At 41.9% G+C, this 104,937-nt stretch overlaps 3 protein-coding genes and 1 pseudogene across 3 annotated transcripts; 3 read left to right on the top strand and 1 right to left on the bottom strand.

The window, feature by feature from the left end:
- Positions 1–4,770: 4,770 nt before the first annotated feature.
- LOC120042499 (zinc finger protein 239-like) lies at positions 4,771–28,510 on the top strand. The gene is made up of 2 exons (XM_038987331.1): positions 4,771–5,100; positions 27,686–28,510. The coding sequence occupies exons 1-2, from the start codon at positions 4,771–4,773 to the stop codon at positions 28,508–28,510; spliced, it is 1,155 nt and encodes a 384-aa protein (XP_038843259.1).
- Positions 28,511–38,465: 9,955 nt separating this feature from the next.
- On the top strand, positions 38,466–53,490 carry LOC120042498 (zinc finger protein 239-like). The gene is made up of 2 exons (XM_038987329.1): positions 38,466–38,506; positions 52,784–53,490. Exons 1-2 carry the CDS (start codon positions 38,466–38,468, stop codon positions 53,460–53,462), a joined length of 720 nt encoding a protein of 239 aa, XP_038843257.1. The 3' UTR covers positions 53,463–53,490.
- Positions 53,491–53,956: 466 nt separating this feature from the next.
- On the top strand, positions 53,957–66,916 carry LOC120042497 (annotated as a pseudogene).
- Positions 66,917–70,573: 3,657 nt separating this feature from the next.
- LOC120042491 (zinc finger protein 135-like) lies at positions 70,574–72,213 on the bottom strand. The gene has a single exon (XM_038987324.1). The coding sequence runs from the start codon at positions 72,154–72,156 to the stop codon at positions 70,846–70,848; it is 1,311 nt and encodes a 436-aa protein (XP_038843252.1). The 5' UTR covers positions 72,157–72,213; the 3' UTR covers positions 70,574–70,845.
- Between the last annotated feature and the right edge of the window lie 32,724 nt (positions 72,214–104,937).

Genomic DNA, 104,937 nt, shown 5'->3' with positions numbered 1-104,937 from the left:
GCCTAAGCCTTGTTGTGGATACATGTCTATAAAGATAGACTGGTATTAGATATCTGATCCATTTTTATTGAACATGTTGACAAGATGTTGGGGAATCACTGGAGGGGAATATTGACCAACTGAGCATCTCAGTGTACAGCTCAATAAACACAATAGGCATTTTGTTACATTTCAGTCTTCTGTGATGAAGTGTCATATTGGGATGTAAACTCAAATATGTGTACATTTAAAATGTATCTGACATGGTACTGGTGTCTTCTTTTTTAAGCCCATAACCATGTGTGTGATGTGTAAACAACAAAGGGCACCCCCCCATAAAAAGATCCTGCAACAGAAAGCTGCACAATAGGTTGAGTAAAGTATTTTGTTAACCATGACTATATCAAACCCTACTCCATGTGTTGCCACTATCATGTATCCTACCATGACTATATCCAACCCAACTCCATGTGTTGCCACTATCATGTATCCTACCATGACTATATCCAACCCTACTCCATGTGTTTCCACTATCATGTATTCTACCATGACTATATCCAACCCTACTTCATGTGTTGCCGCTATCATGTATCCTACCATGACAATATCCAACCATACTCCATGTGTTGCCACTATCATGTATCCTACCATGACTATATCCAACCCTACTCCATGTGTTGCCACTATCATGTATCCTACCATGACTATATCCAACCCAACTCCATGTGTTGCCACTATCATACATCCTACCATGATTATATCCAACCCTACTCCATGTGTTGCCACTATCATGTATCCTACCATTACTATATCCAACCCAACTCCATGTGTTGCCACTATCATGTATCCTACCATGACTATATCCAACCCAACTCCATGTGTTGCCACTATCATGTATCCTACCATGACTATATCCAACCCTACTCCATGTGTTACCACTATCATGTATCCTACCATGACTATATCCAACCCAGCTCCATGTGTTGTCACTATCATTTACATTTAAGTCATTTAGCAGACGCTCTTATCCAGAGCGACTTACAAATTGGTGCATTCACCTCATGTATCCTACCATGACTATATCCAACCCAACTCCATGTGTTGCCACTATCATGTATCCTACCATGACTATATCCAACCCAACTCCATGTGTTGCCACTATCATGTATCCTACCATGACTATATCAAACCCTACTCCATGTGTTGCCACTATCATGTATCCTACCATGACTATATCCAACCCAACTCCATGTGTTGTCACTATCATGTATCCTACCATGACTATATCAAACCCAACTCCATGTGTTGCCACTATCATGTATCCTACCATGACTATATCCAACCCTACTCCATGTGTTGCCACTATCATGTATCCTACCATTACTATATCCAACCCTACTCCATGTGTTGTCACTATCATGTATCCTACTTGGCTGAAGCTTTGATCCAATGGATGAAGTATTAAGGAGCAGGGAGGTTAAAGGTCACTTCAGGATACAGCTGTTACTCTACAACAGTAAAAATGAAACACTGCTTTACACTCTCCTAGATAATGTGTTACTGTTGGAGGTAGTGGAGGACCAGGATTGGTTAACACTGCTCTACACTCTCCTAGATAATGTGTTACTGGTGTAGAGAAGAGTAGGATTGGTTAACACTGCTCTACACTCTCCTAGATAATGTGTTACTGGTGTAGAGAGGAGTAGGATTGGTTAACACTGCTCTACACTCTCCTAGATAATGTGTTACTGGTGTAGAGAAGAGTAGGATTGGTTAACACTGCTCTACACTCTCCTAGATAATGTGTTACTGGTGTAGAGAGGAGTAGGATTGGTTAACACTGCTCTACACTCTCCTAGATAATGTGTTACTGGTGTAGAGAGGAGTAGGATTGGTTAACACTGCTCTACACTCTCCTAGATAATGTGTTACTGGTGTAGAGAGGAGTAGGATTGGTTAACACTGCTCTACACTCTCCTAGATAATGTGTTACTGTTGGGGGTAGTGGAGGACCAGGATTGGTTAACACTGCTCTACACTATCCTAGATAATGTGTTACTGGTGTAGAGAGGAGTAGGATTGGTTAACACTGCTCTACACTCTCCTAGATAATGTGTTACTGGTGTAGAGAGGAGTAGGATTGGTTAACACTGCTCTACACTCTCCTAGATAATGTGTTACTGTTGGGGGTAGTGGAGGACCAGGATTGGTTAACACTGCTCTACACTATCCTAGATAATGTGTTACTGGTGTAGAGAGGAGTAGGATTGGTTAACACTGCTCTACACTCTCCTAGATAATGTGTTACTGGTGTAGAGAGGAGTAGGATTGGTTAACACTGCTCTACACTCTCCTAGATAATGTGTTACTGGTGTAGAGAGGAGTAGGATTGGTTAACACTGCTCTACACTCTCCTAGATAATGTGTTACTGGTTTAGAGAGGAGTAGGATTGGTTAACACTGCTCTACACTCTCCTAGATAATGTGTTACTGGTGTAGAGAGGAGTAGGATTGGTTAACACTGCTCTACACTCTCCTAGATAATGTGTTACTGGTGTAGAGAGGAGTAGGATTGTTTAACACTGCTCTACACTCTCCTAGATAATGTGTTACTGGTGTAGAGAGGAGTAGGATTGGTTAACACTGTTCTACACTCTCCTAGATAATGTGTTACTGGTGTAGAGAGGAGTAGGATTGGTTAACACTGCTCTACACTCTCCTAGATAATGTGTTACTGGTGTAGAGAGGAGTAGGATTGGTTAACACTGCTCTACACTCTCCTAGATAATGTGTTACTGGTGTAGAGAGGAGTAGGAAGGATGCAGTCTCAGGTTTGGAAAGACTGAATTTATTTCAGTACCAACAGATCAAAGCGGAACAAAACCCAAACATGGTTGTGCTCAAATTATATCTTCATTAACAAAAAGGCACAGGGTGAACTATATAAAGTACTCAGGAAATAGTAGGAGAGATTCCTCTCAGGAAAACAAGTAACATTTACAATGACCCACAAAAGACAAAATGGCAGAGGGAGTGTATATATACAGTGATAGAGGGGCGATTGGAACCAGGTGTGTGTAATGATGACGAGACAAGTCCGGGGGTTGATGAGTGAAGGGCGTTTGACAGCAGTAGGTTCGGCAGCAGTAGGTTCGGCAGCAGCTAGAAGGCCGGGGGTTGATGAGTGAAGGGCGTTTGACAGCAGTAGGTTCGGCAGCAGCTAGAAGGCCGGGGGTTGATGGGTGAAGGGCGTTTGACAGCAGTCGGTTCGGCAGCAGCTAGAAGGCCGGGGGTTGATGAGTGAAGGGCGTTTGACAGCAGTAGGTTCGGCAGCAGCTAGAAGGCCGGCAACGCTGAACGCCTAGACTGGACAGGAGGGAGAGCCAAAGCGAAGTCTGGTGTGACATAATGAGAGAAAATCAATAGAATATTTAATATATTTTCTTAAATTCCGTTTTCTCCGTTTAGTAATTTTCCCGGTTCCTGATTTGTTTCTGTTTTTCAGTTTTTCGCTCTCAAAATCACATTGTTAATAAAAAAACAACAAAAGGAGACCACTTTTGTAGTCTGAGAAAAATCTAAGACATTTTCATTTTTGGGTGTAGATACCCTTTAATTCAAGTGGCACCAGCAAGAGTCTTGCTTGGTTAGTGGTGTCTCTGTAGCACACATGTGATTGCAGAGTTTGCTGAACAAATCACAACTGGATTGATGCAAATAATCATGATATCATTCTGCCAGGTAGGCATAGACTACTTTGTAGTGAACATTTAATTGACAAGGTTTTGGGGAAAGCTTTTCTATCAACCAGAAGATGGTTGTCATTAGCATCATCGCTAACAGCTACACATAGTGGTAGACAAATGCACTCAGACAGGGGCATTTCCTGGCTGTTTCCTCTTCAGAAAGTTGAAGGAAAATACAAATCACTTAGGTGAATTTAAAAACGACTTGCAGGCAGTGGGTTAAAAATAACTATTACAAAAAATGAATACAAATTATACCACCACCCAAAAGGGCACTTTAGAGACAGGAAGGGTAAAGGGGCATGTGCTCTACACAGGTAGAGTCCTATCTGTCCATGTTTCCTTTTGCAAAGTGGGCATTGCTTTATGTGGCAACACCACCACTCACATAAATATCCCATATGCCACTGGGTGGGAGAAGTTTTCATTGTTTTTGGGCAGAATTATGTGAGGTGTTGTTAGCGATGAGCCTTGGTCAATTTGACGAGGATGGCATATTCCAAGCTAATGTCGCCCTCTTCAATCTGTCACCTAATCCTCTTCAATCTGTCACCTAATGGGAAGGTCAGCCCTGGAGGAAAGTTTTGGCTCTAAGAAGTAAGATAACATAACATCTGGTTGTTTTTAAATTACTTTTTTTGACATTGCTTTATTTTTGTTCCAATCTGTGTTACCCACTCCAGTCAGCAGATGGCGATGTGAGTATTTCATGTGATGCTTCTTGCGTGACGTATAATGTAATGGACGGGGCGGGAGGCTTCTTCAACAGAGACAAAAGGCTACAGATTCAACCAACGCGATGGTTTGCTAGCGAACATAAAACCGGAGCATTTAAGCTCTTTAGACTAATCTTGTGTATATTAATCTTGGTGTTTAGAACACAATTCTGTTTACGTATCTACTAGTTCATTTTAACGTAATTTGCTTCTTAAATTAGCGAATGTGTTAACTTCATACTGCACTTGGCTAATCGCCCAGAGCATAAACTCACTAAACTAGACGGAGAAAAGAAGTTCTGGTGAAAGGAGAGGAAGAAGCTTTCAGAATGAAAAATGAGGAAGATGCCGTAACATTGAAGGAGGAGAATGTAGTGAAAGACGAGGAAGAACCTTTCAGAATCAAAAAGGAGGAAGATGCCGTTACATTGAAGGAGGAGAATGTAGTGAAAGACGAGGAAGAACCTTTCAGAATCAAAAAGGAGGAAGATGCCGTTACATTGAAGGAGGAGAATGTAGTGAAAGACGAGGAAGAACCTTTCAGAATCAAAAAGGAGGAAGATGCCGTTACATTGAAGGAGGAGAATGTAGTGAAAGACGAGGAAGAACCTTTCAGAATCAAAAAGGAGGAAGATGCCGTTACATTGAAGGAGGAGAATGTAGTGAAAGAAGAGGAAGAACCTTTTGGAGTAAAAGAGGAAGAGGAGGCTATCTCAATAAAAGAGGAGGAGGAAGACGTTTTAGGAGTGAAAAGGGAGGAGGAGGAGTCAGAATATCCGATTACCATCAGGGAGTACTGTCTTAAAAACAGGGATACAAACAGCAGTTGTTGAACTGTGGGGTTTTAAAGGGGGATTCTACTGAAGTTCTACACTTGAATATGTTGTTCAGTACTGCCATTGGTACATATATTTTTTTTAATTCGATTTATTTTATTCTCCATGTGGTCTATATTAAACCGCACTTCATCTTGTGTAACAGGATTTTTACAATCCAATTCTGGTGCATAATTTCTACATAAAATATCAAAGGAATGCAAAAGGCACCCATTTCGTGGAACAACCTTTTACATTTGCATCACAAAGAATATTTTACAAAATCATGATGAAAGTGGCCATTTTAGACTCTGTGATCGCAATAGATTGTCATACGTTTACCATCTGTTTGATGTTGTCATTCACACAGGAGAGAGACATGACTATCGTAGATCCTCTGGGGAGCCTCAACAACATCCTGATGCTGACGAGTCAGAGAAGAGTCTCTCCAGAACAGAACACCAGATGGTACAGCTTGGTCTGGTCTAGCATTCAGCTTCCTCTGTCTGGGGCTGGGCTGGGCTGGGCTTCTGTAAAGCACTTTGTCAACAGTGACATCAGCATCCATAATGGTATGTGTCTATGTCCCCTCTTTGTGGTTACCAGGACAATGCTAGCCCTTCCTCCCTCCTGGAGTCCCCGTGTTGTGCCTCTCCCGGTAGCACCTTACTGCCGGGTATGAAGAGGTTGTCTGTGCTGCTGGTGGACTGCAGGAAAACAATGGGGCTGAGTGGAACTGTGAGAGGAGGAGAAGAGAAGAAAGGATCAGATTTGACTCATCAAAGTAAGTGCTGAAGTTTGAACAAATAAAATAGATCTGCCCACTGGTATCTGTTACCAGGACAACCAGTAGAGTTCTGTTAGTTGACATGAAGATAGACTGGTATCTGTTACCAGGACAACCAGCAGAGTTCTGTTAGTTGACATGAAGATAGACTGGTATCTGTTACCAGGACAACCAGCAGAGTTCTGTTAGTTGACAGGAAGATAGACTGGTATCTGTTACCAGGACAACCAGCAGAGTTCTGTTAGTTGACATGTAAAACCTTGATGAAAGTTAGATTTAGAGAGAAAGTTTCAAGATGATCTGATGTAAGGAGCGTGTTTTACAAAAACATTTTCTCAAAACATTATAGATGTTACATTGCCTGTCCCAGTCAACTCCCCTATCTTTACAAGACTGTAGAACAGGAACTTGTTAGCCCTGCATTAAGGACCAACATTGTGATAAATACAGTTCCATTTAAGGACCAAAAGACTGACAGCTGTGCCATATACATTTAATTTTCCATATAAATTTCAAAATGGTTGGCAAGAGATTTTCAATGTACTGATTCCATGGCACGTGGTTTATGAATTGACACGCAAAATGACGCCGGATTCAAAGCTTAAATTATTATACAAAATCCTTGCAACCAATAGACTGTTATATATGGGGATATAATCTTCCCAGCTCTGCAGATTTTGCTGCGAGGAGGCAGTCATTATATTATTTATTTTGGTACTGTCCATCTGTAGCTCGTTTTTTGGACACAGGTCCAGGAATCACTGAAGAATTGCAACATTTACCTAGAGCTAACGCTGCAGATAGCAATACTGGGTGATTTGAAAAGTCCTACTCAATCTATCAATAATATAATAATTATTTTAGCAAAATTTTTTATCTTTAATTTACAATCTGTAGAATCTATGAGAATAGAAAGGTTTAGTACTTTTGAGAAGCATCACAGCACAGTTGAAAAATATATGGCAAATAGAAATCCAAAATGGATGGTGTTGAGAGAAAGATGGGAGGGGTTGAATGGAGCCGAAGGGTGGGACTAATAACAAGATAACCAATGTAAAATATACAGGGTCTGTAAAATGTCAAATGTATATAGGTTCAAAACCTTTGTGAAATAGCACAGTTTCAAGTAGAAATCAAACTGGATGGACATCAGTAATAGAGGAAGGCCTAAAAACAAACAAAATACACTGCTCAAAAAAATAAAGGGAACACTTAAACAACACAATGTAACTCCAAGTCAATCACACTTCTGTGAAATCAAAACTGTCCACTTAGGAAGCAACACTGATTGACAATAAATTTCACATGCTATTGTGCAAATGGAATAGACAACAGGTGGAAATTAGAGGCAATTAGCAAGACACCCCCAATAAAGGAGTGGTTCTGCAGGTGGTGACCACAGACCACTTCTCAGTTCCTATGCTTCCTGGCTGATGAGCACATGTGACAGACGTGACAGAGTCTGGAGACGCCGTGGAGAACGTTCTGCTGCCTGCAACATCCTCCAGCATGACCGGTTTGGCGGTGGGTCAGTCATGGTGTGGGGTGGCATTTCCTTGGGGGGCCGCACAGCCCTCCATGTGCTCGCCAGAGGTAGCCTGACTGCCATTAAGTACCGAGATGAGATCCTCAGACCTCTTGTGAGACCATATGCTGGTGCGGTTGGCCCTGGGTTCCTCCTAATGCAAGACAATGCTAGACCTCATGTGGCTGGAGTGTGTCAGCAGTTCCTGCAAGAGGAAGGCATTGATGCTATGGACTGGCCCGCCCGTTCCCCAGACCTGAATCCAATTGAGCACATCTGGGACATCATGTCTCGCTCCATCCACCAACGCCACGTTGCACCACAGACTGTCCAGGAGTTGGCGGATGCTTTAGTCCAGGTCTGGGAGGAGATCCCTCAGGAGACCATCCGCCACCTCATCAGGAGCATGCCCAGGCGTTGTAGGGAGGTCATACAGGCACGTGGAGGCCACACACACTACTGAGCCTCATTTTGACTTGTTTTAAGGACATTCCATCAAAGTTGGATCAGCCTGTAGTGTGCCACTTTTAATTTTGAGTGTGACTCCAAATCCAGACCTCCATGGGTTGATAAATTTGATTTCCATTGATAATTTTTGTGTGATTTTGTTGTCAGCACATTCAACTATGTAAAGAAAAAAGTATTTAATAAGAATATTTCATTCATTCAGATCTAGGATGTGTTATTTTAGTGTTCCCTTTATTTTTTTGAGCAGTGTATAACTATTGTAAAATAGATTGTGTCTGTAAAATGTGTATAGTATAAGATGGAAGTAGAATCCTAAGTGTTGTTGTTTATTAGTTTACTCCAATAGGGGGGGGGGGGGGGGGTTGGGTTTGAGAATAATAAAGGAAGGTATTGTCGCCCTGACCGTAGATATCTCTGTTTTTCTATATATTATGGTTAGGTCAGGGTGTGACCAGGGTGGGTATTCTAGTTTTTGTATGTCTATGTTGGCCTGATATGGTTCCCAATCAGAGACAGCTGTTTATCGTTGTCTCTGATTGGGGATCATATTTAGGTAGCCATTTTCCTCATTTGTGTTGTGGGATCTTATCTATGTATAGTTGCCTTAGTGCACATCAGTAGCGTTTGGTTTGGTTTGTTGTTTTGTTAGGTGAGTTTCGGTTTATTAAAATGATGTGGAACTCTACTCCCGCTGTGCCTTGGTCTCGTCATTATGACGATCGTGACAGTTATATTCTAAAAAGATGTGTATATATGTATGTATGCACGTTTATGTATGTAGGTATGTGTATATATATATATATATACAAAAAATATATATTAGGGATTGGAAATTATGCAGACGGAAGCGACAATCTATCTGCAATGTTAAAGCTGATCCACCGCACCTCCCACATGTTTGTGTAACGTTCCTGACCTGTTTTCTGTTGTTTTTGTATGTGTATATGGTCAGGGCGTGAGTTTTGGGTGGGCAGTCTATGTTTTCTGTTTCTATGTTGGTTTTGGGTTGCCTGGTATGGCTCTTAATTAGAGGCAGGTGTTTTGCGTTTTCCTCTAATTAAGAGTCATATTTAGGTAGGGTGTTCTCACTGTTTGTTTGTGGGTGATTGTCTCCTGTGTCGTCGATGTATGTACCATACGGGACTGTTTGGCTGTTCGTTCGTTTTGATGTAGTCTGTTCCTGTCCGTGAGTTCTACGTTTAGTTAGTTTAATTCATGTTCAGGTTTCGTCTACGTCGTTTTCTTGTTTTGTAATTTTGTAAGTGTTTGTTTTCGTGTTGCCATCGTTTCAAATAAAGAGATGGCTTATTTCCCTAATGCTGCGTATTGGTCCACTGATCCTTCTCTCCTCTCCTCATCTGAGGAGGAGGAGGACAACAGTCCTTACAGTTTGTTGTTGTTGCAAATAGTCAGGAATGATTCGCAATTAAGGAAAGTGGATGAATAACAGATTTGGCTCATTAATCTATGGTAATTTAATTTATAATTATATATAATAATAATAATAATAATAATATAATTATATATATATAATTTATTTTATTTAATTTATAATTTATGGTCCAAATCAAGATGATCTGTACTTCTTCAAAAAATATTTATATCAATTTATTTACAGGCAACAAATGATCAAATCATTATGGTAGGAGACTATAACAGTTTTAATTACCTCAATGGACCGTAAAGGAAATCACTCTACAAACTATCATCACCGTGCCCTTACAGAGATCACAAATATTATGGACTCATTAGAAATAGGGGAAATTTAGAGACTAAAAACCCCTGACCTATTGCAATACACATGGAGGAGACTCTACAAACTATCATCAATGAAGAAGAAATCACAAATATTATGGACTCATTTGCTTTAATATAAAGGAGCAAAACTTGCGGAGGAATAAAAATAACATAAATAGGAAAGTCTACCAGTTTCATTTGAGGACCAGGATGTTTACCGCTGTGCATAACAGATTGCAAAATAGTTGGGACGATATTTATGATGTACCGATTCCATGATACAGGGTGTATGAGGTGATATATATAACGGCACAAGATTGAAGACTTTGTGCTTTTCAGCTAAATTTATTGTACAGAATTCTTGCCACCAACAAAGTGTTGAATATTTTGGGCATACAATCATCGCAGCTTTGCAGATTTTGTAGTGAAGATACAGAATCAATGGACCATTTCGTTTTGGTATTGTCCTCAGGTAGCCTGTTTCTGTTCTCAGGTTCAGGAAACCTAGAAATAGTATTGTTGGGAGATCTGGAGAGAACGGGTAGGATATATGATAGTGGGAACACATGGAGTTGGGTTGGATATAGTCATGGTAGGATACATGATAGTGGAAACACATGGAGTTGGGTTTGATATAGTCATGGTAGGATACATGATAGTGGCAACACATGGAGTAGGGTTGGATATAGTCATGGTAGGATACATGATAGTGGTAACACATGGAGTTGGGTTGGATATAGTCATGGTAGGATACATGATAGAGGCAACACATGGAGTTGGGTTAGATATAGTCATGGTACAACAAATATTGTGGTTAAACTCAAATATACTAATTGATAAAAAAAATATTATTTTTCTAAGAAATTTAAATTTAAAAAAGGGTAAAATTTTAATGAATGATATCATAAATAGGACTGGTGGAGTTATACCACACATACAGCTAACACAGACATATGGAAATGTCTGCTCTACCCAAATTTACAACCAACTAATTGCAGCATTACCACAAAAATGGGGGAAAAGTAAGGAGCTTTGTATGTCGGCCTCTGTATTAAAGAACATAAATGGTTAAAGAAAAGTATGATAAATTAAAGCATTTACCAATTTCATTTCAGGACCAATAAACTGACAGCTGTGCCATATAAATTGCAAAATAGTTGGGAAGAGATTTTCGATGTACCCAAATTCAAGGCACATTGTTTATGAATTGATACGCAAAACAACGCTGGATTCAAAACTTTCAAATTTTTCAATTTAAAATACTATACGAAATTATTGCAACCAACAGAATGTTATATATATATCATACAATCTTCCCAGCTCTGCAGATTTTGCTGTGAGGAGGCAGAGTCATTAGATCATTTATTTTGGTATTGCCTGTTTCTGTTCTCAGGTTCAGGAAACCTATAAATAGTATTGTTGGGAGAATCTGGAGAGAACGGGTATGTCAATTACTAATATCCCATATATACTATATCATTCTTAGTAAAGTAGTTATCTTCAACTCGCAATCTGTGGATTCTATTCGATTGTATGAAAAGTTGTAGAAATATCTCAAGGATGATCAATGGAAACAGGATGCACCTGAGCTGAATTTCGAGTCTCATAGCAAAGGGTCTGAATACTTATCTAAACATTTATATTTTCAATATTCATATTTTTCAATATTCATAAATTCATATCAGAATTGTTTGAATTAAATCAAAATACTACTCGTATTACAGAAAAGGTGGTAATGCTTCATGACACCCATTGTTGAAGGCCTGTAGCATCTGATGTTTAAACATTATGGAGTCTAATGATTAAAAGGGAAGGGAAAGGGGATACCTAGTCAGTTGTACAACTGAATCCATTCACCCTAAACGTGTCTTCCTCATTGAACCCCTCTGAATCAGGGAGGTGCTGGAGACAGCCTTAATCGACGTCCACGTCATCGGCGCCCAGGGGACCACTTATTGTTGGGCTTGTTTGCCTTGCTCAAGGCAGACCGGCAGATTTTTCCTACTTGCCGGCGTGGGGATTTCGAACCGGAGACATTTCAGTTACTGGCCCAACACTCTTAACCACTAGTCTACAAATGTTCCAACTTTAATTAATTATTTCTCAATGATGCTTTAAAGGAAAAGTTTACCCAACATCCAGAAACTCCTAAGTGATTCCATACTATGAAACTAGTCCAGTGGAGTTTGTCCTCTCCCCCTCTCTCTCCCTGTAGTGTTGTACTGAAACAGCTGCAAAAATGGGACTTGTGACGTTTCTGGATGCGGCCGTCGCTTTTCTGCTTTGCCAGTTAATTCATGATTCAGAAATCCACAAAGTGTGTGGACAAATTTGTTTTATTAAAGCTATTGGCCTTTGTCTTTCACCTTGAGAAAAAAACACTTTTCAACCCATATGATCTATTACATAATAAAAGTCTAATAAAACACCTTTCAACCCATATTATCTATTACATAATAAAATAAAAGAGAATGGCGTCAGAGAGGATGGCTGCCGTTTTATGGGCTCCTAATCAACCGTGCTATTTAGTTTGTTTTTTCACGTTGTTTGTATCTTATTTTGTCCATAATGTTGCTGCTACCGTCTCTTATGACCGAAAAGAGCTTCTGGACATCAGAACAGCGATTTCTCACCTTGAACTGGGGGAAGAATTTTTCTTTTTAATGATTCGGACGAGAGGGATTTACTCCAGACACCCGACAAGGCCCTCATCCCCATAATTCGCAGGAGAAAGAGACAGAGATATCGCGGACAGAGGTCGGAGTGCCTTGTAAGGATCCGGGGACGAGTGGGTAATCTGCCTTTACCATCGGTACTATTAGCCAACGTACAATCATTGGATAATAAAATAGACAAACTACGATCACGTATATCCTACCAACGGAACATTAAAAACTGAAATATGTTCCACCGAGTCGTGGCTGAACGATGACATAACACTGTATCAGCAGGATAGAACAGTAGCCTCTGGTAAGACAAGGGGTGACGGTCTATGTATATTTGTAAACAACAGCTGGGTGCAGGATAGAACAGTAGCCTCTGGTAAGACAAGGGGTGACGGTCTATGTATATTTGTAAACAACAGCTGGGTGCAGGATAGAACAGTAGCCTCTGGTAAGACAAGGGGTGACGGTCTATGTATATTTGTAAACAACAGCTGGTGCTCGATATCTAAGGAAGTCTGAAGGTTTTGCTCACCTGAGGTAGAGTATCTCATGATAAACTGTAGACCACACCATCTACCAAGAGAGTTTTCATCTACAGTTGAAGTCGGAAGTTTACATACACCTTTGCGAAATACATTTAAAAACTCAGTTTTTCACAATTCCTGACATTTAATCCTAGTAAAAATTCCCTGTCTTAGGTCAGTTAGGATCACCACTTTATTTTAAGAATGTGAAATGTCAGAATAATAGTTGAGAGAATTATTTATTTCAGTTTCTATTTCTTTCACCACATTCCCAGTGGGTCAGAAGTTTACATACACTCAATTAGTATTTGGTAGCATTGCCTTTAAAATTGTTTAACTTGGGTCAAACGTTTTGGGAAGCCTTCCACAAGCTTCCCACAATAAGTTGTAAAATATATTTTGATTTGTTTAACACTTTTTTGGTTACGTGATTCCTTATGTTTTTTCATAGCTTTGATGTCTTTACTGTTATTCTACAATGTAGAAAATAGTAAAAATAAAGAAAAACCCTTGAATGAGTAGGCGTGTCCAAACTTTTGACTGGTACTGTACATTAAATTCCCTGGCAACAGCTCCAGTGGACATTTCTGCAGTCCCTCTGAGACATCTGTGACATTGTGTTGTGTGGCAAAACTGCACATTTTAGAGTGGCCTTTTATTGTCCCCAGCACAAGGTGCACCTGTGTAATGATACTGCCTAATTTGAGAGAAAAAAGCTTTTTCTACATATGTAAAAATTCTGGGATCTTTTATTTCAGCTCGTGAAACATCTGACCAACACTTTACATGTTGCATTTATATTTTTGTTGATTAAAGTATCAGTTTTAGATACATGTTATTTCATGACCATGTGAATGAACAAGCCTTTTCAGACTTTAAAATATGGCTATATACAGTGGGGAGAACAAGTATTTGATACACTGACAATTTTGCAGGTTTTCCTACTTACAAAGCATGTAGAGGTCTGTAATTATTATCATAGGTACACTTCAACTGTGAGAGAAGGAATCTAAAACAAAAATCCAGAAAATCACATTGTATGATTTTTAATTAATTAATTTGCATTTTATTGCATGACATAAGTATTTGATACATCAGAAAAGCAGAACTGAATATTTGGTACAGAAACCTTAGTTTGCAATTACAGAGATCATACGTTTCCTGTAGTTCTTGACCAGGTTTGCACACACTGCAGCAGGGATTTTGGCCCACTCCTCCATACAGACCTTCTCCAGATCCTTCAGGTTTCGGGGCTGTCGCTGGGCAATACGGACTTTCGGCTCCCTCCAAAGATTTTCTATTGGGTTCAGGTCTGGAGACTGGCTAGGCCACTCCAGGACCTTGAGATGCTTCTTACGGAGCCACTCCTTAGTTGCCCTGGCTGTGTGTTTCGGGTCGTTGTCATGCTGGAAGACCCAGCCACGACCCATCTTCAATGCTCTTACTGAGGGAAGGAGGTTGTTGGTCAAGATCTCGCGATACATGGCCCCATCCATCCTCCCTTCAATACGGTGCAGTCGTCCTGTCCCCTTTGCAGAAAAGCATCCCCAAAGAATGATGTTTCCACCTCCATGCTTCACGGTTGGGATGGTGTTCTTGGGGTTGTACTCATCCTTCTATTCCTCCAAACACGGTGAGTGGAGTTTAGAGCAAAAAGCTCTATTTTTGTCTCATCAAACCACATGACCTTCTCCCATTCCTCCTCTGGATCATCCAGATGGTCATTGGCAAACTTCAGACGGGTCTGGACATGCGCTGGCTTGAGCAGGGGGACCTTGCGTGCGCTGCAGGATTTTAATCCATGACGGCGTAGTGTGTTACTAATGGTTTTCTTTGAGACTGTGGTCCCAGCTCTCTTCAGGTCATTGACCAGGTCCTGCCGTGTAGTTCTGGGCTGATCCCTCACATTCCTCATGATCATTGATGCCCCACGAGGTGAGATCTTGCATGGAGCCCCAGACCGAGGGTGATTGACCGTCATCTTGAACTTCTTCCATTTTCTAATAATTGTGCCAACAGTTGTTGCCTTCTCACCAAGCTGCTTGGCTATTGTCCTGTAGCCCATACCAGCCTTGTACAGGTCTACAATTTATCCCTGATGTCCTTACACAGCTCTCTGGTCTTGGCCATTGTGGAGAGGTTGGAGTCTGTTTGATTGAGTGTGTGGACAGGTGTCTTTTATACAGGTAACGAGTTCAAACAGGTGCAGTTAATACAGGTAATGAGTGGAGAACAGGAGAGCTTCTTAAAGAAAAACTAACAGGTCTGTGAGAGCCGGAATTCTTACTGGTTGGTAGGTGATCAAATACTTATGTCATGCAATAAAATGCAAATTAATTACTTAAAAATCATACAATGTGATTTTCTGGATTTTTGTTTTAGATTCCGTCTCTCACAGTTGAAGTGTACCTATGATAAAAATGACAGACCTCTACATGCTTTGTAAGTAGGAAAACCTGCAAAATCGGCAGTGTATCAAATACTTGTTCTCCCCACTGTATAGACTTACTAAACTCAGCAAAAAAAATATGTCCCTTTTTCAGGACCCTGTCTTTCAAAGATCATTCGTAAAAATCCAAATAACTTCACAGATCTTTATTGTAAAGTGTTTTAAAAACTGTTTCCCATGCCTGTTCAATGAACCATAAACAATTAATGAACATGCACCTGTGGAACGGTCGTTAAGACACAAACAGCTTGCAGACGGTAGGCAATTAAAGGTCACAGTTATGAAAACTTAGGACATCAAAGAGGCCTTTCTACGGACTCTGAAAACACCAAAAGAAAGATGCCCAGGGTCCCTGCTCATCTGCCTGAATGTGCCTTAGGCATGCTGCAAGGAAGCATGAGGACTGCAGATGTGTCCAGGGCAATAAATTGCAATGTCCGTACTGTGAGACGCCTAACACAGAGCTACAGGGAGACAGGACGGACAGTTGATCGTCCTCGCAGTGGCAGACCACGTGTAACAACACCTGCACAGGATCGGTACATCCGAACATCACACCTGCGGGACAGGTACAGGATGGCAACAACAACTGCCCGAGTTAGGTCTAGGGCACTGCATCGCAGCGCCAGCTGTGCCACCAGAGACTCTGGGTTCGCGCCCAGGCTCTGTCGCAGCCGGTAGCCAACGACCCACAATTGGCCTAGCGTCGTCCGGGTTAGGAAGGGTTTGGCCGGTAGGGATATCCTTGTCTCATCGCGCACCAACGACTCCTGTGGCGGGCCGGGCGCAGTGCACGCTAACCAAGGTCGCCAGGTGCACGGTGTTTCCTCCGACACATTGGTGCGACTGGCTTCCGGGTTGGATGCACGCTGTGTTAAGAATGACAATGCCACCAGCCATACTGCTCATTCTGTGCATGATTTCCTGCAAGACAGGAATGCCAGTGTTCTGCCATGGCCAGCAAAGAGCCCGGATCTCAATCCCATTGAGCATGTCTGGGACCTGTTGGATCGGAGGGTGAGGGCTTGGGCCATTCCCCCCAGAAATGTCCGAACTTGAAGGTGCCTTGGTGGAAGAGTGGGGTAACATCTCACAACTAGAACTGGCAAATCTGGTGCAGCCCATGAGGAGATGCACTGCAGTACTTAATGCAGCTGATGGCCACACCAGATACTGACTGTTACTTTTCATTTTGAACCCCCCTTTGTTCAGGGACACATTATTCCATTTCTGTTAGTCACATGTCTGTGAAACTTGTTCAGTTTATGTCTGTTGTTGAATCTTGTGTAAATATTTGTATGAACATATGTTAAGTTTGCTGAAAATAAACGCAGTTGACAGTGAGAGGACGTTTCTTTTTTAGCTGAGTTTATATATAGTTACTATCAGTTTTAGGAACATTACCCAAAACATTTCACCCTATTTTTTACTTTACCCAAAAAGTTCACGACATCAGCGTTTAGTCAAAATGTTGAACATTTGTGAACGTCTAAATAAATTGGCCTTTTAAATAGCGTTTCGAACCCTTTCGACAACGGGGAGATGTTACTGATGTGCTTTGTCTTCGACGTAAAAACAAGTTTTAGACTTCCACTTAAAATTACTTTACTTATTTTTGGTTTAAGGAAGTGTGTAGGTTGGATTCTGTATCATACAGCTATGAAGGTTATATATTAAGAACCACCTACTCGATAGGAATCCAGCGATGTCTGTGTCTTGAGTGTCCTAGAACTGTTTAATTTGTGTTCTGACTTGTAAAAACAGAATGAATAAAATAAGTAATGTAAACATATCAGTAATTACCAGGAAGCTCTACAACATTTGTTTTAAAATCACACAAAGATTAAAACTGGCCTCAGATTATTGAGGGATCTGATTAGGATTTACCCTCGTAGCAAGGCCGTTTTATCATGTGGAGGTTTCATTCAGGTCTCTATTTAAATAAACACTCTGTCTTTGACAGGAGAAAGACCAGACTCCGAGGAACCAGAGCCAGAGACGTCCAAACCAGCAAGAGGACACCACTGCTCCCACTGTGGAAAGGGTTGTAACCACTTAAGTGGCCTGAAAAGACATGAGAGAATACACACAGGGGAGAAGCCTTACCACTGCTCCCAGTGTGGAAAAAGTTTTGCCCAGTTATGTAACCTGAAAACACACGAGAGAATACACACAGGGGAGAAGCCTTACCACTGCTCCCAGTGTGAAAAGAGTTTTAAGGAGTTGGGTAACCTGAGAAGACATGAGATAAACCACACAGGAGGTAAGGGTGTAGGCTGTTGAACAGTAGGACATAGGACAGGAGAATTCCCAATACATGGTGGGACAGATGAGTCCAAATTTAATTTCAACCGCCATGTCTTTGTGAGATGCAGAGTAGGTGAACGGATGATCTCCGCATGTGGGGTTCCCACCGTGAAGCATAGAGGAGGAGGTGTGTGGGTGCTTTGCTGTTGACACTGTCAGTGATTTTATTTTGAGTTAATGGCACACTTAACCAGCATGGCTACCACAGCATTCTGCAGCGATATCCCGTCTGTTTTGGGCTTAGTGGGACTATCATTTGTTTTTCAACAGGACAATGACCCAACACACCTCCAGGCTGTGTAAGGGCTATTTGACAAAGAAGGAGAGTGTTGGAGTGCTGCATCAGATGACCTGGCCTCCACAATCACCTGACCTCAATCCAATTGAGCTGGTTTGGGATGAATTGGACCGCAGAGGTTAGGAAAAGTGGCCAACAGCATTATCAGCATGTGTTGGAACTCCTACAAGACTGTTGGAAAAGCATTCCAGGTGAAGCTGGTTGAGAGAATGCCAAGAGTGTGCAAAGCTGTCATCAAGGCAAAAGGTGGCAAGTTTGAAGAATCTAAAATATATTTTGATTTATTTAACACTTTTTTTGGTTACTGATTCCATATGTGTTATTTCATAGTGAAAATAAAGAAAAACCCTTGAATGAGTAGGTGTGTCCAAACTTTTGACTGGTGCTGTCCGTAAAATCCCCTGGCAACCACCTCAATGGACATTCCTGCAGTCAGCATGCCAATTGCCCGCTGTGTTGTGTGACAGAACTGCACATTTTTGTGGCCTTTTATTGTCCCCGGCACAAGGTGCACATGTGTAATGATAATGCTGTTTAATCAGATTCTTGATATGCCACACCTGTCAGGTGGATGGATTATCTTGGCAAAGGATAAATGTTCACTATCAGGGATGTACCACTGCTCCCATTGTGGAAAGAGTTTTAACATGTTAGGAAACATGAAATATCATGAGCGAAATACACACAGGGGAGAAGCCATACCATTGCGTTCAGTGTGGAAGGAGTTTTACGGAGTTAGGGAAGCAGAAAGCTCATACACACAGGGAGCGTATACACACAGGGAGAAAGAAGCCTTACAAATTTCACTTTTCAATCCAAGGTCCTACCCAGAACGAAGGCACCGTCCACCAGACAGACTGGACTTATAAACAAACAAACAAAAACTAATTGTTCAAGTTCAAATTAAAAGATGCAAAACAACTACAACAAGTTCTGGGACATGTTTCAGTTGTGGTTTGGTTAAAGTCTGATTGAATAAGAGAAGGAATGTTCTGTTAATTACTGATGTCCCCTTTAAGAACGGAGCACCCTTGGTCATGCGCAGTGTTGTTCTATGTTAATCTGGTACTAACTCGTTTTAGTAAATGTGAAGCTGCAGTTCCATTCCTTGTATGCGGAGTCTTATGATATAAATAAGTAATAAGAGCTAAGACAAAGAGACACGACAGTTATTATAGAAATATTTGCGCATAAAGCCGTTTCCACAGCCATTTCTCGCTTAGACATTTTTACTGACACAAAAAGACAACTAACAACTTGTCAAACAAACTAACAAATTGTCTGTTGGCATTTATAAAAGTGCATATCCTGTTTCCGTCAGCCCGGTCATTACTTTTGAAATGGTTGGATCAATATCCACCTTCATGATATGGATGAAGCCTGATTTGGAATGTCTGAGTAGTTCTATCTGATGTCATAATACACCCCTCTCATAATCAAGTGATATTTGGAATGTCTGAGTAGTTCAATCTGATGTCATAATTCACTCCTCTGATAATCATATGATATTTGGAATGTCTGAGTAGTTCTATCTGATGTCATAATACACCCCTCTGATAATCATATGATATTTGGAATGTCTGAGTAGTTCTATCTGATGTCATAATACACCCCTCTGATAATCATATGATATTTGGATTGTCTGAGTAGTTCTATCTGATGTCATAATACACCCCTCTGATAATCAAGTGATATTTGGAATGTCTGAGTAGTTCTATCTGATGTCATAATACACCCCTCTGATAATCAAGTGATACTTGGAATGTCTGAGTAGTTCTATATGATGTCATAATACACCCCTCTGATAATCAAGTGATACTTGGAATGTCTGAGTAGTTCTATATGATGTCATAATACACCCCAGTCAGTGTTGTTGAGCAGAGAATCAACCAGAGAATCAACCAGATTGATTCACAGTCAGTGTTGTTGAGCAGAGAATCAACCAGGATGTCCATGTCGAAAGTTATTCAGGTGCATAATACAATGTTTTTCTTCTATTCTGTTATTCAATTAGAAAATGTAGTCTGAATGAGAACAAGCACATCTGTGAGCGTTATGCATTATAACATCGATTGACTAAATGATGACGTTGACAGCTTTGTAGTAAAACCAGGGTTGGAGTTAATTCCATTTCAATTCCAGTCAATTCAAGAAGTAAACCAAATTCCAATTCCACATATTCCTCATTGAAAACCATAGAAGAGAATTGGCATTTTCAGTTTACTTCCTGAATGCTGAATGGCAGTGAGATGCCATCCTCCTTCTCACATCCAGCCTGTTCCTGATATTCTGGTCTACATACACAATCACTTACAGTGCATTCGGGAGGTATTCAGACCTCCTGACTTTTTCCACATTTTGTTATGTTACAGCCTTATTCTAAAATTGATTAAATTGGGATGTTTTCCTCTTCAATCTACACACAACACCCCATAATGATAAAGCAAAGACAGGGTTTTAGAAATTTTTGCAAATGTATTTTATAATTAAAAACTGAAATATAACATTTACATAAGTATTCAGACCCTTTACTCAGTACTTTGTTGAAGCATCTTTGGCAGCAATTACAGCCTAGAGTATTCTTGGGTACACCTGTATTTTTGGCTGGGTCACTCAAGGACATTCAGAGACTTGTCCCGAAGCCACTTCTGCGTTGTCTTGGCTGTGTGCTTAGGATTGTTGTTCTGTTGGAAGGTGAACCTTTGCTCCAGTCTGTTCATCTTTCCCTCGATCATGACTAGTCTCCCAGTCCCTGCCGCTGAAAAACAACCCCACAGCATGATGCTGCCACCACAATGCTTCACCGTATTTGCTCTATTGTTTACAGGATGATTTGTATCTTATAGAGCGTGGCTTTAAGGGAGTAGTATGGTCACATCTAGATAAAAACGAATGTGAAAAATGAACAGAGCAAATGTGTTTTAACACACTACCTATTCATGGAAGTATTTATTCATCATCCACATGTTCATATTAAGCTTCTACTTCTATGTACAGGAAAGTATTATTTGTAAGACGTAAGAGAAAAAACATCAGCTTATTGTTAAATTATTATGACGTTCTTTCCAATACAAAAGTGTAGTAACTTGTTTCCAAACTGCGTTACCCACTCCAGTCAGCAGATGGCGAAGTGCGTCTTTCAGACGATGCTTCTTGCGTGACGTATAATTTACTGGACGGGTCGCTTCTTCAGGAACAACAACGCGGCTACTCTTTCAACCGCCTCGGTAGCTTGCAAGCCAACATAAAACTGAAAGATTGACGCTTTAGACCACGTTTATGTACATTAGCTAATCTCACTGTTGTAAACATAATTCTGTAGACGTATTAACTGGTTAACTTTAACCTAATTTGTTTGTTCAATTTGCAAACTTGTTAAAGATTGATGCTGAGCCTAGCACTAGGCTAGTCGCTAATGCTAGCTAGCTAACATCCCCGACCATGAGTTCACTAAACTACTCCTCCCCTGCTAAAGAAGAGGAGGTCTGCTGGACGGAGAAAGAAGCTCTGGCGCTGAACATTGTCGTGAAAGAAGAAGAGGAGGGTATTACAGTGAAAGGAGAGAAATAACCTTTCAGAATGAAAAAGGAGGAAGAGGAGGCTGTTATAGTGAAGGAGGAAGAGGCTGTTATAGTGAAGGAAGAAGAGGCTGTTATAGTGAAGGAAGAAGAGGCTGTTATAGTGAAGGAAGAAGAGGCTGTTATAGTGAAGGAAGAAGAGGCTGTTATAGTGAAGGAAGAAGAGAAAGAACCTTTCAGAATGAAAAATGAGGAGGAAGAGGAGGCTATCTCAATAAAGGTGAAGGAGGAAGACGTTTTTGGAGTGAAAGAGGAGGAGACAGAAGATCCGATTAACACCAGTGAGTACTTTCTTAAACATGGGCACAAACTATGCAGTTGTTGAACTAATGTGTGGTTTTAAGGGGCATTCTACTGAAGTTCTATACTTGAATATGTTTCGAGCAAGGATGCCAACAAACAACGCATACACAGTTGTATAGCGGCAGAATAGGATACCGGGTAGGGAGTGGGCTATTTCATAAAGTGTTTCACTCACCACGTTTATTCTGAAAAATGTCTGTCCTCACTCTGGTAGCCTATGGACAAACATTAAGAATAAGCTACATGGTGAGTTGATGCCCTTTTGGCAGCTAGTTAGCTAGGTGAATTGATCATGCTACTTTGTATGCGTTGTTTGTTGGCATCCTTGTCATTTACGAAGTTTTTGGAACAGATTCCTGTTGGAACGTTCCACAAATTATACCCACCCGTTTCCTACTGTATACATTCTTAAAGGTTCAATCTGCCATTGGTACATTTATTTTGGGGACTTTCAAATTAGATGTATTGAATTCTCCATGTGGTCTATATTAAAGTTCCCCTCATCTAATATAACAGGCTTTTAAAATTCAATATTGTTGCATAATTTCTACTTAAAATATCAAAGGGACACAAAAGGCACCCATTTAGTAGAACGACCCTTTAACATTTGCATCACAAATAATATTTTATAGGCCCTTTTTAGACACATTCATGCCTATTGTAAGACCCAATGAATCACAGTGGTGGAAAAAGTACCCAATTGTCATACTTGAATATAAGTAAAGATACCTTAATAGAAAATGACTCAAGTATACGTGAAAGTCACCCTTTCACATTTGCATCACAAACAATATATTTAAAAATCATGATGAAAGTTACCATTTTTTTTGAGACCCTATGATTGTAATAGACGGTTATAAGTTGACTGTCTGTTTGATGTTGTCATTCAAGCAGGAGAGAGACGTGACTATGGTGGATCCTCTGGGGAGCCTCAACAACATCCTGATGCTGACGAGTCAGAGAAGAGTCTCTCCAGAACAGAACACCAGATGGTACAGCTTGGTCTGGTCTAGCATACAGCTTGCTCTATCTGGGTCTGGGCTGGGTTTCTGTAAAGCACTTCATGACAACAGTGACATCAGCATCCATAATGTTATGTGTCTGTGTCCCCTCTTTATGGTTACCAGGACAACTCTAGCCCTTCCTCCCTCCTGGAGTCCCCGTGCCGTGCCTCTCCCGGTAGCACCGTACTGCTGGGTATGAAGAGGTTGTCTGTGCTGCTGGTGGACTGCAGGAAAACAACGGGGCTGAGTGGAACTGTGAGAGGAGGAGAAGAGAAGAAAGGATCAGATTTGACACATCAAAGTAAGTGTTGTAGTTTAGTTTGAACAAATAAAATAGATCTACCCACTAGTATCTGTTACCAGGACAACCAGCAGAGGTCTGTTAGTTGACAGGAAGATAGACTGGTATCTGTTACCAGGACAACCAGCAGAGTTCTGTTAGTTGACAGGAAGATAGACTGGTGGATATGGATGTTATGAATATCATAACACTGAAAAAGGATTCTGCCAATGAAAAGAGAGAAACCAATAGACCATATAAAACCTTGATGAAAGTTAGCTTTGGAGAGAAAGTTTCAATGATCCGTTGTAAAGTGCAAATTTTACAAAAACTTTTTCTTAAAACATTATGGATGTTACATTGCCTGTCCCAGTCAACCCCCCTATCTTTACAAGACTGTAGAACAGGCAAACTAAACTCCAGACACTGTTAATGAATTAACTAATACTGGAGGAAAGCTGTGATCAGGCTGCCCACTCAAGAGAAAGCTTTGAACTGTAACCAGTGCCGTCAACCTTGTTCAGGTTATCAATCAACCTACCAGGGTAGTTACAAACAGTACAGAAATTAAATCATCAACATATTTTGATCATATCTTTACTAATGCTGCAGAAATGTGTTTTAAAGCAGTATCCAAATTCATCGGATGTAGTGATCACAATATAGTAGCCATATCTAGGAAAACCACAGTTCCAAAAGGCTGGGCCTAATGTGCTATATAAGAGGTCATACAATTGTTTGTAGTGATTCCTATGTTGTTGATGTTGTTTGGTTCTTTTTTTTTCACAGTAAATAACTCACGGACACTAGAGAAGCTTTAACCAAGTTTAATTATTCCCAAAGGTTCTGTACATCTGTAATTCAGACATCCCAACATTTGTTCCATCCAGATATATATCTCACTTAAGACACTCCTCCTTCTCTCCAATCCTTACGTCTTATGGTTCCACAGGAAGAGAGTAAAGAGGGTAACAGGATACCAGACCTTTATCTCCCTGATGAGAATCTGTCCTGACCTCAACCCCTCCTTCATCTAATCCACAGATGTCCATCTGTCTCCCCTGTTTCACACTTTGCTTTCCTCTCGTCACCCAACACATTCCGAAGCCATCTGTCTTTCTTCAGAGAACCATTAACTTCTGACATAACACCCAGTCTCTTTCACTTCCTATCACTTCTTTAATGTCTCCATGTTCAAAGTTTAGCCGATTCCATCAATGGAAACAATATCTGTTGGTCCGTGGTGTGTAATGACGAGCCACCAGACGCTGCCCTTGACACGTTTATGAAATTGCTTATCCCAGTTACTAATAAGCATGCACCCATTAAGAAAATGACTGTAAAAAACGTTAAATCCACGTGGATTGATGAGGAATTTAAAAATGGTATGATGAAGAGGGAGGCAAAAGAGATGGCAAATAGGTCTGGCTGTATAACTGATTGGCAAACCTATTGCAAATTGGGAAATCATTTGACTAAACTGAATAAAAAGAAGAAGAAACTACACTATGAAACAGATAAATGACATGAAGAATGATAGTAAAAATCTTTGGAGCATCTTCAATGACATTTTGGGGGAAAAAATCAACAATGACATGTCACTGGTGTCTGACAACGTGGATGGAAAATGATTGAGGATAATAGCGGCCGATATTGCCACTTCTATTCGCGTTATCTTCAATTTAAGCCTACTAGAAAGTGTGTTCCCTCAGGCTTGGAGGGAAGCTAAAGTCATTCCACTACCCAAGAATAGTAAAGCTCCCTTTACTGGCTTAAATAGCCGACCAATCAACCTGTTACCAACCCTTACATTTTAAAAGAAAAATGGTGTTTGGCCAGATACAATGCTATTTTACTGTAAACAAATATAGACTTTCAGCTTATAGGGAAGTTCATTCAACAAGCACAGCACTTACAAATGACTGATTGGCTGAGAGAAATTGATGATAAAAATATTGTTTGGGCTGATTTGTTAGACTTCAGTGCGGCTTTTGACAGTATCGATCATAGTCTGCTGCTGAAAAAAACGTATGGCTTTACACCTTTACACCTGCCGCCCCAGAGCTACCTGTCTAACAGAACACAGTGTTCTTTAATGGAAGCCTGTACAACAAAATCAAGGTAGAATCAGGAATTCCCCAGGGCAGCTGTTTGGCACCTACTTTTTTCAATCTTTACCAACAACATGCCAATGACATTTGAGTAAAGCCAGTGTGTCTATGTATGCGGATAACTCAACACTACACGTCAGCTACCACAGCAACTGAAATGACTGCAACACTTAACATAGAGCTGCAGTTAGTTTCAGAATGGGTGGCAAGGAATAAGTTAGTCCTAAATATTTCTGATTACCTTTAGTTACATGGCCTACTATGCTAATTCTGTAGCGGTATTGTTAGAGGGGGGTAAAGATAAAGATTTTGTTGGGGCGCCAGGCAGGTATTAACCCTAGTTATTAAAGTTAGTTATTACCTATTATAACATTATTATTATAAATATGATTAAAACCGAAAGGATGAGAGTAGAATAGATAGAGTAGCGCTTCCAGACACATTCTAAACATGATGGAGTCTTAAAGGAGGACTGTAGCATGGAGTCTTAAAGGAGGACTGTAGCATCATGAGGTAGTCACCTGAAATGCATTTCAATTAACATGTGTGCCTTTTTAGAAGTTAAGTTGTGGAATTTCTTTCCTTAACCTGTTTGGGATAGGGGGCAGTATTTTCACGTCCGGATGAAAAGTGTGCCCAAAGTAAACTGCCTGCTACTCAGGCCCAGAAGCTAGGATATGCATATAATTGGTAGATTTGGATAGAAAACACTCTAAAGTTTCTACAACTGTTAAAATAATGTCTGTGAGTATAACAGAACTTATTTGGCAGGTGAAACCCCGAGGACAAACCATCCAGGAGGAATTATTTGTTGTTGAGGTGACTCTTTTTTCAAATGGTTTTGTGTGGCACTTTTCTGTGGAACTTGGTTGCAGTTCCTATTGCTTCCACTAGATGTCAACAGTCTTTAGAAATTGGTTTATGTTTATCTTTAGAGAAATGAAGAAGTACGGCTATTCAGAACGAGGGTCCAGCCTAGTGCTCTCTAATGTTTTGATGCGCGCTCCAGGTCACGCGCTTCACGTTGTTTTTATCCGGTATTGAACACAGTTTATCCCGTCTTAAATTTTCTTGATTTTTACGTTTTAAAATACCTAAAGTTTGATTAGGAAAGTTGTTTGAAATGTTTGGACAGCGTTTACAGGTAACTTATTAGATATTTTGTAGTCATGCTGGGCGAGTTGGAACCGGTGTTTTTTTTTTATCAACGTGCCACAGTGTAACACACTACGCCGCCAGGGACTCAAAATTGACATTTTGGAGGAATTGACGGAATTGATCGAACAAAAGGACCATTTGTGATGTTGTGGCAATGTTGTGTGACAAAACTGCACATTTTCGAGTGGCCTTTTATTATCCCCAGCACATGGTGCACCTGTGTAATAATCAAGCTGTTCAATCAGCTTCCTGATATGCCACACCTGTCAGGTGAATGGATTATCTTGGCAAAGAATAAATGTTGACTAACAGGGATGTAAAAAATTCTGCAATCTTTTTTTTCAGCTCATGAAACATCCAACACTTTACAACACTTTACATGTTGAGTTTATATTTTTGTTTATTGTATTAACTATCAGTTTTAGGAACATCTACCCAAAATATTTCACCTTATTTTTTACTTTACCCAAAATATGACATCAGCGATAGTCAAAATGTTGAAAATCTGTGAACGTATAAATAAGAAATTGGTCCATTTAAACAGCATGTGTCAAACCCTTTCAACAACGGGGAGATGTTACTGATGTGCTTTGTGTCTTCGATGTAAAAACCAGTTTTGGACTTCCACACAAAATTACTTCTTTAGTTATTTTATGTTTATGGAAGTGTGTAGGTCACATTCTGTATCATACAGCTATGAAAGTTATATATTTAGAACCACCTGCTCGATTGGAATCCAGCGACGTCTGTGTCTTGAGTGTCATAGAACTATACAGTTTTTTGTGTCCTGACTTGTAAAACAGGATGAAAAAAATAAGTAATGTAAACATATCAGTAATTACCAGGATGCTCTACAACATTTGTTTTAAAATCACACAAAGATTGTTAAAACTGGCCTCAGGTTATTGAGAGATCTGATTTAGGATTTACCCTCGTAGCAAGGTTGTTTTATCATGTGGAGGTTTCATTCGGGTCTCTATTTAAAAATAACACAGTGTCTTTGGCAGGAGAAAGACCAGACTCAGAGGAACCAGAGCCAGGGACATCCAAACCAGCAAGACGACACCAGTGCTCCCACTGTGGAAAGGGTTGTAACCGGTTATGGGACCTGAAACAGCACGAGAAAATACACACAAGGGAGAAGCCTTACCACTGCTCCCAGTGTGGAAAGAGTTTTAAGCTTTTAGGAACCCTTAAAGCTCACGAGAGAATACACACAGGGGAGAAGAAACAGCATGAGAGAATACACACAAGGGAGAAGCCTTATCACTGCACCCAGTGTGGAAAGTGTTTCAATCAGCCATGGCATCTGAAACGGCACGAGAGAATACACACAGGGGAGAAGCCTTACCACTGCTCCCAGTGTGGAAAGTGTTTCAGCCAGTCAGGGGAGCTGAAACAACACGAGAGAATACACACAGGGGAGAAGCCTTACCACTGCTCCCAGTGTGGAAAGTGTTTCAAACGGCCAGGGCATCTGAAACAGCATGAGAGAATACACACAGGGGAGAAGCCTTACCACTGCTCCCAGTGTGGAAAGTGTTTCAACCAGTCAGGGGAGCTGAAAGGACACGAGAGAATACACACAGGGGAGAAGCCTTACCACTGCTCCCAGTGTGGAAAGAGTTTTACGCTTTTAGGAACCCTTAAAGCTCACGAGAGAATACACACGGGGGAGAAGCCTTACCACTGCTCCCAGTGTGGACAGTGGTTCAATCAGCCAGGGCATCTGAAACGGCACGAGAGAATACACACAGGGGAGAAGCCTTACCACTGCTCCCAGTGTGGAAAGTTTTTCAACCAGTCATGGGAGCTGAAAGTACATGAGGGAATACACACAGGAAAGAAGCCTTACCACTGCTCCCAGTGTGGAAAGAGTTTCAAACAGCCAGGGCATCTGAAAGGGCACGAGAGAATACACACAGGGGAGAGGCCTTACCACTGCTCCCAATGTGGAAAGTGTTTCAAACGGCCAGGGCATCTGAAACAGCATGAGAGAATACACACAGGTGAGAAGCCTTACCACTCCTCCCATGTTGCAAAGCTTTTGCCCATTTAGGAAGCCTGAAAGAACACATTAGACTGCATACAGAGCGGAGAATGCTTACAAAAGCCCAGACTTAGGGAAAATATATCACTCATAAAAACAGTCTTTTAAACGTCATTAGAGAATCCACACAGGAGAGAGAAATTACTTATTTTAGCGTGTATACTGATATTTCACATCACATTGACTTAATATTCATCAGAGAACATACACAGTGCTCCTGTTGTCTTATATTGTTGACTGATAATGTGTTTACCTGTTTTTACCATATGAAATTGTTTCTTCCAATTATTGATAAACCTGTACCTGTTAAGAAACTGATTGTTAGAATTTAAAAACTGTATGGTCATTGGTAAAAATAGAAAAGAGTAGAGAGCCTGGAAAGAATTTTAACCAGAAAGGACACCCAAACCAACCCCTGAAAATACACACTTATGTCAACTGAAAACACATAAGCGAATACACACAGTCGAGAAGCCTTACCACTGCTCCCAATGTTCAAAGCATTTTAACAAATTAGGAAGCCTTAAAAAACACACGAGACTGCACACAGAGGAGAAGGCTTACAAAATGCTCAGACTGGGAAAACATATTACTCATCACAGTCACTTAAACGTCATGAGAGAATCCACACAGAAGAGAAGAATTACTTGTATATTGATATTTCACATCACATTGACTTAAAATTCATCAGAGAACATACACAGTGCTCCCATTGTCTTATATTGTTGACTGATAATGTGTTTACTTGTTTTTACCATATGAAATTAAATGGTACAAGGTATACTCAAACATATATTTGTTTGTTTTTATTAGAAAACATGAATTTAATATGGAGTATGTCAGTTTGAATATAAAGTAGATCAGATTCCATGTGTTTAAATGGTCCTTTTTAAAACTCTTTGTGTGTGTTTATCTGGATGTGTCATTCCTCCAGCACTACAGATAATACAGTGATATTTGGATGTGATGCATTTGTTCCATTGTTGACATTTGCATTTTTGGCCCACTGATGATTTAATGAAATTAAAATGTTCAGACTCTGTAATGGAAAATGTTAATTGTATGTGTCCACATAACTGAGTATGTGACTAACCTTGTGAAACGAAACTCTCCTATTATAAACTCCTGTTCTTGGGAGTATCATTCTGTGTTGCAAACCAATTTGCACCTGGGTCCTTGTATGAATAAAGTCCCGCCCAGGAACAGGAAACTATAAAGATATGTGCTCATCACCCACTGCTTTGGAATTCAGACTGTCTACACTGCGCTGTGTAACTCTGTTATTCTCTCTGAGCTCAGAAATAAATAATCTTGGTTTGACTTGGACTCCAGCAGATCCTTATTTTATAATATCCACCACAACTCTGCCACGGATTGCTGTTTATTATTGTCTCAATGAAGAGTTCCTCGTTCCACTTTCCTGGGGTCATTTACAAGCCTCCCACTGGTTGAATAAACGTTGTTTCCACGTCATTTCAACAAAACAAATCCACGTGATGATGATAGATGTAGAAAACTGATTGGATTTGTAAAAAGCCATCAACATCAGTTATTTTCTGTTATTTTTCATCCAACTGGCAACCTAAATCCAATGACAGGTGACATTTTGTGTTGATTTCATGTTGAATTCACTTTAGTTGACGACTCAAAGAAATGTAAATAGAAACTAGATGTTGAACTGACGTCTGTGCCCAGTGGGCTGGTTTAAATACGTGGCAGGTGTTGGATCAATATCCACCTTAGTAGCTAAGTTTCCATGTAATTTGAGACAGATTTTTATGTGAATATTCAGAAATCTGCATAAAACAATATACGCCTTTTCCCACCAGAAATGTTTCTATCAAACAGACTCATTGCAGATAAAAGGCTTTGCGTGACAAAACTTAAATATAAATTTTTGAGCATAAAGGAGTTTCCACCGCCATTTCTCGCTTAAACATTTTTACTGACACAAAAAGACCCCACCATGTAAAACGAACTAACATATCGTCTGTCGGCTTTTATAAAATTGTAAAGGCATAACCTGTTTCCATCAGCCTGGTCATTACTTTTGAAGTGGTTGGATCAATATCCACCTTCATGATATGGATGAAGCCTGATTTGGAATGTCTGAGTAGTTCTATCTGATGTCATAATACACCCCTCTGATAATCAAGTGATATTTGGAATGTCTGAGTAGTTCTATATAATGTCATAATACTCTGATAGTGACACATTTGCTCCATTGTTTCCATGTCAGTTGGTTTCCCACTCTGATGATTTATATCTGACAGAGGGGCTTTAAAGGAATAGTATGGTGACATCTTAGTGGGGCTTGAAATAAATAGGATTATTAATCATGAACTCCTACAGATACAATACACTGCAGCTTTGACATCAAGAAGAGAATGGGCTGATGGGTGGTGGTGCTACTCTATAGGTAAGGCTGTCCAATATGAATGCTGTCCAATATGAATGTTCAATACACACAATAGGTTGACTGGGGAGGTGATGTACCACAGTCAAAGTCCTGCAATAAGAGCTAAGAGACTAATATTTGTGTAAACTACACTGCTCAAAAAAATAAAGGGAACACTTAAACAACACAATGTAACTCCAAGTCAATCACACTTCTGTGAAATCAAACTGTCCACTTAGGAAGCAACACTGATTGACAATAAATTTCACATGCTGTTGTGCAAATGGAATAGACAAAAGCTGGAAATTATAGGCAATTAGCAAGACACCCCCAAAAAAGGAGTGATTGGGCAGGTGGTGATCACAGACCACTTCTCAGTTCCTATGCTTCCTGGCTGATGTTTTGGTCACTTTTGAATGCTGGCGGTGCTCTCACTCTAGTGGTAGCATGAGACGGAGTCTACAACCCACACAAGTGGCTCAGGTAGTGCAGTTCATCCAGGATGGCACATCAACCCGAAGCCACTACTGCATTGTCTTGGCTGTGTGCTTAGGGTTGTTGTCCTGTTGGAAGGTGAACCTTCGCCCCCAGTCTGAGGTCCTGAGTGCTCTGGAGCAGGTTTTCATCAAGGATCTCTGTACTTTGCTCGGTTCATCTTTCCCTTGATCCTGACTAATCTCCTAGTCCCTGCTGCTGAAAAACATCCCCACAGCATGATGCTGCCACCACCATGCTTCACCCTAGGGATGGTGCCAGGTTTCCTCCAGACGTGACGCTTGGCATTCAGGCCAAAGAGTTCAATCTTGGTTTCATCAGACGAGAGAATCTGGTTTCTCATGGTCTGAAAGTCCTTTTGGTGCCTTTTGGCAAACTCCAAGTGGGCTGTCATGTGCATTTTACTGAGGAGGGGCTTCCGTCAGGCCACTCTACCATAAAGGCTTGATTGGTGGAGAGGTGGAGAGATGGTTGTCCTTCTGGAAGGTTCTCCCATTTCCACAGAGGAACTCTAGAGCTCTGTCAGAGTGACCATCGGGTTCTTGGTCACCTCCCTGACCAAGGCCCATCTCCCCCACCTGCTCAGTTTGGCTGTGCCGCCAGCTCTAGGAAGAGTCTTGGTGGTTCCAAACTTCTTCCATTTTAGAATGATGGAGGCCACTGTGTTCTTGGGGACCTTCAATGCTGCAGAAATGTGTTGGTACCCTTCCCAAGATCTGTGCCTCGACCCAATTCTGTCTCGGAGCTCTACAGACAATTCCTTCTACCTCATGGCTTGGTTTTTACCCTGACAGTCTCATATAAAGGGTCTGAATACTTACTGTTATGTAAAGGTATATTTTTTATCTTTAATAAATGTTTCTAAAAACCTGTTTTTGCTTTGTAATTAGATGTTTTATATTTAACTAGGCAAGTCAGTTAAGAACAATTTCTTATTTACAATGACGGCCTACCGCTGAACAGTGCCTTTTTAAAATCCATTTTCAAATAAGGCTGTAACGTAACAAAATGTGGAAAAAGTAAAGGGGTCTGAATACTTTCCGAATGCACTGAACAAACATCACATTGAATATTCACCTCACTTTTGAAAAGCTCCATGAGACAGAAAGGATTCCCAGATGATCTTTTAGATGTTCTGTCTTCAGGATGTTCTGGGTTGATGGCTGTTGGAAAGGGGAGGGGCAGTTGAGTGAGCTGGGGCCTTTTATGGCCCTGCCTCTGGGAGCCTCTCAGCTGTGACATGATGAGAGAGAGTGAGAGAGGGCCTACCTGTAAGATATTTTGTGCTATAAACGTACTTCTATTCGAAGAGCTTTTTGACCATTCAGGGACCTAATCTCAAGCAGTCATGAAAACATGAAAAAAATATACGAAAGACTGAATTTGGTAATAAAACTGATTTTTGACAAGTTATATGCATGAAAATAAAGATGTTAAAAAGAATGTGACATTTTGGAGAGTTTTTTGCAGACTATATGAGAGGCCTAAGCCTTGTTGTGGATACATGTCTATAAAGAATGACTGGTATTAGATATCTGATCTATTTTTGCGGCACATGTTGACAAGATGTTGGGGAATCACTGGAGGGGAATGTTGACCAACTGAGCATCTCAGTGTACAGCTCAATAAACACAATAGTAGTTTTGTTACATTCAGTCTTCTGTGATGAAGTGTCATATTGGGATGTAAACTCAAATATGTGTACATTTAAACTGTATCTGACATGGTACTGGTGTCTTCTTGTTTAAAGCCCATAACCATGTGTGTGATGTGTCAACAAAAAAGGGCACCCCCCCATAAAAAGATCCTGCGACAGAAAGCTGCACAATATGTTGAGTAAAGTATTTTGTTAACCATGACTATATCCAACCCTAATCCATGTGTTGCCACTATCATGTATCCTACCATGACTATATCAAACCCAACTCCATGTGTTGCCACTATCATGTATCCTACCATGACTATATCAAACCCTACTTCATGTGTTTCCACTATCATGTATTCTACCATGACTATATCCAACCCTACTTCATGTGTTGCCGCTATCATGTATCCTACCATGACTATATCCAACCCTACTCCATTTGTTACCACTATCATGTATCCTACCATGACTATATCCAACCCAACTCCATGTGTTGTCACTATCATTTACATTTAAGTCATTTAGCAGACGCTCTTATCCAGAGCGACTTACAAATTGGTGCATTCACCTCATGTATCCTACCATGACTATATCCAACCCAACTCCATGTGTTGCCACTATCATGTATCCTACCATGACTATATCCAACCCAACTCCATGTGTTGCCACTATCATGTATCCTACCATGACTATATCAAACCCTACTCCATGTGTTGCCACTATCATGTATCCTACCATGACTATATCCAACCCAACTCCATGTGTTGTCACTATCATGTATCCTACCATGACTATATCAAACCCAACTCCATGTGTTGCCAATATCATGTATCCTACCATGACTATATCCAACCCTAGTCCATGTGTTGTCACTATCATGTATCCTACCATGACTATATCCAACCCAACTACATGTGTTGCCTCTATCATGTATCCTACTTGGCTGAAGCTTTGATCCAATGGATGAAGTATTAAGGAGCAGGGAGGTTAAAGGTCACTTCAGGATACAGCTGTTACTCTACAACAGTAAAAATGTGTACTGTTGGGGGTACTGGAGGACCAGCATTGGGAAACACTGCTTTACACTCTCCTAGATAATGTGTTACTGTTGGGGGTACTGGAGGACCAGGATTGGGAAACACTGCTTTACACTCTCCTAGATAATGTGTTACTGTTGGGGGTAGTGGAGGACCAGGATTGGTTAACACTGCTCTACACTATCCTAGATAATGTGTTACTGGTGTAGAGAGGAGTAGGATTGGTTAACACTGCTCTACACTCTCCTAGATAATGTGTTACTGGTGTAGAGAGGAGTAGGATTGGTTAACACTGCTCTACACTCTCCTAGATAATGTGTTACTGGTGTAGAGAGGACCAGGATTGGTTAACACTGCTCTACACTCTCCTAGATAATGTGTTACTGGTGTAGAGAGGAGTAGGATTGGTTAACACTGCTCTACACTCTCCTAGATAATGTTTTACTGGTGTAGAGAGGAGTAGGATTGGTTAACACTGCTCTACACTCTCCTAGATAATGTGTTACTGTTGGTGGTAGTGGAGGACCAGGATTGGTTAACACTTCTCTACACTCTCCTAGATAATGTGTTACTGGTGTAGAGAGGACCAGGATTGGTTAACACTGCTCTACACTCTCCTAGATAATGTGTTACTGGTGTAGAGAGGAGTAGGATTGGTTAACACTGCTCTACACTCTCCTAGATAACTTGTTACTGGTGTAGAGAGGAGTAGGATTGGTTAACACTGCTCTACACTCTCCTAGATAATGTGTTACTGGTGTATAGAGGAGTATGATTGGTTAACACTGCTCTACACTCTCCTAGATAACTTGTTACTGGTGTAGAGAGGAGTAGGATTGGTTAACACTGCTCTACACTCTCCTAGATAATGTGTTACTGGTGTAGAGAGGAGTAGGATTGGTTAACACTGCTCTACACTCTCCTAGATAATGTGTTACTGTTGTAGAGAGGAGTAGGATTGGTTAACACTGCTCTACACTCTCCTAGATAATGTTTTACTGGTGTAGAGAGGAGTAGGATTGGTTAACACTGCTCTACACTCTCCTAGATAATGTGTTACTGTTGGTGGTAGTGGAGGACCAGGATTGGTTAACACTTCTCTACACTCTCCTAGATAATGTGTTACTGGTGTAGAGAGGACCAGGATTGGTTAACACTGCTCTACACTCTCCTAGATAATGTGTTACTGGTGTAGAGAGGAGTAGGATTGGTTAACACTGCTCTACACTCTCCTAGATAACGTGTTACTGGTGTAGAGAGGAGTAGGATTGGTTAACACTGCTCTACACTCTCCTAGATAATGTGTTACTGGTGTAGAGAGGAGTAGGATTGGTTAACACTGCTCTACACTCTCCTAGATAATGTGTTACTGTTGTAGAGAGGAGTAGGATTGGTTAACACTGCTCTACACTCTCCTAGATAATGTTTTACTGGTGTAGAGAGGAGTAGGATTGGTTAACACTGCTCTACACTCTCCTAGATAATGTGTTACTGTTGGTGGTAGTGGAGGACCAGGATTGGTTAACACTGCTCTACACTCTCCTAGATAATGTGTTACTGGTGTAGAGAGGAGTAGGAAGGATGCAGTCTCAGGTTTGGAAAGACTGAATTTATTTCAGCACCAACAGATCAAAGCGGAACAAAACCCAAACGTTGTTGTGCTCAAATTATATCCTCATAAACAAAAAGGCCAGGGTGAACTATATAAAGTACTCAGGAAATAGTAGGAGAGATTCCTCTCAGGAAAACAAGTAACATTTACGAATGACCGACAAAAAGACAAAATGTCAGAGGGAGTGTATATATACAGTGATAGAGGGGCGATTGGAACCAGGTGCGTGTAATGATGACGAGACAAGTCCAGGGGTTGATGAGTGAAGGGCGTTTGACAGCAGTAGGTTCGGCAGCAGCTAGAAGGCCGGGGGTTGATGAGTGAACGGCGTTTGACAGCAGTAGGTTCGGCAGCAGCTAGAAGGCCGGGGGTTGATGAGTGAAGGGCGTTTGACAGCAGTAGGTTCGGCAGCAGCTAGAAGGCCGGGGGTTGATGAGTGAAGGGCGTTTGACAGCAGTAGGTTCGGCAGCAGCTAGAAGGCCAGGGGTTGATGAGTGAAGGGCGTTTGACAGCAGTAGGTTCGGCAGCAGCTAGAAGGCCGGGGGTTGATGAGTGAAGGGCGTTGGACAGCAGTAGGTTCGGCAGCAGCTAGAAGGCCGGGGGTTGATGAGTGAAGGGCGTTTGACAGCAGTAGGTTCGGCAGCAGCTAGAAGGCCGGGGGTTGATGAGTGAAGGGCGTTTGACAGCAGTAGGTTCGGCAGCAGCTAGAAGGCCGGGGGTTGATGAGTGAAGGGCGTTTGACAGCAGTAGGTTCGGCAGCAGCTAAAAGAACGGGGGTTGATGAGTGAAGGGCGTTTGACAGCAGTAGGTTCGGCAGCAGCTAGAAGGCCGGGGGTTGATGAGTGAAGGGCGTTTGACAGCAGTAGGTTCGGCAGCAGCTAGAAGGCCGGGGGTTGATGAGTGAAGGGCGTTTGACAGCAGTAGGTTCGGCAGCAGCTAGAAGGCCGGGGGTTGATGAGTGAAGGGCGTTTGACAGCAGTAGGTTCGGCAGCAGCTAGAAGGCCGGGGGTTGATGAGTGAAGGGCGTTTGACAGCAGTAGGTTCGGCAGCAGCTAGAAGGCCGGGGGTTGATGAGTGAAGGGCGTTTGACAGCAGTAGGTTCGGCAGCAGCTAGAAGGCCGGGGGTTGATGAGTGAAGGGCGTTGGACAGCAGTAGGTTCGGCAGCAGCTAGAAGGCCGGGGGTTGATGAGTGAAGGGCGTTTGACAGCAGTAGGTTCGGCAGCAGCTAGAAGGTCAGGGGTTGATGAGTGAAGGGCGTTGGACAGCAGTAGGTTCGGCAGCAGCTAGAAGGCCGGGGGTTGATGAGTGAAGGGCGTTTGACAGCAGTAGGTTCGGCAGCAGCTAGAAGGCCGGGGGTTGATGAGTGAAGGGCGTTTGACAGCAGTAGGTTCGGCAGCAGCTAGAAGGCCGGGGGTTGATGAGTGAAGGGCGTTTGACAGCAGTAGGTTCGGCAGCAGCTAGAAGGTCAGGGGTTGATGAGTGAAGGGCGTTGGACAGCAGTAGGTTCGGCAGCAGCTAGAAGGCCGGGGGTTGATGAGTGAAGGGCGTTTGACAGCAGTAGGTTCGGCAGCAGCTAGAAGGCCGGGGGTTGATGAGTGAAGGGCGTTTGACAGCAGTAGGTTCGGCAGCAGCTAGAAGGCCGGGGGTTGATGAGTGAAGGGCGTTTGACAGCAGTAGGTTCGGCAGCAGGTAGAAGGCCGGGGGTTGATGAGTGAAGGGAGTTTGCCAGCAGTAGGTTCGGCAGCAGCTAGAAGGCCGGGGGTTGATGAGTGAAGGGCGTTTGACAGCAGTAGGTTCGGCAGCAGCTAGAAGGCCGGCAACGCTGAACGCCTGAGCTGGACAGGAGGGGGAGCCAAAGCGAAGTCTGGTGTGACATAATGAGAGAAAATCAATAGAATATTTAATATATTTTCTCAAATTCCGTTTTCTCCGTTTAGTAATTTTCCAGGTTTCTGATTTGTCTCTGTTTTTCAGTTTTTCGCTCTCAAAATCACATTGTTAATAGAAAAACAACAAAAGGAGACCACTTTTGTCGTCTGAGAAAAATCTAAGACATTTTCATTTTTGGGTGTAGATACCCTTTAATTCAAGTGGCTCCAGCAAGAGCCTTGCTTGGTTGGTGGTGTCTCTGTAGCACACATGTGATTGCAGAGTTTGCTGAACAAATCACAACTGGATTGATGCAAATAATCATGATATCATTCTGCCAGGTAGGCATAGACTACTTTGTAGTTAACTTTGTAGTTAATTGTCAAGGTTTGTGGGAAAACTTTTCCATCAACCAGAAGATGGTTGTCATTAGCATCATCGCTAACAGCTACACATAGTGGTAGACAAATGCACTCAGACAGGGGCATTTCCTGGCTGTTTCCTCTTCAGAAAGTTGAAGGAAAATACAAATCACTGAGGTGAATTTAAAAACGACTTGCAGGCAGTGGGTTCAGAATAACTATGACAAAAAATGAATACAAATTATACCACCACCCAAAAGGGCACTTTAGAGACAGGAAGGGCAAAGGGGCATGTGGTCTACACAGGTAGAGTCCTATCTGTCCATGTTGCCTTTTGGAAAGTGGGCACTGCTTTATGTGCTAACACCAACACTCACCTAAATATCCCATATGCCACTGGGTGGGAGAAGTTTTCATTGTTTTTGGGCAGAATTATGTGAGGTGTTGTTAGCGATGAGCCTTGGTCAATTTGACGAGGATGGCATATTCCAAGCTAATGTCGCCCTCTTCAATCTGTCACCTAATCCTCTTCAATCTGTCACCTAATGGGCAGGTCAGCCCTGGAGGAAGGTTTTGGCTCTAAGAAGTAAGATAACATAACATCTGGTTGTTTTTAAATTACTTTTTTTGACATTGCTTTATTTTTGTTCCAATCTGTGTTACCCACTCCAGTCAGCAGATGGCAATGTGAATATTTCAGGTAATGCTTCTTGCGTGACGTATAATTTAATGGACGGGGCGGGAGGCTTATTCAACAGCGACAAAAGGCCTCTGATTCAACCAACGCGGTGGTTTGCTAGCGAACATAAAACCGGAGCATTTAAGCTCTTTAGACTAATCTTGTGTATATTAATCTTGGTGTTTAGAACACAATTCTGTTTACGTATCTACTAGTTCATTTTAACGTAATTTGCTTCTTAAATTAGCGAATGTGTTAACTTCATACTGCACCAGGCTAATCGCCCAGAGCATAAACTCACTAAACTAGACGGAGAAAATAAGTTCTGGTGAAAGGAGAGGAAGAAGCTTTCAGAATGAAAAATGAGGAAGATTCCGTAACATTGAAGGAGGAGAATGTAGTGAAAGACGAGGAAGAACCTTTCAGAATAAAAAAGGAGGAAGATGCCGTAACATTGAAGGAGGAGAATGTAGTGAAAGAAGAGGAAGAACCTTTTGGAGTAAAAGAGGAAGAGGAGGCTATCTCAATAAAAGAGGAGGAAGACGTTTTGGAAGTGAAAAGGGAGGAGGAGGAGTCAGAATATCCGATTACCATAAGTGAGTACTGTCTTAAAAACAGGGGCACAAACAGCAGTTGTTGAACTGTGGGGTTTTAAAGGGGGATTCTACTGAAGTTCTACACTTGAATATGTTGTTCAGTACTGCCATTGGTACATATATTTTTTTTAATTAGATTTATTTCATTCTCCATGTGGTCTATATTAAAGCGCACTTCATCTTGTATAACAGGATTTTACAATCCAATTCTGGTGCATAATTTCTACATAAAATATCAAAGGAATGGGGCCTCCCGGGTGGCGCAGTGGTCTAGAGCCGCAGTGCTAGCTGCGCCACCAGAGTCTCTGGGTTCGCGCCCAGGCTCTGTCGAAGCCGGGCGCGACCGGGAGGTCCGTGGGGCGACGCACAATTGGCCTAGCGTCGTCCGGGTTAGGAAGGGTTTGGCCGGTAGGGTTATCCTTGTCTCATCGCGCACCAACGACTCCTGTGGCGGCCCGGGCGCAGTGCACGCTAACCAAGGTCGCCAGGTGCACGGTGTTTCCTCCGACACATTGGTGCGGCTGGCTTCCGGGTTGGATGCACGCTGTGTTAAGAAGCAGTGCGGCTTGGTTGGGTTGTGTTTCGGAGGACGCATGGCTTTCGACCTTCGTCTCTCCCGAGCCCGTACGGGAGTTGTAGCGATGAGACAAGATAGTAACTACTAACAATTGGATACCATAATTGGGGAGAAAAAGGGGGTAAAATGTAAAAAAAATTAAACTGCCCGAGTTACATCAGGAACGCACAACCCCTCCATCAGTGCTCAGACAGCCTATTGCGGACAAAGAGAGAGTGGACTCAGGGCTTGTAGGCCTGTGTTAAGGCAGGTCATCACCAGACAGACCCAGCTGGACCAGACTGGACTGGCAAAAAGTGCTCTTCACTGACGAGTTGTGGTTTTGTATCACCAGGGGTGATGATCGGATTTGCGTTTATCGTCGAAGGATAAATGAGCGTTACACTGAGGCCTATACTCTGGATCGGGATCGATTTGGAGGTGGAGGGTCCGTCATGGTCTGGGGCGGTGTCACAGGAACATCATCGGACTGAGCTTGTTGTCATTGCAGGCAATCTCAACGCTGTGCGTTACAGGGAAGACATCCTCCTCCCTTATGTGGTACCCTTCCTGCAGGCTCATCCTGACATGACCCTCCAGCATGACAATGCCACCAGCCATACTGCTCATTCTGTGCATGATTTCCTGCAAGACAGGAATGCCAGTGTTCTGCCATGGCCAGCAAAGAGCCCGGATCTCAATCCCATTGAGCATGTCTGGGACCTGTTGGATCGGAGGGTGAGGGCAAGGCCATTCCCCCCAGAAATGTCCGAACTTGAAGGTGCCTTGGTGGAAGAGTGGGGTAACATCTCACAACTAGAACTGGCAAATCTGGTGCAGCCCATGAGGAGATGCACTGCAGTACTTAATGCAGCTGATGGCCACACCAGATACTGACTGTTACTTTTCATTTTGAACCCCCCTTTGTTCAGGGACACATTATTCCATTTCTGTTAGTCACATGTCTGTGAAACTTGTTCAGTTTATGTCTGTTGTTGAATCTTGTGTAAATATTTGTATGAACATATGTTAAGTTTGCTGAAAATAAACGCAGTTGACAGTGAGAGGACGTTTCTTTTTTAGCTGAGTTTATATATAGTTACTATCAGTTTTAGGAACATCTACCCAAAACATTTCACCCTATTTTTTACTTTACCCAAAAAGTTCACGACATCAGCGTTTAGTCAAAATGTTGAACATTTGTGAACGTCTAAATAAATTGGCCTTTTAAATAGCGTTTCGAACCCTTTCGACAACGGGGAGATGTTACTGATGTGCTTTGTCTTCGACGTAAAAACAAGTTTTAGACTTCCACTTAAAATTACTTTACTTATTTTTGGTTTAAGGAAGTGTGTAGGTTGGATTCTGTATCATACAGCTATGAAGGTTATATATTAAGAACCACCTACTCGATAGGAATCCAGCGATGTCTGTGTCTTGAGTGTCCTAGAACTGTTTAATTTGTGTTCTGACTTGTAAAAACAGAATGAATAAAATAAGTAATGTAAACATATCAGTAATTACCAGGAAGCTCTACAACATTTGTTTTAAAATCACACAAAGATTAAAACTGGCCTCAGATTATTGAGGGATCTGATTAGGATTTACCCTCGTAGCAAGGCCGTTTTATCATGTGGAGGTTTCATTCAGGTCTCTATTTAAATAAACACTCTGTCTTTGACAGGAGAAAGACCAGACTCCGAGGAACCAGAGCCAGAGACGTCCAAACCAGCAAGAGGACACCACTGCTCCCACTGTGGAAAGGGTTGTAACCACTTAAGTGGCCTGAAAAGACATGAGAGAATACACACAGGGGAGAAGCCTTACCACTGCTCCCAGTGTGGAAAAGGTTTTGCCCAGTTATGTAACCTGAAAACACACGAGAGAATACACACAGGGGAGAAGCCTTACCACTGCTCCCAGTGTGAAAAGAGTTTTAAGGAGTTGGGTAACCTGAGAAGACATGAGATAAACCACACAGGAGGTAAGGGTGTAGGCTGTTGAACAGTAGGACATAGGACAGGAGAATTCCCAATACATGGTGGGACAGATGAGTCCAAATTTAATTTCAACCGCCATGTCTTTGTGAGATGCAGAGTAGATGAACGGATGATCTCCGCATGTGGGGTTCCCACCGTGAAGCATAGAGGAGGAGATGTGTGGGTGCTTTGCTGTTGACACTGTCAGTGATTTTATTTTGAGTTAATGGCACACTTAACCAGCATGGCTACCACAGCATTCTGCAGCGATATCCCGTCTGTTTTGGGCTTAGTGGGACTATCATTTGTTTTTCAACAGGACAATGACCCAACACACCTCCAGGCTGTGTAAGGGCTATTTGACAAAGAAGGAGAGTGATGGAGTGCTGCATCAGATGACCTGGCCTCCACAATCACCTGACCTCAATCCAATTGAGCTGGTTTGGGATGAATTGGACCGCAGAGGTTAGGAAAAGTGGCCAACAGCATTATCAGCGTGTGTTGGAACTCCTACAAGACTGTTGGAAAAGCATTCCAGGTGAAGCTGGTTGAGAGAATGCCAAGAGTGTGCAAAGCTGTCATCAAGGCAAAAGGTGGCAAGTTTGAAGAATCTAAAATATATTTTGATTTATTTAACACTTTTTTTGGTTACTGATTCCATATGTGTTATTTCATAGTGAAAATAAAGAAAAACCCTTGAATAAGTAGGTGTGTCCAAACTTTTGACTGGTGCTGTCCATAAAATCCCCTGGCAACCACCTCAATGGACATTCCTGCAGTCAGCATGCCAATTGCCCGCTGTGTTGTGTGACAGAACTGCACATTTTTGTGGCCTTTTATTGTCCCCGGCACAAGGTGCACATGTGTAATGATAATGCTGTTTAATCAGATTCTTGATATGCCACACCTGTCAGGTGGATGGATTATCTTGGCAAAGGATAAATGTTCACTATCAGGGATGTACCACTGCTCCCATTGTGGAAAGAGTTTTAACATGTTAGGAAACATGAAATATCATGAGCGAAATACACACAGGGGAGAAGCCATACCATTGCGTTCAGTGTGGAAGGAGTTTTACGGAGTTAGGGAAGCAGAAAGCTCATACACACAGGGAGCGTATACACACAGGGAGAAAGAAGCCTTACAAATTTCACTTTTCAATCCAAGGTGCTACCCAGAACGAAGGCACCGTCCACCAGACAGACTGGACTTATAAACAAACAAACAAAAACTAATTGTTCAAGTTCAAATTAAAAGATGCAAAACAACTACAACAAGTTCTGGGGCATGTTTCAGTTGTGGTTTGGTTAAAGTCTGATTGAATAAGAGAAGGAATGTTCTGTTAATTACTGATGTCCCCTTTAAGAACGGAGCACCCTTGGTCATGCGCAGTGTTGTTCTATGTTAATCTGGTACTAACTCGTTTTAGTAAATGTGAAGCTGCAGTTCCATTCCTTGTATGCGGAGTCTTATGATATAAATAAGTAATAAGAGCTAAGACAAAGAGACACGACAGTTATTATAGAAATATTTGCGCATAAAGCCGTTTCCACAGCCATTTCTCGCTTAGACATTTTTACTGACACAAAAAGACAACTAACAACTTGTCAAACAAACTAACAAATTGTCTGTTGGCATTTATAAAAGTGCATATCCTGTTTCCGTCAGCCCGGTCATTACTTTTGAAATGGTTGGATCAATATCCACCTTCATGATATGGATGAAGCCTGATTTGGAATGTCTGAGTAGTTCTATCTGATGTCATAATACACCCCTCTGATAATCAAGTGATATTTGGAATGTCTGAGTAGTTCAATCTGATGTCATAATTCACTCCTCTGATAATCATATGATATTTGGAATGTCTGAGTAGTTCAATCTGATGTCATAATTCACTCCTCTGATAATCATATGATATTTGGAATGTCTGAGTAGTTCTATCTGATGTCATAATACACCCCTCTGATAATCATATGATATTTGGAATGTCTGAGTAGTTCTATCTGATGTCATAATTCACTCCTCTGATAATCATATGATATTTGGAATGTCTGAGTAGTTCTATCTGATGTCATAATACACCCCTCTGATAATCATATGATATTTGGAATGTCTGAGTAGTTCTATCTGATGTCATAATACACCCCTCTGATAATCATATGATATTTGGAATGTCTGAGTAGTTCTATCTGATGTCATAATACACCCCTCTGATAATCATATGATATTTGGATTGTCTGAGTAGTTCTATCTGATGTCATAATACACCCCTCTGATAATCAAATGATATTTGGAATGTCTGAGTAGTTCTATCTGATGTCATAATACACCCATCTGATAATCAAGTGATATTTGGAATGTCTGAGTAGTTCTATCTGATGTCATAATACACCCCTCTGATAATCAAGTGATACTTGGAATGTCTGAGTAGTTCTATATGATGTCATAATACACCCCTCTGATAATCAAGTGATACTTGGAATGTCTGAGTAGTTCTATATGATGTCATAATACACCCCAGTCAGTGTTGTTGAGCAGAGAATCAACCAGGATGTCCATGTCGAAAGTTATTCAGGTGCATAATACAATGTTTTTCTTCTATTCTGTTATTCAATTAGAAAATGTAGTCTGAATGAGAACAAGCACATCTGTGAGCGTTATGCATTATAACATCGATTGACTAAATGATGACGTTGACAGCTTTGTAGTAAAACCAGGGTTGGAGTTAATTCCATTTCAATTCCAGTCAATTCAAGAAGTAAACCAAATTCCAATTCCACATATTCCTCATTGAAAACCATAGAAGAGAATTGGCATTTTCAGTTTACTTCCTGAATGCTGAATGGCAGTGAGATGCCATCCTCCTTCTCACATCCAGCCTGTTCCTGATATTCTGGTCTACATACACAATCACTTACAGTGCATTCGGGAGGTATTCAGACCTCCTGACTTTTTCCACATTTTGTTATGTTACAGCCTTATTCTAAAATTGATTAAATTGGGATGTTTTCCTCTTCAATCTACACACAACACCCCATAATGATAAAGCAAAGACAGGGTTTTAGAAATTTTTGCAAATGTATTTTATAAATAAAAACTGAAATATAACATTTACATAAGTATTCAGACCCTTTACTCAGTACTTTGTTGAAGCATCTTTGGCAGCAATTACAGCCTAGAGTATTCTTGGGTACACCTGTATTTTTGGCTGGGTCACTCAAGGACATTCAGAGACTTGTCCCGAAGCCACTTCTGCGTTGTCTTGGCTGTGTGCTTAGGATTGTTGTTCTGTTGGAAGGTGAACCTTTGCTCCAGTCTGTTCATCTTTCCCTCGATCATGACTAGTCTCCCAGTCCCTGCCGCTGAAAAACAACCCCACAGCATGATGCTGCCACCACAATGCTTCACTGTATTTGCTCTATTGTTTACAGGATGATTTGTATCTTATAGAGCGTGGCTTTAAGGGAGTAGTATGGTCACATCTAGATAAAAACGAATGTGAAAAATGAACAGAGCAAATGTGTTTTAACACACTACCTATTCATGGAAGTATTTATTCATCATCCACATGTTCATATTAAGCTTCTACTTCTATGTACAGGAAAGTATTATTTGTAAGACGTAAGAGAAAAAACATCAGCTTATTGTTAAATTATTATGACGTTCTTTCCAATACAAAAGTGTAGTAACTTGTTTCCAAACTGCGTTACCCACTCCAGTCAGCAGATGGCGAAGTGCGTCTTTCAGACGATGCTTCTTGCGTGACGTATAATTTACTGGACGGGTCGCTTCTTCAGGAACAACAACGCGGCTACTCTTTCAACCGCCTCGGTAGCTTGCAAGCCAACATAAAACTGAAAGATTGACGCTTTAGACCACGTTTATGTACATTAGCTAATCTCACTGTTGTAAACATAATTCTGTAGACGTATTAACTGGTTAACTTTAACCTAATTTGTTTGTTCAATTTGCAAACTTGTTAAAGATTGATGCTGAGCCTAGCACTAGGCTAGTCGCTAATGCTAGCTAGCTAACATCCCCGACCATGAGTTCACTAAACTACTCCTCCCCTGCTAAAGAAGAGGAGGTCTGCTGGACGGAGAAAGAAGCTCTGGCGCTGAACATTGTCGTGAAAGAAGAAGAGGAGGGTATTACAGTGAAAGGAGAGAAATAACCTTTCAGAATGAAAAAGGAGGAAGAGGAGGCTGTTATAGTGAAGGAGGAAGAGGCTGTTATAGTGAAGGAAGAAGAGGCTGTTATAGTGAAGGAAGAAGAGGCTGTTATAGTGAAGGAAGAAGAGGCTGTTATAGTGAAGGAAGAAGAGGCTGTTATAGTGAAGGAAGAAGAGAAAGAACCTTTCAGAATGAAAAATGAGGAGGAAGAGGAGGCTATCTCAATAAAGGTGAAGGAGGAAGACGTTTTTGGAGTGAAAGAGGAGGAGACAGAAGATCCGATTAACACCAGTGAGTACTTTCTTAAACATGGGCACAAACTATGCAGTTGTTGAACTAATGTGTGGTTTTAAGGGGCATTCTACTGAAGTTCTATACTTGAATATGTTTCGAGCAAGGATGCCAACAAACAACGCATACACATAGCGGCAGAACAGGATACCGGGTAGGGAGTGGGCTATTTCATAAAGTGTTTCACTCACCACGTTTATTCTGAAAAATGTCTGTCCTCACTCTGGTAGCCTATGGACAAACATTAAGAATAAGCTACATGGTGAGTTGATGCCCTTTTGGCAGCTAGTTAGCTAGGTGAATTGATCATGCTACTTTGTATGCGTTGTTTGTTGGCATCCTTGTCATTTACGAAGTTTTTGGAACAGATTCCTGTTGGAACGTTCCACAAACTATACCCACCCGTTTCCTACTGTATACATTCTTAAAGGTTCAGTCTGCCATTGGTACATTTATTTTGGGGACTTTTAAATTAGATGTATTGAATTCTGCATGTGGTCTATATTAAAGTTCCCCTCATCTAATATAACAGGCTTTTAAAATTCAATATTGTTGCATAATTTCTACTTAAAATATCAAAGGGACACAAAAGGCACCCATTTAGTAGAACGACCCTTTAACATTTGCATCACAAACAATATTTTATAGGCCCTTTTTAGACACATTCATGCCTATTGTAAGACCCAATGAATCACAGTGGTGGAAAAAGTACCCAATTGTCATACTTGAATATAAGTAAAGATACCTTAATAGAAAATGACTCAAGTATACGTGAAAGTCACCCTTTTACATTTGCATCACAAACAATATATTTAAAAATCATGATGAAAGTTACCATTTTTTTTGAGACCCTATGATTGTAATAGACGGTTATAAGTTGACTGTCTGTTTGATGTTGTCATTCAAGCAGGAGAGAGACGTGACTATGGTGGATCCTCTGGGGAGCCTCAACAACATCCTGATACTGACGAGTCAGAGAAGAGTCTCTCCAGAACAGAACACCAGATGGTACAGCTTGGTCTGGTCTAGCATACAGCTTGCTCTATCTGTGTCTGGGCTGGGTTTCTGTAAAGCACTTCATGACAACAGTGACATCAGCATCCATAATGTTATGTGTCTGTGTCCCCTCTTTATGGTTACCAGGACAACACTAGCCCTTCCTCCCTCCTGGAGTCCCCGTGTCGTGCCTCTCCCGGTAGCACCTTACTGCTGGGTATGAAGAGGTTGTCTGTGTTGCTGGTGGACTGCAGGAAAACAACGGGGCTGAGTGGAACTGTGAGAGGAGGAGAAGAGAAGAAAGGATCAGATTTGACTCATCAAAGTAAGTGTTGTAGTTTAGTTTGAACAAATGAAATAGATCTGCCCACTAGTATCTGTTACCAGGACAACCAGCAGAGGTCTGTTAGTTGACAGGAAGATAGACTGGTGGATATGGATGTTATGAATATCATAACACTGAAAAAGGATTCTGCCAATGAAAAGAGAGAAACCAATAGACCATATAAAACCTTGATGAAAGTTAGCTTTGGAGAGAAAGTTTCAATGATCCGTTGTAAGGTGCAAATTTTACAAAAACTTTTTCTTAAAACATTATGGATGTTACATTGCCTGTCCCAGTCAACCCCCTATCTTTACAAGACTGTAGAACAGGCAAACTAAACTCAAGACACTGTTAATTAATTAACTAATACTGGAGGAAAGCTGTGATCAGGCTGCCCACAAAAGAGAAAGCTTCGAACTGTAACCAGTGCCTGCAACCTTGATCAGGTTATCAATCAACCTACCAGGGTAGTTACAAACAGTACAGAAATGAAATCATCAACATATTTTGATCATATCTTTACTAATGCTGCAGAAATGTGTTTGAAAGCAGTATCCAGATTCATTGGATGTAGTGATCACAATATAGTAGCCATATCTAGGAAAAGCAAAGTTCCAAAAGTCTGGGCCTAATGTGCTATGTAAGAGGTCATACAATTGTTTGTAGTGATTCCTATGTTGTTGATGTTGTTTGGTTCTTTTTTTTCACAGTAAATAACTCACGGACACTAGAGAAGCTTTAACCAAGTTTAATTATTCCCAAAGGTTCTGTACATCTGTAATTCAGACAACCCAACATTTGTTCCATCCAGATAAATATCCCACTTAAGACACTCCTCCTTCTCTCCAATCCTTACATCTTATGGTTCCACAGGAAGAGAGTAAAGAGAGTAACAGGATACCAAACCTTCGTCTCCCTGATGAGAATCTGTCCTGACCTCAACCCCTCCTTCATCTAATCCACAGATGTCCATCTGTCTCCCCTGTTTCACACTTTGCTCTCATTTACATTTACATTTAAGTCATTTAGCAGACGCTCTTATCCAGAGCGACTTACAAATTGGTGCATTCACCTTATGATATCCAGTGGAACAACCACTTTACAATAGTGCATCTAACTCTTTTAAGGGGGAGGGGGGTTAGAAGGATTACTTTATCCTATCCTAGGTATTCCTTAAAGAGGTGGGGTTTCAGGTGTCTCCGGAAGGTGGTGATTGACTCCGCTGACCTGGCGTCGTGAGGGAGTTTGTTCCACCATTGGGGTGCCAGAGCAGCGAACAGTTTTGACTGGGCTGAGCGGGAACTGTACTTCCTCAGAGGTAGGGAGGCGAGCAGGCCAGAGGTGGATGAACGCAGTGCCCTTGTTTGGGTGTAGGGCCTGATCAGAGCCTGAAGTTACGGAGGTGCCGTTCCCCTCACAGCTCCGTAGGCAAGCACCATGGTCTTGTAGCGGATGCGAGCTTCAACTGGAAGCCAGTGGAGAGAGCGGAGGAGCGCGGTGACGTGAGAGAACTTGGGAAGGTTGAACACCAGACGGGCTGCGGCGTTCTGGATGAGTTGTAGGGGTTTAATGGCACAGGCAGGGAGCCCAGCCAACAGCGAGTTGCAGTAATCCAGACGGGAGATGACAAGTGCCTGGATTAGGACCTGCGCCGCTTCCTGTGTGAGGCAGGGTCGTACTCTGCGAATGTTGTAGAGCATGAACCTACAGGAACGGGTCACCGCCTTGATGTTAGTTGAGAACGACAGGGTGTTGTCCAGGATCACGCCAAGGTTCTTAGCACTCTGGGAGGAGGACACAATGGAGTTGTCAACCGTGATGGCGAGATCATGGAACGGGCAGTCCTTCCCCGGGAGGAAGAGCAGCTCCGTCTTGCCGAGGTTCAGCTTGAGGTGGTGATCCGTCATCCACACTGATATGTCTGCCAGACATGCAGAGATGCGATTCGCCACCTGGTTATCAGAAGGGGGAAAGGAGAAGATTAATTGTGTGTCGTCTGCATAGCAATGATAGGAGAGACCATGTGAGGATATGACAGAGCCAAGTGACTTGGTGTATAGCGAGAATAGGAGAGGGCCTAGAACAGAGCCCTGGGGGACACCAGTGGTGAGAGCACGTGGTGCGGAGACAGATTCTCGCCACGCCACCTGGTAGGAGCGACCTGTCAGGTAGGACGCAATCCAAGAGTGGGCCGCACCGGAGATGCCCAACTCGGAGAGGGTGCAGAGGAGGATCTGATGGTTCACAGTATCAAAGGCAGCCGATAGGTCTAGAAGGATGAGAGCAGAGGAGAGAGAGTTAGCTTTAGCAGTGCGGAGCGCCTCCGTGACACAGAGAAGAGCAGTCTCAGTTGAATGACTAGTCTTGAAACCTGACTGATTTGGATCAAGAAGGTCATTCTGAGAGAGATAGCAGGAGAGCTGGCCAAGGACGGCACGTTCAAGAGTTTTGGAGAGAAAAGAAAGAAGGGATACTGGTCTGTAGTTGTTGACATCGGAGGGATCGAGTGTAGGTTTTTTCAGAAGGGGTGCAACTCTCGCTCTCTTGAAGACGGAAGGGACGTAGCCAGCGGTCAAGGATGAGTTGATGAGCGAGGTGAGGTAAGGGAGAAGGTCTCCGGAAATGGTCTGGAGAAGAGAGGAGGGGATAGGGTCAAGCGGGCAGGTTGTTGGGCGGCCGGCCGTCACAAGACGCGAGATTTCATCTGGAGAGAGAGGGGAGAAAGAGGTCAAAGCACAGGGTAGGGCAGTGTGAGCAGAACCAGCGGTGTCGTTTGACTTAGCAAACGAGGATCGGATGTCGTCGACCTTCTTTTCAAAATGGTTGACGAAGTCATCCGCAGAGAGGGAGGAGGGGGGGAGGAGGATTCAGGAGGGAGGAGAAGGTGGCAAAGAGCTTCCACTATGAAACAAAGATAAATGACATGAAGAATGATTGTAAAAAGCTTTGGAGCACCTTAAATGACATTTTGGGCAAAAAAATCAACAATGACATGTCACTGGTGTCTGAGAACGTGGATGGAAAATGATTGAGGATAATAGCGGCCGATATTTCTACTTCTATTCGCATTATCTTCAATTTAAGCCTACTAGAAAGTGTGTTCCCTCATGCTTGGAGGGAAGCTAAAGTCATTCCACTACCCAAGAATAGTAAAGCTCCCTTTACTGGCTTAAATAGCCGACCAATCAACCTGTTACCAACCCTTACATAAAAAATAAAAAAATGGTGTTTGGCCAGATACAATGCTATTTTACAGTAAACAAATTGAGACTTTCATCTTATAGGGAAGTTCATTCAACAAGCACAGCACTTACAAATGACTGATTGGCTGAGAGAAATTGATGATAAAAATATTGTTGGGGCTGTTTTGTTAGACTTCAGTGCGGCTTTTGACAGTATCGATCATAGTCTGCTGCTGAAAAAAACGTATGGCTTTACACCCCCTGCTATATTGTGGATAAAGAGTTTTTTTTTTAAATGTAAACTTTATTTAACTAGGCAAGTCAGTTAAGAACAAAGTCTTTTTTTCAATGACGGCCTAGGACTGCCTTGTTCAGGGGCAGAACGACAGAGTTTTACCTTGTCAGCTTGGGGATTCGATCCAGCAATGTTTCGGTTACTGGCCTACCGCTCTAACCACTAGGCTACCTGCCGCCCCAGAGCTACCTGTCTACCAGAACACAGTGTTCTTTAATGGAAGCCTGTACAACAAAATCAAGGTAGAATCAGGAATTCCCCAGGGCAGCTGTTTGGCACCTTTTTTCAATCTTTACCAACAACATGCCAATGACATTTGAGTTAAGCCAGTGTGTCTATGTATGCGGATGACTCAACACTGTACACGTCAGCTACCACAGCAACTGAAATGACTGCAACACTTAACATAGAGCTGCAGTTAGTTTCAGAATGGGTGGCAAGGAATAAGTTAGTCTTAAATATTTCAGATGACCTTAAGTTACATGGCCTACTATGCTAATTCTGTAGCGGTATTGTTAGAGGGGGGTAAAGATAAAGGTTTTGTCTGGGCGCCAGGCAGGTATTAACTCTAGTTATTAAAGTTAGTTATTACCTATTATAACATTATTATTATTATAAATATGATTAAAACTGAAAGGATAAGAGTAGAATAGATAGAGTAGCGCTTCCAGACACATTCTAAACATGATGGAGTCTTAAAGGAGGACTGTAGCATCTAATGATGAAACATTATGGAGTCTTAAAGGAGGACTGTAGCATGGAGTCTTAAAGGAGGACTGTAGCATCATGAGGTAGTCACCTGAAATGCATTTCAATTAACATGTGTGCCTTTTTAGAAGTTAAGTTGTGGAATTTCTTTCCTTAAGCTTTAATTTGGTGTATTGCACTTGTGAATGCATGGAAGTTAATTATTTCTAATAAATAAATAAATATTTTGTGCTCTGCAATTTCACCGGATGTTGTCGAAACGTTCCGCTAGCGGAACCCCTAGCCATAACAGGTTTTAATGTGTTTGAGCCAATCAGTTGTGTTGTGACAAGGTAGGGGTGGTATACAGAAGATAGCCCTATTGGGTAAAAGACGAAGTTCATATTATGTCAAGAACAGCTCAAATAAGCAAAGAGAAACAACAGTCCATCATTACTTTAAGGACCATCACAGGAATGGGAGACCCAGAGTTACTTCTGATGCATAAGTTCATTAGAGTTACCAGCCTTAGAAATTGCAGCCCAAATAAATGCTTCACAAAGTTCAAGTTCTTTGTATCTTGTGCTTTGTATTTTCGACGTAAAAACAAGTTTTGGACTTCCACACAAAATTACTTCTTTAGTTATTTTATGTTCAAGGAAGTGTGTAGGTCACATTCTGTATCATACAGCTATGAAGTTATATATTTAGAACCACCTGCTCGATTGGAATCTAGCGACGTCTGTGTCTTCAGTGTCCTAGAACTGTCTAGTTTTTTGTGTTCTGACTTGTAAAACAAGATGAATAAATAAGTAATGTAAACATAGCAGTAATTGCCAGGAAGCTCTACATTTGTTTTAAAATCACACTATAATTGTTAAAACTGGCCTCAGGTTATTGAGAGATCTAATTTAGGATTTACCCTCGTAGCAAGGTTGTTTTATCATGTGGAGGTTTCATTCGGGTCTCTATTTAAAGATAACACAGTGTCTTTGGCAGGAGAAAGACCAGACTCAGAGGAACCAGAGCCAGGGACGTCCAAACCAGCAAGACGATACCAGTGCTCCCACTGTAGAAAGGGTTGTAACCGTTTATGGGACCTGAAACAACATGAGAAAATACACACAAGGGATAAGCCTTACCACTGCTCCCAGTGTGGAAAGAGTTTTAAGCTTTTAGGAACCCTTAAAGCTCATGAGAGAATACACACAGGGGATAAAATACACACAAGGGAGAAGCCTTACCACTGCTCCCAGAGTGGAAAGAGTTTTAACCAGAAAGCACACCTGAAAGCCCATGAGAGAATACACACAGGGGAGAAGCCTTACCACTGCTCCCAGTGTGGAAAGTGTTTCAAACAGCCAGGGCATCTGAAACGGCATGAGAGAATACACACAGGGGAGAAGCCTTACCACTGCTCCCAGTGTGGAAAGTGTTTCAAACAGCCAGGGCATCTGAAACGGCATGAGATAATACACACAGGGGAGAAGCCTTACCACTGCTCCCAGTGTGGAAAGTGTTTTAGCCAGTCAGGGGAGCTGAAACAACATGAGAGAATACACACAGGGGAGAAGCCTTACCACTGCTCCCAGTGTGGAAAGTGGTTCAGCCAGTCATGGGAGCTGAAACGGCACGAGAGAATACACACAGGGGAGAAGCCTTACCACTGCTCCCAGTGTGGACAGTGTTTCAAGCAGTCAAGGGAGCTGAAACAACATGAGAGAATACACACAGGGGATAAGCCTTACCACTCCTCCCAGGGTTCAAAGCTTTTGCCCATTTAGGAAGCCTGAAAGAACACATTAGACTGCACACAGAGCGGAGAATGCTTACAGAAGCCCAGACTGTGGGAAAACATATTACTCATAACAGTCACCTAAACGTCATTAGATAATCCACACAGGAGAGAGAAATTACTTCTCTTAGCGTGTATATTGATATTTCACATCACATTGACTTAAAATTCCTCAGAGAACATACACAGCTCCTGTTGTCTTATTGTTGACTGATAATGTGTTTACCTGTTTTCACCATATGAAATTGTTTCTTCCAATTATTGATAATACCTGTTAAGAAACTGATTGTTAGAACTGTTAAGGAATTAAAAAACTGTATGGTCATTGGCAAAAATAGAAAAGAGTAGAGGGCCTGGAAAGAGTTTTAACCAGAAAGGACACCCAATCCAATACACACAGGGGTGAAGCCTTACCACTGCTCCCAGTGTGGAAAGGGTTGTAACCAGTTAAGGGACCTGAAAACACATGAGAGAATACACATAGGGGAGATGTCCTACCATTGCTCCCAGTTTGGAAAGCGGTTTACAATATTAGGGACTCTGAGAATACATGAGAGAATACATACAGGAGAAAAGCTGTACCACTGTTACCAGTGTGGAAAGAGTTTTTCCAACTTATGTCAACTGAAAACACATAAGCGAATACACACAGTCGAGAAGCCTTACCACTGCTCCCAGTGTTCAATGCATTTTAACAAATTAGGAAGCCTTAAATAACACACAAGACTGCACACAGAGGAGAAGGCTTACAAAATGCTCAGAATGGGAAAACATATTACTCATCACAGTCACTTAAACATCATGAGAGAATCCACACAGAAGAGAAGAATTACTTGTATATTGATATTTCACATCACATTGACTTAAAATTCATCAGAGAACATACACAGTGCTCCCATTGTCTTATATTGTTGACTGATAATGTGTTTACTTGTTTTTACCATATGAAATTAAATGGTACAAGGTATACTCAAACATATATTTGTTTGTTTTTATTAGAAAACATGAATTTAATATGGAGTATGTCAGTTTGAATATAAAGAAGATCAGGTTCCTTGTTTTAAATGGTCCTTTTTTAAAACTCTTTGTGTGTTTATCTGGGTGTGTCATTCCTCCAGCACTACAGATAATCAATTTATATTTGGATGTGATGCATTTGCTCCATTGTTGACATTTGCATTTTTGGCCCACTGATGATTTAATGACATGAAAATGTTCAGACTCTGTAATGGAAAACGTTAATTGTATGTGTCCACATAACTGAGTATGTGACTAACCTTGTGAAACTGTCCTATTATAATCTCCTGTTCCTGGGAGTATCATTCTGTGTTGCAAACCAGCTGCACCTGTGTCCTTGTATGAATAAAGTCCCTCCCAGGAACAGGAAACTATAAAGATATGTGCTCATCACCCAATGCTTCAGAATTCAGACTGTCTACACTGCGCTGTGTAACTCTGTTATTCTCTCTGAGCTCAGAAATAAAGAATCTTGGTTTGACTTGGACTCCAGCAGATCCTTATTTTATAATATCCACCACAATTCTCCCACGGATTGCTGTTTATCATTGTCTCAATGAAGAGTTCTTTGTTTTACTTTCCTGGAGGCATTTACAAGCCTCCCACTGGTTGAATAAACGTTGTTACCCGAATTATGAGATTATTATTTTATTTGTCAAATGGCAACCAACCATCAATCATCATGTCACCAATATAAGACCATCAACATGTATTGGAATGGAGCATCAAGCTCATCACATGCTCTTTCACCACCCTGTGAAGTTCATAACTTATTTCATCTGTAGCCTAATAAACTACATGGGTTCCCAAGTCGTAGTGGGAGGACCACACAACATATCATCATGTGACTCCAGGTTAACTAAGATGTGATTGTTATTATATAAATATTTGAGCATTAAGGAGTTTCCACAGCCATTTCTCGCTTAGACATTTTTACTGACACAAATATACAAACAAATTGTCAAACGAAGTAACAAATCGTCTGTCGGCATTTATAAAAGTGTAAAGGCATATCCTGTTTCCATCAGCCCAGTCATTACTTTTGAAATGGTTGGATCAATATCCACCTTCATGATATGGATGAAGCCTGATTTGGAATATCTGAGTAGTTCTATCTGATGTCATAATACACCCCTCTGATAATCAAGTGATATTTGGAATGTCTGAGTAGTTCTATATGATGTCATAATACACCCCTCTGATAATCAAGTGATATTTGGAATGTCTGAGTAGTTCTATATGATGTCATAATACACCCCTCTGATAGTGATACATTTGCTCCATTGTTTCCATGTCAGTTGGTTTCCCACTCTGATGATTTATATCTGACAGAGGGGCTTTAAAGGAATAGTATGGTGACATCTTAGCGGTGCTTTAAATAAATAGGATTATTCATTAATTTAATACTCCTATACCAACAATACACTGCAGCTTTGACATCAAGAAGAGAATGGGCTGATGGGTGGTGGTGCTACTATATAGGTAAGGCTGTTCAATATGAATGTTCAATACACACACTAGGTTGATCAGTAGCCAGTTAGCTAGCTGCTACAGTCCAATATGAATGTTCAATACACACAATAGGTTGATCAGTAGCCAGTTAGCTAGCTGCTACAGTCCAATATGAATGTTCAATACACACAATAGGTTGATCAGTAGCCAGATAGCTAGCTGCTACAGTCCAATATGAATGTTCAATACACACAATAGGTTGGTTATGGAGGTGATGTACCACATTCAAAGTCCTGCAATAAGAGCTAAGATGCTAATATTTGTGTAAACTATACATAGTTGTGTTCTGTGGTTGTCAGTGAGTTGGCTGATATCCCATTTAATGAGGTCACTCCACAGTTAAGGCTGTACAGTGACTATACAAAGTCTACACTCTACACTTTGTGTTAGTAGCTGATGACAGAAGTGACAGCCTGGACACACATCAAAGTTTGACGCCGTCAGTGTTGTTGAGCAGAGAATCAACCAGATTGATTCACAGTCAGTGTTGTTGAGCAGAGAATCAACCAGATTGATTCACAGTCAGTGTTGTCGAGCAGAGAATCAACCAGATTGATTCACAGTCAGTGTTGTTGAGCAGAGAATCAACCAGATTGATTCACAGTCAGTGTTGTTGAGCAGAGAATCAACCAGATTGATTCACAGTCAGTGTTGTTGAGCAGAGAATCAACCAGATTGATTCACAGTCAGTGTTGTTGAGCAGAGAATCAACCAGATTGTCCATGTTGAAGATACTCAGGTGCATAATACATTTTATTTGTTTAATTCTGTTTTATTCAATTAGAAAATGTACTCTGATTGCAAATTGAGAAATCATGAAGTTTTTCTTCTATTCTGTTATTCAATTAGAAAATGTAGTCTGAATGAGAACAAGCACATCTGTGAGCGTTATGCATTATAACATCGATTGACTAAATGATGACGTTGACAGCTTTGTAGTAAAACCAGGGTTGGAGTCAATTCCATTTCAATTCCAGTCATTTCAGGAAGTTAACCAAATTCCAATTCAACATATTCCTCATTGAAAACCATAGAAGAGAATTGGCATTTTCAGTTTACTTCCTGAATGCTGAATGGCAGTGAGATGCCATCCTCCTTCTCACATCCAGCCTGTTCCTGATATTCTGGTCTACATACACCACCACAATCACTTACATTCGGGAGGTATTCAGACCTCTTGACTTTTCCACATGTTGTTACGTTACAGCCTTGTTCTCAAATTGATTAAATTGGGATGTTTTCCTCTTCAATCTACACACAATACTCCATAATGTTAAAGCAAAGACAGGGTTTTAGACATTATGGCAAATGTATTTTATAATTAAAAACTGAAATATAACATTTACATAAGTATTCAGACCCTTTACTCAGTACTTTGTTGAAGCACCTTTGGCAGCAATTACAGGCTCGAGTATTCTTGGGTACACCTGTATTTTTCTCACATTCTTCTCTACAGATCCTCTCAAGCTCTGTCAGGTTGGATGGGGAGCGTCGCTGCACAGCTATTTTCAGGTCTCTCCAGAGACGTTCGATGGGGTTCAAGTCCAGGCTCTGGCTGGGCCACTCAGGGACATTCAGAGACTTGTCCCGAAGCCACTTCTGCGTTGTCTTGGCTGTGTGCTTAGGGTTGTTGTTCTGTTGGAAGCTGAACCTTTGTCCCAGTCTGAGGTCCTGAGTGCTCTGGAGCAGGTTTTCATTAATGATCTCTCTGTATTTTATTTATTATTTATCCTTTATTTAACTAGGCAAGTCAGTTAAGAACAAATTCTTATTCACAATGACGGCCTACTAAAAGGCAAAAGGCCTCCTACGGCGGCTGGGATTCAAAATAAGAATACATCTGCTCTGTTCATCTTTCCATTCAATCCTGACTAGTCTCCCAGTCCCTGCCACTGAAAAACAACCCCACAGCATGATGCTGCCACCACAATGCTTCACCGTATTTGCTCTGTTGTTTACAGGATGATTTGTATCTTATAGAGCGTGGCTTTAAGGGAGTAGTACGGTCACATCTAGATAAAAACGAATGTGAAAAATGAACAGAGCAAATGTGTTTTAACACCTTACCTATTCATGGAAGTATTTATTCATCATCCGTGCTTCTACACCTGCATTGCTTGCTGTTTGGGGTTTTAGGCTGGGTTTCTGTACAGCACTTTGAGATATCAGCTGGTGTACGAAGGTCTATATAAATACATTTTATTTTATTTGATATTCATATTCAGCATCTACGTCTGTGTACAGGAAAGTATTATTTGTAAGACATAAGAGAAAAAACATCAACTTATTGTTCAATTATTATGACGTTCTTTCCAGTACAAAAAGTGTAGTAACTTGTTTCCAAACTGCGTTACCCACTCCAGTCAGCAGATGGCGGATGTGCGTCTTTCAGGTGATGCTTCTTGCGTGACGTATAATTTACTGGACGGAACGCTTCTTCACCAACAACAACGCACCTACTCTTTCATCCATCTTGGTAGCTTGCTTGCCAACATAAAGCTGAAAGATTGACGCTTTAGACCACGTTAATGTAAATTATCTAATCTCAATGTTGTAAACACAATTCTGTAGACTTATTAACTGGTTAACTTGAACCTAATTTGCTTGTTCAATTTGCAAACTTGTTAAAGATTGATGCTGAGCCTAGCACTAGGCTAGTCGCTAATGCTAACTCGCTAGCTAACATCCCTGACCATGAGTTCACTAAACTACTCCTCCCCTGCTAAAGAAGAGGAGGTCTGCTGGACGGAGAAAGAAGCTCTGGCGCTGAACATTGCCGTGAAAGAAGAAGAAGAGGAGGGTATTACAGTGAAAGAAGAGAAAGAACCTTTCAGAATGAAAAAGGAGGACGAGGAGGCTGTTATAGCGAAGGAAGAAGAGGCTGTTATAGTGAAGGAAGAAGAGGCTGTTATAGTGAATGAAGAAGAGGCTGTTATAGCGAAGGAAGAAGAGGCTGTTATAGTGAATGAAGAAGAGGCTGTTATAGCGAAGGAAGAAGAGGCTGTTATAGTGAAGAAAGAAGAGGCTGTTATAGTGAGGGAAGAAGAGAAAGAACCTTTCAGAATGAAAAAGGAGGAAGAGGATGCTATCTCAATAAAGGTGAAGATGGAAGACGTTTTTGGAGTGAAAGAGGAGGAGACAGAATATCAGATTATCACCAGTGAGTACTGTCTTAAAAGCAGGGGCACAAACTCTGCAGTTGTTGAACTGTGGGGCATTCTACTGAAGTTCTATATTTTAATATGTTTCGAGCAAGGATGCCAACAAACAACGCATACACAGTTGTATAGCGGCAGAATAGGATACCGGGTAGGGAGTGGGCTATTTCATTAGGTTTTTTACTCACCACGTTTATTCCGAAAAATGTCTGTCCTCGCTCTGGTAGCCTATGGACAAACATTAAGAATAAGCTACATGGTGAGTTGATGCCCTTTTGGCAGCTAGTTAGCTGGTGAATTGATCATGCTACTTTGTATGCGTTGTTTGTTGGCATCCTTGTACTTTACGAAGATTCGTGTTTGAACGTTCCACAAATTATACCCACCCGTTTCGTACTGTAAAATTTTTTAAAGTTTCAATCTGCCATTGGTACATTTATTTTGGGGACTTTTAAATTAGATGTATCGAATTCTCCATGTGGTCTATATTAAAGTTCCCCTCATCTAATATAACAGTCTTTTCAAATTCAATATTGGTGCATAATTTCTACTTAAAATATCAAAGGGACACAAAAGGCACCCATTTAGTGGAACGACCCTTTAACATTTGCATCACAAATAATATTTTATAGGCCCTTTTTAGACACATTCATGCCTATTGTAAGAACCAATGAATCACAGTGGTGGAAAAAGTACCCAATTGTCATACTTGAATATAAGTAAAGATACCTTAATAGAAAAGGACTCAAGTATACGTGAAAGTCACCCTTTCACATTTGCATCACAAACAATATATTTAAAAATCATGATGAAAGTGGCCATTTTATTTGGTCTCTTGTAAGACCCTATGATTGTAATAGATTGTCATACGTTTACCATCTGTTTGATGTTCTCATTCACACAGGAGAGAGACATGACTATTGTGGATCCTCTGGGGAGCCTCAACAACATCCTGATGCTGATGAGGCAGAGAAGAGTCTCTCCAGATCAGACCACCAGATGGTACAGCTTGGTCTGGTCTAGCATACAGCTTCCTCTATCAGGGGCTGGTTTTCTGTAAAGCACTTTATGACAACAGTAACATCAGCATTCATAAGGATATGTGTCTGTGTCCCCTCTTTATGGTTACCAGGACAACGCTAGCCCTTCCTCCCTCCCGGAGTCCCCGTGTCGTGCCTCTCCCGGTAGCACCTTACTGCTGGGTATGAAGAGGTTGTCTGTGCTGCTGGTGGACTGCAGGAAAACAACAGGGCTGAGTGGAACTGTGAGAGGAGGAGAAGAGAAGAAAGGATCAGATTTGACTCATCAAAGTAAGTGTTGTAGTTTAGTTTGAACAAATAAAATAGATCTGCCCACTGGTATCTGTTACCAGGACAACCAGCAGAGTTCTGTTAGTTGACAGGAAGATAGACTGGTGGATATGGATGTTATGAATATCATAACACTGAAAAAGGATTCTGCCAATGAAAAGAGGGAAACCAATAGACCATATAAAAAGGAATACGCTAGTCCTACATAGCTGAATTATTAAAGGGGGGTAAAGATAAAGATTTTGTTGGGGCGCCAAGCAGGTATTAAGAATAGAATAGATAGACTAGCACTACCAGACTCACACATTGAAAACATGATGGGGTCTTAAAGGAGGATTTTTCCTACTTGACGTCATGGGGCATCGAACCGTAGACATTTCAGTTACTGGCCCAACACTCTTAACCGCTAGTCTACAAATGTTCCAACTTTAATTAATTATTTCTCAATGATGCTTTAAAGGAAAAGTTTACCCAACATCCAGAAACTCCTAAGTGATTCCATACTATGAAACTAGTCCAGTGGAGTTTGTCCTCTCCCCCTCTCTCTCCCTGTAGTGTTGTACTGAAACAGCTGCAAAAACGTGACTTGTGACGTTTCTGGATGAGGCCGTCACTTTGCTACTTTGCCAGTTAATAAATTATTCAGAAATCCGCAGTGTGTTGACAAATTTGTTGTTTTATTAAAGCTATTGGCCTTTGGCTTTGAATTGTTTGTTTATATCTGAGAAAAAACACTTTTCAACCCATTTGATCTATTACATAATAAACACTTTAACCCGTATGATCTATTACATCATAAAACACCACTCAACCCGTATGATCTATTACATCATAAAACACTACTCAACCCATATGATCTATTACATCATAAAACACTACTCAACCCATATGATCTATTACATCATAAAACACTACTCAACCCATATGATCTATTACATCATAAAACACTACTCAACCCATATGATCTATTACATCATAAAACACTACTTAACCCATATGATCTATTACATCATAAAACACTACTCAACCCATATGATCTATTACATCATAAAACACTACTCAACCCGTATGGTCTATTACATCATAAAGCACTACTCAACCCGTATGATCTATTACATCATAAAACACTACTCAACCCATATGATCTATTACATCATAAAACACTACTCAACCCATATGATCTATTACATCATAAAACACTACTCAACCCGTATGGTCTATTACATCATAAATCACTACTCAACCCGTATGATCTATTACATCATAAAACACTACTCAACTCATATGATCTATTACATCATAAAACACTACTCAACCCATAGGATCTATTACATCATAAAACACTACTCAACCCATATGATCTATTACATCATAAGTCTAATAAAACGTATACAAATATGATGTCACAGTGAATTCATGACATGTGGATGAACACGCCTCTTCATACTGTATAATATGGCTATATATAGACTGAACAAAATATAAACGCAACATTCAACGATTTACAGTTCATATAAGGAAATCAGTCACTGTAAATAAATTAATTAGGCCCTGATCTATGGACTTGACATGACTGGGCAGGGGCGCAGACTTGACATGACTGGGAGGGCATAGGCCCACCCACTGGGGAGCCAGGCAATTCCGAAGGAGTTTTTCCCCACAAAAGGGTTTTATTACAGAGAGACGTTCTACTCAGTTTTATCCAGTGTCCGGGTGGCTGTGGAAGTTTTGGTTATTCGTGGTCTGCGTTTGTGAGGTCGGTTGGACATACTGCCAAATTCTCTAAAACGACGTTGGAGGCAGCTTATGGTAGAGGAATTTACAGTACCAGTCAAAAGTGTGGGGACACCTACTCATTCCAGGGTTTTGCTTTATTTTTTACTATGTTCTACTGTGTAGAACATAGTAAAAAGACATGAAGACATCAACTATGAAATAACACATCATGCAGTAACCAGAAATTGTTAAACAAATCAAAATATACTTTATATTTGAGATTCTTCAAAGTAGCCACCCTTTGCCTTGATGACAGCTTTGCACACTCTTGGCATTCTCTCAACCAGCTTCATGTGGTAATCACCTGGAATGCATTTCAATTAACATCTGTGCCTTGTTAAGTTAATTTGTGGATTTTATTTCCTTCTTAATGCGTTGGAGCCAATCAGTCGTGTTGTGACGAGGTAGGGGTGGTATACAGAAGATAGCCCTATTTGGTAATAGACCAAGTCCATATTATGGCAAGAACAGCTCAAATAAGCAAAGAGAAACAACTGTCCTTTAAGACATAAAGGTCAGTCAATCAGGAAAATGTCAAGAACTTTGAAAGTTTCTTCAAGTGCAGTCGCAAAAACCATCAACTGCTTTAATGAAACGGGCTCTCATGAGGACCACCACAGGAATGGAAGACCCAGAGTTACTTCTACTGCAGAGGATAAGTTCATTAGAGTTACCAGCCTCAGAAATTGCAGCCCAAATAAATGCTTCACAGAGTTCAATTAAGAGACACATCTCAACATCAACTGTTCAGAGGAGACTGTGTGAATCAGGCCTTCATGGTCGAATTGCTGCAAAGAAACCACTACTAAAGGACACCAATAATAAGAAGAGACTTGCTTTAGCCAAGCAACACGATCAATGGAGATTAGACTTGTGGAAATCTGTCTTTCGGTCTGATGAGTCCAAATTTGAGATTTTTGGTTCCAAGTGCCATGTCTTTGTGAGACGCAGAGTAGGTGAACGGAAGATCTCTGCATGTGTGGTTCCCACCGTGAAGCATGGAGGAGGAGATTTGATGGTGTGTGGGTGCTTTGCTGGTGACACTGTCAGTGATTTTATTTAGAATTCAAGGCACACTTAACCAGGTTGGCTACCACAGTATTCTGCAGCGATACGCAATCCCATCTGGTTTGGTCTTTGTGGGACTATCATTTGTTTTTCAACAGGACAATGACCCAACACACCTCCAGGTAGTGTAAGGGCTATTTGACCAAGGAGAGTGCTGCATTAGATGACCTGGCCTCCACAATCCCCCGACCTCAACCAAATTGAGATGGTTTGGGATGGAGTTGGACCGCAGAGTGAAGGAAAAGCAGCCAACAAGTGCTCAGCATATGTGGGAACTCCTTCAAGACTGTTGGAAAAGCATTCCAGGTGAAGCTGGTTGAGAGAATGCCAAGAGTGTGCAAAGCTGTCATCACAGCAAAGGGTGGCTACTGTGAAGAATCTAAAATATTTAGATTTGTTTAACACTTCTTTTGGGTACTACATGATTTAATGTGTTATTTCATAGTTTTGATGTCTTCACTATTCTACAATGCAGAAAATAGTAAAAATAAAGAATAACCCTTTAGTAGGCGAGTCCAAACTTTTGACTGGTGTTGTACATTCAATTCCATGGCAACAGCTCCGGTGGACATTCCTGCAGTCAGCATGCCAATTGCACGCTCCCTCTGAGACATCTGTGGCATTGTTGTGTGACAACGGCACATTTTAGTGTGGCTTTTATTGTCCCAAGCACAAAGTGCACCTGTGTAATGATAATGCTGTTTAATCAGCTTCTTGATATGCCACATCTGTCAGGTGGATGGATTATCTTGGCAAAGGATAAATGTTCACTAACAGGGACGTAAACAACTTTGTGCACAAAATACTGCAATCTTTTATTTCAGCTCATGAAACATGGGACCAACACTTTACATGTTGCGTTTATATTTTCGTTCAGTATAGTTGCTATCAGTTTTAGGAACATATGTCATAGTGAATTCATGACATGTGAATGAACAAGCCTTTTCGTATTTTGTTTATTTATATAGTTTTAGGAACATCTCCAAAATATTTCACCAGATTTTTTTACCCCGAAATGTCAGAACATCAGCGATTTGTCAAAATGTAGAAAATTTGTGAACATCTAAATAAATTGGGCCATTTAAACAGCATGTGTCGAACCCTTTCGACAATGGGGAGATGTTTTTTATGTGCTTTGTGTCTTCGACGTAAAAACAAATTTTGGACTTCCACAGAAATTTTACTTCTTTACTTATTTTAGGTTTAAAGAAGTGTGTAGGTCATGTTCTGTATCATACAGCTATTAGTGTTGTGTATATATATATATATATCTATTGATTGATTGAAAGACCAGACTCAGTGGAACCAGAGACGTCCAAACCAGCAAGACGACACCAGCGCTCCCAGTGTGGAAAGAGTTTTAACCACTTACGTAACCTGAAAACACATGAGAGAATAAACACACAGGTAAAGCCTTACCACTGCTCCCAGTGTGGAACGGGCTGTAACCGGTTAAGGGACCTGAAACAACATGAGAGAATACACACAGGGGAGAAGCCTTACCACTGCTCCCAGTGTGGAAAGAGTTTTACTCAGTTATGTAACCTGAAAACACATGAGCGTATACACACAGGGGAGAAGCGTTACCACTGCTCCCAGTGTGGAAAGAGTTATACAACATTTGGGAGCCTGACAATACATGAGAGAATACATACAGGAGAAAAGCTGTACCACTGCTCCCAGTGTGGAAAGAGTTTTAACCAGAAAGGATACCTGAAACAACACGCTAGAATACACACAGGGGAGAAGCCTTACCACTGCTCCCAGTGTGGAAAGAGTTTTAACCAGAAAGCCCACCTGAACCAACATGAGAGAATACACACAGGAGAGAAGTCTTACCACTGCTCCAAGTTTGGAACGGGTTTTAACCAGTTAAGGGACCTGAAACGACACGAGAGAATACATACAGGGGAGAAGCCTCACCACTGTTCCCAGTGTGAAAAGAGTTTTACAATGTTGGGGAGCCTGAAAATACATGAGAGAATGCATACAGGGGAAAAGCCATACCACTGCTCCCAGTGTGGAAAGAGTTTTACTACATTAGGGACCCTGAAAATACATGAGAGAATGCATACAGGAGAAAAGCCGTACCACTGCTCCCGTTGTGGAAAGAGTTTTACCCACTTAAGTAACCTGAAAACACACGAGAGAATACACACAGGGGAGAAGCCTTACCACTGCTGCCAGTGTGGAAAGAGTTTTACCCACTTGTGTAACCTGAAAACGCATGAGCGAATACATACAGGGGAGAAGCCTTACCACTGCTCCCAGTGTGAAAAGAGTTTTACAGAGTTAGGTAACATGAGAAGACATGAGATAAAACACAGAGGAGATAAAGATGTAGGCTGCTGAACATTAAGACATAGGACAAATATAGGCCTCTGAACAGTGAGAAATGGTACAGGTGCGGGTCCAATACATGGTGGGTCAGTATAGGCCTCTGAACAGTATTAAAGTGGATTGTGTTTGTGGATTTGTTTGCTGACTTCACAAAATGAATTTCCATGTAAATGGACAAAGTATATCATATTTTGTATATCGTACTTTGATCTCAATTTGAGAGAAAAAATATCCAGTTAGAGCAGGGTTTCCCAACTCAGTAACTCAGATCAGCTTTAATATCGAACATAGATTGTAACTCAGTCTACTGCATGTATTATAGTGGGTTATGCCTTGGTGGAAGATCAGCTTTAATATTGAACATAGATTGTAGATTCCATCAATGTAATTGTCTGTATCATGGGTAAATATACATATATACTGTTATCTCAGAATGATGTTGGGGATAATTAAGTAGTGGTCCTGTAAACTCCAACAGAAATGAATTAACATGTATAACTTCAAGTTAAACAATAATTTTCACTCATAACAACTGGTTTCAATTACATTTTCATCAAACTAACAAGCAAATACTTTACGAATTTATTGTTACAAATCAACTTGCAAGGTTTCTAGCCAACTAGCCTGCTAACATTAGCCTTACCAGCCTGCTAACATTAGCCAACTAGCCTGCTAACATTAGCCTTAACAGCCTGCTAACATTAGCCAACTAGCCTGCTAACATTAGCCTTACCAGCCTGCTAACATTAGCCAACTAGCCTGCTAACATTAGCCTTACCAGCCTGCTAACATTAGCCAACTAGCCTGCTAACATTAGCCTTACCAGCCTGCTAACATTAGCCTTACCAGCCTGCTAACATTAGCCAACTAGCCTGCTAACATTAGCCTTACCAGCCTATGTATAATGTACACCACCGTTCAAAACTTTTAGAACACCCCAGTTTTTCCAGTTTGTATTGAAATTCATACAGTTGAATATCTTAATGTACTCTGAAATTAAAGCATCGAAACAAATAAACAATTGGAGACAAAAAAGATAAATCATGGAGTTGTTTTATTTATCAAAAATGTAATCAAACATTTTTTGACTCCTCAAAGTAGCCACCTTTTTGCAGACATAACAGCCGAACAAACTCGTGGCATTCTTTCTACAATGGAAATCGAATTATTGTTTGGAATGTTCTTCCCAACACTGTTACAGAAATTCCCACATGTGTTACATGGGTTTCTTTGCTTTCAACCTTCAATCCAGTTCATCCTAAACCAGCACCATGGGGTTTAAGGCTGGAGACTGGCCATTCCATGATTTGAAGACTACCGGCTTGTTCTTTTCTTCTAAGGTAGTTCTGACATAGCCCGGAGGTATGTTTTGGGCCATTATCTTGCTGTAGGATGAACCCCATAGCCTGGCGGTATGTTTTGGGCCATTATCTTGCTGTAGGATGAACCCCATAGCCTGGAGGTATGTTTTGGGCCATTATCTTGCTGTAGGATGAACCCCATAGCCCGGAGGTATGTTTTGGGCCATTATCTTGCTGTAGGATGAACCCCATAGCCCGGAGGTATGTTTTGGGCCATTATCTTGCTGTAGGATGAACCCCATAGCCTGGAGGTATGTTTTGGGCCATTATCTTGCTGTAGGATGAACCCCATAGCCCAGAGGTATGTTTTGGGCCATTATCTTGCTGTAGGATGAACCCCATAGCCTGGCGGTATGTTTTGGGCCATTATCTTGCTGTAGGATGAACCCCATAGCCTGGCGGTATGTTTTGGGCCATTATCTTGCTGTAGGATGAACCCCATAGCCCGGAGGTATGTTTTGGGCCATTATCTTGCTGTAGGATGAACCCCATAGCCCGGAGGTATGTTTTGGGCCATTATCTTGCTGTAGGATGAACCCCATAGCCCGGAGGTATGTTTTGGGCCATTATCTTGCTGTAGGATGAACCCCATAGCCCGGAGGTATGTTTTGGGCCATTATCTTGCTGTAGGATGAACCCCATAGCCTGGCGGTATGTTTTGGGCCATTATCTTGCTGTAGGATGAACCCCATAGCCTGGAGGTATGTTTTGGGACATTATCTTGCTGTAGTATATATATACACACAGTTGAAGTTGGAAGTTTACATACACTTAGGTTGGAGTCATTAAAACTTGTTCTTCAACCACTCCACAAATGTCTTTTGGACCAAGGACCAAGCAGCGTGGTAACAGGCGGCAGCAGCAGCAGCAGCAGCAGCAGGAGAAGCAGCGACCTAAATCTCAGGACTCCTGGACATGGGAGGAAATATTAGACGCAAGGGACCATGGGCACAGCCGGGTGAATATCGCCGCCCCAAGGCAGAGCTGTTGGTTTGGCGTAGTATGCACAGTATTCGCCCTGAGGAGCGTGTTAGCTGTCTGATGCCACATGTGTCAGTTCCTAGTACTCATCCTGAAACATGTGTTAAAGTTCCGGAACATTGATTGATGCCAATTAATAAATGCAAATTAATTACTTAAAAGTCATTCAATGTGATTTTCTGGATTTTTGTTTTAGATTCTGTCTCTCACAGTTGAAGTGTACCTATGATAAAAATTACAGACCTCTACATGCTTTGTAAGTAGGAAAACCTGCAAAATCGGCAGTGTATCAAATACTTGTTCTCCCCACTGTATATAGAAGCACAGCTAACTGGCTACCGAATGACCTGTTTTCAGTTGTAAAAAATAAAATAAAATTTGCAACAATTTCTAAAGATCTGTTTTTGTTTTGTCATTATGGGATATTGTGATGTCATTATGGGATATTGTGATGTCATTATGGGATATTGTGTGTAGATTGATGAGGGGAAAAAATGATTTAATACATTTTAGAATAAGGCTGTAACGTAACAAAATGTGGAAAAAAGTCAAGGGGTCTGAATACTTTCTGAAGGCATTGTATATAGCCATGTTATAAAGTATGAAAAGGCTTGTTCATTCACATGTCATGAAATCACTATGACATCATCATATTTGTATATATCCTAATGAATAAACTTTGGATGGAAACATGGTTATTATTTATTTAACAAGGTAAGTCAACTGAGAACACATTGTCATTTACAGCAACAACCTGGGGAATCATTACAGGGGAGAGAAGGGAGGATGCATGAGCCAAATTGTAAACAGTTGATATAGTTTACACAAATATTAGTCTCTTAGCTCTTATTGCAGGACTTTGACTGTGGTACATCACCTCCCCAGTCAACCTATTGTGTGTATTGAACATTCATATTGGACAGCCTTACCTATAGAGTAGCACCACCACCCATCAGCCCATTCTCTTCTTGCAGTCAAAGCTGCAGTGTATTGTATCTGTAGGAGTTCATGATTAATAATCCTATTTATTTCAAGCCCCACTAAGATGTCACCATACTATTCCTTTAAAGCCCCTCTGTTAGATATAAATCATCAGTGGGAAACCAACTGACATGGAAACAATGGAGCAAATGTATCACTATTATGACATCATACAGAACTACTCAGACATTCCAAATATCACATGATTATCAGAGGGGTGTATTATGACATCAGATAGAACTACTCAGACATTCCAAATCAGGCTTCATCCATATCATGAAGGTGGATATTGATCCAAATATTTCAAAAGTAATGACCGGGCTGACGGAAACAGGTTATGCCTTTACAATTTTATAAAAGCCGACAGACGATATGTTAGTTCGTTTTACATGGTGGGGTCTTTTTGTGTCAGTAAAAATGTTTAAGCGAGAAATGGCGGTGGAAACTCCTTTATGCTCAAAAATGTATATTTAAGTTTTGTCACGCAAAGCCTTTTATCTGCAATGAGTCTGTTTGATAGAAACATTTCTGGTGGGAAAAGGCATATATTGTTTTATGCAGAGTTCTGAATATTCACATGAAAATCTGTCTCAAATTACATGCAAACTTAGCTACTAAGGTGGATATTGATCCAACACCTGCTACTTATTCAAACCAGCCTACTGGGCACAGACGTCAGTTCAACATCTAGTTTCTATTTACATTTCTTTGAGTCGTCAACTAAAGTGAATTCAACACAAAATGTCACCTGTCATTGGATTTAGGTTGCCAGTTGGATGAAAAATAACTAAAAATAACTGATGTTGATGGCTTTTTACAAATCCAATCAGTTTTCTACATCTATCATCATCACATGGATTTGTTTTGTTTAAATGACATGGAAACAATGTTTATTCAACCAGTGGGAGGCTTGTAAATGACCCCAGGAAAGTGGAACGAGGAACTCTTCATTGAGACAATAATAAACAGCAATCCGTGGCAGAGTTGTGGTGGATATGCTGGAGTCCAAGTCAAACCAAGATTATTTATTTCTGAGCTCAGAGAGAATAACAGAGTTACACAGCGCAGTGTAGACAGTCTGAATTCCAAAGCATTGGGTGATGAGCACATATCTTTATAGTTTCCTGTTCCTGGGCGGGACTTTATTCATACAAGGACGCAGGTGCAAATTGGTTTGCAACACAGAATGATACTCCCAAGAACAGGAGTTTATAATAGGAGAGTTTCACAAGGTTAGTCACATACTCAGTTATGTCTAGGAACAGGAGATTATAATAGGACCGTTTCACAAGGTTAGTCACATACTCAGTTATGTGGACACATACAATTAACATTTTCCATTACAGAGTCTGAACATTTTAATTTCATTAAATCATCAGTGGGCCAAAAATGCAAATGTCAACAATGGAACAAATGCATCACATCCAAATATCACTGTATTATCTGTAGTGCTGGAGGAATGACACACCCAGACAAACACACACAAAGAGTTTAAAAAAGGACCATTTAAACACATGGAATCTGATCTACTTTATATTCAAACTGACATACTCCATATTAAATTCATGTTTTCTAATAAAAACAAACAAATATATGTTTGAGTATACCTTGTACCATTTAATTTCATATGGTAAAAACAAGTAAACACATTATCAGTCAACAATATAAGACAATGGGAGCACTGTGTATGTTCTCTGATGAATTTTAAGTCAATGAGATGTGAAATATCAATATACAAGTAATTCTTCTCTTCTGTGTGGATTCTCTCATGATGTTTAAGTGACTGTGATGAGTAATATGTTTTCCCAGTCTGAGCAATTTCTAAGCCTTCTCCTCTGTGTGTAGTCTCATGCGTTCTTTCAGGCTTCCTAAATGGGCAAAAACTTTGCACCCTGGGAGGAGTGGTAAGGCTTCTCCCCTCTGTGTACTTTCTCGTGTTGGTTCAGGTTGCTTTTCTGATTAAAACTCTTTCCACAAATGCAGCAGTGGTAATACTTCTCTCCTGTGTGAATTCTCTCGTGAGCATTAAGGGTTCCTAAAAGCACAAAACTCTTTCCACACTGGGAGCAGTGGTAAGGCTTCTCCCCTGTGTGTATTCTCTCATGTTGTTTCAGCTCCCCTGAACGGCGGAAACACTTTCCACACTGGGAGCAGTGGTAAGGCTTCTCCCCTGTGTGTATTCTCTCATGAGCTTTAAGGGTTCCTAACACCTTAAAACTCTTTCCACATTGGGAGCAGTGGTAAGGCTTCTCCCCTGTGTGTATTCTCTCATGAGCTTTAAGGGTTCCTAAAAGCTTAAAACTCTTTCCACACTGGGAGCAGTGGTAAGGCTTCTCCCCTGTGTGTATTCTCTCATGTCGTTTCAGCTCCCCTGAACTGCTGAAACACTTTCCACACTGGGAGCAGTGGTAAGGCTTCTCCCCTGTGTGTATTCTCTCATGTTGTTTCAGATGACAAGGCCGTTTGAAACGCTTTCCACACTGGGAGCAGTGGTAAGGCTTCTCCTCTGTGTGTATTCTCTTGTGTTGGTTCAGGTTTCCTTTCTGGCTGAAACACTGTCCACACTGGGAGCAGTGGTAAGGCTTCTCTCCTGTGTGTAATCTCTCATGTCGTTTCAGCTCCCCTGAACTGCTGAAACACTTTCCACACTGGGAGCAGTGGTAAGGCTTCTCCCCTGTGTGTATTTTCCCGTGGGCTTTAAGGGTTTCTAACACCCTAAAACTCTTTCCACATTGGGAGCAGTGGTAAGGCTTCTCCCCTGTGTGTATTCTCTCGTGTTGGTTCAGCTTTCCTTTCTGGCTGAAACACTGTCCACACTGGGAGCAGTGGTAAGGCTTCTCCCCTGTGTGTATTCTCTCATGTCGTTTCAGCTCCCCTGAACTGCTGAAACACTTTCCACACTGGAAGCAGTGGTAAGGCTTCTCCCCTGTGTGTATTCTCTCATGTTGTTTCAGCTCCCCTGACCGCTTGAAACACTGTCCACACTGGGAGCAGTGGTAAGGCTTCTCCCCTGTGTGTATTCTGTCATGTTGTTTCAGATGACAAGGCCGTTTGAAACTCTTTCCACACTGGGAGCAGTGGTAAGGCTTCTCCCCTGTGTGTATTCTCTCGTGAGCTTTAAGGGTTCCTAAAAGCTTAAAACTCTTTCCACACTGGGAGCAGTGGTAAGGCTTCTCCATTGTGTGTATTTTCTCGTGTTGTTTCAGGTTCCATAACCGGTTACAACCCTTTCTAAAGTGGGAGCACTGGTGTCGTCTTGCTGGTTCGGACGTCCCTGGCTCTGGTTCCTCTGAGTCTGGTCTTTCTCCTGCCAAAGACACTGTGTTATTTTTAAATTAGAGACCCGAATGAAACCTCCACATGATAAAACAACCTTGCTACGAGGGTAAATCCTAAATCAGATCTCTCAATAACCTGAGGCCAGTTTTAACAATTATAGTGTGATTTTAAAACAAATGTAGAGCTTCCTGGCAATTACTGCTATGTTTACATTACTTATTTTATTCATCCTGTTTTACAAGTCAGAACACAAACTAGACAGTTCTAGGACACTGAAGACACAGACGTCGCTAGATTCCAATCAAGCAGGTGGTTCTAAATATATAACTTTCATAGCTGTATGATACAGAATGTGACCTACACACTTCCTTAAACATAAAATAAGTAAAGAAGTAATTTTGTGTGGAAGTCCAAAACTTGTTTTTACGTCGAAAATACAAAGCACAAGATACAAAGCACTTGAACTTTGTGAAGCGTTTATTTGGGCTGCAATTTCTAAGGCTGGTAACTCTAATGAACTTATGCATCAGAAGTAACTCTGGGGCTCCCATTCCTGTGGTGGTCCTTAAAGTAATGATGGACTGTTGTTTCTCTTTGCTTATTTGAGCTGTTCTTGACATAATATGAACTTCGTCATTTACCCAATAGGGCTATCTTCTGTATACCACCCCTACCTTGTCACAACACAACTGATTGGCTCAAACACATTAAAACCTGTTATGGCTAGGGGTTCCGCTAGCGGAACGTTTCGACAACATCCGGTGAAATTGCAGAGCGCAAAATATATATTTTTTAAATTAGAAATATTTAACTTTCATGCAATACACCAAATTAAAGCTTAACTTCTTGTTAATCTAGCCACCGTGTCAGATTTAAAAAAGGCTTTACGGCAAAAGCAAACCATGCGATTATCTGAGGACAGCACCCCATCAAACAAACACATGACAATCATATTTCAACCCGCCAGGTGCGATACAAAACTCAGAAATAACTATATAATTTGTGCCTTAAGTTTGAAGAGCTTCTTCTGTTGGCACTCCAATATGTCCCATAAACATCACAAATGGTCCTTTTGTTCAATTAATTCCGTCGTTATATCTCCAAAATGTCCATTTATTTGGCGCGTTTGATTAAAAAAAACACCGGTTCCAACTCACCCAGCATGACCACAAATATCTAATAAGTTAAGTTACCTGTAAACGCTGTCCAAACATTTCAAACAACTTTCCTAATCCAACTTTAGGTATTTTAAAATGTAAATAATCGAGAAAATTTAAGACGGGATAAACTGTGTTCAATACAGGATAAAAACAACGTGAAGCGTGTGACCTGGAGTGCGGATCAAAACATTAGAGAGCACTAGGCTGGACCCTCGTTCTGAATAGCCGTACTTCTTCATTTCTCTAAAGAAAAACATCAACCAATTTCTAAAGACTGTTGACATCTAGTGGAAGCAATAGGAACTGCAACCAAGTGCCACAGAAAAGTGCCACACAAAGCCATTTGAAGTCACCTCAACAACAAAAAATTCCTCCTGGATGGTTTGTCCTCGGGGTTTCACCTGCCAAATAAGTTCTGTTATACTCACAGACATTATTTTAACAGTTTTAGAAACTTTAGGGTGTTTTCTATCCAAATCTACCAATTATATGCATATCCTAGCTTCTGGGCCTGAGTAGCAGGCAGTTTACTTTGGGCACGCTTTTCATCCGGACGTGAAAATACTGCCCCCTATCCCAAACAGGTTAAGGAAAGAAATTCCACAACTTAACTTCTAAAAAGGCACACATGTTAATTGAAATGCATTTCAGGTGACTACCTCATGATGCTACAGTCCTCCTTTAAGACTCCATGCTACAGTCCTCCTTTAAGACTCCATAATGTTTCATCATTAGATGCTACAGTCCTCCTTTAAGACTCCATCATGTTTAGAATGTGTCTGGAAGCGCTACTCTATCTATTCTACTCTCATCCTTTCGGTTTTAATCATATTTATGATAATAATGTTATAATAGGTAATAACTAACTTTAATAACTAGGGTTAATACCTGCCTGGCGCCCCAACAAAATATTTATCTTTACCCCCCTCTAACAATACCGCTACAGAATTAGCATAGTAGAACATGTAACTTAAGGTCATCTGAAATATTTAGGACTAACTAATTCTTTGCCACCCATTCTGAAACTAACTGCAGCTCTATGTTAAGTGTTGCAGTCATTTCAGTTGCTGTGGTAGCTGACGTGTACAGTGTTGAGTCATCCGCATACATAGACACACTGGCTTAACTCAAATGTCATTGGCATGTTGTTGGTAAAGATTGGAAAAAAGAAGGTGCCAAACAGCTGCCCTGGGGAATTCCTGATTCTACCTTGATTTTGTTGTACAGGCTTCCATTAAAGAACACTGTGTTCTGTTAGACAGGTAGCGCTGGGGCGGCAGGTAGCCTAGTGGTTAGAGCGGTAGGCCAGTAACCGAAACATTGCTGGATCGAATCCCCAAGCTGACAAGGTAAAACTCTGTCGTTCTGTCCCTGAACAAGGCAGTCCTAGGCCGTCATTGAAAAAAATTATTTGTTCTTAACTGACTTGCCTAGTTAAATAAAGTTTACATTTATTTAAATGTATTTATCCACAATATAGCAGGGGGTGTAAAGCCATACGTTTTTTTCAGCAGCAGACTATGATCGATACTGTCAAAAGCCGCACTGAAGTCTAACAAAACAGCCCCAACAATACTTTTATCATCAATTTCTCTCAGCCAATCAGTCATTTGTAAGTGCTGTGCTTGTTGAACGAACTTCCTTATAAGCTGAAAGTCTCAATTTGTTTACTGTAAAATAGCATTGTATCTGGCCAAACACCATTTATTTTTTTAAATGTAAGGGTTGGTAACAGGTTGATTGGTCGGCTATTTAAGCCAGTAAAGGGAGCTTTACTATTCTTGGGTAGTGGAATGACTTTAGCTTCCCTCCAAGCCTGAGGGAACACACTTTCTAGTAGGCTTAAATTGAAGATAACGCGAATAGAAGTGCCAATATCGGCCGCTATTATCCTCAATCATTTTCTATCCACGTTGTCAGACACCAGTGACACGTCATTGTTGATTTTTTTGCCCAAAATGTAATTGAAGATGCACCAAAGATTTTTACAATCATTCTTCATGTCATTTATCTTTGTTTCATAGTGTAGTTTCTTCTTTTTATTCAGTTTAGTCACATGATTTCTCAATTTGCAATAGGTTTGCCAATCAGTTATACAGCCAGACCTATTTGCCATCTCTTTTGCCTCCCTCTTCATCATACCATTTTAAATTCCTCATCAATCCATGTGGATTTAACAGTTTTTACAGCCATCTGTGGATTAGATGAAGGAGGGGTTGAGGTCAGGACAGATTCTCATCAGGGAGATAAAGGTTTGGTATCCTGTTACCCTCTTTACTCTCTTCCTGTGGAACCATAAGATGTAAGGATTGGAGAGAAGGAGGAATGTCTTACGTGAGACATAACGTGGGGCAAAAAAGTATTTAGTCAGCCACCAATGAACCTTGTGAAGACTTACAGAAAACGTTTGACCTCTGTCATTGCCAACAAAGGGTATATAACAAAGTATTGAGATAAACTTTTGTTATTGACCAAATACTTATTTTCCACCATAATTTGCAAATAAATTCATTAAAAATCCTACAATGTGATTTTCTGGATATTTTTTTTCTCATTTTGTCTGTCATAGTTGAAGTGTACCTATGATGAAAATTACAGACCTCTCTCATCTTTTTAAGTGGGAGAACTTGCACAATTGGTGGCTGACTAAATACATTTTTGCCCCGCTATATATCTGGATGGAACAAATGTTGGGTTGTCTGAATTACAGATGTACAGAACCTTTGGGAATAATTAAACTTGGTTAAAGCTTCTCTAGTGTCCGTGAGTTATTTACTCTGAAAAATAAGAACCTAACAACATAGGAATCACTACAAACAATTGTATGACCTCTTATATAGCACATTAGGCCCAGCCTTTTGGAACTGTGGTTTTCCTAGACATGGCTACTATATTGTGATCACTACATCCGATGAATTTGGATACTGCTTTCAAACAAATGTCTGCAGCATTAGTAAAGATATGATCAAAATATGTTGATGATTTCATTTCTTTACTGTTTGTAACTACCCTGGTAGGTTGATTGATAACCTGAACCAGGTTGACGGCACTGGTTACAGTTTGAAGCTTTCTCTTGAGTGGGCAGCCTGATCACAGCTTTCCTCCAGTATTAGTTAATTAATTACCAGTGTCTGGAGTTTAGTTTGCCTGTTCTACAGTCTTGTAAAGATAGGGGTGTTGACTGGGACAGGCAATGTAACATCCATAATGTTTTAAGATAAAGTTTTTGTAAAACAAGCACCTTACAACGGATCATTGAAACTTTCTCTCCAAAGCTAACTTTCATCAAGGTTTTATATGGTCTATTGGTTTCTCTCTTTTCATTGGCAGAATCCTTTTTCAGTGTTATGATATTCATAACATCCATATCCACCAGTCTATCTTCCTGTCAACTAACAGAACTCTGCTGGTTGTCCTGGTACCAGATACCAGTCTATCTTCCTGTGAACTAACAGACCTCTGCTGGTTGTCCTGGTAACAGATACCAGTGGGCAGATCTATTTATTTGTTCAAACTGAACTACAGAACTTACTTTGATGAGTCAAATCTGATCCTTTCTTCTTCTCTCCTCCTCCTCTCACAGTTCCACTCAGCCCCGTTGTTTTCCTGCAGTCCACCAGCAGCACAGACAACCTCTTCATACCCAGCAGTAAGGCGCTACCGGGAGAGGCATGACACGGGGACTCCGGGAGGGAGGAAGGGCTAGCGTTGTCCTGGTAACCATAAAGAGGGGACACAGACACATATCATTATGGATGCTGATGTCACAAAGTGTTTTACAGAAACCCAGCCCAGACCCGATAGAGCAAGCTGTATGCTAGACCAGACCAACCTGTACCATCTGGTGTTCTGATCTGGAGAGACTCTTCTCTGACTCGTCAGCATCAGGATGTTGTTGAGGCTCCCCAGAGGATCCACGATAGTCATGTCTCTCTCCTGTGTGAACGAGGACATCAAACAGATGGTAAACTTATGACCATCTATTGCAATCTTAGAGTCTTACAAGAGGCATGAATATGTCTAAAATGACCACTTTCATGATGATTTCCTAAAATGTTCTTTGTGATGCAAATGTAAAAGGGTCGTTCCACAAAATGGGTGACTTTTGCGTCCCCTTGATATTTTAAGTAGAAAATATGCACCAATATTGAATTTTAAAAGCCTGTTATATTAGATGAGGGGAACTGTAATATAGACCACATGGAGAATTCAATACATCTAATTGAAAAGTCCCAACAAAAAATGTACCAATGGCAGATCGAACCGTTAACAATTTATACAGTACTGAACAACATATTAAAATATAGAACTTCAGTAGAACGCCCCCACAGTTCAACAACTGCATAGTTTGTGCCCCTGCTTTTAAGAAAGTACTCACTGGTGTTAATCGGATCTTCTGTCTCCTCCTCTTTCACTCCCAAAACGTCTTCCTCCTTCACCTTTATTGAGATAGCATCCTCTTCCTCTCTAAAAGGTTCTTTCTCTTCTTTCACTATAACAGCCTCCTCTTCCTCCTTTTTCATTCTGAAAGATTCGTTCTCCATACAGCAGACCCCCTCTTCATTAGCAAGGGAGGAGTAGTTTGGTGTGCTCATTGTCAGGGATGTTAGCTAGCATTAGCGACTAGCCTAGTGCTAGGTTCAGTGTCAATCTTTAACAAGTTTGCAAATTGAACAAGCAAATTAGGTTAAAGTTAAGCAGTTGATACGTCAACCGAAATTTGTTTAAAACACTGAGATTAGCTAATGTACATTAACATGGTCTAAAGCATCAATCTTTCTGTTTTATGTTGGCTAGCAAGCTACGTAGGTGGTTGAAAGAGTATCCGCGTTGTTGTTCCTGAAGAAGCGTCCGGTCCAGAAAATGACACGTCACGCAAGAAGCATCACCTGAAAGACGCACATCCGCCATCTGCTGGCTGGAGTGAGTAACGCAATTTGGAAACTATAGTTACTACACTTTTTTGTATTGGAAAGAAAGTCATAATAATTTAACAATAAGCTGATATATTTTCTCTTCCAAATAATACTTTCCTGTACACAGACGTAGAAGCTCAATATGAATATGTAGATGATTAATAAATACTTATATGAATAGGTAGTGTGTTATTAATACACATTTTCTCTGTTTATTTTTCACATTCGTTTTTATCTAGATGTGACCATACTATTCCCTTAAAGCCACGCTCTATAAGATACAAATCATCCTGTAAACAACAGAGCAAATGCATCACATGCAAATAGCACTTGATTGTCTGTAGTGCTATACACTGAGTCAACAAAACATTAAGAACACCTGCTCCTTCCATGACTTAGACTGACCAGGTGAATCCAGGCTAAAGCTATGATCCCTTACTGATGTCACTAGTTAAATCCACTTCAATCCGTGTAGATGAAGGGGGGAAACAGGTTAAATAAGGATTTTTAAGCCTTGAGACATGATACATGGATTGTGCATGTGTGCCATTTAGTGGAAGACAAAATATTTAAGTGTCTTTGAACGGGGTATGGTAGTAGGTGCCAAGCGCATCGGTTTGTGTCAAGAACTGCAACGCTGCTGGGTTTTTCAGCTCAACAGTTTCCCATGTTTACCAAGAATGGTCCACCAACCAAACAGTGGTGGTCAGTGCCGTTTAAGATGAGGCAGGACGATTGGTTTTTTCATGAGCATGGCCTTATTTCTATTACAGCATATTGGATGACTGTCATTCATATTTCACTCACCCTGTTCAATGTAACAGCAATAGGTTTAGGCTACTACATGATACTCTAATTGTCCCTATACCCATCATGAGGTAGCAACCTAGCCTAAACCTTTGCAGTGACACATGGACAGACACATTCAATATCGGCTTGCACACTCTCGCCTGCATCTAGCTAAGATAGAGAAGGTGAACAGTATAACTTTAGACCGTCCCCTCGCCCATACCCGGGCGCGAACCAGGGACCCTCTGCACACATCAACAACAGTCACCCACGAAGCATGGTTACCCATCGCTCCACAAAAGCTGCGGCCCATGAGGTAGCAACCTAGCCTATGAATGAAAGTTTAGAATGTAGGTCACACAGGTCGAGAGCAAATTTTGCGGTGACAGACAGTGACACATGGACAGACAGTGACACATTCAATATCGCCTTGCACACTCTCGCCTGCATCTAGCTGAAATAGAGATATTACTGGACAAATTCAGGTATGTTTATCCTGGTTTTGTTCCGTTTAAGAAACATTTGTCAACAGAATCGGCGGAATGAATACACCCCTAATAATGCATAAACACAGTTCACTTTCATAACAGCCACGTTGTATTCCTTCTCTCCTCCTCTCACCTTCTCCCTTTGCTTCTGGACTTCAATGCACAACACATCAGCTGTGTGTGACCAGGCGAAAAAACCTTTCCAAGTCAAACCATACCATAACTGCTACACACATCCTACATCCTTGTCACCATATTAGCTAAAGTAATGTCATAGTCAACATAGCTAATAGAACTAACGCGTTAGTAAACCTGCTACAATCATGCAGTAACATTACAGTGTACAGTCAGTAAGCAGTTTAGCACTTACATTGGCGGGTCCCAGTGGCAATAAATTAGTAAAACCAAAAGCTTACCTTGACTTGGAAGAGTTCCAGTGTTGTGTTGGAAAGTCATAGCCAGCTAGCTAACATAGCATCCCTTTGTTTGAGCCAAGTGTTTGAGTAGGCTAAACTAGATAGCTGCATTTGCTAGCTAAGTAAGTGAAACTGAAAGTGGAAAATAAGTGACGAAATATCTCTCTCTCGCTTCTCCTTCATTTTGGAATAAAATAATTTGTTCAAAACTGTTCAACTATTGTCTTTTTCTCTCTCGTTGAGTCAACTACTCACCACATGTTATGCACTGCAGTGCTAGCTAGCTGTAGCTTATGCTTTCAGTACTAGATTCATTCTCTGATCCTTTCATTGGTTGGACATCATGTCAGTTCATGCTGCAAGAGCTCTGATAGGTTGGAGGACGTCCTCCGGAAGTTGTCATAATAATAATAAGTCTATGGAATCCTTGAGGATCCTCCTAGGTTTTGTATTGAAGTCAATGTAACCAGAGGAGGATGCAAAGCAGTATGTTTTAATCAATTATTATTTGGTGATAAAAGTATACTAAATATAATTACATCGAAAACTGAAACTGACATACTCCATATTTAGTTCAAATAAATTGTTATTTGTTACATGCGCTGATTACAACAGGTGTAGTAGACCTTACCGGGAAATGCTGTATACAACCTTACTGTGAATTGCTTACTTACAAGCCCTTAACCAACAATGCAGTTTTAAGAAAAATAAGAGTTAAGAAAAGATTTAGTAAATAAACGAAAGAAAAAAAAGTAACACAATAAAGAATACAGGAGGTACCTGTACAGAGTCAATGTGGAGGCTATATACAGAGGGTACCAGTACAGAGTTAATGTGGAGGCTATATACATGGGGTACCAGTACAGAATTAATGTGGAGGCTATATACAGGGGGTACCAGTACAGAGTCAATGTGGAGGCTATATACAGGCGGTGACAGGACAGTGTCAATGTGGAGGCTATAGACATGGGGGACCAGTACAGAGTCAATGTGGGGGCTATATACAGGGGGTACCAGTACAGAGTTAATGTGGAGGCTATATACAGGGGGTACCACTACAGAGTTAATGTGGAGACTATATACAGGGGGTACCAGTACAGAGTTAATGTGGAGCTATATACAGGGGGTACCAGTACAGAGTCAATGTGGAGGCTATATACAGGCGGTGACAGGACAGTGTCAATGTGGAGGCTATATACATGGGGGACCAGTACAGAGTCAATGTGGGGGCTATATACAGGGGGTGCCAGTACAGAGTCAATGTGGAGGCTATATACAGGGGGTACCAGTACGGAGTCAATGTAGAGGCTATATACAGGGGGTACCGGTACAGAGTCAATGTGGAGGCTGTATACAGGCGGTGACAGGACAGTGTCAATGTGGAGGCTATATACAGGGGGTACCGGTGCAGTGTCAATGTGGAGGCTATATACAGGGGGTACCGGTGCAGTGTCAATGTGGAGGCTATATACAGGGGGTACCAGTACAGAGTCAATGTTGAGGCTATATACAGGGGGTACCAGTACAGAGTCAATGTGGAGGCTATATACAGGGGGTACCGGTACAGAGTCAATGTGGAGGCTATATACAGGAGGTACTGGTACAGAGTCAATGTGGAGGCTATATACAGGAGGTACCGGTACAGAGTCAGTGTGGAGGCTATATACAGGGGGTACCGGTACAGAGTCAATGTGGAGGCTATATACAGGGGGTACCAGTACAGAGTCAATGTGGAGGCTATATACAGGGGGTACCAGTACAGAGTCAATGTGGAGGCTATATACAGGAGCTACCAGTACATAGTTAATGTGGAGGCTATATACAGGAGGTACCAGTACAGAGTCAATGTGGAGGCTATATACAGGAGGTACCAGTACAGAGTTAATGTGGAGGCTATATACAGGAGGTACCAGTACAGAGTCAATGTGGAGGCTATATACAGGAGGTAGCAGTACTGAGTCAATGTGGAGGCTGTATACAGGGGGTACCAGTACAGAGTCAATGTGGAGGCTATATACAGGGGGTAACGGTACAGAGTCAATGTACTGAGGTACAGCTTAGGAGCAGGTGTTGAAATAAAAAACATACAGCTTTATACAGTTTGATTTAATGAGGCTTAATGACCAAAAGCACAATTATATTTTTGTAGAAAAACATGAGACAAGTGTACGAGCAGTATGCCTGTTCTCTCATGAACTTTAAGTAGCCTACATTTGATGTGATATATTCCTTTCGAGACAGGATTGTGTCACGGCACAGATCTGGGGAAGTGGACCAAAACATTTCTGCAGCATTGAAGGTCCCAAAGAACACAGTGGCCGCCATCATTCTTAAATGGAAAGTTTGGAAGTTTGGAACTACCAAGACTCTTCCTATTGCTGGCCGCCCGGCCAAACTGAACAATTGGGGGAGAAGGGCCTTGGCCAGGGAGGTTACCAAGAACCCGATGGTCCCTCTGACAGGGCTCAAGAGTTCCTCTGTGGAAATTGGAGAACCTTCCAGAAGGACAACCATCTCTGCACCACTCCACCAATTTGGCCTTTTTGGTAGAGTGGCCAGACGGAAGCCACTTCTCAGTAGCAGGGACTGGGAGACTAGTCAGGATCGAGGGAAAGATGAACGGAGCAAAGTACAGAGAGATAATTGATGAAAACCTGCTCAAGAGCACTCAGGACCTCAGACTGGGGCAAAGGTTCACCTTCCAACAGGAAAACAACCCTAAGCACACAGGATAACAACATAGAAGTCAGAACCCGGATTTGAACCCGATCGAACAACTCTGAAGAAATCCTGAAAATAGCTGCGCAGCGACGCTCTCCATCCAACCTGACAGATCTTGAGAGGATCTGCAGAGAAGAATGGGAGAAACTCCACAAATACAGGTGTGCCAAGATTGTAGTGTCATACCCAAGGCGGCTTGAGGCTGTAATCGCTGCCAAAGGTGCTTCAACAAAGCACTGAGTAAAGGTTCTGAATACTTATTTAAATGTGATATTTCAGTTTTAATTTTAAAATGCATTTGCAAACATTTCTAAAATCCTGTATTTGCTTCGTCATTACAGAGTCACAATTGTTGTGCAGATTCATGAGGAACACCTCCCAATTTAATCAATTTTAGAATATTCCAGTAAATTCAGGAAGTAAACTGAAAATTCCAATTCTCTTCTATGGTTTTCAATGAGGAAAATGTGGAATTTGGTTTACTTTCTGAATTGACTGGAATTGAATTGGAATTGACTCCAACCCTGGTTTTACTACAAAGCTGTCAACATCATCATTTAGTCAATCGATGTTATAATGCATAACGCTCACAGATGTGCTTGTTCTCAATCAGAGTACATTTTCTAATTGAATAAAACAGAATTAAACAAATAAAATGTATTATGCACCTGAGTATCTTCAACATGGACAATCTGGTTGATTCTCTGCTCAACAACACTGACTGTGAATCAATCTGGTTGATTCTCTGCTCAACAACACTGACTGTGAATCAATCTGGTTGATTCTCTGCTCAACAACACTGACGGTGTCAAACTTTGCTGTGTGTCCAGGCTGTCACTTCTGTCATCAGCTACTAACACCAGTGCTGCACCTTTGTCCTTGAGAGACTGGATGACGGCTTCCTGCTCCCTCTTCCATAGTGACAACACTGATGGCTCAACATGGGTTTCTGAGAGACTGGATGACGGCTTCCTGCTCCCTCTTCCATAGTGACAACACTGATGGCTCAACATGGGTTTCTGAGAGACTGGATGACGGCTTCCTGCTCCCTCTTCCATAGTGAAAACACTGATGGCTCAACATGGGTTTCTGAGAGACTGGATGACGGCTTCCTGCTCCCTCTTCCATAGTGACAACACTGCTGGCTCAACATGGGTTTCTGAGAGACTGGATGACGGCTTCCTGCTCCCTCTTCCATAGTGACAACACTGATGGCTCAACATGGGTTTCTGAGAGGCTGGATGACGGCTTCCTGCTCCTTCTTCCATAGTGACAACACTGATGGCTCAACATGGGTTTCTGAGAGACTGGATGACGGCTTCCTGCTCCCTCTTCCATAGTGAGAACACTGATGGCTCAACATGGGTTTCTGAGAGACTGGATGACGGCTTCCTGCTCCCTCTTCCATAGTGAGAACACTGATGGCTCAACATGGGTTTCTGAGAGACTGGATGACGGCTGCCTGCTCCCTCTTCCATAGTGACAACACTGATGGCTCAACATGGGTTTCTGAGAGACTGGATGACGGCTTCCTGCTCCCTCTTCCATAGTGACAACACTGATGGCTCAACATGGGTTTCTGAGAGGCTGGATGACGGCTTCCTGCTCCTTCTTCCATAGTGACAACACTGATGGCTCAACATGGGTTTCTGAGAGACTGGATGACGGCTTCCTGCTCCCTCTTCCATAGTGAGAACACTATTTTCATTCCCACAGCCTTCATCACCGTCCCTGGAGTGTCTTCGCTGCACATCAGACAAGTTCTGAAGAGTTCCAGAAGCTGTGATTGAAACACGATGTACTTCATCTCCTTGTTAGGAGCAGAGTTTCAGACTCTCTGAAATAATATTATGAGTGGCAATACATCAACAGCACAAAGTTAATATGTTACTATGTCCAGTAATGGCACCACCACCCATCAACCCATTCTCTTCTTGATGTCAAAGCTGCAGTGTATTGTTGTTATAGAAGTTTATGATTAATAATCCTATTTATTTAAAGCCCAACTAAGATGTCACCATACTATTCTGTCAGAGGAGTGTATTATGACATCATATAGAACTACTCAGACATTCCAAATATCACTTGATTATCAGAGGGGTGTATTATGACATCATATAGAACTACTCAGACATTCCAAATATCACTTGATTATCAGAGGGATGTATTATGACATCAGATAGAACTACTCAGACATTCCAAATCAGTCTTCATCCATATCATGTAGGTGGATATTGATCCAACCAATTCAAAAGTAATGACCGGGCTGATGGAAACAGGATCTGCACTTTTATAAATGCCAACAGACAATTCGTTAGTTTGTTTGACAAGTTGTTAGTTGTCTTTTTGTGTCAGTAAAAAATGTATAAGCGAGAAATGGCTGTGGAAACGGCTTTATAAGCAAATATTTATATAATAACTGTAGTGTCTCTTATTACTTATTTATATCATAAGTAAGACTCCCCATACAAGGAATGGAACTGCAGCTTCACAATTACTAAAACGAGTTAGTACCAGATTAACATAGAACAACACTGCGCATGACCAAGGGTGCTCCGTTCTTAAAGGGGACATCAGTAATTAACAGAACATAACATTTCTTCTCTTATTCAATCAGACTTTAACCAAACCACAACTGAAACATGTCCCAGAACTTGTTGTAGTTATTTTGTATATTTTTAATTTGAACTTGAACAGTTCGTTTTTGTTTGTGTTTGTTTATAAGTCCAGTCTGTCTGGTGGACGGTGCCTTCGTTCTGGGTAGCGCCTAGGATTGAAAAGTGAAATTTGTAAGGCTTCTTTCTCCCTGTGTGTATACGCTCATGAGCTTTCCGCTTCCCTAACTCCGTAAAACTCCTTCCACACTGAACGCAATGGTATGGCTTCTCCCCGTGTGTATTTCGCTCATGATATTTCATGTTTCCTAACATGTTAAAACTCTTTCCACAATGGGAGCAGTGGTACATCCCTGTTAGTGAACATTTATCCTTTGCCAAGATAATCCATCCACCTGACAGGTGTGGCATATCAAGAATCTGATTAAACAGCATTATCATTACACATGTGCACCTTGTGCCGGGGACAATAAAAGGCCACAAAAATGTGCAGTTCTGTCACACAACACAGCGGGCAATTGGCATGCTGACTGCAGGAATGTCCATTGAGGTGGTTGCCAGGGGATTTTATGTACAGCACCAGTCAAAAGTTTGGACACACCTACTTATTCAAGGGTTTTTCTTTATTTTCACTACTAAATAACACATATGGAATCAGTAACCAAAAAAAGTGTTAAATAAATCCAAATATATTTTAGATTCTTCAAACTTGCCACCTTTTGCCTTGATGACAGCTTTGCACACTCTTGGCATTCTCTCAACCAGCTTCACCTGGAATGCTTTTCCAACAGTCTTGTAGGAGTTCCAACACATGCTGATAATGCTGTTGGCCACTTTTCCTAACCTCTGTGGTCCAATTCATCCCAAACCATCTCAATTGGATTGAGGTCAGGTGATTGTGGAGGCCAGGTCATCTGATGCAGCACTCCATCACTCTCCTTCTTTGTCAAATAGCCCTTACACAGCCTGGAGGTGTGTTGGGTCATTGTCCTGTTGAAAAACAAATGATAGTCCCACTAAGCCCAAAACAGACGGGATATCGCTGCAGAATGCTGTGGTAGCCATGCTGGTTAAGTGTGCCATTAACTCAAAATAAAATCACTGACAGTGTCAACAGCAAAGCACCCGCACACCTCCTTCTCTATGCTTCACGGTGGGAACCCCACATGCGGAGATCATCTGTTCACCTACTTTGCATCTCACAAAGACATGGCGGTTGGAATTAAAGATCTCAAATTTGGACTCATCTATCCCACCATGTATTGGGCATTCTCCTGTCCTATGTCCTACTGTTCAGAGGCCTACATCTTTCCTATGTCCTACTGTTCAGAGGCCTACATCTTTCGTATGTCCTACTGTTCAACAGCCTACATCCTTACCTCCTGTGTGGTTTATTTCATGTCTTCTCAGGTTACCTAACTCCTTAAAACTCTTTTCACACTGGGAGCAGTGGTAAGGCTTCTCCCCGTGTGTATTCTCTCATGTGTTTTCAGGTTACATAACTGGGCAAAACTTTTTCCACACTGGGAGCAGTGGTAAGGCTTCTCCCCTGTGTGTATTTGCTCATGTCTTTTCAAGCCACTTAAGTGGTTACAACCCTTTCCACACTGGGAGCAGTGGTACGGCTTTTCTCCTGTATGTATTGTCTCATGAATCTTCAGGACCCCTAACCTTGTAAAACTCTTTGCACACTGTGAGCAGTGGTATGGCTTCACAGCTGGGTGTATTCTCTCATGTTGGATCAGGTGTCCTTTCTGGTTAAAACTCCCTGTGTGTATTCTCTCATGTTTTTTCAGGTATCCTCTCTGGTTATAGCTCTTTCCACACTGGGAGCAGTGGTAAGGCTTCTCCCCTGTGTGTATTCTCTCATGTTGTTTCAGGTATCCTTTGTGGTTAAAATTCTTTCCACACTGGGCGCAGTGGTACGGCTTTTCTCCTGTATGTATTCTCTCATGTTGTTTCAGGTCCCGTAACTGTTTAAAACCCTTTCCACAGTGGGAGCAGTGGTGTCCTCTTGCTGGTTTGGATGTCTCTGGCTCTGGTTCCTCGGAGTCTGGTCTTTCTCCTGTCAAAGACAAACAGAGTGTTTATTTAAAGAGACCTGAATGAAACCTCCACATGATAAAACAGCCTTGCTACAAGGGTAAATCAGATCCCTCAATAACCTGAGGCCAGTTTTAACAATCTTGGTGTGATTTTAAAACAGTAATTACCAGCTTCCTGGTAATTACTGATATGTTTACATTACTTATTTTATTCATCCTGTTTTACAAGTCAGAACACAAAAAATAAACAATTCTCGGACACTCTAGATAGACATCGCTGGAATCTAGTCGAGCAGGTGGTTCTAAATATATAACCTTCATAGCTGTATGATACAGAATCCGACCTACACACTTCCTTGAACCAAAACTAAGTAAAGTAATTTTAAGTGGAAGTCCAAAACTAGTTTTTATGTCGAAGACACAAAGCACATCAGTAACATCTCCCCGTTGTTGAAAGGGTTCGAAACGCTATTGAAAAGGCCAATTTATTTAGACGTTCACAAATGTCCACATTTTGACTAAATGCTGATGTCGTGAACTTTTTGGGTAAAGTAAAAAAATAGGGTGAAATATTTTGGGTAGATGTTCCTAAAACTGATAGTAACTATATATAAACTCAGCAAAAAAAGAAACGTCCTCTCACTGTCAACTGCGTTTATTTTCAGCAAACTTAACATATGTTCATACAAATATTTACACAAGATTCAACAACAGACATAAACTGAACACGTTTCACAGACATGTGACTAACAGAAATTGAATAATGTGCCCCTGAACAAAGGGGGGTTCAAAATCAAAAGTAACAGTCAGTATCTGGTGTGGCCACCAGCTGCATTAAGTACTGCAGTGCATCTCCTCCTCATGGACTGCACCAGATTTGCCAGTGCTTGTTGTGAGATGTTACCCCACTCTTCCACCAAGGCACCTGCAAGTTCCCGGACATTTCTGGGGGGGGGAATGGCCCTAGCCCTCACCCTCCGATCCAACAGGTTCCAGACGTGCTCAATGGGATTGAGATCCGGGCTCTTTGCTGGCCATGGCAGAACACTGGCATTCCTGTCTTGCAGGAAATCGTGCACAGAACGAGCAGTATGGCTGGTGGCATTGTCATGCTGGAGGGTCGTGTCAGGATGAGCCTGCAGGAAGGGTACCACATGAGGGAGGAGGATGTCTTCCCTGTAACGCACAGCATTGAGATTGTCTGCAATGACAACAAGCTCAGTCCGATGATGCTGTGACACCGCCCCAGACCCTCCACCTCCAAATCGATCCCGATCCAGAGTATAGGCCTCAGTGTAACGCTCATTCCTTCGACGATAAACGCGAATCCGACCATCACCCCTGGTGAGACAAAACCGCGACTCGGCAGTGAAGCACACTTTTTGCCAGTCCAGTCTGGTCCAGCGACGGTGGGTCTGTGCCCATAGGCAACGTTGTTGCCGGTGATGTCTGGTGATGACCTGCCTTATAACAGGCCTACAAGCCCTCAGTCCACTCTCTCTTTGTCCTCAATAGGCTGTCTGAGCACTGATGGAGGGATTGTGCATTCCTGGTGTAACTCGGGCAGTTGTTGTTGCCATCCTGTACCTGTCCCGCAGGTGTGATGTTCGGATGTACCGATCCTGTGCAGGTGTTGTTACACGTGGTCTGCCACTGCGAGGACGATCAGCTGTCCGTCCTGTCTCCCTGAAGCTCTGTCTTAGGCGTCTCATAGTACAGACATTGCAATTTATTGCCCTGGCCACATCTGCAGTCCTCATGCCTCCTTGCAGCATACCTAAGGCACATTCACACAGATGAGCAGGGACCCTGGGCATCTTTCCTTTGGTGTTTTTCAGAGTCCGTAGAAAGGCCTCTTTGATGTGGAACGGTCGTTAAGACACAAACAGCTGACGGAATTAAAGGTCACAGTTATGACATCAAAGAGGCAAATACTTATTTTCCACCATAATTTGCAAATATATTCATTAAAAATCCTACAATGTGATTTTCTGGATTTTATTTTCTCATTTTGTCTGTCATAGTGAAGTGTACCTATGATGAAAATTACAGGCCTCTCTCATCTTTTTAAGTGGGAGAACTTGGACAATTGGTGGCTGACTAAATACTTTTTTGCCCCAAAAAGCTTATTTCTCTCAAATTGGGCATTATTATTACACAGGTGCACCTTGTGCTGGGGACAATGTCACAGATGTCTCAGAGGGACTGCAGAAATGTCCACTGGAGCTGTTGCCAGGGAATTTAATGTACAGTACCAGTCAAAAGTTTGGACACGCCTACTCCTTCAAGGGGTTTTCTTTATTTTTTACTATTTTCTACATTGTAGAATAACAGTAAAGACATCAAAGCTATGAAAAAACATAAGGAATCATGTAACCAAAAAAGTGTTAAACAAGCTTGTGGAAGGCTACCAAAAACGTTTGACCCAAGTTAAACAGTTTAAAGGCAATGCTACCAAATACTAATTGAGTGTATGTTAACTTCTGACCCACTGGGAATGTGATGAAAGAAATAGAAACTGAAATAAATTATTCTCTCAACTATTATTCTGACATTTCACATTCTTAAAATAAAGTGGCAAACTGACCTTCTTGTGGAACCATAAGATGTAAGGATTGGAGAGAAGGAGGAGTGTCTTAAGTGAGATATATATCTGGATGGAACAAATGTTGGGTTGTCTGAATTACAGCTGTACAAAACCTTTGGGAATAATTAAACTTGGTTAAAGCTTCTCTAGTGTCCGTGAGTTATTTACTGTGGAAAAAAATAACCAAACAACATCAACAACATAGGAATCACTACAAACAATTGTATGACCTCTTATATAGCACATTAGGCCCAGCCTTTTGGAACTTTGGTTTTCCTAGATATGGCTACTATATTGTGATCACTACATCCGATGAATTTGGATACTGCTTTCAAACAAATTTCTGCAGCATTAGTAAAGATATGATCAAAATATGTTGATGATTTAATTTCTGTACTGTTTGTAACTACCCTGGTAGGTTGATTGATTGATAACCTGAACAAGGTTGCAGGCACTGGTTACGGTTCAAAGCTTTCTCTTGAGTGGGCAGCCTGATCACAGCTTTCCTCCAGTATTAGTTAATTCATTAACAGTGTCTGGAGTTTAGTTTGCCTGTTCTACAGTCTTGTAAAGATAGGGGGGTTGACTGGGACAGGCAATGTAACATCCATAATGTTTTAAGAAAAAGTATTTGTAAAATTTGCACCTTACAACGGATCATTGAAACTTTCTCTCCAAAGCTACCTTTCATCAAGGTTTTATATGGTCTATTGGTTTCTCTCTTTTCATTGGCAGAATCCTTTTTCAGTGTTATGATATTCATAACATCCATATCCACCAGTCTATCTTCCTGTCAACTAACAGAACTCTGCTGGTTGTCCTGGTAACAGATACCAGTCTATCTTCCTGTCAACTAACAGACCTCTGCTGGTTGTCCTGGTAACAGATACCAGTGGGCAGATCTATTTTATTTGTTCAAACTAAACTACAACACTTACTTTGATGTGTCAAATCTGATCCTTTCTTCTCTTCTCCTCCTCTCACAGTTCCACTCAGCCCTGTTGTTTTCCTGCAGTCCACCAGCAGCACAGACAACCTCTTCATACCAAGCAGTAAGGTGCTACCGGGAGAGGCATGACACGGGGACTACAGGAGGGAGGAAGGGCTAGCGTTGTCCTGGTAACCATAAAGAGGGGACACAGACACATAACATTATGGATGCTGATGTCACTGTTGTCATAAAGTGCTTTACAGAAACCCAGCCCAGACCCAGATAGAGCAGGCTGTATGCTAGACCAGACCAAGCTGTACCATCTGGTGTTCTGATCTGGAGAGACTCTTCTCTGACTCGTCAGCATCAGGATGTTGTTGAGGCTCCCCAGAGGATCCACAATAGTCATGTCTCTCTCCTGCTTGAATGACAACATCAAACAGACAGTCAACTTATAACCGTCTATTACAATCATAGGGTCTTACAAGAGACCAAAAAAGGGCCTATAAAATATTATTTGTGATAATATATTTGTATTATTTGCAAATGTAAAAGGGTCGTTCTACTAAATGGGTGCCTTTTGTTTCCCTTTGATATTTTAAGTAGAAATTATGCAACAATATTGAATTTTAAAAGACTGTTATATTAGATGAGGGGAACTTTAATGTAGAACCACATGGAGAATTCAATACATATAATTTAAAAGTCCCCAAAATAAATGTACCAATGGCAGATTGAACCTTTAAGAATGAATTTATACAGTAGGAAACGGGTGGGTATAATTTGTGGAAAGTTCAAACACGAATCTATTCCAAAAACTTCGTAAATGACAAGGATGCCAACAAACAACGCATATAAAGTAGCATGATCAATTCACCTAGCTAACTAGCTGCCAAAAGGGCATCAACTCACCATGTAGCTTATTCTCAATGTTTGTCCATAGGCTGCCAGAGTGAGGACAGATGTTTTTCGGAATAAACGTGGTGAGTAAATGTAATAGTATAACTTTACGTCCATCCCCTCGCCCCGACCCGGGCGCGAACCAGGGACCCTCTGCACACATCAACAACAGTCACCCACGAAGCGTCGTTACCCATCGCTCCACAAAAGCCGCGGCCCTTGCAGAGCAAGGGGAAACACTACTTCTAGGTTTCAGAGCAAGTGATGTAACTGATTGAAACGCTATTAGCGCGTACCCGCTAACTAGTTAGCCATTTCACAGCTTTTAAGACAGTACTCACTGGTGATAATCTGATATTCTGTCTCCTCCTCTTTCACTCCAAAAACGTCTCCCATCTTCACCTTTATTGAGATAGCCTCCTCTTCCTCCTTTTTCATTCTGAAAGGTTCTTTCTCTTCTTTCTTCACTATAACAGCCTCTTCTTCCTTCACTATAACAGCCTCCTCTTCCTCCTTTTTCATTCTGAAAGGTTCTTTCTCTTCTTTCACTGTTATACCCTCCTCTTCTTCTTCCACAACAATGTTCAGCGCCAGAGCTTCTTTCTCCGTACAGCAGGCATCCTCTTCTTTAGCAGGGGATGAGTAGTTTAGCGAGCTCATGGTCAGGGATGTTAGCTAGCGAGTTAGCATTAGAGACTAGCCTAGTGCTAGGCTCAGCATCAATCTTTAACAAGTTTGCAAATTGAACAGGCAAATTAGGTTAAAATTAACCAGTTAATACGTCAACAGAATTGTGTTTACAACATTGAGATTAGCTAATTTACATTAACATGGTCTAAAGCGTCAATCTTTCAGTTTTATGTTGGCTAGCAAGCTACGTAGGTGGTTGAAAGAGTAGCCGTGTTATTGTTCCTGAAGAAGCGTCCCGTCCAGTAAATTATACGTCACGCAAGAAGCATCACCTGAAAGATTGCACATCCGCCTTCTGCTGACTGGAGTGGGTAACGCAGTTTGGAAACAAGTTACTACACTTTTTGTATTGGAAAGAACGTCATAATAATTGAACAATAAGCTGATGTTCTTTCTCTTACGTCTTACAAATAATACTTTCCTGTACACAGACGTAGAAGCTTAATATGAACATGTGGATGATGAATAAATACTTCCATGAATAGGTAGTGTGTTAAAACACATTTGCTCTGTTCATTTTTCACATTCGTTTTTATCTAGATGTGACCATACTACTCCCTTAAAGCCACGCTCTATAAGATACAAATCATCCTGTAAACAACAGAGCAAATACGGTGAAGCATTTTGGTGGCAGCATCATGCTGTGGGGTTGTTTTTCAGCGGCAGGGACTGGGAGACTAGTCATGATCGAGGGAAAGATGAACAGAGCAAATGTATTCTTATTTTGAATCCCAGCCGCCGTAGGAGGCCTTTCCTTCTTTTAGTAGGCCGTCATTGTAAATAAGACTTTGTTCTTAACTGACTTGCCTAGTTAAATAAAGGTTCAATAATAAATAAATAAAATAAAAATAAAGTACAGAGAGATCATTGATGAAAACCTGCTCCAGAGCACTCAGGACCTCAGACTGGGACAAAGGTTCACCTTCCAACAGAACAACAACCCGAAGCACACAGACAAGACAACGCAGAAGTGGCTTCGGGACAAGTCTCTGAATGTCCTTCAGTGGCCCAGCCAGAGCCTGGACTTGAACCCGATCTAACGTCTCTGGAGAGACCTGGAAATAGCTATGCAGCGACGCTCCCCATCCAATCTGACAGAGCTTGAGAGGATCTGCAGAGAAGAATGTGAGAAAAATACAGGTGTACCCAAGAATACTCAAGGCTGTAATTACTGCCAAAGGTGCTTCAACAAAGTACTGAGTAAAGGGTCTGAATACTTATGTAAATGTTATATTTCAGTTTTTAATTATAAAATACATTTGCAAAAATTTCTAAAACCCTGTCTTTGCTTTATCATTATGGGGTGTTGTGTGTAGATTGAAGAGGAAAACATCCCAATTTAATCCATTTTAGAATATGGCTGTAACATAACAAAATGTGGAAAAAGTCAAGAGGTCTGAATACCTCCCGAATGCAATGTAAGTGATTGTGGTGCTGTATGTAGACCAGAATATCAGGAACAGGCTGGATGTGAGAAGGAGGATGGCATCTCACTGCCATTCTGCATTGGTGTATGTAGACCAGAATATCAGGAACAGGGTGGATGTGAGAAGGAGGGTGGCATCTCACTGCCATTCTGCATTGGTGTATGTAGACCAGAATATCAGGAACAGGCTGGATGTGAGAAGGAGGATGGCATCTCACTGCCATTCTGCATTGGTGTATGTAGACCAGAATATCAGGAACAGGCTGGATGTGAGAAGGAGGATGGCATCTCACTGCCATTCTGCATTCAGGAAGTAAACTGAAAATGCCAATTCTCTTCTATGGTTTTCAATGAGGAAAATGTGGAATTTGGTTTACTTTCTGAATTGACTGGAATTAAAATGGAATTGACTCCGATCCTGGTTTTATTGCAAAGCTGTCAACGTCATCATTTAGTCAATCGATGTTATAATGTATAACGCTCACAGATGTGCTTGTTCTCATTCAGAGTACATTTTCTAATTGAATAACAGAATAGAAGAAAAACATTTTATTATACACCTGAATAACTTTCGACATGGACAACCTGGTTGATTCTCTGCTCAACAACACTGATCGAGTCAAACTTTGCTGTGTGTCCAGGCTGTCACTTCTGTCATCAGCTACTAACACCAGTGCTGCACCTTTGTCCTTGAGAGACTGGATGACGGCTTCCTGCTCCCTCTTCCGTAGTGACAACACTGATGGCTCAACATGGGTTTCTGAGAGACTGGATGACGGCTTCCTGCTCCCTCTTCCATAGTGACAACACTGATGGCTCAACATGGGTTTCTGAGAGACTGGATGATGGCTTCCTGCTCCCTCTTCCATAGTGGGAACACTGATGGCTCAACATGGGTTTCTGAGATGCTGGATGACGGCTGTCTGCTCCCTCTTCCATAGTGACAACACTGATGGCTCAACATGGGTTTCTGAGAGACTGGATGACAGCTTCCTGCTCCCTCTTCCATAGTGACAACACTGATGGCTCAACATGGGTTTCTGAGAGGCTGGATGACGGCTTCCTGCTCCCTCTTCCATAGTGACAACACTGATGGCTCAACATGGGTTTCTGAGAGACTGGATGACGGCTTCCTGCTCCCTCTTCCATAGTGGGAACACTGATGGCTCAACATGGGTTTCTGAGAGACTGGATGACGGCTTCCTGCTCCCTCTTCCATAGTGACAACACTGATGGCTCAACATGGGTTTCTGAGAGGCTGGATGACGGCTTCCTGCTCCCTCTTCCATAGTGACAACACTGATGGCTCAACATGGGTTTCTGAGAGACTGGATGACGGCTTCCTGCTCCCTCTTCCATAGTGACAACACTGATGGCTCAACATGGGTTTCTGAGAGACTGGATGATGGCTTCCTGCTCCCTCTTCCATAGTGGGAACACTGATGGCTCAACATGGGTTTCTGAGATGCTGGATGACGGCTGCCTGCTCCCTCTTCCATAGTGACAACACTGATGGCTCAACATGGGTTTCTGAGAGGCTGGATGACGGCTGCCTGCTCCCTCTTCCATAGTGACAACACTATTTTCATTCCCACAGCCTTCATCACCGTCCATGGCACCTTCGCTGCACATCAGACAAGTTCTGAAGAGTTCCAGAAGCTGTGATTGAAACATGATGTACTTCATCTCCTTGTTAGGAGCAGAGTTTCAGACTCTCTGAAATAATATTATTAGTGGCAATACATCAACAGCACAAAGTTAATATGTTACTATGTCCAGTAATGGCACCACCACCCATCAGCCCATTCTCTTCTTGATGTCAAAGCTGCAGTGTATTGTTGTTATAGGAGTTTATGATTAATAATCCTATTCATTTCAAGCCCCACTAAGATGTCACCATACTATTCATTTAAAGCCCCTCTGTCAGATAAAAATCATCAGAGTGGGAAACCAACTGAAATGGAAACAATGGAGCAAATGTATCACTATCAGAGGGGTGTATTATGACATCATATAGGACTACTCAGACATTCCAAATATAACTTGATTATCAGAGGGGTGTATTATGACATCCTATAGAACTACTCAGACATTCCAAATATCACTTGATTATCAGAGGGGTGTATTATGACATCAGATAGAACTACTCAGACATTCCAAATCAGGCTTCATCCATATCATGAAGGTGGATATTTATTTAATTTTTTATTTCACCTTTATTTTACCAGGTAGGCAAGTTGAGAACAAGTTGTCATTTACAACTGCGACCTGGCCAAGATAAAGCAAAGCAGTTCGACACATATAACAACACAGAGTTACACATGGAGTAAAACAAACATACAGTCAATAATACAGTAGAAAAATAAGTCTATATTCAATGTGAGCAAATGAGGTGAGATAAGGGAGGTAAAGGCAATAAATAGGCCATGGTGGCGAAGTAAATACAATATAGCAATTAAAACACTGGAATGGTAGATTTGACAGTAGATGAGTGTGCAAAGTAGAAATACTGGGGTGCAAAGGAGCACAATAAATAAATAAATACAGTAGGGGAAGTGGTAGTGGTTTGGGCTATTTACAGATGGGCTATGTACAAGTGCAGTGATCTGTGAGCTGCTCTGACAGCTGGTGCTTTAAAGCTAGTGAGGGAGATAAGTGTTTCCAGTTTCAGAGATTTTTGTAGTTCTTTCCAGTCATTGGCAGCAGAGAACTGGAAGGAGAGGCGGCCAAAGGAGGAATTGGCTTTGGGGGTGACAAGTGAGATATACCTGCTGGAACGCGTGCTACGGGTGGGTGCAGCTATGGTGAACAGCGAGCTGAGATAAGGGGGGACTTTACCTAGCAGGGTCTTGTAGATGACCTGGAGCCAGTGGGTTTGGCGACGAGTATGAAGCGAGGACCAGCCAACGAGAGTGTACAGGTCGCAGTGGTGGGTAGTATATGGGGCTTTGGTGACAAAACGGATGGCACTGTGATAGACTGCATCCAATTTATTGAGTTGGGTATTGGAGGCTATTTTGTAAATGACATCGCCAAAGTCGAGGATCGGTAAGATGGTCAGTTTTACGAGGGTATGTTTGGCAGCATGAGTGAAGGATGCTTTGTTGCGAAATAGGAAGCCAATTCTAGATTTAACTTTGGATTGGAGATGTTTTATGTGAGTTTGGAAGGAGAGTTTACAGTCTAACCAGACACCTGGGTATTTGTAGTTTTCCACATATTCTAAGTTAGAACCGTCCAGAGTAGTGATGCTGAACGGGCGAGCAGGTGCAGGCAGCGATCGGTTGAAGAGCATGCATTTAGTTTTACTTGTATTTAAGAGCAGTTGGAGACCACGGAAGGAGAGTTGTATGGCATTGAAACTAATGTACCACTATCAGAGGGGTGTATTATGACATCAGATAGAACTACTCAGACATTCCAAATATCACTTGATTATCAGAGGGGTGTATTATGACATCAGATAGAACTACTCAGACATTCCAAATATCACTTGATTATCAGAGGGGTGTATTATGACATCAGATAGAACTACTCAGACATTCCAAATCAGGCTTCATCCATATCATGAAGGTGGCTATTGATCCAACCATTTCAAAAGTAATGACCGGGCTGACGGAAACAGGATCTGCACAAGTTGTTAGTAGTCTTTTTGTGTCAGTAAAACATGTCTAAGCGAGAAATGGCTGTGGAAACGGCTTTATAAGCAAACGTGTCTATAATAACTGTAGTGTCTCTTTGTCTTAGCTCTTATTACTTATTTATATCATAAGACTCCGCATACAAGGAATGGAACTGCAGCTTCACATTTACTAAAACGAGTTAGAACCAGATTAACATAGAACAACACTGCGCATGACCAAGGCTGCTCCGTTCTTAAAGGGGACATCAGTAATTAACAGAACATTCCTTCTCTTATTCAATCAGACTTTACCAAACCACAACTGAAACATGTCCCAGAACTTGTTGTAGTTGTTTTGCATCTTTTAATTTGAACTTGATCAATTAGTTTTTGTGTGTGTTTGTTTATAAGTCCAGTCTGTCTGGTGGACGGTGCCTTCGTTCTGGGTAGCACCTTGGATTGAAAAGTGAAATTTGTAAGGCTTCTTTCTCCCTGTGTGTATACGCTCATGAGCTTTCTGCTTCCCTAACTCCGTAAAACTCCTTCCACACTGAACGCAATGGTATGGCTTCTCCCCTGTGTGTATTTCACTCATGATATTTCATGTTTCCTAACATGTTAAAACTCTTTCCACAATGGGAGCAGTGGTACATCCCTGTTAGTGACCATTTATCCTTTGCCAAGATAATCCATCCACCTGACAGGTGTGGCATATCAAGAATCTGATTAAACAGCATTATCATTACACATGTGCACCTTGTGCCAGGGACAATAAAAGGCCACAAAAATGTGCAGTTCTGTCACACAACACAGCGGGCAATTGGCATGCTGACTGCAGGAATGTCCATTGAGGTGGTTGCCAGGGGATTTTATGGACAGCACCAGTCAAAAGTTTGGACACACCTACTCATTCAAGGGTTTTTCTTTATTTTCACTATGAAATAACACATATGGAATCAGTAACCAAAAAAAGTGTTAAATAAATCAAAATATATTTTAGATTCTTCAAACTTGCCACCTTTTTTGCCTTGATGACAGCTTTGCACACTCTTGGCATTCTCTCAACCAGCTTCACCTGGAATGCTTTTCCAACAGTATTGTAGGAGTTCCAACACATGCTGATAATGCTGTTGGCCACTTTTCCTAACCTCTGCGGTCCAATTCATCCCAAACCAGCTCAATTGGATTGAGGTCAGGTGATTGTGGAGGCCAGGTCATCTGATGCAGCACTCCATCACTCTCCTTCTTTGTCAAATAGCCCTTACACAGCCTGGAGGTGTGTTGGGTCATTGTCCTGTTGAAAAACAAATGATAGTCCCACTAAGCCCAAAACAGATGGGATATCACTGCAGAATGCTGTGGTAGCCATGCTGGTTAAGTGTGCCATTAACTCAAAATAAAATCACTGACAGTCTCAACAGCAAAGCACCCGCACACCTCCTTCTCTATGCTTCACGGTGGGAACCCCACATGCGGAGATCATCCGTTCACCTACTCTGCATCTCACAAAGACATGGCGGTTGGAATTAAATTACTGTGGAATTAAATTACTGTTTATTTAAATAGAGACCTGAATGAAACCTCCACATGATAAAACGGCCTTGCTACGAGGGTAAATCCTAATCAGATCCCTCAAAAATCTGAGGCCAGTTTTAATCTTTGTGTGATTTTAAAACAAATGTTGTAGAGCTTCCTGGTAATTACTGATATGTTTACATTACTTATTTTATTCATTCTGTTTTTACAAGTCAGAACACAAATTAAACAGTTCTAGGACACTCAAGACACAGACATCGCTGGATTCCTATCGAGTAGGTGGTTCTTAATATATAACTTTCATAGCTGTATGATACAGAATCCAACCTACACACTTCCTTAAACCAAAAATAAGTAAAGTAATTTTAAGTGGAAGTCTAAAACTAGTTTTTACGTCGAAGACACAAAGCACATCAGTAACATCTCCCCGTTGTTGAAAGGGTTCGAAGCGCTATTGAAAAGGCCAATTTATTTAGACGTTCACAAATGTTCAACATTTTGACTAAACGCTGATGTCGTGAACTTTTTGGGTAAAGTAAAAAAATAGGGTGAAATATTTTGGGTAGATGTTCCTAAAACTGATAGTAACTATATATAAACTCAGCAAAAAAAGAAACGTCCTCTCACTGTCAACTGCGTTTATTTTCAGCAAACTTAACATATGTTCATACAAATATTTACACAAGATTCAACAACAGACATAAACTGAACACGTTTCACAGACATGTGACTAACAGAAATTGAATAATGTGCCCCTGAACAAAGGGGGGTTCAAAATCAAAAGTAACAGTCAGTATCTGGTGTGGCCACCAGCTGCATTAAGTACTGCAGTGCATCTCCTCCTCATGGACTGCACCAGACTTGCCAGTGCTTGTTGTGAGATGTTACCCCACTCTTCCACCAAGGCACCTGCAAGTTCCCGGACATTTCTGGGGGGGGGAATGGCCCTAGCCCTCACCCTCCGATCCAACAGGTTCCAGACGTGCTCAATGGGATTGAGATCCGGGCTCTTTGCTGGCCATGGCAGAACACTGGCATTCCTGTCTTGCAGGAAATCATGCACAGAACGAGCAGTATGGCTGGTGGCATTGTCATGCTGGAGGGTCGTGTCAGGATGAGCCTGCAGGAAGGGTACCACATAAGGGAGGAGGATGTCTTCCCTGTAACGCACAGCGTTGAGATTGCCTGCAATGACAACAAGCTCAGTCCGATGATGCTGTGACACCGCCCCAGACCATGACGGACCCTCCACCTCCAAATCGATCCCGATCCAGAGTATAGGCCTCAGTGTAACGCTCATTCCTTCGACGATAAACGCGAATCCGACCATCACCCCTGGTGAGACAAAACCGCGACTCGGCAGTGAAGCGCACTTTTTGCCAGTCCAGTCTGGTCCAGCGACGGTGGGTCTGTGCCCATAGGCAACGTTGTTGCCGGTGATGTCTGGTGATGACCTGCCTTATAACAGGCCTACAAGCCCTCAGTCCACTCTCTCTTTGTCCTCAATAGGCTGTCTGAGCACTGATGGAGGGATTGTGCGTTCCTGGTGTAACTCGGGCAGTTGTTGTTGCCATCCTGTACCTGTCCCGCAGGTGTGATGTTCGGATGTACCGATCCTGTGCAGGTGTTGTTACACGTGGTCTGCCACTGCGAGGACGATCAGCTGTCCGTCCTGTCTCCCTGAAGCTCTGACTTAGGCGTCTCACAGTCCAGACATTGCAATGTATTGCCCTGGCAACATCTGCAGTCCTCATGCCTCCTTGCAGCATGCCTAAGGCACATTCGCACAGATGAGCAGGGACCCTGGGCATCTTTCTTTTGGTGTTTTTCAGAGTCCGTAGAAAGGCCTCTTTGATGTGGAACGGTCGTTAAGACACAAACAGCTGACGGAATTAAAGGTCACAGTTATGACATCAAAGAGGCAAATACTGAAGTCACTTCCGGGTTGGAGCGAGCGGTCGCATTCGCACTTCGCTCCGCAGGTAGTATAACTTTTCCTTACATTTCATTACATTTCATTATAGTACAACGGTTTGATTTGTCTAATCTTAGCAATTTCTTCTTAGCTAACTAACAAAGCCGTCTTTGTATCAAAGATAATTGCGTAATTATCGTATTTCGTCGTCCTAACGTAGTCTACACTGCTATCTGCCCAGCAGCTAGCCAGCTAGCAAACGTCCACCGTCTACCGAATAGCAGCACTGTAGAAACTATTACACTCAACGGAACGACTTGATTAGTGTAGTGTTAGCTAGCTACATAGTTGTCTTTGCTGTCTTCGTATCCAAGATAATTGTGTAGTTTAGAGTGTGTAGTTTTAGAGTGATTATCTTAATTTACCGAGGTTAGCTAGCCAGCTATTTGTCGTCCTTAACGTAGGAATCACTGCTAGCTAGCCAACAGCTAGCCAACGTCTACCGAATAGAACTTCCGCACTCAACAACCCGGTCGCATTCCGCTTCGCTCCACAGGTAGTATCACATTTTCATTTCATTACAGTACAACGGTTTGATTTGTTTGATCGTAGCTAGCTACATAGCTAGCTACATAGCCGTCTTTGTATCAAAGATAATTGTGTAGTCTAGAGCGATTTTCTAGGTTAGCTAGCCAGCTATTGTCGTTCTTTTAACGCAACGTAACGTAATCAACACTGCTAGCTAGCCAGCTAGCCACCGAATAGCAGCACTGTAGTGTCAACAACGCAGCCACTGCCAGCTAGCCTACAAAGTCAACAACGCAGCCACTGCCAGCTAGCCTACTTCAGCAGTACTGTATCATTTTAATCATTTTAGTCAATAAGATTCTTGCTACGTAAGTTTAACTTTCTGAACATTCGAGACGTGTAGTCCACTTGTCATTCCAATCTCCTTTGCATTAGCGTAGCCTCTTCTGTAGCCTGTCAACTATGTGTCTGTCTATCCCTGTTCTCTCCTCTCTGCACAGACCATACAAACGCTTCACACCGCGTGGCCGCGGCCACCCTAATCTGGTGGTCCCAGCACGCACGACCCACGTGGAGTTCCAGGTCTCCGGTAGCCTCTGGAACTGCCGATCTGCGGCCAACAAGGCAGAGTTCATCTCAGCCTATGCCTCCCTCCAGTCCCTCGACTTCTTGGCACTGACGGAAACATGGATCACCACAGATAACACTGCTACTCCTACTGCTCTCTCTTCGTCCGCCCACGTGTTCTCGCACACCCCGAGAGCTTCTGGTCAGCGGGGTGGTGGCACCGGGATCCTCATCTCTCCCAAGTGGTCATTCTCTCTTTCTCCCCTTACCCATCTGTCTATCGCCTCCTTTGAATTCCATGCTGTCACAGTTACCAGCCCTTTCAAGCTTAACATCCTTATCATTTATCGCCCTCCAGGTTCCCTCGGAGAGTTCATCAATGAGCTTGATGCCTTGATAAGCTCCTTTCCTGAGGACGGCTCACCTCTCACAGTTCTGGGTGACTTTAACCTCCCCACGTCTACCTTTGACTCATTCCTCTCTGCCTCCTTCTTTCCACTCCTCTCCTCTTTTGACCTCACCCTCTCACCTTCCCCCCCTACTCACAAGGCAGGCAATACGCTTGACCTCATCTTTACTAGATGCTGTTCTTCCACTAATCTCATTGCAACTCCCCTCCAAGTCTCCGACCACTACCTTGTATCCTTTTCCCTCTCGCTCTCATCCAACACTTCCCACACTGCCCCTACTCGGATGGTATCGCGCCGTCCCAACCTTCGCTCTCTCTCCCCCGCTACTCTCTCCTCTTCCATCCTATCATCTCTTCCCTCTGCTCAAACCTTCTCCAACCTATCTCCTGATTCTGCCTCCTCAACCCTCCTCTCCTCCCTTTCTGCATCCTTTGACTCTCTATGTCCCCTATCCTCCAGGCCGGCTCGGTCCTCCCCTCCCGCTCCGTGGCTCGACGACTCATTGCGAGCTCACAGAACAGGGCTCCGGGCAGCCGAGCGGAAATGGAGGAAAACTCGCCTCCCTGCGGACCTGGCATCCTTTCACTCCCTCCTCTCTACATTTTCCTCTTCTGTCTCTGCTGCTAAAGCCACTTTCTACCACTCTAAATTCCAAGCATCTGCCTCTAACCCTAGGAAGCTCTTTGCCACCTTCTCCTCCCTCCTGAATCCTCCTCCCCCTCCCCCCCCTCCTCCCTCTCTGCAGATGACTTCGTCAACCATTTTGAAAAGAAGGTCGACGACATCCGATCCTCGTTTGCTAAGTCAAACGACACCGCTGGTTCTGCTCACACTGCCCTACCCTGTGCTCTGACCTCTTTCTCCCCTCTCTCTCCAGATGAAATCTCGCGTCTTGTGACGGCCGGCCGCCCAACAACCTGCCCGCTTGACCCTATCCCCTCCTCTCTTCTCCAGACCATTTCCGGAGACCTTCTCCCTTACCTCACCTCGCTCATCAACTCATCCCTGACCGCTGGCTACGTCCCTTCCGTCTTCAAGAGAGCGAGAGTTGCACCCCTTCTGAAAAAACCTACACTCGATCCCTCCGATGTCAACAACTACAGACCAGTATCCCTTCTTTCTTTTCTCTCCAAAACTCTTGAACGTGCCGTCCTTGGCCAGCTCTCCTGCTATCTCTCTCAGAATGACCTTCTTGATCCAAATCAGTCAGGTTTCAAGACTAGTCATTCAACTGAGACTGCTCTTCTCTGTATCACGGAGGCGCTCCGCACTGCTAAAGCTAACTCTCTCTCCTCTGCTCTCATCCTTCTAGACCTATCGGCTGCCTTCGATACTGTGAACCATCAGATCCTCCTCTCCACCCTCTCCGAGTTGGGCATCTCCGGCGCGGCCCACGCTTGGATTGCGTCCTACCTGACAGGTCGCTCCTACCAGGTGGCGTGGCGAGAATCTGTCTCCTCACCACGTGCTCTCACCACTGGTGTCCCCCAGGGCTCTGTTCTAGGCCCTCTCCTATTCTCGCTATACACCAAGTCACTTGGCTCTGTCATAACCTCACATGGTCTCTCCTATCATTGCTATGCAGACGACACACAATTAATCTTCTCCTTTCCCCCTTCTGATGACCAGGTGGCGAATCGCATCTCTGCATGTCTGGCAGACATATCAGTGTGGATGACGGATCACCACCTCAAGCTGAACCTCGGCAAGACGGAGCTGCTCTTCCTCCCGGGGAAGGACTGCCCGTTCCATGATCTCGCCATCACGGTTGACAACTCCATTGTGTCCTCCTCCCAGAGCGCTAAGAACCTTGGCGTGATCCTGGACAACACCCTGTCGTTCTCAACTAACATCAAGGCGGTGGCCCGTTCCTGTAGGTTCATGCTCTACAACATCCGCAGAGTACGACCCTGCCTCACACAGGAAGCGGCGCAGGTCCTAATCCAGGCACTTGTCATCTCCCGTCTGGATTACTGCAACTCGCTGTTGGCTGGGCTCCCTGCCTGTGCCATTAAACCCCTACAACTCATCCAGAACGCCGCAGCCCGTCTGGTGTTCAACCTTCCCAAGTTCTCTCACGTCACCCCGCTCCTCCGCTCTCTCCACTGGCTTCCAGTTGAAGCTCGCATCCGCTACAAGACCATGGTGCTTGCCTACGGAGCTGTGAGGGGAACGGCACTTCAGTACCTCCAGGCTCTGATCAGGCCCTACACCCAAACAAGGGCACTGCGTTCATCCACCTCTGGCCTGCTCGCCTCCCTTCCACTGAGGAAGTACAGTTCCCGCTCAGCCCAGTCAAAACTGTTCGCTGCTCTGGCCCCCCAATGGTGGAACAAACTCCCTCACGACGCCAGGACAGCGGAGTCAATCACCACCTTCCGGAGACACCTGAAACCCCACCTCTTTAAGGAATACCTAG

This window comes from Salvelinus namaycush, unplaced genomic scaffold, assembly GCF_016432855.1.
Source record: "Salvelinus namaycush isolate Seneca unplaced genomic scaffold, SaNama_1.0 Scaffold7, whole genome shotgun sequence".
Classification (NCBI taxonomy): Eukaryota; Metazoa; Chordata; class Actinopteri; order Salmoniformes; family Salmonidae; genus Salvelinus; species Salvelinus namaycush.
This window is presented reverse-complemented; position numbering and strand designations above follow the sequence as displayed.

Coding starts and splice junctions, on each gene's coding strand:
- LOC120042499 (XM_038987331.1), top strand. CDS start 4,771: ATGAAAAATGAGGAAGATGCCGTAACATTGAAGGAGGAGAATGTAGTG. Junction 5,101..27,685: donor TTACATTGAAGGAGGAGAAT/GTAGTGAAAGAA, acceptor GAGAAGAAACAG/CATGAGAGAATACACACAAG.
- LOC120042498 (XM_038987329.1), top strand. CDS start 38,466: ATGGGCAGGTCAGCCCTGGAGGAAGGTTTTGGCTCTAAGAA. Junction 38,507..52,783: donor GAAGGTTTTGGCTCTAAGAA/GTAAGATAACAT, acceptor ATGGGACCTGAA/ACAACATGAGAAAATACACA.
- LOC120042491 (XM_038987324.1), bottom strand. CDS start 72,156: ATGGAGAAGCCTTACCACTGCTCCCAGTGTGGAAAGAGTTTTAAGCTT.